At 53.5% G+C, this 117249-nt stretch overlaps 2 protein-coding genes across 9 annotated transcripts; one reads left to right on the top strand and one right to left on the bottom strand.

Moving 5' to 3' along the window:
* Nucleotides 1–16750: 16750 nt before the first annotated feature.
* On the top strand, nucleotides 16751–46118 carry KLHDC4 (kelch domain containing 4). 6 transcript variants are annotated; one of them, XM_075433932.1, is made up of 13 exons: nucleotides 16751–16942; nucleotides 18346–18437; nucleotides 19454–19509; nucleotides 20248–20348; nucleotides 20497–20595; nucleotides 23451–23587; nucleotides 31386–31478; nucleotides 32389–32548; nucleotides 39886–39967; nucleotides 42008–42216; nucleotides 43573–43975; nucleotides 45109–45225; nucleotides 45520–46118. In XM_075433932.1, exons 1-13 carry the CDS (start codon nucleotides 16844–16846, stop codon nucleotides 45693–45695), a joined length of 1824 nt encoding a protein of 607 aa, XP_075290047.1. In that variant the 5' UTR covers nucleotides 16751–16843; the 3' UTR covers nucleotides 45696–46118. The 6 variants fall into 6 exon arrangements, with proteins under 6 accessions (XP_075290047.1, XP_075290052.1, XP_075290048.1 ...); XM_075433937.1 differs by having other exon boundaries at nucleotides 19454–19532; nucleotides 20248–20352; nucleotides 45520–46082; XM_075433933.1 differs by lacking the exon at nucleotides 20248–20348 and having other exon boundaries at nucleotides 19454–19532.
* Nucleotides 46119–53571: 7453 nt separating this feature from the next.
* On the bottom strand, nucleotides 53572–116336 carry JPH3 (junctophilin 3). Of its 3 annotated transcripts, none has more exons than XM_075433724.1 (6): nucleotides 116054–116336; nucleotides 114997–115603; nucleotides 96822–97599; nucleotides 75482–75606; nucleotides 67586–68505; nucleotides 53572–54974 (listed from the first exon to the last, which is right to left on the bottom strand). In XM_075433724.1, exons 2-6 carry the CDS (start codon nucleotides 115376–115378, stop codon nucleotides 54894–54896), a joined length of 2286 nt encoding a protein of 761 aa, XP_075289839.1. In that variant the 5' UTR covers nucleotides 115379–115603; nucleotides 116054–116336; the 3' UTR covers nucleotides 53572–54893. The 3 variants fall into 3 exon arrangements, with proteins under 3 accessions (XP_075289839.1, XP_075289840.1, XP_075289841.1); XM_075433725.1 differs by having other exon boundaries at nucleotides 114997–115600; XM_075433726.1 differs by having other exon boundaries at nucleotides 116260–116336.
* Between the last annotated feature and the right edge of the window lie 913 nt (nucleotides 116337–117249).

Here is a 117249-nt window from a genome sequence, read left to right as displayed (position 1 = left end):
CGTAATCTAAGAAAAACATCTGTAAAAGCCAGCGTGGCTACGGCAGAATAGCCTGTGCCGTGGGCGATCTAAAAGAGATCATTCAAAAAGTGACAGTTGGGGCCAACGAAGGAAAACAGGGGAGAGCAGAAACTCCGGTGAATTAAATACAAAACCTCAATGAGAGAAGCCAACGGTGCGTTCCCAAGTGGGACGCTGCCGGCACGGGAGGGAGCGGGGCCGTGGTGCCCGCGGGCAGCGGGGCAGAGGCAGAGCGGGCCCCGCGCTGCGCTTCAGCCCACAGGGAAGGCAGCAGCGCAGAAACAAAACGAGTTCTTTGCATCCGTGTTCGCTGCGGGCGTGCTTGGAGAAGCTCCCATGCTGGAGCCTTCCTTCACAGGGAGCGAGCCCAAGGAATTGCTGCCAGATAAAGCATCGCGTTGCGGAGCAAAGCTCCGGCTGGGGGATTCCAGAGCTGCAAAGGGTCCCAGATCAGGTGAAGTGCTGCCAGCAGGCGTGTGCAACCAGCTGCACAAGACCTCAGCGACGCCCGTGGTGTGGGAGGTGGCAAACAGGGTGCTGGCACAGGTAGAGGGTCCAGGAGTAGCCCAAACCAGTTGCAAGAAGCTGTTGTAGAGGATACAGTGAGCAGAGAGACGGAGAAGAACACCTTGGGGAGAAACATGCAGCTTTGGTACAGGGAGGTCAGTGCTCAGGAGACCACCAAGCTCCCAGCGCCTTGTATCCTTGGGTCTTCAGCAGGCTCAGGTCTCACTGAGCTTCCCCCGGGGTTTGAAAGAAGGGATTAATTTCAGTGATCAGTGTCTGCGAGAGCGAAAACACTGGCAAAAGTAGTGAACAGTGGAGGGAGGTGGTCTGCAGAGCTTGCCTGTGGATCTTCTCTGGGTTCAGGCCAGTTCAGCACACGCGATCTGGAAAAGCAGATGGACAGGGGTGGCAAGTTCTCCTGGAGAACGAGCATTTTTCAGGCTCATTAAATAAAAAGTTGATTGCAACAGGGGATCTCCTGGCAGGGCAATAAAACTGCAGATGAGGAGCATTAGGTCATGAGAAAGAAAAAGAAAAATGGTGGCAACGGAATGTCCCTCCACGTGCCTGTCCTGAGCGCTGCGCCGGTCCGGGCACCCCGCCGGGGCTGGGGGCTGCCGGGGGGGAGCGGGAGAGGACTCGGACTCGGTGCCGCAGCAGCACCGGGCGAGCCCGAAACAAAAGCAGGAAGCGGTTTTTCGGACGCAGCAGCGTTCGTCATGCGCTCGGTGTCAGGGGATGTTGTGGAGACAACATTTATGTGTGCGTTAAAGTTCAAAAAGAGCTCAGATAAAAGGGTTTGTTATCAACTGCAAGAGCCCCGGGGCAGCGTCGGCCCCGGCTGTCGTTGGGAGTCCGAGGCTGGAAGGGCAAACCCGGGAAGGGATCCCACCTCCTCTTTCATTTCAGTTTGCCCTAAAAATCACTGCTGATGGCTGCTGGAGACGGGGTCCTTTGGCCACGTGTTGACTCTTGGCTCCCCTCCCAGTCGTCCTTCGCTTTGGTGCCACCATGGCAGCCGTGCCTTCATCTCCGGAGGGTGAGTGCTGGTTATCGACGGTGGCGAGGGAAGCCCCTCGGTGGCGAGGGAAGCCCCTCGGTGGCAGGGGAAGCTTCGTGCTGGGCTTCGCCCGGGAAGGACTCGCTGCACGGGAGCCACATGTGGACCCAGCGCGGTCCCCAGGCAGCACCGAGCCGTCCAGACGCATCTCCCCAGCTTCGGCCTTGCGGCTGCCGGTCTCTCGTGCTGCCGGCGGGAGGTTGCAGTGGTGGTGGGAGGGGGCAGGCGTGGGAATGCAGCCCTGCTGCAGGACACACAGGCAGCGAAACCCAAGTTTTTCCATCCTCAAACCAAAACCACGACTTATTTCTCCCATTTCTCCCCAAACTGAGGAGTGCCCGTGTGTTAGAGCGGCGTGGGGAGAGGCGCGGGGGTCTGCCACCAAGGAAGGGTGAGCCCTGAAGAGCGCGTAGAAATGGCTCTGCAAACTGGAGGCACGTCCAGCAGAAAGCAATAAAACCGTTGTCTGTTTGAAGATCTGTGAGAAAGATGAAAGGCACTGAGCATGTTTGGGTTGGGAAGAAGCCACTGAGGGTGGGATGTGACACGGGCTGGGAACGGCTTCAAGGCTACAAACATAAATGAAAGCAGGCAGCTGACGAGGAATTGTGGATAGAACTAATAAAGGGATCCTCTGAGGCAGATAAATCAATACATCGGGAACGAGATGCAGCTATGAGGAAATTTAATAAAAGGAGAATTGATGTTGACAAACTTCCGTGCAGCAAAATGCACCCAACAAGAAAATTGTCCCCTTAACATTGAAGCCGTGGAAGTCCTGCTTGGAAGAGTTTTTTTCTTCCAAGGAGTTGCTAATATTCCACCTGCTGTACAAAAGCCGTGGAATGAAGGTGTCTCTTCAGAACACGCCGGTCTGTCCCAATTTTGCTGGAGACCTATTTAAGGTGCCAGCAGCACTGGATTTATAGAAGAGTGGGTATTGTAGATCTTTAACAAAAGTGTGCCTCTAACCCCCTGATTGCCAGACCTTGAAATATAACAGAGGGTTTTTCACAGATGACTGTAAGTTCACCCCCCCCAGCCGCATATTTACTGAATATGGAAGTTCTCTGCAGGCATCTTTTCTCACATATCCAAATCTTGGCTCACCGGTCCCCACTGGGGACGGATGGCACAGGAGATGGTGGTGCGGTCAGGGGGGACTTGGAAATCTGGGCTCTGTACCAGCAAACCAGCATTGTGCCTGGACGTGCCTCAGTTTCCCCAGCTGCCAACAGTCCTGCCCACCTGCTGCCAACAGCCAAAAAGCTCTGCCTGAGTCAGGTGGGCCAAGAAGTGCTGGAAATAGCCCTGGTCTTCCTCCAAGCTGCACAACGAGAAAGATAAATCCACATTCGAATCCCCACATCGAATTAGAGACCAGGGAAGTAAGAAATGACAATTCCTCTTGCCTGAACCTCTCTTTTCCAATTTAATTAACTTGTCCTTCAGTGGCTGTCCTTCTGGGACCAATGTGCAAGGCACCTTGCGTTCACGTGAAGAGCTCTGCCAGCACCCTGTCCCCGAAAGTCAGCTTGCAGTCGAGGTTTGCTGGAGCAGCAAACGGCCCTGTTGCCTTGGTCTTGTCCAAGAGGTGCCTTGGGGAGCTCGTCCCCGGAGCCGGGTTAGCTGAAAGCCCTTTCAGCACAATCCGACCGCCCACCGTCTGCTCCAGGAGCCGTGGCAGCGGTGCTGGCCAGCAAAAAGCTGAGCGGCAGCCCGGCCTGGACGGAGCCGGCGAGGCGCTGAGCAGGAGAAGGATGCCAGGGTGAGCGACAGCGCCTGAGACAACGGAAACAGCCAGGACGACAGATTATGTAAGAAAAAATAATTATTTTTTTGGTATTAAGAGCGCTTTTCAACACCTCCCTTTGGAACCGATTCCCTGCCTCCCCTCTGCAGCCAGTAAGCACCGAAATGACCCCACTCGAGGATCCTGCCCTGCTCTCCCAGCTTCTCTGCGTGGCTTGTCATCACCGGTCGCTGCGTCCTTCGGAGCTCGACCACGTCGCCGGCAGCGGCAGGGACGTGCACAGGTTGCGAGGCTGCCGCGGTGGGTAGGGATGCGTTTGGCCCTGGCTGACTGAGCAGATCAGTCTTCACGTGCTCTGCCACCACGTTTTCCCTCTACACGTCGTGTCAGGCTCTTTGCGCAATTCAAAGCAAGCTTTGAGCAGGGTGTCACCAAAGACCTCTCACAAATGAGGCACTGTCTGTAACGGCAGCAAGTTATGAATCTCGCAGCCTCCAGAGCAGTCAACAGTGCTATCACAAAAATGAACAACGAAATAAAAGGCACGGAGCTTTGCGCACACCAAGTGCCACAAGCAAATTCTAAGGATGTGGCAACATGACTGTACAAACCCTAAAAGCATAACTACACGGTGGGAACACGAGAGCATTCTCCACTTTGGACCAGTTTTCTGGCTGATTTGGTCAACATCTCCAGGAGCCTGGCTCCGGATTTCGGTGAGGTCATTTCTCCTCTTAACTTGCCCGGGAAAATCAGGGGCTCCCCCCTCTCCCCGTGCAGCTCCTCGCCTTGTGTAACCGCTGCGCTGCAAGGGCAGGAGAGCTCGTCCCTCTTCGCCTTTGGCTTTGTAGAGCTCATAAATCAGGTCTGGGCTTCTCAGGTATTCGGGAGGTTTTGCCGTGTAACGAGCTGCATGGAGGTGCCGGTGCATGTTGTATCCGAGAGCAGCGTTGCTGCAAAGACACCGGATCAGTTAAATGAAAAAAAAAAACCCAGCCGATGCCTGGAGGGGATGGGTTACCTCTGCCAGGAGAAGGGCGGGAGGTGAAGCTCCGGCTCAGTCGACAGGGACTAAAGCCCTGCAACTTTATTCGTGATAAAGAATATGCAAAACTCATTTGGGCCTGCGAGGACTTGAAATGAGGTTGCTGCTGGCCCTGGCTTTCATTACACAAGAGTCAGCAGACCAGTTGCATGTGGATAATAAAAACACCAGTACTTGTAGTCTTTCTACGTGGAGTCTTGAGAAACTCAAGCCGAACATTTTGGGGTTGCACCAACAGCGGCTGGGGACGCGGTTGTGCGGCCGTGGGGAGATCTGGCCAGCCAAAGGCGTGTAAGGAGCAGCTCCGTTTGCAGACGTGACTGCAAGGATGGAAAACGATGCCCAGGCTTGGCAGCCCACCCTGCCCTGCCCCTCTGCCAGGCACTGGCAGCCCTGAAAGCCGCCTGCAAGGCACTGGGACAGGGGCACTGCTGGGGGAGGGCTGGCTGGATTAAGGAAGAAGCCACCGCCTGCCACGGGACCCGGAGGGGACAGGCTTTGGTGACCACAAGCTGCCCGACATGCTGGGCATTGCCACCTTTTCACTGTTTCACCAGTTCTAACGTGTTTGAATTCAGCTGGTTTGGATCTTTCAAAGACTTTGCAGATGTCCCGATGAGCTGCAGGAACCGCAGGGCTGGGAACGCTCGCGCCAGGCTGAGCTCCCTGCCGTCTCCTGACGCTGCTATTGCTGCCTGTCCGTCCGTCTGCAGCGTGGCTCCTGTTGGATGGTGTTCAGCCGTTTGCCAACATTGTGTTTGCATTGGGGGGGGGGGAAAATGCAGCTTGACAACGTTGCTTGAAATAGTCTTTTCAAAGAGGGGCTGGCTTTCCACAATGTACAGAGTTTAAGCTCTCACATGACACGCTGGGTTGTGCAATTACTGCAGAAATCAGCATTGGGTCCAGACAGCGTGGTCACAGGGGAGAGCAGGAACCCGAGCAAGCAGCCAAACGGAAGGGTCTGGGCTGACGAGCTGCTAATTGGACAGCCTGTCCTCGGGTAGAGAAAATAATTGCTTCGAAATAAAAATGCCAGTTCCTAGAAGAAAGCCATTTAAAGCCACAATAATCTCAGTGTAGATCAGACCCTCTGAGTAACCAAAAATTACTATCGCTGGTCACATTTTTTCTTTAGAAGGAACATTTGGGGATGGAAAAATCCCTTTGTCGCTTGTTCATGTTTGTCTTCTTCATATACCTCTAATACTTTCTCGAAAAAGGCAGAAGCCAGGCATTACCTAGTTAGAAAGCCAGCAAGCCTCAAACCTCTCTCTAGCTTTTCTTCAGCTTCCATGGTTAATTAAAACTAGTACTTTAAATTAAAACATAGAAAACATAAGCAAAAATAGTCTGTCTTTTTTCTAGTACCTCGTGGAGTTTCTGAGTAGGTGCTGTCGCTGCTGAGCAAAGGTTAAACAGGTTTTGTCTGTCTTCTTCATTACACCAAATCTGCACAAACCTCCTGCACCCAAGTCAAACGAGATAAACCCCAAAATTTCTGCAAAATATTCTCTGTGGGACTTTTTTCTCTCTGTGTGGGCCAGATACCACCTGGATTTCTTCCCTGCGCTCAGCACAGAAAAGCAAGCCTGCAAACCCACTTCTGCACCCGCCTAGCTCCGGCCATGGCCTTGCAGCCTCTTCGGTGGCTGATGCAAGGTCCTACCACGGGCTGTTGCTTCAGGAGAAAGCAGCTCACAGGGTGGGCAAGCACCCACAGAGGCACAGCTCTGCCCCGGCCTCCCCCGAAACGGGGGGCTCGGCTTCCTTCCTCGCAGGACGCTCTGTGTTGCTGGACACTCAGCCCAGCAGCCAGGAGGTTGCTCGGCGCAGAGCTGTCACGGCGTCCCAGAAATGGGCTGCTCTGCTGCAGAACAAGAACCCCGGCAGAAACACAATTTGCTGCAACTGTTGGTGATTTAACCAGCTTCTTGTTGTGGCCTGTTCTCGCCTGTGCGCGGGGAAAAAGGCTTCAGCCTGAGAGCTTTTGGGTGCTGAAGCCAGCTCTGTTGATTCACGCAGGGGGTTAGGCAGGGAAGGATGCTTTCATTTGATTTTCCTTGCCCTTATTCAATGAATTCCAGCTTTTCTGCGGAGCTGAACGCCCTGCTTTGTGTGCCGTGGTCTTCCAGGCGCCAGTCCCGGTCCTGGTGCGAATCATGGTGGGGCGAGTGCTGCGTTGGTGTTTCGGGGCTGTTCTGACCTGCTGCACCCTCATCCCCAAAACCCTGCCGGGATGGGGAGCTGCAACCGGCAACCCGCAGCGGCTGCGTGTTCAAACCCTCTCGGGGCCTGTGCTGGAAGGAAACCACAGACATGGGGGAAACTCCTGTCCCACCCATCTCTGAGAAAATAGCGTGGAGATGAAAGGACAAAATTAATCTCGAGGCTGGTTAACTCCAGCCAGGTGTGACGGAACCAGGGCTTGGGAAGAGATGGGGAATTGGAAACAAAGAGGAAAATTGACCTGGAATGAAAAAGGGGATCTTGATCCTGCATTAGATCAAAGAGCAAAAGGCACGTTGGGAAGGGCTTCCCCGCTGGGCACACGGTTTGGTGGTGGGGCAGGCAGTGGAGCGCTGGCAGGGAGCGGGAGGGTGCTGGCAACCCCCCCCATACAAACAAGCCCAAAGGGGCAGCAGGAGGAAGGGGGCCAAAGCCTTTCAGTGTGGGATGCAGCGCCCTGGAAAGCAGAGGGCTCTGGATACGGCAGCTGGAAGGCCAGCCCAAACTCCCATGAAGTGCCCTGTGTTTTTAGACCGATGGAGTTACCACCCAGAGCTAGAGGCTTTTCCCCAGCTGGGTTTGGAGAGGTTTCCCTCGCAGCCTTGGGCGCAGGCAGTGCTCGGCTCGCTGCCTCTCCCCGACAAATAACCACCAGCTTCTTCAAACCCCGCTGGCCTCCAGGTGCAGTGGAGCAAGGTGAGGGATTTGGTAGGAATGAGGAACCCCAGCACCAGCCCATGCCTGCCTCCAACTGAGCCCTCCGCCAGGCAAGTCTGTGCCTGGGGAGAGCTGCCAGCCTCTCCTGGTAGCTGCTTTGCAGATCAGAGCATAGCCAGGTCGCTTTGCTACCTGTTTGGCTGATAGGTACCAACTCCCACTGGTAAAAGCTGTCATACAGCTCACGTGAGCTAACGGTTCTGTGCAGAAGGAACGACCTTCCTGGCAGACCTCTCCACTGGATGTCCCACGCAGGCAGTGTCGTACAGAAGGACTCATTGCCCTGTGTGGGTTGCACAGCGTCTTTATTTCGTGGTGTCTTGAAATATCTGTGCTCTTTTTTTGCGGGCCGGCATCCCCCAGTGCCACAAGTGAGCGGGAAAGCAGAAAGGGGAACCGGTGGCTTCTGCAGCTGGCGTTGCACAAACACATCCCCTGTGTCCTCCTCTTCCTGGCGCCTGTCCTGGTCTCTCACTTTGTACCCTCAGGGCAGGTTTAGATTGGATATGAGGAAAAATTTCTTCACTGAAAGAGTGCTCAGGCATTGGACCAGGCTGCCCAGGGAGGTGGAGGAGTCCCCATCCCTGGAGGGGTTCCAAAAATGTGTGGACGTGGCACGTCAGGACATGGTTTAGCAGGCGTGGTGGTGTTGGGGTGATGGCTGGACTTGATGATCTTAGAGGTCTTTTCCAACCTTAATGATTCTGTGATTCTCTGACACCTGGAGAGCACAGAATAGCAATTGCACTAAATCAGAGCTGGCCCTTGGTGTAGGAGCATAACCCAGCACTCCTGCGGCCGGCGGCCGGACAGTCTGGGCAAGAGGAACAGCAGCAGAATGGGCGCCCTGCAGCCCACCAGACCCCGGTGCCCGGCCACCGTCCCACTCCCTCCCTTGTGGGCTGAGCTGCTTCTCACCTCGGTCCCGTAATGTGACAGTTTATCTTGTGGGAAAGCGTGAAGCTGGCCGAGTGTCAACAGCCACCATAGAAACCCAGTTTACACTCCTGATCCTTGCCAGACAGCGCTGCAGAGCAAGCAGCAGATATCAAAGTAAATATTGGTTTTCAAATGGGACCTAATTCCCATCTGCTTCATCAGCAAAATGGATCACGTGTGGCTTCTTAGATTGTTTTTCACGTGGTTATCTTTATCAGAAGGCTGTGCTTTCCATACAAAGAACACAGAAAAAAGCCCGCTGTGACATATCACCAAGATCTGGTTTTTGCCTTCCTGTGTGACTTTTTTTCCTAGTAACAAAAGTGACATCACAGGTCAGGAAACCAAGATGGTTATTTCTGAGAGAAAAGAGTACATGTTACAGTGACAGCAAAGCTGTTAACGGATATTATTTGCATTGGCATTGCAGCTTGAGGTTAAAATTAAACCTTTTCTTTAAAAAAAAGAGTCAGTGATAGATAGACAGATATGGGACAATCACCTATTACATCATGTCTGCACAAACACCCCAAAACATGTTCAGGAGTGGATGTGATGTCATCTTCTAAAAACTAAATCACACTAATTGCTGGAGCGTGAATCTATCCAAACAGTCAGTGCAGGAGAACAGTATTGTGACAAGGTGGTGGGCTTTGTAGATGACACACAGTGTCCTGCTGGAAGGAAAAAGGAAAGCTTTATCTACACGTCATGGTCCCTAAATTGCTAACCATCCCTAGAGGGTCTGCTCAGTTTTTGGGGGTTCACAGAGAAAAGTGAAAAAGAGGCAACTCGATATAATTGCAGCCACGGAGCACGCATCTCCCAGGTCTCCCGCTTAATACACGGTTTCCCATACGCACCACAACCAGCATGGTCAAGCCAAAGCACAGACCCCACTACAGCAGCTCCCTCTCCTAAAGGCTAATGCTTTAGGAGAATATTTCTGCTCACGAGAGTGGTTAATATACCCAAGTGTACCTTTTTAAGCCATTGAGAATGAACAAATATTTTCTTTTCCTTTGCAAAACCACAAGGAATCTTGCCAGGGTCATCGGTTCCTGAGGGTAAATGTTTAGCATGATAAGGGACGTATGGAGCTATCTTTACTGAGGGGCTAACAAAACCAGATTGAACTGGAGCCAGAGAACATGCCAAATCCCTCCACAGTGCGTTGCTCAGGCTGGTAAAGCCTTGGCAAATCAAGGTGACAGCAGCAGGTACAGCAGTAAGCAGATAATCCGGTCCCCGTAGCTGTCACCGCACTACCAGGAACGTGAATGCCAGTCAGTGGTGGAAAAACCTGCTCACCCATCTGGCTGGGGTCAATGGCTTCTTGTGAAGATAAACCAGAATTAATTTCATCAATGTCACTGTTATCAGGGCTGAGGCAGTTGAAAATCAAACTCTAAGGGTCACTCCTTGTCCTTTACTTCTTCAGCTGTAAAAAACTGTAGAAGTTGGGCAAAGGAGAACAGTGAGAAATGACCCACGCCCACCCGTGCGACAAGGCAGGTCGAACCGCTCCAGCCATCTTTGGCCGATATTGGCGTCGCAGGGTCTGAGACACGTCCCTGGAAATTTCACAGCCACCCCAGACAGTCTCTTCTCGTGTCTCACTAGCCTGGCAGTCAGTAAGTTTTCTCTAATGCCTAAATTAAACCTTTCTCTGCTAATATGTAAGCCAGCCTCCTCACCCTACCTGCCACGAGGTTACTATGAGGTCTCCCCTCCTGAGAGCAAGCCGAGCGAGCCCCCCAGACCAGGCAGACGTGCTCTCTCACGAACTGATGGAGGCAAAGTGGTGTTTGAGAGCACTGGAAGGAGAGCATTGTGTCTAGCTTGGTGATTGCAACAAAAGCCAGGCGATGCTAAGCCCTGCTCTGCTGCAGGCTGCCTTCACATCGGTGGGGATATCATTTGCCTCGTGACGCTGGCGTTTCCTTCTCCATTAAAGTGAAACGCTCCTCTCAAATATTCCGAGAGCCTGTGACGAAGGGCTTCGTACTGGGAACTGAGTGTTGGCTAGGTGTTAATAAAGCACTGATTATTTTTAAGTGAACTTATCTCTGCCTACGGAGGGCAAACAGGACCCGTGACCGTATGCAGCGGCCGGTTCTTTGCATCCAAGCGAAAGCAGCACCTGCAGAGCCCCTGCGCGCTCCGGCTCTGGAGATGGTGTGTCTCAATAACCAAGCGTGGGCTGCCCAGACACCTCGCAGCAGAAGAGGTCTTCTCGGGTGAAACAAATGTGCTTGGACTTGTCCTTAGGCAAGCAAAAACATCGCAATAATACTGAGTCCCAGCTGGAACCGCTTTCTTTGTTACCTAATTCCTGAGGATTTAAGAAGAGGGAGGCACTACCTGAATCAGTGAAAGCTGGAGAAACTGAAATACAGAGGATTTCTTCACCGAAACAACCTCCCTTCGCTGGAGCACCTTGTGCTGCGTTTCTCCTCACGCCCTGCAGCCTGGCCCTGGGCTTGGTCGTCGCTTTCCCACTAGCAAGGGCTCTGCACCTCCGCAGCTGATGCAACGCCTCAGCAGTTCTTGCACCATGGGGGGGGGAGCCGGCTCAGGGCCTTCTCTGCAGAGGAGCTGACATCTGGTGGGACACGAAAGCCATTACAAGTCTTACTACATTCCACCCTGGGTTGCATCAGACTTAGAGTTTGAATAATGGGGGGGAAGAAATAGTTGCATACATCAGGACAGGGGATTTTAAGGTATTTTTGGCAGCTTTGCTCTGATGAGCAATATGACCTTTCTTGTCCAGAACTCACTTAGCCCAGGCTTTCTGGAGTTTGCTTTTCCTCGCTGCTTTTCTACCCGGTTCACGCAATTATCTACACTTCTCTTGACAAACGACAAAGCAGATTCAAAGACACCCGGGGTGCTGTGAATGTGCCCCTGGACCCGACCTCTCTACAAAACCCTGACCGCAAGATGAGGTGAGCCAGGAACCTGCGCGATGACACCGACACTGGCGTTTGAGAGGAGTGCCTCCGTGTCATCTGGGTACATAAATCCGAGGAAAAATATCTAAACAGGCTTATAAATAAAATGGGAATAGAGCAAAACAAGCCTGATGATGGGTAAGGAAAAAGTTTCAGCTGATATCAGCCAGACTCCATCCCTGATACTGTGAACCCTACTGCCTTACGCAGAGGAGATTTAAGCATCTCTAAAGAAGCTTAGGTACTCTAATTAACGGTTCACTAGCCTAATTAATGAAGATCCAGGACAGATATAAAGGCAGTCTAAGATTTCTGCTTTCTCATTGTCGTTCTGGGAACTGGCACACTGACTCGAGCAGATGGATGGGGTCCAATGTCAGAGAAAGATGTGACAATAGCTGGACGGAGATTTTCTGTGCAGCTGCTGGAGCATTTTAATCAGGAGCAGCTTTAAGGCTGGGCTGGTAAATTCTGCCATGGCTCAGTGACACCGTGGACAACCTGCACACTTGAAATACCACCATCAAAGCTGCTCTGCTCTGATGAAACAGCGGCGGCAAAGACCAGTCCCTGCAGCAACCCGTGGTGTCTGGAAAAGGACAAGCAAAAGAAGGCAGTGACACGTGCAGCAGGATTTGGCTGCTCTGTGAGGAAGTTTGCAGAGGCTGACTTGAAGAGCATGAAAACATTCGTTCCTCCAAGAGTCCTGTCCTCCTCTGCTTACTCATATATGCGTGCATGCACGTGTCGTTGTATTAAGTTAGCAAAACCTTTTCTTTGAAAAGAATTTCTGGCTCCTGGTGCTTATCGGCGTGGTGGTAAATTGGAAAGCCATGCTCAGTAAGCAGCGGGAGCAGACCTTCCTCACGGGGCAGCTGTTCATGGCGAACAGCTGAAATAATTCAGCAGCCTTGTGCTGGCGCTCGCTGGGAGAGGAGGTGCGTGCCCGTGAACAGGATCCCCTGGCAGTGCAAGGCAACCGGCGTTCACTCCTCACCCTTGTAGGCAGATTCAGCTGTTTTACACAAATCAGAAAGTATATAATTCTCCCAGTACACAGCCACCCTTGAAATGCTGATCAGCCTTATCACCGAGCTGGATATTTTACTCCCCTGAGAAGGCTCCTCTATTTCATCTTCCAGGCTAGAACCGGTGCTTGTGCAAAACGACCTTGTTTTCAGACCTAGAGCTATCTCCCACTAACGAGCCCGGCGTGATGCTGAAGAATGAAACCTTACAGCAGGAAATACGTATCAACGCTTCCTGCTCTGCATCGACCACACTTCTCATCCTGGCACTTAGACTGTGAGTAAATTCATTAGAAATGAAGCAAGCACAGCCAGGCTGGGCAAGCTTCACATGGGCAGAAATACGGTGTGGAGGGTCTCAGTCTGGTGTTAAAACCAAACTTACTATTTTAGGCATTAGCTGTTTATTTCAGTGCTTAGATGGAAGCATCTGCAACTAAAGCCTGAGCTTGGAGAGGGGAGAGGCATGCTCGTCTGCTCTGGATCAGTGGTGGAGACATTCTGACTTACTTGCTGTAGCTCAGTGGTGGATTCAGGTGAGAATTTACATTACTATGTCAGTGGGGGTCTTTTTACCTGCAGGTGTTTTCTATATGTTAACTGGAGCTGCCATCTTCATTATTACTGGTACAGATGTTAACAATTCGTGCTGTAACACTAGAGTGCTGTAACAGCCTTATCTAGAATATGTGAGATCGCTGCACCATTATTAATGATCAGAAATGTGACTTTCTAAACCACTTTCCTGCTCTGTCTTGCTTTTTGTTTCTTTCTCTGCAGTTTTCTTTTCAAAAACACAGAAAACCCAGTGAAGTCCCACTGGAATGGCAAAAGTAAGGGCTTTTGCAGATTCATTTGCAGCTTCAAGTGTGACAATTTGCTGATGGATTTAGACTGATATCCCTTGGGATCTGTATCTGAATAAAGCCACGCTTTGTACTTCCCTCCAGGGAAGCCTCTGCCTTCCTCTGCTTCCTCTGTTTTGAAGATATTAAAGCACCAATTTCAAAACAGAAAATTCAGGAAGCCTATTGAATGGCCACGAGATATTATCAGCTTCTGGTTATAAATGAGCCCAAATGGAGTGAAGTACCATTGCTGCCTTGCAGCAGCAGCCTGCTTGGTCCGAATCCAGCTTCAGGTGCTACAGGCATAGGCAGCGGCCGAGGGGCCTCTGCTGGACTGTGGGCACGGCCAGGATAAAGCCCCCGGCTTTCTGCTACGAGGGACTTTTTCCAAAATGAGTGTTGGCTATGCATGTGCCCTTCCTTGACCCTCAGCTGTATCTGCCTTTGGAGATGAACGACTTGGAAATGCTGTCACCAGAGCCTGGAGGTAATTTTTTTTGTGGTTTTTCTCCTCCCTATTTTACATGTGCGAAGGAGGAGAATTGCGGTCTGAGCCTGGAGGAGGTCGAGGGACCTGGTTTTTGACTCGTCACCTGAAGCTTCCCTGTATGAGTTATACACCACACAGCAGTTAAAGAACAGAATATTTCCTGGGCATCCTGACGTGTCCCAGGGCACTCGCAGCACTTGGAGCCGTGAGTCTGCTGATCTTCTCCAACACGCTGGTGTTCCCGGTGGTACGCAGGCAGGCTTTTGTGTTCCCCTGCAGCGTTCTCCCCTTGCTCTGCAGGGCCGACAGCAAAATCCCATTGTGGTGGATCCCAGCATGGTGGAAGAGGTCCCCACTCCGCAGCCCCACGATTCTCTCTGTTTACAGGGCTTATCTTCATTCTCATCTTTCTATCAAGACAGTGTCGGTATACTCTAACACACCAGCTCTTCCTACAACTGCAATGCATTTCTGGTTGATTTAGTTACTGTGCTGTCAGCATGTCCTCCCGCTTAATCTGTGTCATTAATTCCTTCCTTGCTACTGGCTTCAGAAAGCATTAACAGGGGAAAAATAAATCAAGTCTTAGAGCACAAAGACGACTTGTGGGAAAAGCTTTTGAGTCTTTTCTGAAGCTTTCATGCCTGTTATTCTTTACTTTGCTGATACAGCTGGATTTACCATCCTGTTGAATGAGCATATTCCAGACTATAAAAAAATAACAAAGTCAACCCACACGCTCTTTGTATAGGTCAGAACTGGAGACGGGCTGCCAGATACAACAGCATAGGACAACTTCATAGCAGTAGAACGAAATGTGCAAACACAGGCAAAGTCGAGCTTATGCCATGTTCCTCAAAACAAAGCAGAAACAAAACCTGAGACATAACAGAAAAGAGAGTACGAGGCCATCTGTGCGTGGGAGCCTGTGTGTGCGCGCCTGAGCCCGGCCGTCTTTGGGAGCGCACATCTGTCTGCCAGCTGGGTGAAGAAGTTTGTGTGAACGTGTAGGAGCACATCCGTGCACGCCGTGTGGGAATGTAGAGCGGCTTTTCCTGTCTGGGTGACGGGAAGCCTGTGTAAAGAGCTCATCTTGGTCAGTTCTGGAGTCTTCATTTCATGTTTTGGGGCACTGGTGCTCTCATGGCACAATCTCTGGTCTCATCCATACAGGCAAGGTGTCCATCGGATCCCTTCAAGGAAGGCACTTAAGTTACCATCATTACTACAGCAGGCTTTCTGCACCATGGTGGAGCAGGGCTATATTTATCCCTAAGAAGTTCACGTCCTGTTTCATGCTTATATTGTACTTTGTATTTTCAAAGTGCAGTGCAAAGTTTTCTTTGCTCTTTCATCCTCTTTTTTTCACATAAAACATGAGAAACTAGACTATATAGTTCAAGAGATCAGAGAACTCACACCAAGAATGTTCTACTCCACACAGATCCCCACATGGTGGCTAGCTCCAAATGGCCCTGACCATCTGAAACTACACTCAGAAATATGGAAAATGAAGTTTTGAGAATGCAGTCTGAGCTGACAAAGCTGAGGCTCTCTACACAGTCAGTTATGGAAATAACCACGAATGACGCAGCGCCGAAAAGGCTGATGCAAATCGGGACATGTGGAGCGGGGTGTGCAGGAGGTGGAAGACTCCTTGCTCCCCCAGCAAACTGATGCCTGGTGAAGATTTCAAGAGCAGGTTTCACAAAGATGCAGCCTTTTTCATTTCAAAGTCCCCCTAAAAAGGGTTAGAAGAAGATCTGGCCCCAGAGGAATCAGTGACATCTGTAGATCAGATCTGTAGACATCAGGAGGGGATGCGTTTTCACACACTGGTGTCTTTTTGAGATTCAAGACCAAGACGCAGCAGGGAGACTTCCTGGCCTTGTGTGCAGTGCCAGGGAACTCAGCAGAGCTCCTGCCTCTCATGTCGCCTGAGAAATTGCCCGATTCACTTGACCTGGTCTCTCCTCAGCTTTCTGTCCGCTTCCTGCGCATAAACATTGACACGCCGCAGATTTAGTTGTAACCACGGTGTTTTCAGAACAACCAGACAAAGAAAACGCTGGTCGGGATGTACGTTGTCTGCAACCTCGAAATATTTTCCCAGCTCTTCCCTTCATGATTCGGGGCTGCGTTTCCAAGACCTGAGGTTCAAGTGTAGGTGGACGTTCAAAGCATAGGCTCTGTCCGGCAATTTCCAGGGCACGACCTGGACGTTTGGGTGAACTTGGTACCTTCAGGGGATATCCTCGCTGGTTTGGGGCTTGCTGGGGGGTTGGGCAGTGATGAAAACCACCCCGACTCTACGCAGCGAGGGTTTCTGTGGGAAAGGAGTGAAAAATATAACGATTGTACTGCTTCCCCGGGGAGTGAGAAATAATTACAAAAGCAATTTTGTAACGCAGGGGGGTGGAAGGAAACTCATGGCTCAAAGATGTCCTTGAGCTCATATTTACAGCGTAAACGCTAGTTATGTTTCAAAGTTGTTTGCCCAGAAATTTCGCCTGGGCTCAGCATTCACGTGAAATACCACGTAAAACGCCATGTTGTCGTTCTTGCTTCCCCACCATCAAAGGGAAGGCAGCAGCTGCCCAGCACCGCCTCGCAGCGCCCGCTGCTTCCTTCAGCTCTCAGCGCCTCAGCGCTCAGACACCAGCCTGGGCAAACCCCATTTCCAAAACTTTGCACCTGGAAATGAAAACACTTGTACAGCCCCCCCCCCAGTCCCCAAGGTTTTCAACCCGCCGTTCATTTTTATTTCCCTGCAGGGCCTCCCTAACGCCTTCGGGCAAGCCCTAGGCCCTTGGCTTCCCTGGGAGGGGCCATTTTGTGTGAGGGGAGGGGGCCATTTTGTGGGTTCAGCGGTCTCCCCAGGGCAGGACTATGCGGGAACATGAGCCCAAAGGGGGTCTGGACCCTGAGGACGCTGACAGGGGGTGCGTGGAGCCGCGTCAAGGCCCCTCCCCGGCCCGGCGGGGTTGACGGGGCCGGCCCAGGGCAGCCCCCGCTCGCAGCCGCCCCTCAGCGCCGAGCCCGGAGCCGCGGGAGGGCGGGCGGCGGGCATTGGTCCTCCGAGCCTGCAGGGGGACCCCGCGGCCGCGCCGCTCGGGCAGGAGGCGGGCCGCGGCCTGGAGGTGCCGGGCTGAAGAGTGCGGCGCTGCCCGGCCCGCGGTGAGCCCGGGGCGGCCGGAGCGGGGCGGCGAGCGCGGTGCTCCCCGCGCGGCCTAGCCCGGCCTTTCAGCCATGGGGAAGAAGGGGAAGCGGGAGAAGAAGGGGAAGGGGGCGGAGAAGACGGCCGCGAAGATGGAGAGGAAGGTGTCCCGCAGAGCCAAGAAGGAGGAGGTGAGGGGCGGGAGCGGGCGCCTTCGGTAGCCCCGGCCCGCGAGGCCTGGGCCCCCCGTGGGGCTTTCAGCGTTCCCTTGGGCCTTCGGTGGGTCTCGGGGCGTTCTGTGAGACGGGGCCTGAAGGGAAAACCGTCGGTGGCGGTGGAGGCACGGGGAGGCCGGAGGAGTGGGCTGGAGGCACGGCTCTCGCAGGCTGAAGGTAAAGGAGTGTGTCCGAGCGCAGGCGGCTGTGAGGCGGTTTAAGGCCCTTGGGTGCCCCAGGTCACCAGCCGGGTGCAAGAGGAGCAGGGGGAGAGGGTTTCGGGGTTTCTGCCCATCTGCCTGGTGAAACTGTTAGGGAAAAGCGGTGCTGGGGCTCACACCTGCGGGTCAGCGCCTGGCTGCGAGGGCGCTCAGGGAAGGGGGAAGAAAGGGTAAGGGGTGGAATGAAAACTGCTGCCAGGAAGACTGCCATATATCTGTGACAAGCTGGAGCGGTGTGTGACAGCAGGTGTAGAAGGAGGACAAGAAAATGCAGTTTAAGGCTCCTTCGTGCTTTCCATCTCTCCTATCTTAAAAACGAATGAAGGTGTTTGTTTCTCTCACTCCTAGACAGGGTGCTTGTATTTAGGCCCCAAACCAGCTGCCTTTCCCTGGTCAAAACGTGGTGTTACCAGCATCATGCAAAACTTAAGACGTGGAAGGTGCCAGTGTACACATATCCTGGCTGCAGGCAGAGCTGAAGATGTGCTGCAGAGGCAAAATCCCCAGATTTCAGAAATCTCTGCTTTGACCACACCTTCAGAAAGGTTAAATGAAGGGAGATGGTGAGCAGTGGGGGCTGCAGGACAGACCGTGGACCAGAAACTTCTCCTAGCTGCAGTCCTGCTTGTGTCCTTGCAGCTCGGTGTAGCTGCAGGTTTGGAGGCAGATTTTATTTTTAATTGACAGATGTTGAAAGGGAATAAAAATACGTGCGGGTTTCTCTCCAGCTAAGTTATGAGCTGGGAACAGAAAAGAGTTTCCAGTTCCGTTTAGGCGTTTTTCCATTGCAGGCAAAGAGGAGGACTAGCTGGATGGTAGCACATTGCTGCTGATCACGTTGTTAGGGCTGAAATGATTTGCATTGACTTGCTGATTTGTGCGGTGTTTCTGCTGCAGGAGTAGCAGGTGTGCACTAGGTGCACTTCGTGTATCATCCTTTTAGGACTGTTCTGAGCAACTTGTTACCGTTTTAGGGGATACTAATCTTCAAAGCATATGTGGAGGTACTCAGCATCCATTTCTTGTTGTGGGATGTAGGGAACCTAAGCAGACAATTTTTTTTGAAAAGGGAAATCATGAGCATGCATGCTGGTTTCCTGTGGTGTGCAGGTGGTTCTGTATATGTCAAGGAACTCATACATGGCATTTTATTTTCAGGAGGATCTCGAAGCCCTGATAGCAGAATTTCAGAGTTTAGATGCTAAAAAGACCCAAGTAATTGAGACATCCTGCCCACCCCCCTCACCCAGGTAAGAGATTGTGTGAGACTTTGGCTGTCGCTTATACAGTGGTTGATGGTGCTTTTAATTAAATTTATTTATGTAAAGTTATTTCCCAAGAGTGGAAGACATAGTATCTGGCATAGCTGATATTTGGAGTTATAAAATATCTGCTATATTGAATCTCTGCTTAAAAAAGAGACCAAAAGCTGTTTGTTTTGGCCTTAAAATCCGCTTTTTAATCATCCCATCAGCACACGTAAAGGATGCAAAGCAGGGTTAGGTTACAGGGCTTTGAGGAAAAACAGAAGTTAAGAGGAAGTTCTGGATTTGGACTAGAAAGCTGAAAGGACTTGAGAAGCAGAAGTGTGTATCATGAGGTATAAGACACTGTATCAAGTACAGGCTTGGGGTGCGCATACTTCCGGGTTCTGTATTTCTGTTTCCTGTGGCTTGTTGAAGAAATGCCTTTCTCTGCAATGTCCATTTTCGTCTCTGTGTAGTGGGACAGGTCAGCACACTATGTTAATCTCACAGGGGTGTTACAGCGGTCAGTTAGTTCCTCGCTGGGAGGGGTAGGGATCTGCCTCCGCGTGGTGCAGAACGCTTTGGTGGTATGTAGACGAGCAGTGACCCGTGGTGACTGCAGAATAATGACACAGATAAGTTGATACGAGACAGCCCAGTTCTACCCATAGTTATGTGCCCCCATAAAACTAATTTTTGTTCCTGACACGCCAGCATTAAAATTCAAGAGCTGACGTCAAAAGGCGTGTTAAATGGCAATGTAATGTGTGCTCCTAAAATAGGAGAAGGCTTCAGACAGTGTCGAATTAATCTTGCTGAAAGTTTTTAAGAAGTTAATTTATTTAAGAAGTTTTTAGCCTCGGGGTGAATATCATGGCCTAGTAATTTGGCAGATGATGGAGAGGCCTTTGTGGCTAGAGGGCAGAGATGCTAGCGCTGGCTGAGTTAAAGGCTGCGAGCTTCTGAGTTTCGCAAGACTTACACATATTCTGTTTTGGCCATCCCTCTTTCTTTTGCAGGCTGAACGGCTCCCTCTCTGCTCACCCTGAGAAAGACGAATTGATCCTTTTTGGAGGTGAATATTTCAATGGCCAAAAAGTAATGTATACTTCAATTTTTTCTTTTTTATTCTACCCTCTCCCTGCCTTTTACTGTAATTTGCATGACTCTCATTTGACGTGAAATTCAAGGCAGCAGTCATAAAATATGTATTTGTCCCTGAATGAGAGCAAAATAGACTTTTAATTCTGCCGTGATACTGTCTCATGCCTGAACAGTTGGCAGGAAGGAGACATGCTAGAACCCATTAAGGAGTCAGAGTGATTGTTTCAGCATCAATATTTCAGGGCTTCATAATTTCTCCAGACTTAATTGTAGCCATATCTGCCCCTCATTTTTGATAACTATTGAAGACTCTCTATCTTCAGCCTTTTAAAATGAGATACTTCTGCAGGTTTGCTGCTGGCAAGGCATTGCCTGCCCTGCAGATATGTACAGTAGCAAGTGGACACTCTCACCGATGAGTTTCTGCAAGTTGCAAGTGTTTATTGTGCTCCTGGAGGCAAACTGGTCTTTATAACCCTAAGCAGTTGTACATAGTGTAGCCTGAAAACTCAAGCCTGCCGATGATACTTGGCCAGTGTAGGATCACCCAAACTGATGTGTTTAACTCTGCTTGCTTTACTGCCTTCAGCTGTTCCTGTCTCTGGAGTTGAGCAGCAGTTTGGGCAACTTTAACCTGCGCACCTGTGTTAAGCTCCAACTTCTTAAGTCCTCATATCTCAAACTAACACAGAGTTAAACTATCCCACAGGGTTTGGGAAAGAACAGTGCAGTCCAGTGGTTCACTCTGAAAAAGTTGCTGACTCCCAGGCTGGTGGAGGAGGTTGTTGTCCTCCTTCCCTGCCCGATGAGGCAAGTGAGCTGTTGCTTTGCAAAGCTGGTGCTGTGCTCCTTCTCCCCCAGACTCACAGATAACCCTCAGCGGTGCCTGTGCATGGACAGACTGGCCCTGTCCAGTGGAGAGCTGTGGTGATGTATATTTTCTCTTCCTCTGTAACAGACGTACCTGTATAATGAACTGCACGTTTACAACATCCGGAAGAACAGTTGGTCTAAAGCAGAGATCCCCAACCCACCGCCAAGGCGATGTGCTCACCAGGTAACGTACTGGGTGTCAGAGCAGCAGTTGGAATTGTTCTAACGCTGCGCTAAAGATGGGTGGGAAGCCCTTTTAAAGATGAGCTCCCTTGCTGCGTTGTATAGCTCTCATATGTATGCTCAACCATGCGTAATCCCAGGATGGCACTGAATTTTCAAAATACTCGTCAGGATATAACTTAGAATTTGACCGAAGAGCTACAAATGGCAGAGTTGCTGTGCATGATTATTTCCTTAATGCCCATGGGCCTACCATCTGTGGGCATTACAGATCCTGCCACCCCAGCAGTGTGAAAGACCCATTGCTGTAGGGTATCCCTGCCAGCACGTAGCAGTTGAGCTTTGCCGGGTGTCCCAGCTGTGCGACACGATGCACTGCTAGCACCGACTCTTTGCGTCCTGCCTTTGGGTTGTGATTTTTTTTCTTTGGCAGGTGGGCTGCTTTTCTTCTGTCTGCAAAGGCAGTAGAAAAAGTTGCCTAAATTTTCTCTGGAATATCATGACACTCCCCTAGAATTCACCTCTCTGGTGTCTGTGTCATTACAGTCACTGGCTGGTTGTGATGATGAAGGATTTGCGTTTGTTTACTTTATGTGAACACCTGCACATTAGAAACTGGACCAAAGACTTGTATTTTTTGCAGGTCTTTGGCCCTCGTGAGCTGTCTGATAGATTATCTTAGCTGTCGCAGCAAGTGGCTGGGTGACTGGTACATTTCAAAAGCTGCCATACAGGATGCGAATGTTATTTTCCTACCCATGGCCTAAGCTCTTTAGAGCCTCCTGGTAAGATCCAATACCCTGGTTAGGGTCGTGTACCCTTGTACTACGCCTAAATGCCAATATTGCTCTGAGTTACATGTACTTCCTTGAACTGAAAAACCGACTTGATACTTGGGCTACCTTGTGGTGCTTAAAATAGAACTTGATTTCGGAGGCCGAATTCCACAAAGAGACCATAAATTCAAACACCAGTTTCCCTAGGTGACAAGGAGGTTGCTCTGTGGGTGTGGAATTGAGAGGTGCTTGTCTGGGTGTTGGTAACCGGCAGGTGGCTCTCTAGCAGCTGACTCTGAACTGAGCAGGCAGGCTGTGCATCCAGGAGCTGCAAGTGGAGGAGAACAGGAGTAAAATGAGAAACCTATCTGAGGAGTCCTGCTTCAACAATAAGTTTTCTGCCTGATAATTAATTTACAGTCGCATAGGAGACAGTTCAGCCTCATTAGTTGACTGATTTGTTGTCTTTCTTGGGACTTTATTTTTAATGCATACTCTGCATTAGCTCAAAGGCAAACAGAAGTGTGCCTGTGGGTTTGTATGTGCCTGTTTTCAGTCTGGTTTGTCATCTCTGGTCTCTGACACACACTGGCTTCATTACATCAGTTCAACAGAGCAGAGGTGAGAATAGCTATGGATGGGTGTTGTCAGTTGTTTAAAGAAAAGGCTTGGCTATGTAATGAATTTCAAGCTGGCTCTTCAAAAGGTCACATGCAAGTATGAGCAGGCTGTTGCATGTACCTTCCCCTGAAGCTTTTGAGCACTAGATACCTGTGAAAATCAGGCATGTATGCCCTTTGTTTAGGTAACTTCATGTTCCCACAAATCCAGCTTGCAAACATACCTCGTATTTTCTCATGTGTTAAATCGTTGCATGTATAGGCTGGTTCATGTCAGGACATGGTCATGTGTCTGATGCTAAAAATCTTCTTTGCTGTTTGCTGGAAAAGACAGGCAGGTAATGAAGCCCTTCTGAAGAAAGAGATCATTATCCTAATGTTGATCTGTAAGGGGTACCCTGGAAAAAACACATGTGGAAGAATTTGTTTGTAGTGTAAACAACCCAAGAGGTCCTGGTCGGGGAAGAAATTTGCACAGTCACATAGTTTCCTTTTTGGGATTCCTTCCTATTTCCTTAGTCCTTACACAAATAATTTTAATGGAATAGAGTCTTGCTCTTCTCTCGCTGCTTTTAACTGTCAGCTTGCATGGCAACAGTGTTTTGGTGCTGCTCTGTGCAGAAAAAATCTTAAAAACCACTTTGATACTCTCCTCTCTGTTGCTTGCCCTAGTCAAAGCAGTAGCAGTCTTCTCTTGCCCAAATACTGCACCTTTCCTTCTGTGTTTGGGTTTGAAGGTTTTTTGTTGGTTTTGGTGGTGGTGGTTTTTTTTCCTTCAGAGGGAGCAGTAATGCTTTTCTGGCCTTGGGAAGCGTCAGGTTTGAACTTGTGCTACAGCTTGGCTTCTTTACTGTTTGTTGTTTTATATCTACGAAAACCGCAAGGGGCATTTGTGCACTGTTACGGCCTTTTCCAAAAACCTTTTCCAGCATTGCTCTGCCTGCCCGGTGCTGGGATGTTAGATGTGACTTGGAGGCAGGAAGTGCCTCTGTTCTTCCCGTGGCTCGGGGTTCATCAGTCTGGGTATGTCTTCTGCAGGGTGCTGTTTATGTGGCTAGAGGATGGGTGAAAAGTTGCTGAGCCTGAGCTGTGGAGAGATTTTCTTTTGGTGAACAGAGAGGTTTGAACAACTGTTGTTTAACTAAATCCCAACGTGCTTCCCAGGGAACTTTGAATTTGTTGAACTGGAGCTCAAGATGCTAGGAGGTGGGAAGAGCCCAGGTCCTTGGCTGACTTCCCTTTGCTACAGGGAAGGTGTGCTAAACAACGAGTAGCTTGCATTAAAAATTCCCCTTCCTTCAGCCCCAGAGAGCTACTGTTGCCAAGCAAGGCAGCACCAGCCGCTGCTGCTTGGCTGCTCTCTGATATTTGGAGGCAGCTGCGTATCTGAGTGATAAAGTTCTCCTGTCTCTGTTTTCTGAACCCTTGTCTGATCCAGCTCTTCCTTCTTCTCCTGGCAGGCAGCAGTGGTGCCCACAGCCGGTGGGCAGCTGTGGGTATTTGGCGGGGAGTTTGCATCTCCCAATGGGGAACAGTTCTATCATTACAAAGATCTCTGGGTCCTGCATTTGGCTACCAAGACCTGGGAGCAGATCAAGTAAGTGATGTGTTCTGAAGTCAGTGGTGTTGACCTCATGAGGAACTGTGCCAGCATGATCTAAGTTTGATTCCTGGTATAGTGCCATGATTTCCCAGCTGTCTGCTCGTCTCTCCCTTGAGTACGGAGCTGCCCATCCTAGAAACAGTGGAGAGGACAGCTTCCAGAAAGATGTGCAAATGAGAGATGCTTTCCAGGTCTATTGAGGCCAAAGCTATTTTATTTAGCACGTGATTTATGGAGCATGCGTGTGCTTGGGTGTTACTTAACTGAAGGGAAGAGTATCACAAACAGCACTCTCCTGCCAACCATGGTGGGTGTAGATGTCCGACTTCGAAACAGTACTTGTTGCTCCATCTGCCTGGGCTTCTCCTGACTGGGTTGGACAAGACCAGTACAAGGATCTTGCCCAATTTTACCATTGCTTGAGAAGACAACGTGTATCTATCCACAGAGCCAACTTCACTCCTGATAACTGGCATTTGCTTCCTGAAGATTCCTTGGGATAAACAAGGCAGTAATTCAGACCTGTCAAAGTAACAAGGTGCCAAAAGCCCCGGTAGTTTTGACAGGAGTTCACATGCCTAAATCTCTTCTGTGGGTCTGGTCTGGTTTTTCTGCTTGTGTTTATGTTTGCATGAGAGAAGAGGAGGTCTGGTGGGTCATCCAGTGGACTGAGAGGCAGGAGATGTGGCTTTGGTTCTGGCTTTGACATAGACTTTCTCTGGGACTTTGGGATCATCTTGACTGTGGGATTAGAACGCAGCTTTGGGTGGGCTGGAACACCTGTGCAGCTGATCCTTGAGGTGGCACTGGGGAAAGCAGCAGCTTTAGAACACTTGCTTGTCTGCTGTTTGGCCTGTCGAGCCCCTGGTTATGAGCTCCATGTCCTTCCTTCAGGTGGGAAGCCCTGAATCTGCCTAGGTTGATCATTTTTTGCTGCGCTTACAGAGTGTGGGTGCCTGTTGTCTGTGTCTGTCTCTTCTTGCACAGTAGCTGGGAGGGTGGTTATACCCTGGCTCTGCCTTGGCACATGCCTGAGGCCACGCAGTGAGTCATCGCTCCTGTCTGCCTTTTTCCCCCCCTCTTTGTGAAATGGGAGCATTGATACTGTCTGACGAGGGGGAATTGTGGAGGTTTAATTTTACTAATGATAATGTAGCACTGAAGGGGCTCTGGCGTGGAAGGTGCAGGGGGACACGTAGAGCCAAAATGCAAAAATCCCAAGGAGTCCAAAACAGGCCGGGTTAAAAGGCCGCTTCACAGCACAGGATCCCAGCAGCTGACTGCTCTGCAAGAATCCAAGGGTTGTCCTTTTGAGTTGCTGTGGGAGGCTGAGGGAAAACTCTTCGTATGTCCATCAGCGTGGTTCTTGGCTCCAGAATTGGCAGTGTTAATCTACTAACAGCTGTAACTTGTCATGTTACGGGAAGCCAGGTTTACTCTGGTGAGCCTGCTTTGAGAAGTGAGGGTGAGAGAAACCTTCGGCAATGATGGAGGGCTCTTTAAGAGGTGCAAGAATTAAAAAGACCTGTCACTGTGCAGGCTGATCTGCCTATTGTTGTTAGGCAGAAGCTGACGTAAGGACTGTGACTGTACCCCTCCCAGCTCCCCCAAAATAACTTCTGAATCCCTTGCTCAGTCTCAGCCACATAGAGGGGATGAACTCAAATGCATTACGTCCCTGCTGGTTTCATGTAAGCGGACGGGGGGGAGGAAGTGATGCTCGCCATCGAGTCCCTGCTGAAAGAAAGGGCTGACATTTCAGCCAAACTCTTGGCTGAAAAAAATCCTCACTGGAGAGCAGTGTTAATACCCAGCTGCAGGGAGAGCGAGGGCGGGAGATTGTGTTTTGTGAGCCGTTGGAGGATCCAGATGAGGCTTCGTTAGCTCCACCACTGATGGCGCAAATTGTTCTCTCGTGGGTTTGCAGATGCATTGCTGTAGAGCTGATTTAGGGTTTTCCACTCCCAAAAGAAGTGCTGCGGTGCCTGACCTGCCTGGGAAGAGGAAATGTGGTGGTTATGAGGCTCTGCTCATCCCGCGTGTTATCCCCTGTGGGAGAGTGGCCTCAGGGGTGCTGCGTGTAACTTACACTGCAGAAGCACCCGTTCCCTCCCTGGAGCTGAGCACGGAGTTTGCACGTGCTGCAAGCTGCAGGATGCTCTCAGCAGACCCAGAGCCCGAGTGGACTAAAAACTTGGCAATAGATTTTGTTGTGATGGGTTGTTACAGTTAGTGAGGGGGGAGCCAGGCTGGCAGGGTGAGTCCCTAGTCCCACCTAGGGAGGAAGTTCTAGGTACCACACTCTTCAGGCCACCCAGAGCAACCTTCCGTCTCCAGGTGCTGGTTGTCACATGTCACCTTAGCTGCCATGCCACAGTGGGAGGATGCCTTTGGAGACATTGATACTTCATTCCTTCTTAGCAGGTAAAAGGATAGACATTTTCTAAGTGAGCATCGTAAATTATGTGGGTGAAAGTGCTCTGAGAGATGATCTTTTCTCTGTCCCTGCCCCGTGCAGGATCTGCTCCATTTGAGCTTCCTGATGTGTTTGGGTGGACGTCTGTCTTTCAGCCTTGCTGGAATTTTCAAAATGCCTGTGCCCTGGTCCCAGTGTTCAAATAAAACAAAGCGCATCTCCTCCCCATCCTTGGGCAGAGCTCCAAGAGCTGCATTAATGAGGCATCTGGCAGAGGAGGTTGGGAGGGGATGTCTTTGTTTTAATGCTAACCTGACTGAGTGTGAAGATCAAGTTTCTGCTGCCTCTTTGGTTTTCCGTATGGCATCTTGATTACAGTCTGCTTGGAAAGGGGAAAGAGGAAAGGGCAGAGGTGATTGTTGAGCTGTACGAGGGATTTTTTTTTTTTTCTACTTCTTTTAAAAATATGATCATAACACGTGCTGCATTTCACTTCCTTCAGCATTTTGCTTTTCTTGCCAGGGAACCCCATTGCTGCTGTCATTTTTCCACATAGGTTTCTGAAGTCTCAGGTCAAACACTTGCTTATTTTGGAGCCATTAACCAGCTGAGATGACTGGTGACAGTGGGGGTCAGCTTGGGAGCTAGTGGTATTGGGAGAGTGAACGTGTTTGGGAAGACTGTAGGTTTGTTAGGTCATGGTGGGGCACCAGCCCTGGGACGATAAGCATTCATATAGCAGGCCAAGCAGTAATTCCATGTGTCCAATATGGTAGCAGGGTTACATGAATAAATGCCTGATGGTAGACATTCTGGTACTGAGTAAGCTCAACTGGGTTTGGAAGGCGTCGTTTTAGTGCAAATAATAGAGTAACATCATTATTCTGGCCAAGAGAGACAAAGTTTGTGTTCCACATGGGGGGAGTCACATGGGCCTTGTTTCAGGTGGATTTGAATGTATTGGTTTGTGTGGATTGAATGGCTAAGATGACCCTGCTGTGACCTGGACTTGCAGTTCTAGGAAATCTAGTTACTCCAGCCCCACAGCTTAGATTTCAGACAATTATGTTGTCCTTCCTGGCCTACAGTTCATGCCACAGACCATCTTGGTGCCATAAGAGGCTTTAGTGTAAAACATTTCTGAAGAGAAAACCTCGAATAACTCACCCCTGTGCGTAACATCCCTGTGCTGTGTCTGCAGAGGCTGCTGGGGAAGTGGATCTCCATTGTCTCCTAGCACAGAGCACAGTGGTGCCAGTCTGCTTGACAGTTAAATATTGCTATGTTTAGCAGTATTTAGCTATATTTACTTGCTTTTTGCATGCACAAAGATGGTCCAAACACAACAAATCTCAGCCCATTAGAAGACTTGCCAGCAACTGACTTTGACTGGGTGCATCAAGAAGAGTGTGGCCAGCAGGACGAGGGAGGTTCTCCTCCCCCTCTACACTGCCCTGGTGAGGCCTCATCTGGAGTACTGTGTCCAGTTCTGGGCTCCCCAGTTCAAGAAAGATGAAGAGCTACTGGAGAGAGTCCAGCGGAGGGCTACAAGGATGGTGAGGGGACTGGAGCATCTCCCCTACAAGGAGAGGTTGAGGGAACTGGGCTTGTTCAGCCTGAAGAAGAGAAGGCTGCGAGGGGACCTTAGAAATGCCTCTAAATATCTGCAGGGTGGGTGTCAGGAGGATGGGGCCAAGCTCTTTCCAGTGGTGCCCAGCGACAGGACAAGGGGCAACGGGCACAAACTGAAGCACAGGAAGTTCCGTCTGAACCTGAGGAAGAACTTCTTCCCTCTGAGGGTGACGGAGCCCTGGCACAGGCTGCCCAGGGAGGCTGTGGAGTCTCCTTCTCTGGAGATATTCAAGACCCGCCTGGACAAGGTCCTGTGCAGCCTGCTGTAGGTGACCCTGCTTGGGCAGGGGGGTTGGACTAGATGACCCACAGAGGTCCCTTCCAACCCTTACTATTCTGTGATTCTGTGACTTACTGGGACCGCCTTATCATGTGGGTGATGCACGAGGTTGCCTCAGTGCACAAACTGTTTGTTACTCTGCCTTAGAGCTAAGCAATATTTTAACCTAATTGCCTCATTCCTTCCTAGAGAGAATGTTCTTACTGAGCTGTGTGGCCCAGTGCACTCCCTCAGGCAGACAGGGAGCATCATGCTTTTGGGGTTGTGCTTGGGAACTGGCAGATCCCTCCTCTGGGTAGTTCTGTGTCTTGCTTTTGAGCCTGTGTAGCTCGCTTCCCTTCACTACTGGAGTGTTAATGATACTTCCTGTAACAGTTCTGTGAGATGTGGTGCTGTAGGTATTTCAGGACACCACGTCACATGCGTCAGTGTAACACTGTTTACGGAGGGAACTGGAGCGGTCACTGCAGTGACGCCTTTCAGCATAGGTTTGTTTCTGATCGATGGCTCTTCTTGCTCGCGTGCTGTCCGTCGCTGGAAAGATCAGGTCCTGCAACACAAGGTAGAAAGGTGCATTGGTGCTTAAAGAAAAGAAGGGTATTTGGTGTACATTTGAGTAGACTTCCTCTGTCAGCCCAGCAGTGAGCCTTGTGAGCTTGTGCTTTGGTAGATCAGGATCCAAATGTACAACTGTTGATTGACTTTGCAAAGGATTTGATTTGAGGATTTTGTGCCTTGTGGCAATTGCATATTCACTTGCCTGCTTCCTAACTGAGCTTACCAGCACTTGGGTACGCTGTCCGGGCATGCCATTGAACAGAACGCCTGTTTGCATTCGCCGGTGTTAGATGTACAACGGAACGCTGAAGTCCTGGGCTTCAGCTGCCTCGAGTACGGGAGGATAAAAGCGCTTGGTCCTGAAATGGCCCTTTGATGAGATGTTCTGTGCATCGTCACTCTGATTCTTATGGAAAGGTTCCGAGATTCATCTGAGCATCCTCTGGATGAACGAATGCGTGAAAAGGCAACTCACACAGTCTGTAGCCATGGAGAGATGTAAGTCTTCAGTTCTTGAATCTGGGGGCTGAATTCAGGTCTGTTATGTTACTATAAGTTCCAGAGTAACTCCACAAGCAAAAGCAAATTCCTTATGGAGCGGTTCTGATCGGATTCATGCTGTACATGTGTGGAGCCTGTGCTTATCCAGACTTATCTTTTCATCTATTTTTAAAAAAAGTCTGGAGAGTTTACAGCTCCCTCCCACATGTCTGCTTTCTGGTGTCAACCCCATGAAGTAGAGCATTAATCATAAAGCCTGTGAAACCTTTTCCCAAAATGCTTGTTTTGGACCATGAGCATTGACATAGGTAAAAGGAGACAGTTTGCAAGTTCCTTCTGGAGTGGCAGCATGGTTATACGTTACTGCCAGTCCTGCTCGACTTGTGCCATTTGGTTTTTCCAGTGTTGTGTCTGGAGACTGGGGACAAAGGGCCTTGGCTGTGTGAATAGCTCTATGTAAAAATACTTTCTAAGAGCAGTTGTTGCAGCTTTAGGAGGGCATGTCCTTTCATCAAAGGCTATAAACTTCCCTTTGTAGCTGATTCCTGCAATGTGTAATGCTAAGGCCAAGGAAGCTGAGATGATACAGTACTGTGAAGAGTGAGGCCTCCTGGAACCGTGTTTCAGCATCTGTTCCCGTAGCTTGTGTTGCTGGTCTAAAGAAAGGAGAGAACAGCCTTGTGATTGAGAGCAAGCAGTGCTGGTGCCACTGAGACCTCTCTGAATTCAGATCAGGCCCCAAACTGGATTTTTTGTTTGTGACTTGGAGTTAATTGTACACTTGTGGGAACTTGTTTGTTGAAACACACACCAATGAATAAACTTTATATTGTTCAGAATTGATTTCTGACTTGGAGGAAACCTGTTTGAGAAGCAAGGCAGATATTCTCTGAGAACAGAATTTTATTGTTAATATTGATTTTTAATTCCTTCTTTCCTTTAAAAAAATAGATTTTAAAAGATGCCATCCTTTGGAATAATAACATGGGAGCTTTGTTACAGAAGAGAAAATAACGATTTCAGATCTTGATGAAATTAATACTAGAGGTGCTATTCTGCAGGGCGATACTGGATAAAAATCCAGTAAATGCCTAGAAAACCCTACTTTCTGCTAGAATAAAAAGTCCAAGCAATCAATACTAATTCAGCCTTACCCAAACGCTGCTGTTCTCCTTGGAGTTTTTCGTTAAGACTGGTGTGAGATTGTAATTTCTGATGGTGAATAAGGGCCCTCATTTTCTCTCTCCACAGAAATCTATCACCGCACTTTACAGCTACCTGCTGCCAGTTAAAGTGTAGCAGTAGGGTTGTGGGTTTAGGTTTTGCTGTTGTTTTCAACAGTGAACGGGTTTCTTATTTATTTAGGCCTGATATTCTACAACCAGTTAACACAGGTTAACACTGCCTATTTGAGAACTCTTGCTGAGTTCAGTGGTGCTAACTGTGTGCACTTTGGGAGACTCCTCAGCGAGAGTGAAAATGTGATAGATTAATCCATGGGGGCAGAGAACACACAAAGCAAAACCCTGTTTTCTCTGCAGTTTGGCCTGAAGTTGCCTTTGTTTTGGGAGTTCTTGAAGTTGGTTTTGTTCTCTCTCATATGATGCTCAGTCTATGGGTGAACGTGAAGGAAGGTGCATCTTCGTTGCCTCTCAGGAGTGTCATTGCCAGCTGCCTGGCTTCATGTGAAGCTTTTGGATGTGACAGATGGGGTGTTGTTGCTTGTTCCTGGAAATGGAAGTGGCACAACTAACTGAAAGGTCAGGAAGGCTCAAAAGAGCAGAACAGTGATGCCTAGCTGCTTTTTGATGTGTAAGATAATAACGATAACTTGTTTTATTGCAATGCCTTTATTCTTGAGGAAATCTTAAGTAATTTATAACGTCTTCTTGCTAGTTTGATGTTATAGCCTAACTGCAGGTGGATGAGTGAAAATGCTGCGGGTAGGTGATTTCCTAAGACGTTGAAGGAGAATGGATGTCAGAGCCAGTCTCTGGCTCTTACTTGGTACTTGGAGAAAACATCTCTGTCTGGAGTGCCTTTCTTGAAATTGTGGGAGTTAACTGCTATTCATTAAACTCTCCTGAAAAATTAGCTCCTGAGTCATAGCAGAAAAGACTTCAAGACTTTGGGTGCTGTTTGAGACTAGAAGGCTTATCACTAGGAATAAAATAGCAGCAAAATGCTTATGCTGCAAATACCAAGAGAGCAGGAAGAGCACACATACTGTTCTGGAGAAAGGCATACATTTGTATTAAGGCAGTGAAGTTCCCCTTGGTTTCCCACTCCAGGAGAACAGAAGCTGAACTCAGCCAGCCCAGCCACCAGTGACTTCAGTTAAAATGGAATGACACACTAACAGGAAAGGGATTTTTGCTGATAAGTGGAATTTCTTTGCATTTCAGGGCATCAGGAGGTCCCTCTGGACGAAGTGGACATCGAATGGTTGCTTGCAAAAGACAGCTGATCATCTTCGGAGGTTTCCATGAGAGTGCAAGGTGGGTTACAGCAGGATGGCTGATGGTATTGAATCCCCTGTAAAAAAGACAACAGAATTTCACCAGTAACGGAAAGCTGGGCTATAATGGAAGGATTATCCTTCAGTACTGTTGCTGAACAAGACTTTTATATTAGAAACACAGATGATCTTGATTTAAAGTCTTCAAGTGCTTGAGAAACCATTGTGCCACTTAGATAATGACTGAAGTAGCTACTCATCCTTGCAGCTAAAGCTCAATACATCATTTGTGGCCTCTGAATCTTGTCAAAGAGCCTTGTCTTCCTACAGACATCTTCTCCAGTAGGCTCTCACATACTGTATGAGGTCACAGCTACATTGTTATGGGGACTATGAAGAGAGCAGAGCTACCGGTTCTATCAGAGACAGTAAGCATTATAACCACAGTCCCTGAGAGCACCCTGGGTTTGGCTGTGTCCTTGGGAGTTCAGCTTGTGTGGAGCATTTTCCACTAGCAGTATGTGAGCTACCTAGTAGAAGGAGAACATGGCATGTGTACGCTTTTCCCACCTCCCTAGATGGACATAGCCCTAATCTGTTTTGATCTTTTGTGTTTAGCTTTAAGTTACCCTGGACCATGTTAGCTGGAAAGAGTTGATGAAAACTCTGTTGTAGTAAGGAATGGCATAGGTGAGAGAGAACCCAGAGAGGTCTTGCTTAAAGGAGCTTTGTCAAATGCGAATTGTTGCACTGGAGCAGTAACCTTCACTCGGACGAATCTTCTGTACATTTCTACGGCTACGGAAGGAGAAAAGCCATAAATCCAAGGAGATGAATAAGTTGTGGCACCTCTTCAGAGGTTCCTGGTGCTGTTCCTGGAGTAATATTTTATCCTGTCCTAAACGGTGACCGTAACGGAAATGTGTGGTGTGCTGATTTGCTCTCCCTAGAGATTACATCTACTACAACGATGCGTATGCCTTCAACCTGGACTCTTTCACCTGGAGCAAGCTGGCTCCATCGGGGATTGGGCCCACTCCAAGATCCGGGTGTCAGATGGCTACCACTCCTGAGGGCAGCATAATCATCTATGGAGGCTACTCCAAACAGGTAGGAGAGACTTTGTGGTATGCCAGTGCAGTATTTCCTGGATGCTAAACAGAAAAGTTGATGGAAAAACTAAGGGGCTAAAGTGAAAACTAGAATACGACGAACTCGAGTTGCCTAAATGGGACCAATGCGATGGTCTTGACCGATGTTGGCTGTGGAGCCCTGTGTTTTGACTGCCTGGAGAGGGAAATGGGCTTAGAGCTTGGAGGAGCAAAATGGAGACCTCTTGTGCTACTTCCCTCTGCTCAGTTTCACTGGCCTTGTCTCCAGTGCGAGGTTTGCTGATCTCGTCACGTAACTGCCCGCTGCTCTGATGGACGATGTTTGTGCATGTCAGGCAGCTGCCAGGTGTCCAAAACCCACTGGTAACGGGAGTGCATGTTATGCTGGCTTGGAGTGAATGTGCAGTTGTGCCCTTGGATGGTTCGTACACAGGATGGTTCAGGCTGCTGTGAATCACTACTGTTGCCACAAGAGGCATCTTGTCTTCTGATTGTGCCTTTCTGCTTGCAATTGTGTGCTGATCGAGGAGCTTATCTTGCTTCAAATGAATTTTGTATTTTCCCTGCTAATCCAGTATAAGGAGGTGATACCACAGAGGTAGGAATAAGCAACTGGGAGAAATGACTTCTTTTGGCGACAGTGGTGGGTACTGCTAACTTAAAGCATTCTCAGGCAGTACTCGTCCACATTCCAGCATTTGCAGGTTAAAAGCAGCAACTGGCAGGAGACTTGTGTTGTCTTGCATCAGTGAACGGGTTAAGGGACCAGCACTAGTTAGCAAACTCAGTAAGCCAAAGAAGACTTTTGATGAGCACCAGGCTTCCTCTGCTCTGCTTCTTGCTTTGTTAATCATGGTAATTTATACTGGATAGCCCTTTAGACCATATGTCCTCATTGACCAAGTATCCCTGTCTCCATGCTGGGAGGGAGGATGTAAATATTTCATTGAGCAAAAGGCTCCTGCAAAACCTTTTAATGTTGCGAATGCAGACAGAAGACCCGGATCCTGCTGCTGCTGTCTCGGTGGAAAGGCATCGCTTCCAGCAGTGCTTCGCTCGGGGAGGAGGACGCGTTGTTCTTCTGATGTGAATAAATGAACAAAGAAGAAAAGAGGGGAAAGGGGAGAGAAGATAGTCTGTCTATATATTTAGAAGCATTTGTGCCTCCTCACGGCCTGCGCTTAGGGCTCTTTCTCATCAGATGTGCATTTGATTAAATAGCAGCAACAATACAGAGGCATTTTCTACCCAAAAAGGGCTTTGTCCTCCTCCTTTCTCTGTCCTGTTTCCTCACTCTTGAGGGTGGGAAGGCAGCATGAGCCTGCATGCTATGCTAGATGTGAATCTCTTATGGCTACTGAAAGCAGCTGGGTTTCAAGTGCACATTGAGCCCCATGGAAATACAAAAGTTGACAAATGGTTGCAGTTGATTCTATTCCGCTTTACAAGGGTGGGCTCTGTTGCACTGCTCTGGATTGTTTTGAGCTAATAAAAATGATATAGAAGGGATGGGGGAATGCAAAGCTGCCCTCAGCCTTTATTCAGGGGATTGAGCAAGGATAAGAGCTGGGTGCAGTTCTTCTCTAGCTTGCAGAACAGCTTTTAGGTTAAAACAACGACTCCTGTTATGAATCTGCTTCCTTTGTAATACAGAGAGCTGAGTCTGATGCTCTCTGATACGCCATTCCTAACAAGAGACTTTGCTTGTGTCTTCTCCAGCACAGGTGAACTTTCAGGCAGGAATGGTGCAGCCGAGCTACAAGCTGACCAAAGCGCTGGACAGAATTTTCTCTGCAGCCTTCTTGAGATGCAAAGGCAACAAACCTTTAGCATACTCCTGAAAATTTAATTCAGCAAGATTTAGCCCCTCTAGGAGAAACACAACTTCATTAATGCGTGGCTATTTAATTCTCGTTATATCTTCGCTTACAGCTGATTGTGGAGCGGAGTCTCTCTGGGTTTACTGTGAAGTGAAGAAAATGTGTTTGGGTTGTGTATTCCCCCCAGAGTCGTTGGCTGGGGTACTCTTGGGGAAAATAAGAGGTAGAAGGTGGAGGAAACAATACTTACTTGGCGCTGGGCAGGGGGTGGGAGAAGACCAGTTCCTTGTCTCCTATTAGAGAGGTAGATGCTACATTCAGGAGTGCTATGAAGACATTTTTGGGCAAATGAAGACATTTTCGCGTATGAAGCCAGGCAGGCGTCCAAGCAAAGCGCCGTTCCCCAAGTCATGTAGAGACTTCTCGTCTAATAAGAGGCAGGACTAAGTTGCACATGTGCTGTAAAAAAGGTGCAGATTTGTGTGGATGCCTCCTGAGGCCGGAGCTGCTGCCAAGCATGTATATGGTGTGAACTGGTTTGAGGGGAAGAGGAGTGGAAATCATCATAGCCCCTCTGTTTTAGTATTGGCATGATATGGCTGTCACATTGCTGGAGGATGTGGCAAGGCTGCTTTCCTGTGATGGGCAGTTCTGATGTGTTACATCCTGTGGTCCCCTTAGCCCTCATAAATCTGCTTTGAAGTACGGTACCAAAATAGCTGTGTGGCGTGGTGTAACACACGTTGCCCAGGGCAAAAAGAGATGTAAGCCCAGGAGATTCGTGGTTATGAATGGAAAGCATCTTTGTACCCAACTGGCTGTTGGGGCTCTATAAAGCCTGAGCAGTACTGTCAGTTTGTGGCCAGGGATGTGCCCCAATCGAGGGATCGAGCTGCCCGTCCCCGGTCTGGTCAGCAGCTGTCGTGAGCCAGGAAGGCAGAAGCAGGGAGATTTGGGCCCTGCTCTGATTTGCTGAGCTTGCACGCAGAACTGAGCGTGGAGGGTCAGTTCTCAGTAAAGTCTGTCGGTCCAGGCCGTGTTGCAGAATTCCCTTGATGTGATCTGAATAAGAAAGTCTTTCATGGCTGTGGAAGCGGTGGCAGGAAGGATCAAGTGACTTGTCTAAGGCACTCCAGTGCTTGTGGACAGAGCCAGGACAAGAACCTTGGTACCCAGGCGTGCCTTTGCCTGTGCCAGCCACTAGATTTTGCTCTCCAAAAGGTGAACAACTGGGATGCAAAGGGTGAAAAAGGAGCTTTACAGCCCTGAGCGTGACTAACTTGAGATATTGGGGCACAAATTGACAAGAGCATGCCTGATGCTTTAAAATGCACGATTCTTAGCACAGCCGTGTCCCTGTGTTCATCTGTTTCATCTTCAGCCTAGAAATAATAAAAGCACCTTCTGCAATCCCTCGCAGACGGAGACGTTGTGGGTGTTGTCAGCTCTGCCTAAAATGTACCTCGAAATCCTGCAAGGAGCTCACACTTGCTCTCCTGCTGATCTTAAAGATGTCCTCGCCCGTTTCTCATGCTGGGGATGGGGCTTGCTGCAGCAAGCTGCATTTTTGGCTCTATAAAGCAGTGAGACCTCTCTATTGCTAGGCAACGTGAGCACACTGTGCCTGGCTGGCACAGCGAAGGCAGCCGGGAGGTGTTGGAGGCTGAAGCTGCTCCACCTTGCAGGTGCAAGCAGCCTGCACGCTGCAGGAGGGCTGGAGTTACATGTGGGCAAGGCTTTTGGATGCCAAATAAGCCTAGTGTGTGGGATTGGGTTTTTTTTGGTTTTGAGGTGTTTTTTTTAGTGGTGAGCTTTGCAAAGCTGCGTTGGATTCTGCTGGGAGATTGCTTGTGGCGGGGCTGAAGTGTTTGCCTGAATTGGAAGGTCTGGTGGGACTGGTTCCCTCTCTAGTTCTGCCTGCTAAGGGCTTCTGCTAATTGGATGTATTTTGCCACTGCTGATCTCTTTTATCAGACGTGTTTAGCGTGTTATACATGGGGAATCCTGATTCCCCTTCTTCTCAAGAACAGCTCTCTGTGCCTCGGTTTCCTTACCCTCTGAAGGGTGATAAACAAGCATCTTGCTGTCTGTCAGTGGAGCTAGGGCTTTTTTAGCTAAAGCCTGTGAAGCTCTTGTAACTTGCTTCTGTACCTGTATGTGCAAACGATACGCTGTGGGTATCCAGGCCAGTTTTGTGCTTGAAAGCAAACACCTGGAACTTCGAGGCAAGAAGGACAGTGGGGGGAACAGAAGCATCTTGTGAGTGGCGGAGCGATTTGCTCAGAGCCAGCGGGTGTCCTGCGAGGGGGCTGATCTCTCCAGTAGCAGTGTGCTGCTTGCTGGTGAAGTGGCTGCTGTTGAGCCAGTGTCAGCTGGGGAGAACAGGCATCTCTGACAACAACTAACTAACTCCCACTCCGCCTCATTGGGGTTTTCTCAGCCCAAGAAGCTTTGTCATGTTGCATATGCAGCGTGTTTACTACAGGGAGCTGTGTGGTTTTCAGGAGAGAAATAAGGCAGTTATTCTACGCAGCTTGTATGATAGAGGAGCTAACTGCTCTCTTGGTATTTGTTATTTCCCCTTTTTTTGTGCAGACAGTGCACATCTTACTGTGCTCCTCTACTTTTCAGCCTCTGTGTCCCCTGCACGTATGAATATGTGCTCTTAGCATTGAAGGACAAACTGCAGCCTACCTGGGACTGGGGAGGAAATAACCACCATTTCTGTTACCATTAGCAGAGAGCACGTCACAGTCACTGGGGTGCACTTCAGTGCTAGAAGGTGTGAAGCCTCCTGCCCGTCTGTCTCTCTCCCTCCCTCTCCTCTGCCCATCCATCCCTGACAGCTGTTTGCTCGGGTGAGGCTTGGAAGGGTGTTTGAGGTGAGGGACAGACTGAAAAGGCTGCTGTATCTCAGCTGTCCGCAGTCTGCAGCTCGTTCGTGACTTCTGCTGCTCTAGACCTGTGTGACAGAGACAACAAAGTGTGACATTGCCAGAGCGTGGCACTTGCTTGGCACAGTGACTCACAGCCTTTTGAACTTGAGAGCTGCTGCTGTAGATGCCACAGTACATGCACCACCAGGCTATGAATTGGTGTACTCGATACTCAACAGCCAGCACCTCTCCTAGAAGGCGTTTCTTTCCCTTCCTGCCCTGACAGCTCTCTCTCAAGGGTCTGTTCAAAGTGGGCAGCTCCCAGCCCCTCCAACCGTGTCTCCAGCCCCAGAGCTCCTCTAGCTATGCCTCAGAACCACTCACCAATGCAATAATTTGTCTTGCTTGTTTTCCATGTGCTGAAGAACTGGCAGTGGCCAGAGGAGTCATCACCGTATAACCTCTTACTCAGAAAATAGGACTGTCACCGATGCTTCTTCCTACAGGCTTCCTGTCCCTTGCGTGCCTGATGTTCAGTTGCTCGAGGGCAGTAGGTGGAATAGTGCAGCTGTTGACTTCATTGAAGTGATTGCACAGAAGAGGATCTCTCCAGCGTAGACATCCTGTCTTGAAGAGCATGTGTCTTTCAGTTCGCTAACGGGCGTGCTTAGGTGCATGTGGAGAGCAAGATGACACGTCAGCCACAGCCCCAAACAAACAAATTTCCCAAGACAGCCCTACAGGCAGTCCCTGGTCCTTGAGTTAACTGAAGCTTCCCGTTCGCTGCACTGCGAGCAGAGTTCTCCTGTTTCCTCCGGCACTTCGTTATCAGCCTTCCCCGGGGCTTTTCAGCATCATCCAAGTCACAGCGTTGTTGTGCAGTGCCTCAGTCACGCTTTGTTTCCCTTTCCTCTCTTCTGCCTTTCTAAAAATTGAATACTGTTCGTATGGATCGGATACCAGCCCATGTAGTAACAAAACCTGTCATTATTGCAGTACAGAATGGTTGGGGTTGGCAGGGCCCTCTGTGGGTCACCCAGCCCAGCCCCCTGCCCAAGCAGGGTCACCCAGAGCAGGCTGCACAGGACCTTGTCCAGGCAGGGCTGGAATATCTCCAGAGAAGGAGACTCCACAGCCTCCCTTGGCAGCCTGGGCCAGGGCTCCGTCACCCTCAGAGGGAAGAAGTTCTTCCTCGTGTTCAGCTGGAGCTTCCTCTGCTTCAGTTTGTGCCCGTTGCCCCTTGTCCTGTCGCTGCAGTAGTAAAACTTGCCAAGTGCAAGGCACAGAGGTGCAGCAGGAACAGGACAGCACCGTGACGGTGTGCCTTCAGGTGCAGCCAAGCCCTGCTTGTCTTCCCGAGGACTGGACCCAGCCCTCCTAGCTTCTGCTGGGATCCACTGCCTGCATCCTGGCAGAGTTACACAGCATAGCAATGCCATTGCCCCCAGGAGAAAGGGATTGCAAGGAAGTAGGAGCTCTGCATGAAGGGATGGGTGGATGATGACATTGTTAAAAGACCTCCTGCAGTGGTGTTGCATAGTGCTGCTTTCAAACGCTGCACGTTGCTGTGAGCATTGGAGCACAGGGGCTTACAGTGAAAGGAGCAAGGGAAAATCGCATTTACAGTGATGCATTTAACTGCTTCAGCTGAGGCTTGATGCTGCTCTCGCTGGGGTCTTGCTGTTGCCTTTGGTAGGGGTGGAAGTGGGGCTTCTGTTCTGTTCCTGTTTGGGAGAAAAAACATTGCTCGTGGCTCTGTGGGGTCCGGAATGCTAAAAATGACAGCTGCCATCAGGCTGTGGTGCAGAGAGCGAGCTGTCACCTCTGCCTCTCCTCTAGTGGGATGGGGATGGGGGGTGGCAGGGACTGGAAGTGTGTGTGCTAGGCACAGATCTGTACTTAAACTTGGGCCTAGCAAATGATACAGCACAGATGCTCTGAGCTGCTGCTCAGCATTCAAGGGCAGAATCCCAGAGGGCCTTGAAAGCCCTGTGGAAAGTTGTCATCTGCCACTTCGGTGGAGCAGGTATCTGCTCTCTCTTAGAGCTAGAGAAGCAGAGGCACAGATGTTAAATTAGTCCCTGGAGAGCACCTGATACTGTCTGTGGCAGAATCAAAGGCAGGACCTTGGGTCTCCTGTTTCCTTGGTGCTGCCTGTCCTTGCTCCCTTCTGCAAAACAATCAGTTTTAATCCCTCGTGACAACTTATTTCTCTTTTCTGAGTGCCAAAATTCCTGCTCTTAAACTGCATCCCGTAGTCTTCCTACGGCCACAAGTCCCAGGATCTGTGCTGCAGCCTGGCAAGCCCTGCCTGGCTGTCACAGGCAGAAGCTGGTTGTGGCTCGTTGCGGGAAGTGGCCCTGGTTTGAGCACTGTGGGTGTGAGCTGCCCGACGCCCCAGAGCCACAGCGTGACTACTGTGTGGCTTCTCCTTGTCCAGTCGCAGCGTTTGCTTGCAGAGCACAGGAGTGTACGGAGTCAGGCTGTGATTAGGCTTTGCTGTGGGGTGGTGAGTTCAGAATGGCACACACTGCCGTTCTGGCGTGGGTGACTTTCTAGGCCTTGAAACGTTGGACCTCCTGTGTTTTGGGCCACTGAAACTGTTTCACTGAGCTTCGCTGTCTTTGCCTTCTCTGCAGAGAATTAAGAAAGATGTTGACAAAGGCACCCTGCATACAGATATGTTCCTGCTGAAGGCTGAAGGTGCAGGCAAGGAGGAAGGTAAGCGGTTGCCGCAGCTAGGAGGGCTGTGCTGGAAGTGATGCTGCAGGGCTGTGAATGCAAATCCTCTCTCTTCCTTTGAAAAACAGACCAAAAAACCCCAAGCCTAGAACAAAATTTCCGTTTTAATGAAAAGCGCTGTGCCCCAGTGTTTGCTTTGGGGCTAAAGACAGCAGATGAGTTGATTTAAATATTTCTGCTTCCCAGGGGTAGCTAAGTGCATTTGTGTGACTCTAGCTTAAAAAGAAAGGGGCTAGAGTGAAGGAAACAGCAGTTGCAGGGGGATATTGGAGGAATTATGTTTTCCTTTTTTGTTTACATGTACTGGAGAAGTAAAGACAGGCCATCACATGCAGGCAGAATTCCTCGCTGCTGCACTCTGCAAAGGGAAATGGGAAGAATGGGAAGTAGGTGCTTGTTGCTGCCGTGGACTGCACGCTGCACAGCAGTTCTGTCCCCTTCTTGCACTCCATTTTACAGCCTGAAAAGATGAGGCTCTGTCTGCTTTGCTGAGCAAAGCTTTCTGGTTAGCCAAGGGCTGTAAGGAGTCGTGATTCTCAGCTCCAGGTGACCTGATCTCAGAGCTAAGGTAAATGGTAGCTCTGACACAGTGAAACACCGGGGGATTGGAGCTGGTTGAGAAGCTGGCAGAGCTCTGGAGGAAGGTTGGGGTATACTTTTTGTCAGACAGTCACTTCTAGCTCACAGCATCATCTATGTTGACACCTCCTAGTTGGTCCTGGAGTAGTCTGAGATGGAGTGGAGGGTCTCCAGGCTCCTTGCATAATTATGTGTGAGGCTCTGGCCTGCATAGGCAGCTTCAGGAAAAACGGCAAGAAAAGATTTTTAGGGATTTTTGTTCTGTTTTGTTAATGTGTGGGAGGGAATTAAAACAACATTTTGAAATTCCTGTTGTCTGGGACATTTTGATCACTGCTCTTCTGTTTCACAACAGAATATCTTTGGGATTCCGGATTTTTCTACACTGGAAATTCCTGTTTTGACAAACTCCATTTGGTAGTGGTGGCTCACTCATAGACTCGTAAGAGAGAAGATAGGGCTGTGATCTCATGAGATTACCTAGTGCAGGGATGTTACCAAGAGTGTTTTTTTGATTGGCTAGTTGTTTTATCTGTGAATGTCCCCAGAAACAGGAATTCCATCACTTTCCTTAGGAGAGAGTGTATTTTGTCCTTGGCTCAGGGGATGGGACAGTCGTCTTTGAGCTGAATTTCTAAAATGTTAAAATCGTGATTGATTTCTTTAAACCTGACTGACTGAAAGTGGGATTTGGGGAGGAAGGTTGGTCGCATATACTGTCTGGATGCCAGACACAGGTTGTGTTATGTCCTGTTTATGGTTTGTCTTGTTGAAATTGTGGTTCCTTCGGAACCACCGTGCCTGGCCAGTGCATATGCTTCTCACACCCTGCATTTTAGGCATTTGCTCTAAATCCAGAGTAGAAAGGATTGGAGCAAAAGTGGAGGGTTTAGAGCACAAACCTTCTCCTGCTGCTGAGCCCTTTTTTAAAGTATGGTTGGGTCTCCTTACAATGAACTGTACTTATTCTTGGGGTTAAGGCAGTGGTGCAAGTGGGCAGACAAGCTGCTGTAGTAGAAGGGTGCTGCGGAGAGAATTGATGTGGCGTGGGCTCCATGAGATGACTGAGGTACATTTCCTTGGTTCTCGAAGGCTGTATACTGTCAGTCCTTGTTTAAACTCCACCCTCCTGCAAAGGTGTATGCACCTTTCAAGAGGCTCCTTGCCCCAGAAAGCACACCTGAAGATAGCTCTCTGTGTTTGCTTTTGCTGAAGACACAACAGCTTTCTAAGGGTTGAAGGGATGCGCAGATCAGCTGCATGATTGAAGTGGACGTGCAAGTGGTTCTGATTAACCTCATTGTTGAAGCCATACTGTGCAGTTCTGAGAATGTCCAGAATGGGTCACTGAGTTACTTGCTGGAGTACTGAAGGGTCTTGGAAGATAGGAGAACGATCAGGATTCTCCTTTGCTGATCCTTTGCTTTTGTCCATTACCAGACAAGTGGGCATGGAGTCGGCTCAACCCATCTGGAGTGAAACCCACTCCCAGGTCTGGCTTCTCCGTGGCAATTGGTCCCAATAACCGCTCCCTTCTGTTCGGAGGCGTGCATGATGAAGAGGAGGAAGAGAGCATTGAAGGGGACTTCTTCAACGACATTTATTTCTATGACATCGGGAAAAACCGCTGGTTTCCTGGACAGCTAAAGGTTTGATTTTAAAAACAACACAGAAATATTCAGTTCATTCTCCTTGATCATCCTGACACATGTCCTTTGGGCCTTTTTTGGCCTCATACAGCTTTCTTGCAGTGTGGAGCAAGCGTCTACTTCTAATAACTCGGGGTGCTCCAGAAGCTGAGCCCCCAGGTGTGGGTGCTGCTTTGATCTATGACCCACTGATTGTGAAGAGGGGGAGAGACTGTATAAATGAAGCTGGGGATGTGAAACTCTAGCAGGTTTTTGCTGCCAGACCAACTGAATTCCTTAACTTTATGCTGCCCCTCTCCTTCCCTGCCACGCAGCTCCTTGTGCTCTGCATGCCAGGCTTCCACAGCATGATGCAGGCTGTCACCCTTCTGGGGAGACAGGAGGCCTGTGAGCCCTGATGGTTGGGTGCAAAGCAGGAGTGGTTCAGGAGGCAATCCCCTTCCTCCAGGAGTCAGGCTGCGTGCACCAGGTTGTTGTAGAATGCCACATGAAAGCAGCATGAAAACATGGTGTTTTACTGGAGGCCAGCTCCAGGTCAGGGGTGTAAGTCTGACATGAGGTAGTTCAGTAAAGCTACCGTGAAAAGATGTTGTGTTGCGCTGGGATCAAAAAACCTCCCTCTTTTGCCCAGTGTTGAGCTACTAGAAGAGATGAAATATTAACCTTGGCTCATAAGAACTTCAGAAATGTGGCTCTAAGCTCAGATCTTTGATTTTATTTGACCCACTCTCAAGGGGGAAGTGAGGTGCAAATGACCTGGTTGAACTTCCTTCTTTCCACCCCCCCTGTTTCTGGCTTTGTTCTCAAAAGGAGGAGTCAATCACATAATAACACACAAACATGCACTCAGGTGTTTGCTTTTGCCTGCCTAGCTGACAGTTTTCCAGCCCTTTCATACAGTACTTCAAAGACCTGGAGTGCTTCCTGGTAATGCACTGTAATTTAGCACCCAGCAATTGTTTTGATTTCGCAAAATGGTGGGTTATTTTCTCTTGCTCCTGTCACAGAGTAGTGGACTGTGTGTGTAGTTGTGTGTACCTCCAAGACAGAGAGTGAAAAAGCTGTTTGCTGCCTCTTCAGCACATGCTGCTGTTAATAGAGGAAGCAAATCCATGCCATAGGTTCTCCAGGAGTTTCATTGCTGCTTGTTTTATGGCTGGTAGAAGTTCGTGCTGAGTGGGAGGTTGCACCTATCACTTGAGACTTACAATCATAGTGAAAAACAATTGAAAAACAATTGAATTCTCCCCCCTCCCTCCCAGCAGCATCCATAGTATTTTTATTCACTGCTGTATATGCTATTAGGTGCACACAGTTCACACACGGTCTCCTTCTGTTCCTTCTTCCTGTTAACAGGGACCAAAATCAGAGAAGAGGAAGCGGAGACGTGGCAGACAAGCTGAGGCAGAGGATGCTGGAGATGAGGAGATGGAGAAGCAACCTCCACAGGGCCCGGTGGAGGTAGTCAAAGAGGTGGTGGCAGAAGATGGGACTGTCATGACAATCAAGCAGGTGATCTCTGGACCTGCAGAAGAGAAGGATAGGTCTGAATCAGAGGAGGAGGAGGAAGGTGAAGCCTTGGGCCAGCAAGTGGAGCCATGCCCACGTTCGAATGCCATGTTGGCGGTGAAGCATGGGGTTCTTTATGTGTACGGGGGAATGTTTGAGGTGGGCGATCGCCAGTTCACCCTCAGTGACCTCTACAGCATCGACCTACACAAGATGGAAGAATGGAAGGTGCTAGTGGAGATGGATCCAAGTAAGCTTTGATGGTGGGATCTCTCTCTCTGCCATTAGTGTAGCAATGCTACCCTAGGGGAACAAAGCCACAGCTATGGTGCTTTCTCAAGGGGTGGTGATGAGCCTTTGAGTACTACTTTTTCCTGGACAGGAAAATAGCTTGGGAGTATGCGCCATGAAGTGTCTTGCGGTCACCGTCGCTGCAGAAAGCTGTCTGGTCCAGAGCTTTGTGATTACTGTAGACAGTGAGCTCTCCTCTGTCTGCTTTGAAAACCAAGACATGTAAACAGAGCAGCTTTGTTCACTGGTGGCAGGTTCTGGCCTGGGAGCTCCTGCTATGCCATGCTTGTCCTCTCAGCAGAGGACAGGGATGTATGCTCTTGCCTGTCCTCACCTTCTCAGGGCAGTGAGAGTCTTGGGTACTGCAAAGCATGTGGGTTAGCTAGGGCTCTCTCTTCGTACCTGCAACATGTAGTATATTTGTTGTGTGCTCCAAATACCCTGCTGGGCTGTTCCCAGGCTAGGAAGGCTAGCTCAGGGGATGTGACAAGCACAGAAGTCAGTTCCCTGAATTCCTGGCTACATGGCTGTTACAGGAGTGTTCAGTAGTGTTGCAGAAAGCATTACCTTAGAGACCTCCGTGAAGGTGGATTTGATGGATTTTCTGCTCGTTATTGAAAGAAACTCTGGGTCTATCTTATGATCGAGTGACATATCTCTTATGGTAGTGGCTAAGTGATTCAGCCCAGGTCATGTGCTGGGCACTGTAGAGAGACACAAAAAGAGGGTGCCCCTGCCCTGGAAGCTCACAGTCTGCATATGCGTAACGGGCAGAGGGCAGAAAGGAAGGAGTCTTGTTCATGATCACGGAACTGTGAAGTGCTAGGGAGAGAGCTGACTCTTGCCAGCATCAGCACGAACAAGCTTTTCTTCCACAGCTGTTCTGTGCTGTTCACTTCTTCCTGACTCTGTCTCATCTCTTCCCACTGCTCCCCATCAGAGCCAGGCCCCGTAGAGTGGGTGGATCTGCGAGGGCAATGAATACAGCAGGGCATCCGTCTGACCTTGCCCTGGCGTCCTCCGTGACAGTTCTGGGTGTAGGAGTTGGAAACAGCTTGTTACTTATTTCTGCTATTTTCTTTCCCATCAAAGAAGCACAAGAATGGCTGGAGGAGTCGGAGTCGGATGAAGAGGAGGATGATATGGAAGGTGCAGAGGGAGGGGAAGAGGAAGAGAGCAGCTCTGAAGAGGAGAGTGAAGATGAGGGAGGTAATGATTAAGATGAGTGTTGTCTTCATACTAATCTAAAGTGGGTTTTAGCGCAGTACCTGCCAGCCTGGAAGGCCTCACTGGCATCCAGGTGAGTTTTCCAGCAAAAGCAAAGTTTTCATAGTATACTGCTCTCGGGGTGGAGGAGAGATTTCATTGGCTACTGATGGATTTTCAGGCTCTTACATTTAAACACATTAGCTGAAGAGTAATCTTGGCTGGATTGACACATGGAAGAGCAGATTGCCTTCATTAGCTGACGTCTCTCTCTGTCTTCCTCTCGTTGTGAACTAGGAGAGGAGCAGCACCCATCTGTTCAGCCTGGTGAGACGCATGCAGACTATCTGTCCAGGACGGAGCAGTATTGGATTAAGCTGGCCCGCAGCAACATGGGCCCGGATGCCAAGGAGAAGAAAGTGGTAAAAGTGGCACATGCCATGGCAAAAACTTTCTACGAAGATTCAGTCTAGATGTTGTTGAGGCTGTTCTGCGAGTGAAGAAACATGCTGGGAGCAGTGGTTAGCCCACTGAACTCAGCCCGCTGTGCCAGACAGTCGGCGTGTCTGGAAGGCGTCCGGGCACTCCAGTTTTTGCCTACTCTGTGGGTGCCTCGGGGCTGACCAGTCTCATACGCCTACTCAATTAATGCTCTGGATACGCTGTTGTTCTCTGGGAGGTTGTGGGAGGGTCTTGAGGAACAGAATTGCTGTCCAAGCACTCGTTCTGCTGAGGCTGGTGTATACAATACTGTCATATTTTTGTTCAAAAGTGGTTTTGAGTCTGTCAAGACAAACTGCACATTGTAATGGTTTGCTGGTCCCAAATTCCCTGCCCTGACTGGGGCCAGAACATGTCTCCAAGGGTTTCTACAATAAACTTGTTTGGTTACATCATCTTAGTTTTCTGAATTAATCCCATCCTAGCTTTTCTACTTCCTTTTCCCCTGCTGTGGAAGAGGGATTGCTGTTCCCGCTGTGAAATACGCAGGTAGTGGTCGTGAGATGTGCCAGCAGCCCTGCGATGTGGCTGCACTGTCTGGGGAAACCTGGGAATCCTTTCCCACCCTGTCTGTGTGAGAGCCGCTGCAACCGCCGATGCATGTAGAAGTCTCTTCCTCTTTAATGTTAGCTGTAGCAGCTTTTCCCTTTGCTTGTGGAATCTCCCAGTCCAGTTTCCCATGTTGGCCAAGAAAGCAGTTGTCCTACAAGTGAACTCTTTATGACCAGTGAAATGTCCTACCTTAAGACCTGATGGCGTGTGGAGGACAGGAGGGAGTGGGCTGATGCTCTCAAAGGATTTATTTTTTTTTTTACCCCTGCTTCTTCCTGACTCAGCCCCTCTCCTGAAGGCATCGCTTTCTTTCCAGCAGAGTTGTGCTGTGGTCCATAGGGACAACAGATGGAATACAAATGTGTCTGTTGCAGCAAACAAGTGATGACTTGAGTTAACACCAGAAGGCACTGGCTGTCCTTGTGCAGAGAAATCCAGGGTGCCGCGGGTATTGTTTTGGCAGGGGCATCACCAGGGAACCAGCTCTCAGGGGAGCAGTGCTAGGTTCTGCAAGGCTAATTAGAATGTAATAAAGATTAAATAGAGCAGGCTACCAGTGTGATTGAATTGTCAAGATAAAAACATGTTTGATAGGGAGGTACCTTCCATGCAAAATAACAGGTGAGAGGTGAAAGCAAACCGTTTACTGATAACCTAGGAAGGAATCGTAGTGCTGGTTTGGCTCACAGTGTCAGCAGCCCTGTTGGCCTGTTGCTTGGGTTGGTTTGCAATACCTTGATCTCGCTGACGTTCGATCCTTTGTGCGTGTATGATGTCCGTGGTTTTCTGTGCAAAGTTTTAGGGAATCTGCCACTGAGTTCCATTTGCAGGTTTTGTTTTTGTTATTTATTTATTTCTGAAAAATAGTAGTTTTAAAATCATGGCATCTGTGCACAGGTCTCCATTCCAAAGGCCCAGACAGACAGGGGAGAACACACTTTTTGCCAGATGTACTTAATCGTTTTTTTGCCTTTTCAAATACAGATATAGACCCGGTTTTTCCCTGAGCTGAAGCCGGGTTGCAGCAGTGCCAAGGATGAAGGGTAATTTTGTACGCTGTTACTGCAGCCGCAGGAAGATTCTCCCTCCCCCATCCCCAGTAGAGAGGCTGTTGGATGAGGAACTAGGTGCATCGGATGAGCTGGAGTGTGTGCGTCGATAATCTGAGGTTTTTTCCTTTCATCTTTTCCTCAAGGGCTCTGGAACGTAGTCCTGGTTGTGCTGTGTGCCAAGCTAGGTATGACTGGAGAAGGCCTAGACTGGAAGAGACACATTTCCAAGGAACCCGTGAGTCGGGATAGGCCAACGGTCCTGCTCCTGCGAGCGACACAGCAGCGTGTTCGGCCTCCTGCGGGGAGCACGCTGCCTGCCTCACGGAGCTGGGGGAGAGGAGGCTTTGGGGCTGGGTTGCACGGGACATGTTGCTTCCCAGTGTTGTCATTGCTCTGCTGGGAGGTTGGGTTGACCTGGGTGTTCAGCTTGGTTCAGTTCCTCCCAGAGCCAGGGTTTTGGATGAGCCAGCATAGGCTGTGGCTGGTCGTATGGCTTGGTTCAGGAGGCTCTGGTGGCCATCCGTAGGTTGTATGATGAGAGGAGGTTTCCATGGCAAAGTGTCCTGGCCTAAAAATTGAGGCTTAGTTGTCAGCTCTGACAAAACGGGGCTGTGGCACTGCAACTGGAACAGCCTGCGTGGGGACTGAAACCCACACAGCGTCCGTTCTCACTGGAGCGTTTGCAGCCGTTGGGCTTGAGACAGAAGTTAGTTCTGGTGCATCTGCAGCCTGGACAAGACAACTGCAGCGTTCCGTCAAGCCCTGCAGCCAGCAGCAGCTGGAACATCTGTCTGGCCGCCCCGGCCCATCTCTTGGTGGTGTGACTGTGGAAGCCTTGGAAGCTGTCACGTGTTGGTTGAGCAAATGAAACCTCTGAGAAAAGGTAAAACTTCTCACCTAAGCAGGGATGACTGATTATTACTACTACATTAAGTGCCTGCAGAGGAGGTCTGACTGTGATGGGCTCCGCCATGGTGTTAGGAAACGCAAGCTGTGATAATTTGATATCAAACTGTGACGGTACCTGGCTCCTCTGAGCACTGGCTGAAAGCCCACTGAAGCCTGTTCAGGGCTGCTGGATCGGATATCTGGTCATTTTTTTTTATTGGGTCCAAAAGTACCTTGAAGTGGAAGGTAAGTATTTTGCAGGCAGACACATCGGTGAAGGGGCTTGCCTAAAATGATACCCAAGAGCAGAGCCAGGGCTCCAGCTTGGTGGAAAACTAGGAACTGAGAAACTCCAGCAGTGTCCATCATAAGAGTAGTTATTGTTGTCTGACACGTACAGAGAACAGCCAGTATTTTTTTTTAATGTATGAATGCCCAGATAAAATTCAATTATTCCTTTGGCATCCATCAGACCGTTGCTTTTACCCATCTCATTCGAAAGGGATGAACTTATAAACATTTACATAGGAGAAAGAGACCTCGGTATATCTGGAAACAATCAAGCTGTTGGGTTTTTTTCCAGCTAAAAGGCAAGGCTGAAAGTAACTTTTTGACTCCTCGAGGAAAATGTATTCAGTAATCCCTTTTCTTTGGGCCACACACACTGTAATTGCACTGTAAGTAACACAGTGAAATTGGATTTTTCTGTTACGTTTACATGCACGGCTAGGGAGGGAAAAAAGAGAATGAAGGAGACTGCCAGCCAAAGTGCATTTGACTTTAGGGGTTGCACAAAAAAGGCTAGAGTAGAAGGTTAGTGGTTTCCTGTCCAACTCCAGCTTAGCTTTTAACACATGGGATCGCTTCTCCCCCATGTCAGTGTGTGTGTTGTGGTGTGATGAGCGTGGAAGCGAATGAACCTGGCTGTGGAGTTTATCAGAGAGCAGTCAGGGTAGTTGGGCTGACCCAGAGAGAAATGCCGTTTGTAGATGGAAAGACCGTTCTAGCATCTCTGCTCAGGGGATTTTGCTAGCTGTAAGACGTAGTTCAGTCACGCCACGTTGCTGGTCTTGCAGTGCTGCCTGCCTGCTGCGGTAGCTGATGGAGATAAACCAGTCCCAAGCTCTTCTGCTGGCAAATTGCTTGTTTGTCGAGCTTGTCGTGCTCGGCACGCGCTGGGCTGATCCCGTACGTCCTCATTTGTCTTGGACAGAATCTGGGTTCGTTCACTGTCTGTTTCCTATCGGCAAAACTTCTGCTTTCATGCTCCAGCACCACCATGGGTGGGTCCAACCAGAACTAAACAGCCCTGAGCACGTTGTGTCTGTCAGCAAGACAGAAAGGCTGAAGACACACAGGTTTTTACAAAAGCAGGTCTCCAAGGGATGGGGAGTGGGAACGGGAGCAGATCAAACGCTGTAGCTGCTGCTGGGAGACAGCTGTTGGCCCAACAGCTGCGGCATCCCTCGTCGCTAACCCACGGGGACCGAACATCACAGACGGATGAGGAGAGAGCTCTGAAACGTGCTCCACGCTGAAGGGGTTGGGGAGCTGCACTCTTACTGCTTTCAGGAGTGATTCTCACAGCTTGCCCCTCCAACAAGACCAAACTCCTGATACCAAAATGCAGCTGCTGCTGGGACGCAGGCAGCTGCCTCTGTGGAGGAGGTAAGGGGATGGAAGTTGGTGTTCTTACTGTGGTTAAACGGGTCTGTAAGAGAGCCTCAGTGCTGTTAATAGTGTACCCAAATTGGGGAAAGAAGGAAATGGGCAGATGATAAGGATTGTGAGCCTACTAGGCAGCAGTGTAGTGGAAGAAATGACACCTGTGCATGAATGTGAGCCTCTCTGAAGCTGATCTTCTACTGACACCTCCAGATGGGGAATGTGCAACCCACCACAGGCATTTCTGGGCCATCCATCCGACAAAAACCTTTGGGCAACGCTCAGCAGCTCTCAACATCTAGAAAGTGACATTTCCTTTAACATTATGGAGCGTGGCCTCTAAGACGCCTCAGATGAAGGGACACAGCTCAGGATGTATTCAAGTTACGTGTTCAGACCTTTGGACGCCGATTAGTAGCCATGGGGGTTCGTCGCCTGTTGAAGCTCCCTGGCTCGGCACGGTAGTTAGGTGATCACACATGCCCTGGAAAAACAGGTTGGTGGTAGTGCTGGAGCTAAGTGCCTGTGGGTTAATCTTAGCTCAAACAGACCGGTAAAGGAACTCACGAGCTCGACATGGCTCTGAGGGAAGCATAGTCTTGGTGGATCTGTTATTCAAAGGCATGTTGTCTAGTTCTTGCTGTACTCAGAGCCTTGCCATGAAGGTCAGTGATGGGCAACAACATGACTGATGCAGTTCATTTAGGGGCTGTGCAAGGAGTTGACCCCTTTCCCTACACCAGGAAAACTTCCCACCATGTCAAGAGCCTGCGAAGCCCACCTTCTGTGGGAGCGATTGACCCACATGCAGCAAAGCTGTGCAGCACGGGCGGGAGATCTCATCTGGAGTACTGTGTCCAGTTCTGGGCTCCCCAGTTCAAGAAAGATGAAGAGCTACTGGAGAGAGTCCAGCGCAGGGCTACGAGGATGAGGAGGGGACTGGAGCATCTCCCCTACGAGGAGAGGTTGAGGGAACTGGGCTTATTCAGCCTGGAGAAGAGAAGGCTGAGAGGGGACCTTATAAATGCCTACAAATATTTGCAGGGTGGGTGTCAGGAGGATGGGGCCAAGCTCTTTCCAGTGGTGCCCAGTGACAGGACAAGGGGCAATGGGCACAAACTGAGGCACAGGAAGTTCCGTCTGAACACGAGGAAGAACTTCTTCCCTCTGAGGGTGACGGAGCCCTGGCACAGGCTGCCCAGGGAGGCTGTGGAGTCTCCTTCTCTGGAGATATTCAAGACCCGCCTGGACAAGGTCCTGTGCAGCCTGCTGTAGGTGACCCTGCTTCAGCAGGGGGGTTGGACTAGATGACCCACAGAGGTCCCTTCCAACCCCTACTATTCTGTGATTCTGTGATTCTGTGAGATCCAGTCCGGTCTGTGCTCTGTGCTGCTTTAGCACAAAGCTCTGAAGACAACCTCACCCTATGACAGTTTTAAAAAATTCCTACTTTTCTATCCTCCCTTAACTTGCCAGAGCCTGTCAGGACATCTGATTAGTCCCTGGGTTTCAGTTAAGCCGTTCATCACTGATATGATTTTATTTCTCCTCTCGCCCCTCCCCTTCTGTTGCAGTCTGGATTTTTTATTTTTTTTCCCCAGCAGTACCGAGGCTTCATAACTCCACACGAGGTAAATAGATGCTGCAACAGCTCAGTATCTCTGAAAGATCAGGCCCTGGGGAGTCCCAGCGCGCTCGGAGAATCCAGGTCTCGGGTACAAGCACACCAGACGCCAGATGGGCTGGTGAGAAGCTGACGTGGCACGAGCAGGCGGAGGATTCTTGCATTCCTCCCTTCCTTGCCTTCCCCGAAGACGTGGTGTCGAACCAGCCCATCGCTCACACAGGTGGGGTCTGGCCGGAGGACGGGGGCGTCCCCGCGGAGGGGCACACGGCTTTTCCCCGATGGCTTCGCTGCGGTGGCAGGAGGTGGGCTGGCTCCCTGAGCCCCAGCCTCTCCTTGTGCTTCAGGTGCTGCTTGTTCCACTGTAGGAACATAAAAATACCATTGCAGCCTGAAAAAAAAAATGATATAAACCTTCAGCTGTTCGCAGGCATCTGTCAGTGTGGACATAAACCAGCAGGCATGGACAATTTACATAGATTTATATGCCACGACGACAGACGTTTTAATGTGCTGTAAGGTAGATACGCATGAATCCAGGGCTCATAAGACAGGGAAATAGACTGAATTACCTCTCTCTCTGGGCTACTTCTCAGGAATATTTTTGGCCTTGGGCAAATGTGAAAAGCCCAGAACAAAGATAAATTGCTCAGCTCCCCGTGATTATTAAAGGAATCATCATTTTTGAACACGTGGTTTGGGAGCCAGTTAATCTTAGTCTTGGGCTGTCTTTCATGCTGAACAAGCCTCAGCTCGATGGAGGCTTGGTCCTGTGGAACAGAGATGAAAAATCCGAGCCGCATTTGTGTCTGTACATAACTGCTGGTACGTGGGCAGGAGCAGGAATAACTAGTTGGTCAGCAGCGTGAAAAAGCTAGTCAGGAAATCTCTGGGACATTTGATTGATAATGAGAGGCATTTCTGTGCTGTGCTATGTCTATATCTAAATGTCGTGCTGTGTTTGCATGTGATTGTTTGACCGGCTCCTGGCGGGACCTTTGTGTCAAGCACTGGAACGTACAAAAAAGCTCCTTGAGAGTCTTTCCAAAGAGTTGCATCCAGAATTGCAAAGCACAGGGGATGAGTTCCTAGGGCTGCAATCACACCATGTCGATATTTGGTTCATTTCAAGTATGCAGCAGCCTTTCAAGAGTAAAAAAGTTGACGAAGGACCCAAAAGGAAAAAAAACAAAAAAAAGGAAGGGGTATGAAGATCATGCACAGTTACTGGAACTGTTACTGTGGAAAAAGAAAAAGTTCCTGGGGCCTCGCTGCCTTCAGTTTCCATTTACCCTGTCCACCCATAGCCCTCTGCCTGAAAAGGGAAAGGAAGACGAAGAGGAAGAAGAAGTGTGACAGGAGGGAATAAGACCATGTAAGGAAAAGAACTGAATTTAACTGGCACATGCTCTAATCCTTAGTTTATTTTTGGTTAAAAATATAGCAATCCAGTGCAGTGTAATAAGAAATCTGCTGAAAAGGTAGCAGAGAAACAGCTAAAACAGAAGCAAAGCAAAGCTGAGTCCACAAGTCAGGGCTGTACCCAACAACTCTTTATGTGAAATGCCGAGGAGGATCCTTTCCCTCCTCCCCCCCCATAGATCTGCAGAAGGGTTTCATCCCAACCTCGAGCTGCTGCCCCACGCGCACCCCTGCTCCCGTCCAACGGAGCTGCGGGGGGTGGAACTGAGGGGGGACTTTGGTCCCTGGATGTACCAGATCCCAAACGAGCCACGTGAAGCGTACCTGGTGGTGGTGGATCACCGGCAAAGCCGATCTCCACGGCGTGGGGAGGGGAGGAAACAGCACAGTCGTTTTTGAAAAGCGCGGGGACGTCGGCCGTTTCCAAGCAATGGAGCTAAGACCACGCTCTGGTGATGGGGACCATAACAGCTCAGAACGGGGATACGGCATCTTTAATGAGTATGCATATTATCAGTGGGGACAGGGGAGGGGAGAAAATCAAGGCAGGCATATTACAAAGATGGTATAAACAAACAAATTAAGTGACATAGGAAAAAAAAAAAGAAAAGAATACATCCTCAGAGGCTGCCATTGCCAATGATGTTTGGTTTTTTGTTTTTCATTTTTTTTCTTTTTTTTTTTCTTTTTTTTTTTTTTTACAGGGACATGTTGGAAGCTGGAATATACATCCTGCATTACAAAGTGCAAAATACTACATGCTCAGAGCCCAAGCATGATGTCTGAAACAGTCCACAGCAAGATGTAAGAGACAAACCCACCACCCTCTCCCTCCTCTCTGGGACATGCTCCAGTGCTCCTCCCCAGATGCCTTTGAAAAACAATGTTATCTTATTTTGCTTTATTTGGTTTTATTGTTACCCTAAGTGGCTCAGAACTGAGCCCTCTCTCCCCAGTCCCTCCCCAGCAGTTGGCTGCCTGGCATCTCTGCGCACGCACGTGTTTGGGCTGGGATGCTCAAGCAAGGCTGCTGCTCGCGTGTTGACGAGCACGGCACGGTGCCCGGCAGCCACTCAATTCGTGTTGCTGAAGGCACCTGCACGTTTTTTGGGGGAATCCGGGTACCCATTTTTACCCAGGAGAAACTGGCTGTGAATTAGAAGTGGCACTGGGTGGTTTTCCAGTCTTGCCGTGGCAGGGGAGCCGCCTGGGGAGGAGGAGTGAAGGCAGGAGGGCGGTGGGGCTGCTGCTCCCACTTTGTGTTCCCTATTCCCCCCCTGCCCCAAGAAATTTAGCGAGGCACCAATTGCTGCTTTGTTTTAAAAACAAAATACAAAATGGGGCCCGTTGCCCTTCTCCCGTCACATCCAGACAGGGTTCATGCCTTCCCCGTGCTCCTTCTCTCCTCCTTTTTACAGCAACCTTTCTCCATTTGCGAAGGGAGCAGGAAGAAAAGCCTGATTTTGCTTTTCTCTCCCATTCACTTTACCATTAAAGCTGTTGTGGATTTCCCTGGGAAACTCAGCCTGGAGCATCCCAGGACCCGTGCCTGCTTCAGACAAAGTCTCCCCGTGGTCCCCTCATCTAGTCTCCATTTTGGGGTTCATTACTGTTATGAATATATTTTTGGGGGGTGAGGGGAAGGGAAATGAGGTTTTATTTTGTTGGGATTCCTTCTCATCCTTTCCAGTGTTGGGGGGGCAGAGTGTTGATAGCATTTTGCCATGCCACACAGCATAGTGTTATACAAGCAAAGAATTTTGGCTAAAATCCAAAAAACATTACCCAGGAAAAAAGGCAAACTGTGAGTGAGACTCGATCGTTTGTTGTTCTTCTGTGAAAAGACTTGGAAATTGTCATAGGACAGTTCGAGTTATGAGTTTTCCCTTTTCGTTGTTCTTGTTTGGGTTTTTTTTTCCCCCATTCATACATGTAACTGTTATTTTTGCAAACAAGACAGTCTTGAATTAGATGAAAAAGTTAATAAACAAAATGGCGACTCCAATATTTAGTAAGATCACCATGACTACCAGGATAGGAGCTGAGCCCTGGAAGAGAAAGAGAAGGAGAGGAGTTAGAAGGCGCGTTGAACGTCTCTCTGAGGTTGCCTTGTAGCGGGGGTCAGGCGCGGCGCTGGGTCCGGGACTCCTCGGCGCTGGGTCCGGGACTCCGCGGCGCTGGGCCCAGGACTCCGCGGCGCAGGCGGGTCTGCAGGCGGCCGAGCGACACCCTCCAGCAAACGATCCCAAAGTGCTTGGTACCCCCTCGCTGCATTTTGGTGGGGTGCTGCCTTAGTGAGGAAGGCGTGAACAGAGATCTCCCCCTTAGGGGTGAGCAAAGAGCAGGAGCAGGGACTGAACCCGGACCTGTTGCCTCCATCCCTGTGACAATAAACAGGTCACCCCCAGGGCTTTCCTCTAAGCACAGCGTCCTCCTAAGGCAGCTGCTTGGTTCTGCAAAGCAGACAAAATCGCTCTCCTGTTTCACCAACACAGAAGAACCGGGCTCTGCCAGGAGCCCCTTTGCTCCCTCCCCACGCTGACCCATGGCCCAAGGCGTTCTTGGGCCCGCAGCATCCCTGGCAGCACGGTCCCTCTTCTGCCTGGGTGACAGCAACGCTGCTGGACTCCTGCTTTTCCGAGTCACTTCGACTCTCCCTGTCCACCCATCTGCCTCAGCAGGCACGCAGACCTGCAGCTCTTGGGGCAGACACTGTTCACTGGCACGCGTTAGCACAAATGGGGTGTAAGTCGCAGTGTGAGCCCCGGACCCTGCGTCTGCCGAGGAGCACCTGGATGCCACCCCCCGACCCAGCAGGGAAGGCAGCAGCTGCTCGTGGACTCCCCTGTGTCGTGCGTATAGGAAGTCCGACCTTGAAAGAATAGCTAAAATCAGTTGTTTACCCAAGGTGGTCAATGAAAAGGCAAAAAAAAAAAAAGAGATGGTATTGGATCATACAGTTGTGTGGGGATGGTTTGGAGGAGTCTTCAAAGGACATTTCCTAATGAACATGATTCCTTGTATGGGTACCCTGACACCGGCAGAAGCCAGGCCACCATAGGTTGGTCTATGTTAAGGCAAAATTTTGGGAAAGCTCCAATAACCTTTCCTGAGGTTCCTATGGCCCAAATTAAGCTCCTGAGGACTACGTGTAAACCACTGCAGCAACTCACATCGCAGCTGGCCTGGGCCAGTCACCCACCGTCGGCTGGGACGAAGCGCACCCCAGAAGCACCCGTTACTTTCCCCTGAGCATAAAGGCAGCCAAGACAACTTGGGGGGGAAACGGGCACAAACTGAGGCACAGGAAGTTCCGTCTGAACCCGAGGAAGAACTTCTTCCCTCTGAGGGTGACGGAGCCCTGGCCCAGGCTGCCCAGGGAGGCTGTGGAGTCTCCTTCTCTGGGGATATTCAAGACCTGCCTGGACGTGGTGCTGTGCAGCCTGCTCTGGGTGACCCTGCTTGGGCAGGGGGTTGGGCTGGGTGACCCACAGAGGTCCCTGCCAACCCCGACCATTCTGTGATTCTGTGATTCTGTGATGAGGATGCGGCTGCTGGACCCCGTTAGCGTCCCAGGAATGACGGGAAGAGACCACTCGGCGGCAGGACTGCGGACAACCCTCCGCCGCACCGGTCAGCAAAGCACCCAGCCTGCCACCTCGTCCCCGCCGTAAAACCCTCGCTGTCCTACGGCGTCAACGTGGCGCGCATCAGGGTGAGCGAGCGTGCGCGCAGGTGGGTGGTAGCTATTTCTCGGGAGTAGCTGGTAGCCTCGTCTATTCTTGCTGCAACGGAGCTGTGCCAGCTTTGGAACGGTACAAATGCTTTTCCCTGTGCTCCTGTCCTCGTCACAAAGCTCCCGTGGCTGTCGGGTTGGCGTTGGGGCAGGGGTGGGCACCCTTTCTCAGCAAGTCCTTGTACCACCCTGCAGAGCTGCTGGCAACAACAACAAAAATCTGAGAAGCTCCTCGCTGGCCGGCGATCGTTCCTCTTCTGAGCAGGCTGATTCAGCTCGCGTTTGGGAGTGGGTGGGAGTGAGGATGCTGGAGCTTGCTGGAAAGGCACGTTTGTAGCTTAGCAACAGGGTCAGAGGAAGCCAACCAACTGGAGGGGTTGCGGAGAGCCTCTCCTGGCAGCCAGGTATCCACGCCTGACTGCTTCCAGCAAACCTCTCCGCCTGCGCCAGGCAAAGCCTTTCAAAGGCAGAAACCACCCCCCGGTGCCGCTCCCCCCTCCCCACCCCTGCCGCTGCCAAGCGCTGCGATGCGCTCTGTTATTTACATTTGGGGGGGGGGGGGGTTAGCTTCAATTTCACAAGATTATTGGGTTTTACGATTTTTGAGCTCGTGTTAATATAATAACAGATTGCAAGCGATTATCGCTGCCGTTGTTGCTGTTGGCAGGGCACGGCGGAGGCGCGGAATGCATTTGGTTCCCTCCGCCTCGCAGCCAGGGGAGGACTTCACTGCTCCCGCTCGTGCTGGCGTTCGCCTCAGTCCACTCACCGTTTGCTTCCCCCTGCCAAAGCGACCATCTCTGCCCCGTGCTCTGCTCACACCACTCGATCATTTCACTGCCACAACGGAGGCAAAGCTGGACAGCAGCTGACCCCAGCCTGGGGTAATCCGGAGGCTGCTTTCTCCTCCCTGGCAAAGGGCACAGAGCAGGACCGGCCGCCTCTCAGCTCCCCGGCGTTTCAGCTTTACCCTCCCAAACACGGACGCTTTGGGACGGAGCCGTTGGACTGACTGAGACCACAACCCTGTGGTACTTGTGTTCAGAAGATGCTGATGCAATGGTGTCCAGGGAGGGAGCGCACCCTCCATTTATACACCGCTATGTCAAAGTTGCACCCTCATCTAGAAAAAGGGGGGGAGTCAACACGCACCCACCCGCTTCCATCAGCAGCAACTGGATTCCCAGGCACAAACGTTTTGCCCGGCTCCCTGATTCAGTCTGCGCCTGTTTACATCCCGCATCCCCCGTTCAGTGCAGAGGCAAGAGAAAAATGCTTGCTTTGCCACTGCGTGTGCGCGGTCTTCCACGTTTGCCAGCAAAAGCATCTCGGAAATAGGATGACCTGGGAGGGGTCTCTGCAAACTGAGCAGCTCAAATCCGACTGTCTGGCAACCTACAAACTCTGCTTCCCTTTTACAGCTCCCTCTTTTCAACACCCTCTTCCCCATGCAAACCTCCAGCAAGGGCTCTCCACGCAGCGGTTGCAGGTGGGGCTGCCCTGCCCTGCGGAGACGCCCGCGTCTCTTCGCAGGGGCTGCAGCCCTGCCCGCGGCAGCTGGCGCATAAGCAGCTTTGCGACTCTGAACCTTCTGCTTTAGCCCCAATTACGAATCCTGCTGCAGTTTTAAATGCTCATGACTGGCTTATTGTAAGGTCTTTGTGCCTCAACCTCTGCTCAGAGGGAACGCTTGCCCTTCTCCCCTTTGATGGCAAGGATGTCCTGGGATATGTGTCATCTGTTTCGAAGAAGCGATCCCTGCTCAGTGCCCGGGCAGAAGATGAATCACGTCTGGCTCTGTGCGTTGGAAGAGATGTTTTGCTGAGCCCAGCCTGGCAATAGGTCAGCGAACTCCCTTTCACTGCAGCTACAGCCAGCATTTTAGAACTAGCAGCTTTGACAACTCCTCACGCCACACGCTAGCCCTCTCCGCGAGCCACCCATGTTTAGAAAGAAGAGCAGCAGCCCTTGGTTTGCAGCTTTGAGGAAGAACTTCTTCCCTCTGAGGGTGACGGAGCCCTGGCCCAGGCTGCCCAGGGAGGTTGTGGAGTCTCCTTCTCTGGAGATATTCAAGACCCGCCTGGACAAGGTCCTGTGCAGCCTGCTGTAGGTGACCCTGCTTCGGCAGGGGGGTTGGACTAGATGACCCACAGAGGTCCCTTCCAACCCCTACTATTCTGTGATTCTGTGATTCTGTGGTGCTTTAGCTCATCCTTGGCCTTCCCAAGACCAAAGAAATCCCCGTGGCCAGCGGTATCGCAGGCTCTGGGGTGCTAGAAAGCCAGAAGTTGAGCTGGTTTTCCGAGCCTGGGGTCTGTGTGTCACAGACAGCAAGCAGCCCGCAAAGCACTTCTTTTTCATCTTTTTTTTTTTTTTTAAAAAAAAAAAAAGCTACGACACACTCTTTAGCCCTGAAATAGTAGTGCTGGAGCAGGCCGTCGGGAACTGCAGAGATTTGTTTAAACTACCCTGCCTGTCATTCAGGATGAAACGCCGCGCTGCCTCCCAGCACGGTGCCCGCCAGTCCAGAACCCGCTTTACTGGGAAGCAGACGCCAGTTGGCAGCGTCCCCTCGCCCAATTTTAGCTGTCTAAATGTTAGACATCTAGTTTGCGCTAACCGGCTAGGCTGTCTGTAGACCAAGTGACGTGAGATGAATTCCACCCAGAACGGTTACCAGCCGGGCTCCAGGAAAGGAAAAATTAAATCAAGCTCTGGTGCGCCGAAGCATCAGCCAGCATACTGGGCGATGGCAAATTACATCAGCAAAACAAGGCAGCAGCTCTGGAGCTGGGATTTTTTATTTTTATTTTTTTGTAATACGATCCCTGGGCTTCTTCACAGGAGGAGGAAAACACCCGCCCAGGATGGGCAACGCACACCGGTATCAGCTAGGAGAAAGGCTGCTCCTGTATCAGCAGGGATGGTCTCCAAGGACTCCTCAGATTTCCTCCAAAGTTTAGAGAGCTGGAACATAGACCCAAACCCGTGGAAACACTAAGATGTGAATGACCCTTGTCATGGCACAGGAGTAATAACGGTGATCGTAGCTGCAGGAGTAACAAGTGAGGGTTTCTCCCAGCCTGTGGGTTTGGCAGGCTGCAGCTCCGATGGTGGCTGCAGCCCAGCACCACCTTTTCTGCCCCTCCGTCTTGTTTGGTTTTATCCTTCAACTGTTGTGTAGCAACTCAAGAGTCTTACTGGGAATACGAGGGACAGCTGGTTTACAAATACAATAGTAGCATAATTAATTTAAGCATTAACAATCCATTATTATCTGTTATCGCAGGGTACAAGCTCTGTCTCTCTGCCATGGAAACCATAGTGCAGGTTACCTAGGAATCCCTCTGGGATCTATTAAGCGTAATTACTAAGGACTTGGATCAGCAAAAAATATATACGCATTGTTTTCCAGCCTCAGCACTGCGGAAAGTGCTGAAAACTTAGCAGCTCCGTGGCATTTGTGCTGAATTGTCACATAACTGCCAAGAACAGGCTGCTGTGAAACGGTTAAGGAGCATTTAGCTAAAGAAACACAAGGGATTCACTTTGCCTTCTCCAGCGTATTGCAGCATCTCCCGTGACTCGAGGAAGGGAGCCCAGGAGATGCTGAACGTGCCCATGGAAGGGGAATGGGCGCTTGATACCAGTGTGCATCTGAGAGGGGGTAGTACGGGAAAACCTTCTTCTACAGAAAAATCCACCTGGCTAAAGCAAACGCAGGCATTTGTCCCAAGATGTTGTCTCTTAATGAGCTGTTCTGTCACCTCTGGTTGAGTCCTTCCGCTACAGGCGCCTGCGTAGCCAGGAGCGAGCTCTATGTTTGCAGCTGTATGTGTGGATTTGTAAGAATTTTGTCTCTCAAGAGGTCAAAAGCTGGCATTTGACCCCAACTTAGCCAAAGCTAGAAGAAGCCATGGAGTTGGGCTCCAAACCCTAAAATGAATCCGGGATGTCAAGAGCAAAGCCAGTGAGGTGCTCTCTTCAGGTACATCAAAGGGCCCCTGAGATTAAAAGGGTTCTAAAAGGACGCCGTCGAGCATCACGTTTCTCTCTGAACATTATTTACCTCGTGTTGTTACAAGGAAAGCCTGTGCTGTCTGTACATGAAAGGGATTAGAGGAAGAACAGCCTCCGATTATTAATTGTTTGACAAAGAAACAACCCCCGAACAGTTTGCTTTGCTTCCCGTGCACGCTGCGATGCTCAGGCCTGGCTCATCCCCAGAGGTGCAATGGCAGCCCCGTGTCTGCAGGACTCCTCCTCCTCCTCACTCCCCTGTAGTTATAGCTTGTACTTGCATGGACGTGCGTACGTGCCACGGCCATTTGGGATTGGGGTTCGAACCTGCTTGGTTGGGATGAGAGAGAGAAGGAAAACCCAGACACGCCTGCGTTAGGAGACCTTTTGAAGGCTCCTGATGGGGAAAACAATGGAAAAAACCTGAAGAGAGAAGACTTAGAGGACCACAGGGATAAGCCACAGGGTCCAGTCCCAAGGAGGATAACCACAAAAAGTCCCCAGGCCCCTTCCCCAGCAGACTGGTCCAACGGCAGATAGATGGGAGCAAGAAATTTTTTACAGTGCGGCTGGTGAGGCCCTGGCACAGGTTGCCCAGGGAGGTGGTCGATGCCCCATCACTGGGAGCATTCCAGGCCAGGTTGGACGGGGCTCTGAGCGACCTGATCCAGGTGAAGACGTCCCTGCTCGCTGCAGGGGGTTGGGCTGGATGGCCTCTGCAGGGCCCTTCCAACCCAAACCATTTGATGATTCTCCACGCGCGGCACTGAGCCCGGTCTGAGATGCAGGTGTAGCGTCACCATTCCAGCAGCCAGTGCCCGTTCGGGACAGAGGGAACAGCCAGCTGTTTGCTTTTATCTCATTTTACACCCTTTCGGGCTCAAGGTGCCTAACTTTTCTAAAGAAAACTCTCCACCCCGAGGTCAACCCCTTCCAGAATAACCCCACAGCCGCTGGACAAGGGCGCACGCGTCGCCCGCATCGGCAAGAAGGTGCCATTTCTGGGGCAAGATGCTGGAGCTCCATCCCCTCCACCTCGTTCCATGGGAGCCCGGGCTGAGCCCCCCGCCCGGGTACCCTCCCTCGGCCCCGGCTGCGCGACGCGCGCCGGCAGAGCCCCGCGCTGGCTGCAGATTGGCTCCCTCCTCCTCGCTTTCCCCAGCGACAGCGAAACCTGCTCGGAATATCTTGACGGGAAAATACGCCCCTCGCGCGGAATGCCAGCGAGGAAGACGCTGCGGCCGCTGGAAACCCTCCCCGCCTCCCCAGCGGGTACCTGGAGGGGACAAGGGGGTCTCTCCGACATCCCTGACCCAGCAGATGCCTTGCGAGCTCCGTTCGCCGCGACCGTCTCCCCGGCTTTGTTTGCGATACGCGGCAGCACCGTCAGCAAACAGCTGAGACCACTGAGATTTTACCCGGCAGCATGTGACAAGGGAAGAAAATGTCAGGGGTGGCCGGGGTGGGTTATTTTTTGGCTGCTGTCCTACCATCGGGCTGTCTGGGTGAGAGGAGACAGGGGGATTTTAAAGGGCCGAGTCTTGAGCCTACTCACATCGCCAGGGTGCCTTTAGCGAGACCACAGCGCGTCCCTAGAAGCCTTCAGCTAAATGTCCGTGATTGCTCCTGCTAAATGAGGGCAGGCAGATGAATCAGGCTCCGTTCATGCCTGAACACCGGCCCTTCTCGCAGGCATGCTGAGGACCTCTGCGCCTAAACCACTCCTTTTCCCTTTTAGAAGCTGCAGATGTTCAGCACCTGCAGAAAAGATGTGTTCCTTTCCACCACCCCCCCCCAAAATGCGATGTGTTTTGTGCCAAGGGACAAAAGGGTCCCTGGCATTCTAGAAAACTTCTTTCCCTTTCCCGTGTCTCAACATTTCCTTTATTCCTTTCCCGTTTCAGATCTTCTCAAAGGCTTTAGGAACCTGGGAAGCATCCAGGCAGAGGCTTGAGCTTTGCACCTCGGGGGCTTTTAAGGCCAGAAAGGATGGTGACGTTCATATAAATCCCTTAATCTGACAAAACGGACGCCGGGCCTGGCACGTTGGCTTCCATTTTCATCCGCCCAGACAACGACAACTGATGTGAGTTTGTTCTGTGCGTGCAGGGGTCAGCGCACACAGAGACACAGAAAGATCAGGTGGCTTTAAATGTCATTTTGAAGAGTTTGTATGACTGTAGTGCCGGCCTGAGGACCCTGAAACCCCAAGGTCCCCTGATAGCGAACGCTAAGCAGCGCTGAATTTCATCAATGTTATTGAGCGGTGGCCTCAAGAAATGACCTTTCTAAGAGCAATTTTCAATTACTGATGTGCAGCCCCAACGAAGGGAGGTTTCACCGGCCTCTTTTTAAGGGACGGGTGAAAAATGACCGAGAAGAACAGAGTTCCTATAGCTCACACAGCAGCATTGCCGTCTGACCCCTCCGCAGAGGTCTGCACCCCCGGCCGGGCACACGCTGCAAAAGGCTGGGCACCAAGGGACCCCCCCAGCTGTTCCAGCCTCATTTATAAGACAGAGATCAAGAGGTGCGGGGAGAGAATTGATAATTTTAAGGCCGCATTTTTGCAAGACCTGCATCCCCATCCCATTCCCGCGAGCGCTGCCAGAGGTGTGGTTGCTCTCGAAGCTGGAGCCGGCACTCCAACGCAGAGCAAACCCACCGGGCTCACTGACGGCACGGGTAGAGCTGGTTTATGGCAGATTATTTTTAAGACAAGCTAATTAGTGAGGGTGCCCTCAGTTCTGCGCAGGGATACTCCAGGTAGGGAAAAAATAGCCCTCTTCAGCTCCAAGCATCCTTCCCGTTCCCTGGCAGGCACCTTTCTGAAGCAGCCCAGCTGCCCGGGAGGTGAGAAATGCCCTTTTCAGCGAGCAGCCTCGCGGATGGCAGCGCTGTGGATCCCAGGGAAGCGGGCTGTCACGCAAGCTGAAACGGCGTGGGCACACACGCGTGCACGCACACGCGTGTGCAACAGCCGGCCTTTCCCGGGAGCTGCGGTTCGCCCGCACGCTGGAGGCGAGCTGCTGGGAGTCGGAAGGGGAGGGGTATTCCGGGCTAGCATGAGAAATGGGGCTCTGGGGAAGTCGGGGAGCCTTAATTCTGCGTGAAAAGATCCGGAGCGTGAGCAGGACGCGGTGGTTTTTTTTGCAGGACTAAGGACGCCAGTGCCCCGTGTCACTGAGCGTGCACAGAGGGAGGTGGACGTGGGGACTGTGGGATCAATCCTTCCGCCTCAGCTTTCCCCTCCTCTTCCTCAGGGACTCACTACGCTTGCCGAAGTTTGAAATGCCTTGAGATCCTCGATGGCAGGTACGGGCAAGGTCACGGCGTTAGGCAGGAGGCTGGAAAACAAATCACTGCACGTCCCATTCCTCTCCTACACCCCCTCCCCTGCTGCCGTCCGACGACCCCCTCCCTGCCAGGCCACACGAACAAAACCCTGCTAGCACGGTGCAATTCTTGCTAGAACAAATTGTTGCTGGCGTTGTAGGTTATTTAAATCCACATATTATCTCTTCCTCTGTATTACATTAGCTTCCTCCCAAACCTTCGCCATCTGTTCCACCCTCGGTTATGAATGTGAGAAAACTGAACATGCTGCTTCACAGCTACAGCGCTTAAAAAGTATGATGAGCATCCTGATGGCTCTTCCCTTTGCCCTTCCACGCGGGCTGTGCCCCTGCGTTATTGCCCAGGATTCACTCAAAATGGCCATTAATGTTATGCTGCATTGGTGGTTATTCACCTCCAGCGCTGCAGCTTGAGCCCTCCTCCCCGGGCAGGAGGTTTACATCCGACGGCTCCGGCGTGCGGGCTGGGGTCCACCGGTGAGGTGGGAGCCTGGGCAGCGCGTCTGACCTGGGCTGGGAGGGGAGAGACACCAGGACCGCTTGTGCCAGTGATCTCCCGGAGGAAAGCCTGGCTCTCAGCGAGGAGAAGTGATGGTTTCACTCCTCCTTCGGGACCCGCGTCTCTCCCAGCTCCCTGCCGCCGCGTGCGGTCACGTTATCAAAGGTGCTGGACCATCTGCGCGTCCCACAGACTTCAACAAGGTTGACGTCCGGGCAATTACTGCTGCTGCTTTTCCCCTCGGAAAGCCTGTCCGGCTCCTAACGCTGCCTGTCATTTCCCTGGTGCTTCCCGGGCGTCTGCGCTGGCAGGTGGGGACAGCCCGCTCCGGACTCGGCACCCGCCTGCGTGCTTGGTGCTGTGTGCTCAGGGCTGGCTTCACTTGGAGCTCTGGGTTTTTTTCTCGACTGGCAAGCTGTGTCCTATGGTGCAGTCCACCAGCAAACACACCGTGTTCAGCTCTTCTGAAACGCTGTGTGGGGGCTTTCGAGCCTGCGCCGAAGCTTGCAAGATGAATAGGAAGCCAGAAAGCTACAGGGCTGTGCGTGGGGGTGATTTATCCACAGCCACAGCGGGGAAACTGTGGCAGATCTGTAGTCTGGTCCTTCCCGCATCCCGGCTGCTGACGGGCTGCAGATGTCACCGCTCGCTCCTCTCCGCCACCAGCTCGCTCCCATCCCTCGCTGCAGGTGCCGACACCTTGGCTCTGCGGGCAGAGCTGTCGGCAGGCGGCTGGAGGAGCAGGGATGCTGTAGGTATGGACCTGTGTCCTGGAGTACTGTGTCCAGTTCTGGGCTCCCCAGTTCAAGAAAGATGAAGAGCTACTGGAGAGAGTCCAGTGGAGGGCTACGAGGATGGTGAGGGGACTGGAGCATCTCTCCTACGAGGAGAGGCTGAGGGAGCTGGGCTTGTTCAACCTGGAGAAGAGAAGGCTGCGAGGGGACCTTAGAAATGCCTCTAAATATCTGCAGGGTGGGGGTCAGGAGGACGGGGCCAGACTCTTTCCAGTGGTGCCCAGCGACAGGACAAGGGGCAACGGGCACAAACTGGAGCAGAGGAAGCTCCAGCTGAACCCGAGGAAGAACTTCTTCCCTCTGAGGGTGACGGAGCCCTGGCCCAGGCTGCCCAGGGAGGCTGTGGAGTCTCCTTCTCTGGAGATATTCAAGACCCGCCTGGACAAGATCCTGTGCAGCCTACTGTAGGTGACCCTGCTTGGGCAGGGGGTTTGGACTAGATGACCCACAGAGGTCCCTTCCAACCCCTACTATTCTGTGATTCTGTATGGCAACGGTAACCATACCTTACAGACCATGATGCCTCCAGCCCAAACTTTCGGTGTGACCGACAAATGTCACTTCAGTCTCCCAAACAACCCAGCATCATCTTCTGCTACCCTGACAGGGAGGTTTAGCTCCTGTCTTCTGCCGCAGCCTGAGATGTCACCCCCTGAGAGTTAGAGGTTTTCCGTTTCTGTGCAGGTCTGGCCTGGGCTGTGGGACGTGCAGCAGCTCAGGACCCCTCCAGCCCTGCCCCGTGTTTGGCACTGACATTACAGGGGGGAATTTGGAGCAGTAGTGGCTTCCCCGCTGCTCCTGCCAAACCCCATCGCCTCTCCTAGCAATGCCAAACCAACGGGGAGAGCAAGCGACGAAGCTGCTCTCGGTGCTAAGGCCAGGAATCATCAAAAACGAGGGCTGGAAAAGACCTGGAAAATGACACAGCTTAGCCTTCTCCCGAGGCAGCTTCAGCTCTATCCAAGCTAATCTGAGCGGCAGATGTCCAAGCAGGTCTTTGACCACCTCCTCCCTCCCAGCCACCATGGCCTCCCCAGGCAATGTCCTCCAGCCCTCAACTCGCTAGGCATGGCTAATGGCTAACCACTGCCTCTAATGCTTGAACTTAAGCCCATTAATTCTGTTCATTGAGAATAAATTATTCCCTTCCACTTTGCAGCAGCTGTTTTCTGCGTTTGAAGATCGCTCTGCCCCCTCTTCTCTAGCCTGAACACCTCCAGCTCTTCCAGCAGCCAGTTGCTAACGCCCAACGTGTCCTTGTCCCTCCCAAAACCAGGAGCCCAGGACTGGATGTCTCACAAGGGGTTATCCTCCCAGTCCCACAGGCTACGCTCCTGCTCAGAGCGTGTACTTGTGCTCTTCACAGCAGAGTGATGGTGCAGGCTGACCTTTGGCTGTACTCTGCTGTATCCCCCTGACCTGCAGAGCTCTCACAGCCCACTGTCCTTGCTGCGCTTGCCTGCTGCTTTCCCTGCCTAGGTATGAATCGCACCCTCTCGTCTGCAGTTTGCTGAGACCCTTTTGCACTGCATCCCCCCCCCTGAGGGGCTCGCACCCGCTCCCGGCTCAGCAGCACCCACACACCAAAACACCCGGGCGGTATCGCACCGTGCAGACCAGCGCAGGGAAACCTGACCGGCGGCCAGCTCAGCAGCACAACCCCTTTGCGACGTCCCCTGCTCCGTGACCACGGTTCCCTCCTCCACCTGGGTCAGGTCCCCAGCACAAGGCGGTGAGAAGGCCACTGCTTCACCAGGCAGTGCCATCCCGTAGCGGCAGGGTGACGGAGAGTGGCTACGGGCAGACGCAATGCCCAGCTACGAGGATTTAAGCACCGACGTCGCAACAGGGTCCCGCCACGCTCTGGGCCAGCGTGAAGTTCTGTTGCTGTAACCTAACCACAAGGAAGCACCGCCAGCACCTCGCCTGCTCTGCAGCTTTTCCACCAGGTGAACGCTCAGAAGCCCAGCAATAATGTATTTTTACTGCTGGCCCCGGGTTGCAAAACAAACTCAAACTTGCTGCTCGCATCCTCCAGTGAAAAACCTGCCGCTCCCACCCAGTCGGTGGAGAAAACCCCACGCCAACTCCCGGCATGGGCTACGATGCAGGATGGGAGCAGGGAGGAGGGGAGGTTCAAGGCACAAACCCACGGTAATTCGGGGGCAACCTCCCTTTCCGCTCCGCTGCGGTGCCGCAACGGCTCCGCACCGCGTTTCCCAGCCGGGTTTCAACACACAGTTTGCTCACTTACCGTACTGGATTTGAGCGCATCCCCATTGTCCTCTTCAGATTCTAGTGCAACAGGTAAGGATTTCTGTGGCGGGGAGAAGGTTAAGTCCCACCTTAGTAGCCGAGGTTCAGCTTTGTCCCCGAATCTCAGGTTTTCCAGTTTCTGCACCGTGGGCTCAGCAGAGGAAGCTGGCCTGAAATTCTCTTTGTTCTGGGACTTAGACCTCAGTCTCTGAACCCCGAAGCCCCGGTCTTCCCCGCGGTGGTCGTCAGCCATGCTCCTGCAGGGTCCCCCTTTGCTATAGTGTCTTTTTTGAGTGTGAATCTCTTGCATATAAGAATCCATCCTCATGAGGGGCTTCATCTCCATCTCGTAATTGCTCATCTTCTCCTCATCCAGCTCAAGCAGTTTGGAGCTCCCTGAGCTGTGGTTGTGGGACCTGTGGTGGGAAGTCCATGAAACCGTGGCTGGGGAATCTGTCCACCTCTCTCTTTGCTTGTGGTTGGAGGCCGAGTGTTTGTGTCCTCCACTCCGACCTCTGTAGTCTTCAGGGACGGAGGCTGACCCCAGCTGACCGCTGCGCAGCGTCCCGCTTCTCACGCCGCGAGTCCCGCCGACCTTCTCTTCGCTCCAGCTGTTGGGGCGCAAGTAATCCCCGCCACGTCCCTCCAGCAACATCTGGATCTCCCCACCCCTCTCTTCATCCACCGAGACCTGCCTGGAGAAGTGGGCGCTCTTGTTCCTGCAGGAAGGACCCAGGGGCGGCGTGGAGGAGGGACTGGCAGGGAAGCTCTGCAGCGGGCTGTCGTCGGGAGTCAGGTCGGACGGGGTGGTCCCTTTGCGGTACAGCTCGGGGCTCTCTTGTTGGAGAGGCGTCCCGGTGGAGAGGACCTCAATGTCATCGCTCGAGTTCTGGCGCTTCGGTCTCTGGCATTCGAGCCCTTTTTGTGTAGCCGTTAAGAGAAAAGAGAGAGGGAGAGAGAAAGGCAACAGGATTATTTCTATTCTGTGGGCGCCCACCAGGTTTTTCATGTCAAAGAATAGGGCTGAGAGTGTTGGACTGTGGGGAATCCGCAGGGCAAGGTCAGGACAGCAGCAGCGGAGCACGATAAACAGCTTCTGCTACGAGACCCGGAGAAAAGGCATCGCTGGTTTGACACCAGACCTGCTGTCACCCCCAGCACCCGCAGAGCAGCGCGGTGGGAGCGGCTGCAGGCTCGGCATCAGCTGCCGGTGCTGTCAAGACAGAGGCATTCTGCGCCCAGGTTGCGTTTCTCCACTGCTGTAAGCCCAAGGGCTACCAACCCTTTTAGAAACCACCTGCCACCACCGTGGCTCTCGTTTCCAGCCGGTGGATGTGTTTAATAAAATAAATATGGGGCCAAACTCTTTCCAGTGGTGCCCAGCGACAGGACAAGGGGCAACGGGCACAAACTGAAGCAGAGGAAGCTCCAGCTGAACCCGAGGAAGAACTTCTTCCCTCTGAGGGTGACGGAGCCCTGGCCCAGGCTGCCCAGGGAGGCTGTGGAGTCTCCTTCTCTGGAGATATTCCAGACCTGCCTGGACGCGGTGCTGTGCAGCCTGCTCTGGGTGACCCTGCTTGGGCAGGGGGTTGGGCTGGGGGACCCACAGAGGTCCCTGCCAACCCCGCCATGCTGGGTTCTGTGATTCTGTGATTCTGTGACTTGTGGTAGTTCTGCAGCACCAGCGACGCGGGGAAGCCACGCACCATGCAGAGCTGCCGGGAGCCCTGTGCAGGCAGAGGAGCGGGCGCTGGGGCCCTGCCTGGCTCACAGCCCCGCTCGAGAGCAGCCTGCGTCGCTCCGCGGCACCGTTCCTGCGCTGTGCACGCACTCGCTGACCCCACTACGGGGGTTGTGTCCACGTCCGTTGATGTTTTCTGGGGGGATCCATCTGAGCACCTTTTCCCACACGTTCCCAGTCCGCTGTGCTCAGTGTGCTGGGCGCTGCTGGGATCACCCCGTGCCCGGCTCACTGCCGGCAGCCTTCACACCTCAAATACTGTGTTCAGCTTTGGGCCCCTCACTCCAAGAAGGACATTGAGGGGCTGGAGCGTGTCCAGAGAAGGGCAGCGAGGCTGGGGAGGGGTCTGGAGAACACGTCTGATGAGGAGCGGCTGAGGGAGCTGGGGCTGCTCAGCCTGGAGAAGAGGAGGCTGAGGGGGGACCTTCTCGCTCTACAACTCCCAGAAAGGAGGTTGTAGTGAGGCAGGGGTTGGTCTCTTCTCCCGAGTAACCAGTGATAGAATGAGAGGAAATGGCCTCAAGTTGCATCAGGGGAGTTTAGATTGGATATTAGGGAAAATTTCTTCACTGAAAGAGTGCTCAGGCATTGGACCAGGCTGCCCAGGGCAGTGGGGGCAGTCCCCATCCCTGGAGGGGTTCAAAAAACGTGTGGATGTGGCACTTCAGGACATGGTTTAGCAGGCGTGGTGGCGATGGGTTGATGGTTGGACTTGATGATCTTAGAGGTCTTTTCCAACCTTAATGATTCTATGATTCTGTGATCCTCCCTGGGTGGGAAACACATCGGCTTTGTGGCTGCGAGGTACAGAAGCGGACTCCCTCCTCAAAGTTTCTGCAGGGAGATGGCCTCATCTGGGCAGAGGTGCAAGCATCCCATTAAGAAAAAATCCCACAAACCGCATATCGAACGGCTTTCCTGCCCCGTACAGACAAGGGGGACATGGACATTTCCCCACTCAGCCCCCTCGCTGGACGTGGTGGAGAGCACACATGCCGTTGTGCCTCACGCAGGAGCAAGGTGGCACGTCCAGGGCTACGTGACTGCAAGATACAGCACCCTCCTTATGTCATCGTGCTGAATGCACTTCATTTCCCCTGAGCCCAGAGCGCACCCCAGACAGCATCTCCCTGGGGACAGGGACTTCAAGAACGGCTGAGTGTCTTCTGCTGGAGGTGGCCAGTTGGCAAGAAACACGTCGCTTCTTCGGACAATTAGGAAAAAATGCAACTTATTAATCATTGATGAAACACCAAATTATTTCAAGGGGGTGCAAGCTAATAGTGGTTAATTCTCATTTTACCCTCTCAAGGCATAGTTGTTCCCAGCTAAAGGCATGCTAAATTACGTGAATAATTTGATAAATATATTAACTGCCTAATGCCCCTGAAATGCATCTAATTGCAATTGCTATGGCTAGACGAGAAATGTGTCTCAAAAAGGAAGAACTCAATTTCTTACCGTGGTTTAACAAGAAACACTCTGAAGCGCCTGCTCTAATCTCTTCACTTCTGCTGAGTAATTTTCTCTATCGCTTCTTCGCGGGGAGCTGTCACGCCGGGACGTGCCTTCGCCCGCAGCCGTCCCCGCGTCCCACCGCGCCGTGGGCCGGGTACACGCGGGGACGCTGGGAGCGGGTGCCCCATCGGAGCACTTGCAGGGGAGGTAAACAGTAACGGGGCTGCTCGGAAATTTCCTACAGAAGCAATTTCTTGGTAGGAAATCGGTCTTCTAGTGACTGTCAGGTTTTTTTGTAGTGTATTTGCCACAGAAAATTCTGTTCGTGTTTTGGGATGATGCTTGGATAGTTCAGTTTTAGTTTGTTCCCTGTCTCGCTGTTGTCTGCGGGAGACTGAACCTTCTGGGATTGATCTGGGGCTCCCGAGTGACCCTCGGAACAGTGGGAAATTGTGGCGAAGGAGAAAGGTGGAGTTCACCCCCTCCGTTTTCACACAGAATAACCGTCTCTGGGGAAAAATACAGACTGATTTTGTGGCTGTGCTGAGACGTTCCCATTCCAGCCACCCTCCAACATCAGAGATGGGAAACTGAGGCCGGGAGGGAACAAACGCCTTCGTACGCGAACGCTGTGAAGCCGGCTGTCCCAACGGGCTCACCCAAGACTTGGGGAGTCCCTGTTCATCTCAGGTGGGACGCGCAGGGACACGGAAGCTTCCCACCATCTCCAGCGACCCCAAAGCCCGTCTCCAACGGCACGACCAGCCACAGCCTCGCGACACCCGCTGCTCCTGCACCTTAGCCCCAACCCCAACCTTCCCTGCCCCCCCAAAGCCCCGCCATGGAGGCGAGAAAGCCCAAAGATGCTCCAGCAGCCTCACCCCAGCGACCCACACCAGGGACCCTCTCATCCTAAATCTTTCCCACCTGGACCTGCAAACGACCTGAGCTAATTCCCCCTCTCCATGGGTTGCTCCCCTGAGTTTCACAGCTCCTGGCTGGGTCTCACAGACGAAGCAGAGCTGGCGATGCTGGGGCACGGCCGCCCCTCCAGCCCCGGAGCCCTGCGGGGATGCAGGCGTTTCCTCGCGGAGGAACTCGGCAGATGCCGTCTTGCCGGCTTTCGACACCCGAGGATGTGCAACAATTATTCCGAGCTAAAATTAGTCGCAGAGCACGTGATGTTCCTGGAAGAACGGCTGTGAGAGCGCGAAGGAGGATGCAGAGCACCAGATCTGGATTTCCAGCAGCACTGAGGCAGCCGTGCCCAGCAGTGGCATCTTCAAAGCCAAGGATGTGCCCCAGGGCTCTGGGTGCCCCTGAGGACCCACGTACCGGGACTGGGAGCGGTGCTGAGCTCCTGCCGTCACCTCGGGGCAGTCAATTCACCAGCACCATCCAGCCCGTGGGGTGACCGGGCTAGTGGCCGGCTAGGGGCTGCACTGCGGGGCTGGCCTTGAGGTGGGCAGGAAACTCTCCACGATGCTGGGAAGGTGGGTGGGACACAGCACCCACGACACCTTGCAAGGTGGGCACACAGAGCACCCACAGCGCCGTGCAAGGTGGGTGGGACACAGCACCCACAAAACCTCGCCAGGAGCAAATCCAGCACCAACAACACTGTGCAAGGTGGGCACATCCAGCACCAACAACACTGTGCAAGGCGGGTGCATCCAGCACCCGCGATGCGGAGCAAGGGGGTCACATCCAGCACCCGTGATGCGGAGCGAGGTGGGCGCATCCAGCACCAACAACACTGTGCAAGGTGGGCTCACAGAGCACCCACAGCGCTGTGCAAGGTGGGTGGGACACAGCACCCACAAAACCTTGAAAGGAGCACATCCAGCACCAACAACACCGTGCAAGGTGGGCGCATCCAGCACCCACGATGCGGAGCGAGGTGGGCGCATCCAGCACCAACAATGCTGTGCAAGGTGGGCGCATCCAGCAACCGCGATGTGGAGCAAGGGGGTCACATCCAGCATCCACCATGCTGTGCAAAGTGGGTGGCACACAGCACCGTGCAAGGTAGGTGAATCCAGCACCCACAACACTGTGCAAGGTGGGCACACAGAGCACCCACAGCGCCGTGCAAGGTGGGTGGGACACAGCACCCACAAAACCTTGCCAGGAGCACATCCAGCACCAACAACGCCGTGCAAGGTGGGCGCATCCAGCACCCGCGATGCTATGCAAGGTGGGCGCATCCAGCACCCACGATGCGGAGCGAGGTGGGCGCATCCAGCACCAACAACGCCGTGCAAGGTGGGTGCATCCAGCACCTGCGATGCGGAGCGAGGTGGGCACATCCAGCACCTGCGATTCTGTACAAGGGGGACACATTCAGCACCCACGATGCTATGCAAGGTGGGCGCATCCAGCACCAACAACGCTGTGCAAGGGGGACACATTCAGCACCCATGATGCTATGCAAGGTGGGCTCATCCAGCACCCGCGATGCGGAGCGAGGCTGGTGGCAGGCAGCGCCTGCAGCACCGCGCACGGTGGGCACGGGCAGCCCCTGCGAGGCCGTGCAGCGTGGCAGCAGCTCGCCCCGTCCCTCCCGCCGCTCCCCCCGAGCCGTTCGCAGCCTGGGGTTGCCGGGTCTGCGGGGTGGCACGGCCGCTCGCAGCCATTATCTGCCTGACTTGGTCCGCGGGCGCTCCCAGGTTTCCCGACCCAGCTTGGATGGTGTGTTTGTTTTTTAATGTGCTCTAAGTGGAAACTCCTTCCCCCCGCTCTTCGCTCGCACACAGCTCACCCAGACGTGAGCACGAGAAACACAAGCCCCAACTCAAGTCAAGCACCATGTCCCTATCTAGAAGCTAGTAAAAAATGCATTAGCTAAAAATATCTTTTCAAGAGGTGATTTAAAATGGCAAAGTCTCTTGGCAAGAGGAAATGGAGATGAGGAACATCTCAAGGCTGAAGAAGCCCCTGGGACCACGCAGCCCTGCGAAAAAGCTCAGATCTCCCACATACAAATTGCACCTCTGCAGGAGGAGAAACGCCGAGGGGTGTTTGAATGGGGCTGTGCCTTCCTCCAGCGCGCAGAGAGCTGCGCGGGGCTCGGCTGCGAGGGGCTCGGCGTGCTCTGCCCCCCGAGATGCCCACCCACGCGTGGCCGCGTGTCCCACAGGGCTTTGCTCAGGCAGGCTCCCGGCTGGGGCCAGACCTCAAACGCCGTCTGGCTCATCGCTCCGAGCCGTGGGATGCCCCCAGCCGCCCCCGTGCCGCGGTGAAGTGAGGACTCGTGCATGGGCTGCCTGGTCCAAAAGATGCAGCGATCCCTTTTCCCCGGCCTCAGGGAACGGCACCACCACATGAGTCACCGGCACCAGCCCCTGGAGCAATTAAGCCGAATGAGTAATCTTCAGTTAGAGAGCTGGAAGGGGGAGAAAATGATGATAGACGCCTCCTAATGAGGGTTCAGTGCAGGAAAATTTTGAATAAAACCATTCACATAGATTAATTACTATGTTAATTATTGCTGTGGGGACTTGGAGCTTTCCACTCCCACTGGCAGCAGCCCCTCTCGCTCCCGGACAGGCGCAGCCTTCGCAGGGCGAATCCTCCCCGTGCGCCCACCGGCTGCAGACCCCTGCCCGACCGCGGCTTCGCTTCGGCTTCCTCGGCCCTGAGCCTGCGCTGAGCCCGAGCCTCTCGTCAATGAGCAAAAATCTTCTCTGGAGATATTCCAGCCCCCCCGGACGCGGTGCTGTGCCCCCTGCTCTGGGTGACCCTGCTTGGGCAGGGGGTTGGGCTGGGTGACCCACAGAGGGCCCTGCCAACCCCCGCCATGCTGGGATTCTGTGAAAACTCGGACAAAGAGGCACGAAACGTCGCAGACGATGGAGGGGAGGAAGAGCCGCCAGGCAAACTGCGGACGCGCGTTTCTCCGACGCCTTTGCACGCGCACACGACCGGTTTGCACACCCAGGTGAAGGACTGGGTACCAACACACGCTGCCCCAGCTCTGCAAGCCCAAACAGTCAAAAGAAATACTGAACCGTAAAAGCTACGGGGTTAAAATCAGTGACCGCCTCTGGGATCGTTTCTGACTGCATTTTGCTTTTGGAGCTCCTGTTGGGTTTTTTTCTGTGCGAGAATCAAGGACTATGAATCAAAAAAATGGGGATGTTTTGGTGTGAAAAGAGGAGATGCCCATAATGACAGGACTGCACAGGGTGGAAGTGCTGAATATTGAAAGCCTTGTGCTAAAACAAGGCTTTTTTTTTGTGCCAATGGGCACAAACTGAAGCAGAGGAAGCTCCAGCTGAACCCGAGGAAGAACTTCTTCCCTCTGAGGGTGACGGAGCCCTGGCCCAGGCTGCCCAGGGAGGCTGTGGAGTCTCCTTCTCTGGAGATATTCCAGCCCCGCCTGGCCGCGGTGCTGTGCAGCCTGCTCTGGGTGACCCTGCTTGGGCAGGGGGTTGGGCTGGGTGACCCACAGAGGGCCCTGCCAACCCCCAACATTCTGTGATTCTGTGAAAACACCCCAAAAACTGGTGTTATGGGGCTGTTTCCCAGCCCAAGAGTCCCAGCGAGGACCGGGAGCTGCGGGCACAGACTGAGCCTCCACACAGGGCTCATTTTTTGGGGGGGTTGGGTCTCTGCAGCGCTGAGCGGGGCAGAGAGCGGCACGGGGTGAAAGCCAGGTCCGCGGGGCCGGCCGGCACGGCGGCAGGCACTGACCGTTTTCCCTGTGCTGGAAGGAAGGCGAAAACTCTTTGGCAGTGATCCTGGCGATCCGCGCTTCCTCCTGAGCTTTCTGCGCCGCCGTCACAGCCGCCTCCGCCTTGGCCCTGGAGTGAGAGGTCCTGCAAGGGAACCAGAGAGACAAGGACCACGTTAGGCAGCTTCCCTCTGCAGACCAAGGCACGGAGAAACCCACGTTGCCCCCCACCAAGCCCCTCTGCTCCGACCCCCTGTGGCTGCGATGGCCGGGAGCTGGGGCTCGCTGGGGAGCGGGTGATGTCACATCGATAACGCGTTCATGAGCTGCTTCTCAGCCTCCAAATTGCCCGGGGCAATTTGGAAAAAGGGACAGGATGCTTTGATCCCCAGGGATGCATCACCCCGAAGCAGACTGGTCCCCTCCGTCACGCGTCCCTCTGCGGGGGACCCCAGCCCCTGCAGACATCTGCAGCAACCTCTGCGTGCACCTCCCGCGAGCTTCTGGGGCTGAAGGCCTCAATTTAAAAAACACCCAGTGGGGTGGTTTTTTTTTCACCAAAAACATTTGCTTTTGGATGAAGAAGCAAAGATTTCCACCCCCGCCACCACACATTCTGCGTAAAACGCTGGATGTAAACACAAGGGCGGTTTGTCACCGAGAGCAGAGGTAGGAGTGGGGGCTTGCCATCAGCTCTGCCTCCACCACCCCTTCACACATCTTCATCGGGGCATTTTTTTTTTCACTCCGGGTGAGCGACTGCCCCCTGCACTCACCCGTCACCGGCGATTCCCCGGACACTCGTGTTTGATGGCATTTCAGCCCGTCGCTCAGGATTTACGCCCTCTCCTACAGCCCCTCAGCGTTCCCGCGAGCATCCTCCGGAGGCTGGTTTGCCCCCTCCCCTCAGCTGAGCTATCGAGGCACTTAAAAAAAAATCCCTGTTCCTACCCACCCGGGTGCAGGCAGCGTTATAAATAGCTCGGCTGATTTCTTTTCCCTCCAAAATCAGGCCCTCCATCTCCTTTAATCATTTTTATTTTTTTTTTCCCTGCCGCTCTCTGAATTCCCTCTAATTTTGCGACATCTGCTCGGAGAGGAGTGCCATTTCTGACAGGCTCCTATAAATGGAAAACGGGGCCAGCGATGTGCCTGGCGTCGCAGCGTGCAGCGCAAGCCGGGGATGCGAAACCGGGTGTGCGTGCGGCTGTGCGCTGCCACCTCTCCCAGCCGGGGCAAGGCGCCCGCTCTCTGCTCCCGGAGCCGACCTGTCACTTGTTTTCCAGTGCTGACAAGTTGTCTTTGCTCTAATAAGTGCTTTATTTATATAAATTAGCTGCGCTGGAGTAGCCGAGGGAGGGGATATGACCCCGTGCTCCCGGAGCTATTGAAGGTGGCGGAGGGGCTGTGGCGATGCTGCTGCAGGTCCCGCAGGTCCCCCGCGACCGATGCAACCAAAAACTGTTTTTAAATGTGTTTTTTTTATTTACCTGCCCCCCAGCTCCAGCGCTCCCTCTGCTCCACACTCACACAGGGCCAGAGAGGGGACGTGCGTGTTACAGCCCCATCCCCTGGCAGGTAACCCAGGTCCGCTCTCTTGGGAGGAGCAGGGATGCTCGGAGCAGGAGCTGCAGCAAACTGCCGGGAGAGGAGGCACAAACTGCTCCCGCTTTCGGCACAGATGTGGTCGGTGGGAAAGGCTGGGGCATCAGACCCGCCGACTGAACCACCCCAGTGCCAAAAACGGTGCCAACCATGGCTTAACATTAAGATGCTGACTCTCAGGTTGTTAAAACAGCTGGCATCTTCCACGGGAGCTTCTCAGAGGTCTGGATGTCGGCTCCCGAAGATCCTCCATCCGTCCATCCCTCCATCGTCTCCTCGGACTGGAAGCTGTTCAGGGAAGGGACTGTCCCTCCCACACTGCAGCACATTTCTACAGCAGCTGCTGGCCTGCTACAGAGCATTAATAACGTCTGAGAGTGTCTGGACCAAACTCAGCAGGCAGGGTTACACCCCGCCGCCTCCCTAACCTCCTCCCCGGAGGTGCAGCCGGAGGCAGTGATCTGTCACTTCTTGCCAGGGAAGGAGGCTGGGAGCACTGAAAAGCAGCTTGTGCCACTTCCCCGGGTCCTGGGGGCACACGAAGGTGTCTGCAGAGCGGGAGGTCACCCTGGAAGGGCAGGCGTGGAGCCACCGCCCAAGCCATGCTCCCCTCTCCAGCACTCATCACCTCCCCTTCATTCACCAAAATGGGTCAAAATCACCATCCCTGGGGGACGGATGGGTTTCCATCCTGGGAAAACTCACTCCAGCGACTTCTGGACTAGTTCATCCCCCTGGACTCCAAGAACAGCCCAGGAAGAGCCGCAACGAGGGGCTTGGGGCCAGAAAGAGTTAAAAATCAATCACATTAATTAAGCCGTCTCCGATCTAAAATATATTCCATACCCACAAAGCGGATCTAACGTCGAAGGCTGCGCAGAGGTGCAGGCAGGCTTAATTGTGTGTCACGCTCGTTAAGATGCTCAGAGGAGAGGCGCCGTCAGGGTGAAAAGCAGAATTATGGCGATCTATACGTTGCATAATAAAATACATAAGCATTCCCAAATAAATGCAAGTAATCCAGTTAGCGTTCGCCTGACTTTGTCACATGCTAATTTTAACAGCTGTCTCCTCTACACATGCCTGCTGCTCGTAGCGTGCGCTAAATCTTAATTCCCCAGTTAATTGCTTGGGTTTGTTTCCTTGTAAAGCGTGGTCTTTCTCCATGACATGGAGATGGGGCTCGATCTAATCACTCTCCTCCTCCTGCCCTAAGCGCTGCCACGTATCGTTCCCAGACAGAGACACCACCCTGGAAACCACAGTCAAAATAAGGCTGGATCCTTCCCTCTGGATTCATCGCAGCTGGGGGAGGAGGCTGGCGATGCTCAGAGGCTGGAGGAACCAAACAGATCCTCTTGCATGGCTCCTTCGTTACCTGCCGTGGTGTCCCCCACCCCGTAATGAGCCCACCAGACAAAAGCTGTTGTTTGCAAGAGCGTGGTGCCCCTCTCATCTTGTCTGAGCTGATTAAAAGCTGCACATCAGCTCGAAGGTGCTCATCTGGGTTTCTTCTGCCATCGATGGATGAGCAGGGGAGAAGGAGCGACGCGTCCCGGGGTGATGAGGATGGCTGGAGCTCTCTGAACATCAGCACACGCAAGCGCAGAGGGGTTTTGGAGGATGGTTACAACCTCTAAACCCCGTTTTAGAGCACTTCAGCATCTGAGCTGAGCTGGAGGAGGGCGTTTTGGCCAGGATGGGGCTGGGAAGAGCCAGAGGGGTGATGGGGGGGTGGGGGCTGGTTTACAGCTCTCAAGACTCAAGGGTCCAGTCTGGGTCAGGGCAGGGAGTCCATGCTGGGACTGGCTTGGGATATTTTATTTATTAATTTTTTGCCCAGCTGACTCACTCTTCTCAGAAGATGACCAGGCAAGTGGTCAAACTGGCAAGAAGAGTTGGCAGGAGGCAACCAAACTGGTTTCTGTAAGTCTTTGCAGATCTCCTGTGATTTGGCCAGGACTGGCAAGGGAAGGGAACCACCTGAGAGCGGTTCGTAACGCCAAGTTTATCAGCTCTGGCTGATCTGTAAGAGGGTGGAATAAACTGATTTGAAGGGAAGAACCTGGCTTTTTAGGAATGCCAACAGAGAGTCCGGCCTGGCTTTGCACGTGCAAGGAGCTTCTGCTGCATATCTGAAGCTTGGGGACGGTTTGGCCAAAAAGGGGTGAACTCTCAGCAAAATCTGTGGCACCCGATGGTCTCAGGAAGAAACGAAGCAAAATCAAAACCAGGCGAGGCTCGAGTGGCCGTTAGGTGAACGGACTGCTTTGGCAGGAGAACAAGAGGGACAAACTGCTTAAAAATTGGGCTGGAAATTAGAGCAAGTTTGCAGACCACCAGGAACATTTCTGAGCGGAGATGGGTCTGCCCGGGAGTCGCAGGCACGATGCCTGTAACGGCAGGGATGGCACCCGGCGCCGCAAGAAACCTGTTTCATCTCCGAGTCCTTCACCTTCACCCAACCTTCTTCGAGCGCAGCGGTCGTGCAAAAGGTGAGCTGGAACCAGATGAGGGATTCACCACCCTTGGTCCCTTTTTTCTTGCGTTCCTTTAGAAAAAACAGGCTCTTCTTTGATAAAAGTAGGTAACAGGCTCTGAGCAAAAGTACACCCAGGACCCAAGGAAGCTGTGTGCTTGAAGAAGGGGGAAATTCCCACTATTTGCATTTTAAATGTCAAAAAGCATCATATGGGGAAGATTTCTGGAAACGAAGGTCTGTTTTTCAAAATTCACATGGCAGCTCTTGCTGGGGGATTTCCGTTCTTTTGCAAGCAAACTCCTTGCTTCTCCAACTTCCCCGTGAACTCCAAGCTCGGCCGAGGGACCCCTTGCTCAGTGGGATTTAGGCTTGACAGGGAAGTGCAAAAAATGCTGCTTTATTGCTGGTGTTTGTTGGGATCCCACCGCAGGGACGGAAATCCCCAGCTCTCCTCCGTCCCGTGCCGAGAGCTGCTGGAAACCTCTCCTGAGCTCTCCAGATAGCCCCAGCTCCTCGACAAGAGCACACAGGAGATTGAAACAAGCCCTGAACCCTTTGCTCAGTTCCAAGATGATTTCAACAGACCTGTTAGGGCTTCATCTTTTCTATCATCTCACCTGTACGCCTGCAAATCAACCCTCCTGCAAGGGAGTTACAAATCCACCAAGCTCCTGGAAACCACAAAACGGTTCGCTTTCTGCTCCCACTTGTTCTCCATTTCTTAGCTCAGATGGAGGGGCAGCAGTGATGGACAGACTGATCGAACTGTCCAGAGCTTAGAAACGAAGTAAGAAAGCTGAGATGAAAATTAAATTATTAAAGCTGTTATTAAAGCCTTCTTCTGTGCATTTCTTTTAACTCCTCCTACCGCACAAAAGGAGAGAACCCTGCGGTCCGTATTCTCATGGCAAACACGCAGACCCACCACGTGCCATCTTCACTGGAGGCTTCGCTTGGGCAGAGGAGCGCTGCCGGCTCGCGGGCACTGAGACGCGGCGAGGACGGAGTTAACCAGCCGGTGAGCTCATCCTGGGGCATAATGAACAGCCTCAAGTTCTCCTCAGGGGCCAGGCTGGCTCCATTGGATTCTCTTTGTGTCTCTGGTCAATATGTCATCAGGCAGCTTTGGGGGTTTTTTTTAAAAACGCATCTTTATCTTCCTACAGGAGGAATGTTTTCTCCCTCCATTACAGAGGTTCGTGTATTTTTCAAATGGCAAAATTCAACTAAAACATACACTAGCTGCAAGAAAAGACTTGAGGAAAAATTCAGAGGGAGCATCTGCAGAGCGTTTGACTCGGTGCTCTGCTCTCCCCTCCGACCCCGGCTCTGTTTTGTGCTTGAAGAGCAGCGGGGCTGGCTCAGGGTGCGCAGGGAAGCGCTGGGATGCTGTCCTGGGAGGGGATGGCTGGAAGAGGAGAGGGAAAGGAGCTTCTCAGTCCAACCACCTCATGTGCAAGAGTGTGAGCCCCTCAGCTGTATTGACTCGCCAGCGGATATTTTACGTTCCCACCGGCACAGCGGAGAGCAGGATCCGGCCCTAAGTGCATCAAGCCGAGACACACCAAGAAACACAAAGCAAAAGTCCCCAGGTGATCGATGCCGGTAACCGAACCCCAGAGCCGCGGGGAGAGGGGGAGCGCGGATGCGACCCTCTCCCAAGGCATCCGATGGCTCCGCACCCCGCAGCGAAGGAGGGGCGATTCCGGCTCCCGACCCTGCCGCCATGGGATCGATAGCTGCGACCAGCACCGGGAGAGATGGGGACGTGGAAAGAGGCTCTGCCTGCTCGGGGCAGTATCTCAAGCCCTGCCTGCGAGGAGAGGAGGCTTGGCTGGTCTTCATGCTCTCCTAGATGGGACAAATTGGGACTGAATTATTAATAACCGCTGCAGACTGTCTGGCTTCTGCCTCTGAGGGAGCATCACTGATTTAGGGCAGAGCTGGGGAGAGCTGCAGTGCCCGTCCTGCCTCCCTTTGCCCCCGGCATCGGCTTCGGCTCGGCAGCCTTCATCACCCGGCGCAGCATCCCGCACCCAGCACCTCCCTGGCCCCAGAAGACCGGCGCAATAACCCGACTGCAAGGGCTGGGGTAATCGCGACCCGGGGCCAGGCTCTGTCTAGACATTTCCTTCAGGGAGCGGGGAGATGGCAGCAATTAACAACCTGTTTGTTATTTTTCCCTATCTGGCATTTATTGCCCTGATAAAACCCACTCTTAATTCCAGCTTGACTCTTTTCACAGCTCTCCTGGCTTGGTTGTTATTGCACTAGGCTTGCCTTGAGTGATTTGTGAAGGCAGTAATACAGTGCCGGTGCTCAGGGGGTGGAATATTAGACACACCAATTAGCTATCTCTGCATAAATTCCCATTTACCTGCTTATCGCAAGCATATTTGCCTTTCCTGCTTCCTCCGTCTGCTTTTTCCTCCACTCCCCCATCGCTGGAATTCTTAATCAAGAGAAAAAAGCAGCTAATGTGACCTCTGACATGACGTAATGCAGCCAAAAACGTCTGCTCTGGCTCTTTGCAGCCAGACAGAAAGCAGGTGCTGTGCATAGCAAAGAGCAAGGCTGGCTTCCCCGCTGCCAGGCTTCCCGGCTCCGGGTGGAGATGTCGGGGTGGGAGGATGGACCACCCCTGCCCGAGCTCCAGCGGGGAGCAACGAGCACCGGGAGGAGGAGGGGGAAACCTCCCACCAAGGGAGACAGCAAGAGGGAAGGCTTGGGGATGGCTGGGATGGCACGGGGCAGAGGCAATGGTTATCGCAGGCTCTGAAAAAATCGCTCTGAAAGTCACATTTCAAGAGAAAAGTTCTGAATTTTTTAAAAAATAAACCAGTCAAACCCTGTAACCCTGAAAAATAAAATCTTGATGCATGCGTTTGTTATTGCCCAAGAAAGCAAACTACAGAGAAGCGTGGAAAATGTTGTGCTCAGCAGCCCAAATCTGAGTTCCCCTGTGGTTTTACACTGGGAACTGTAACGTCACAGGGGAAGCCGTTCCCGAGCCAGCGGGGAGACATCACTGAGAGCAGGCGCCCGTGTCCCGGCTGGGGCACGGCACATGCGGGGTCTCCGAAATTCATGGAAACGGGGTTGGAGCCAGTTCCCATTTAGCTCGTTGCTCCGGGCACCCGTGCCAGATTCATCTCTACCTTTATATTTTTGGAGCTTACAAACAGAGAGCAAATTCACCAAGGCATCATTTGCCATTTTGCACTGAAATACCGTTTCTTTAATCTGAGTACGGGAAAAAAATATCCCGGGCTGTGTCCTTCTGTCCTGTGCCTTCCCTTTAAGTAGACAAAATGAGCTTTGCTGGAGAACTGAATTCACAACATGTAATGGCGCAAAGTCACGGTGACTTGGGGGACGGGGATTGGCCACAATCAAATGTCATGTCCCCAAAATCCTGGGAGAAAAGTGGCCCAAAACATAGCCCACAGCAGGCAGAGACCGTCCTGGCTGCTCCCATCCCTGCACATCCCCCAGGACCCTGAGCTGATGGAGAAGGATGAGAGCGGCCGAAGGGCTGTAACGCCGTGATGCTCTCCAGCTCGCCTTCTTGCCATCATCCCGAATCAGTCACGGGGCTGCTCAGATTTGTTTATTTTATCCCTGTTGTTGCTAAATAAAAAAGGCCAGCCCTGGCACAAGAAAATCCAACTCCATCAACTTCAAAGGGCTGGGCCAGGTGGAGCTGGTACCCAGAGGCACATCTGCCACCGTTAGCCAGGATGCTGCCAGCATCTCTCTTCGGCCAAGAGACGCAGGAGAAGCAAAGCCAGGTAGACCCACGCATTTCCCTCCCAGGGGGCTTCCTTCCTTTTAATATTTTGCTCCCCGCCCCAGCAAGGGCAAAGCTGATGGGTCTTTCACACAGGAGGTGATGTGCAAGCTGCCCTGAGATGCTGTTTACAGTAACATCTGGAGAGGAAGTCTCACCTCCTGCCGTCTGTCACTTGTAATGAAGCTACGGAGGATGCAGGTGAGTGGCACGGCCAGACGGTACCTGCCAGCCCAGACCTGAGCTTGCCTTGGAAGAAAGACAGCTTCGATGCCACCGTCCCCAGCGCTGTCGCAGCCTGGCTGACCGAAGGAGGCAGCTTTGGCCTTGCTCCAGACCCAGCGCTTCGCTGGCTCCACGGAAAGGGCTCACACACGGCAGCGACGGGCAGCGGTGGGGCAGGGGGCTGCCCCTGGGACGCATCGGCCTCGGGGCAGTCCCCTCTCCCAAACCACACACGGAGGCAGCAAGAGCAGACCCCGGCTCCAGGGATGGAGTTCCCTTAGGAACTGGGGAAGGCACGGGATAATTGCCGCGATGCTGGGAGCGTTGTTATGTCCTGGAAAGTGATGGGCAGTGATGCAAAACCTGCAGGGACCCGCTCGGAGCAGGGTTTGGGAAGCGTTAGCTTCAAGGAAAGGAAAGAACTGAGCAAGGGGGATGCTGCCCACTTTCCAGCTCTCGAGCTCTGGAAGGGGCAGGTTTCCATGATTTTACTGGCTAATTCTCATGTACATAGTGGAAAATGTACGTAATGGAAATGAGAAACGCTGACGTCCCCCTCTTCATCCCCTGCTCTTGCAGGGTGCCGGCAGACAGCCCTCCACGCACACGTCCCAGAAGCACAGCCACGTTCCTCCAGCCCTGCACGAAAACAGCATAGTACAAATGAGCCTGCCACTCTCAGGCAGGAGGCAAAACAGGTTGGAAGGAATCACTAACAACCCTTGGAAAAGGAAAAAAAAAAAAAAAGAAGAAGAAAAAGCCTAAGAAAAAGCAAATGAAGGCACAAAACCTCCAAGGAACCTGGGCAGCACTGGATCATCCGCGCGCTGCAGATCTGTACTGTCTGTATCAAATGCAAGAACAGAAGAGCAGAAAAACCCGACATCAATGCCGCATTCGGGTGGAGATTTTTAAATGCACGACAGGCCAAGTTACAGCTCCCCGAGCAGCCGTAACTCAGCCTGCTTGGACACATGTAGCGTTGAGTTTGGCTGTACGTGCTGCTGACGGTAATGACTTCAGGCTGGATCCTGCATTCCGCTTGCATCGCCCTGTCTCCGGGCAAGGCTGGCTCCCAAGGCAGCGCTGCCAAACCCCTCGCCAGCCCATCCCTGCTCGTCACACCGAGGAGATGCCAGGTTTTTGGTGGGAGGCTTGACCGTGGTGGGTCTGGAGAGGTGGCTTGGTGTGACATTAGCCATCCTCCTGGATTTATCAAGGAGAGGGTAGAGATGTGGTCAGGACATGATCACACCCAGTCCAACCACAAATTTGGAGCAACCTTTGCGGGATGGATGAAGGCTGTTAGAAAAGCCTGGCTCGGTGTGGACACCAGGTACCTTCTCCTGCCATGACCTGCCCCAGGCTGCAGGTCAAAAGGTGGAGGATTTAGCGGACCATCAACATTCCACCCTGGCCTCCATCGCCAGAAGGCTCCCAAAACAGCCCATTCCTCCCCATTTTTCACACTGACCTCCTCAGCTGGCTGGTGCCACGCACGGGATGAAGAGTGAGAGGGAAACCTCAACGCCAAAGGTGCAAAATGCAGCACAGAGAGAAAAACTCCACCAGGCCATGGGCGAAGGGAGCCGAGGGAGCCTCTGCTCTGCCTCCAGGGAAGCTCTCCAATCCCCCTGAGGAGCCATCAGCACAGCCTGACCCTCTGGGAAGCGTTAGGGGCTTTTCACTACAGCCGAGGGAAAAGTGCTCAGAATAAGGCAATTTGGGGAGTTCAAGCAACAAACTCCAGGTGAGGGAGGCGACAACAAGCAGGCAAAGCAGGTCCGTCTGTTTAATTTCAGTTTCATTTGGATCCCTAAAAAAGAACGAGTCAAACCAAATGCTGAAGCAAAACACAACAGAACCACAAGGAAAAGTCTCTTTTCCTTTCCTGACCCTTCACCCCGTTCGGGTTTTGGCTGAAACGCTCTGGCAGTTTCACAAGTTTTGGTCACCTCGAGCAAAACAGACATTTGGCAAATAAACTTACCAGGTTTGGTTTGTTGTGGGGTTTTTTTTTGCTGTTGGAGCCATAAAAGTGCAAAAGAGGCAGCGTAACATTGAGCTCATGGTCCTCCTTTCCCCTGGTGATGGGCTGATGGACAGGGATGATCCATGACGCATCTCTGGCCATGCACCGCTTCAACCAGCCAACACCCAGCAGCAAAACTCACCCCAGTTCAGACCAAACTGCGAGAAAACCTCATCCAGAGTCAACGACAAACTCGTTTAACTGAACTTAATATTTTAGTTCCAGCACAGTCTGGACTCAGGCCAAGACGCGGAGCTGAAATGGCCTCAGGAGCACCGACAGATGCTCTCCAGCTGTTGGAGGAGAGGTGGTTGACATCCAGCCTCACCCGCCGGGACTTCTCTAATGCCTCCAGCCCTGTTGGGTAGGAGAAAGGACTCTTTTCCGGGTGATGTGACAGGCTCCAAGGGATGGGCTAAAACAGTCCGGTCCTCTGAGTGATGGAAAAATGTATTTCCACCACAAGGGCCTTAAGAGATGCTTGGAAAGCAAATGCCTCTGCGTCTTGCTCCACGCAGCTGGGAGGAGGCTGATTCCCAGCCTGGAGTGAGACGTCGGCGACGGGCACCGCTCCGTGCACCTCTTGCCACATTCAGCCTCACCAGGACGGACCCAGTGATGACAGGGAAGCTTCTCCCTGCTGTAAGGGGCAACTGGCCCCAAAGCAGCCGGTTGGAGACAACCCCATGCGGGACACAGCAGCACCATCTCCATCCCTCACTGCCACATCCAGCACCCACATCTGCACACCAGCAACCCCAAGGAACGACAAGAAAATCCCAACCCAGAGCAAAAATGCTCCACAGGGAACCCCGTTGCTTAATGCTATCCTGGAAGGTGCCAAGCGGGGACGAGGACCTTACCTGGCTCTGCCCCAAACTCAGGGTACCACCGTCCCCCAGCGCAGCCGAGCCCTGCGTTTGGTTGGACCTGCACAGAAATCTCAGCTGGGAACGGTACCCACCAAATCCACCCTACTAAAAGCAACTTCAGATGCTAAAATTCTGCAGAAATATCTTTGAGTGCCAAGCTGCTGTCACTGGTCTCTGCAGCTCCGGTCCCCAAGGGGAGGGATGAGGGGGACAGGAGTGTTTGGTGAAATTTCTCATCGTTTCGAGCGCTGCCTGGGGCTGACCCGGCCTCAAGGCACATGTCACCCGGTCCCCCGCATCCCCCGCAGCCCCGGTGGGTGCAGGCAGGGGGGCGAGGGGCTGGGGGTGCCTCCGGGGCTGTGCTCAGCCCTGGGTGGCCAGGCAGAGGTGGGCAGACCCCTCTGCGGTGCGAGAGCCGGCCGCAGCCCTGCCAACCGGGGTGTGTGGGGGGGTGGTGTGGAAAAATATATCATCCCAGTTGCCACAGCAACGAGCAGCTCCTGCCTGCCTCAAACTTCAGAGCCCACCCAGAAAGAGCCGCTTTCCTCATCCCCGCTGCCTGCATGGGTTTCTCCTCCCTGTCGCCCGGGGGTTCCTGAGCACCCAGGAGCACCCAGGAGCCCAAATGCCAGCCTGCACCCCCAAATATCCCACTCCCCATGAGCCTTCTCAGGGTGGAGGGGCTGTGCGTGAGCTGCTGGGTCTGCAGAGGGGTTCACCCGCTCAGCCCCGCTGCCTGCCTGCAGCCGGCTTTGACCCTCAGCTGGTGGGTGCTGCTTGTCCCAGCGCACCCCAAGCACCCCACGGGATCCCCGGGTCGGGATGCTGCCACCGGGGTGGCAGGTGTCCTTTCTGGTCCCCAAACGCCGACGTGCCCCGACGGGCTTGCAGGGCTGCGCCACCTCCAAGGCGAAGCCCATGGAAATGTCCACCTAAGCAGCCAGGAGCACAACAGGGAAAGGGACTCAGAGCCCAGTTCCACCAGGAGAGAATCTGGGCTTTTCATTATTTGTGCTTCACCTCCGCACCACGGTGCTGAGAGACAGATCAGCCAGAGAGACACAGCCAGATAGCAGAGAGAAGGCTGCAGCCCGTTTCCCCAGAGAGGCCGTTTAGATGATTCAGGAGGGCTACTGGCCCCTGCCCAAGTCCTGCCCCACACCTCTCCCCTTGGAAAAGTGCCTCATCCCTGGCTCTCGTCTCTGCCGTCGCTTTGCCGGAGGGTTTTTCTCCCAGGACCGAAGGGTTGGGAATAGCTGCCTCCTGCCACAGCTGTTTGGATCTCCCCAGGGATCTTGTCATGTTGGATGGGGACTGATGACCAGGGCTGCCTGCCAGAGGGGTGGCTGTGGGATGGTGTCCAGCTTTGAGCCCAGAAACCTATCTCTTCTCCATAAGAGAGCCCGACCCCGAGGAACTGCTGCTCAGGGCTCAGGGCAGCAGCATTGAGCCATCGAGGCACACGAGGGGGCTTTGTGGCAGGGTGACCATTGACCCAGCCTTGCTTGGGTTACACACAGAATCACAGGATCACAGAATGGTGGGGGTTGGCAGGGCCCTCTGGGGTCACCCAGCCCAACCCCCTGCCCAAGCAGGGTCACCCAGAGCAGGCTGCACAGCACCGCGTCCAGGCGGGGCTGGAATATCTCCAGAGAAGGAGACTCCACAGCCTCCCTGGGCAGCCTGGGCCAGGGCTCCGTCACCCTCAGAGGGAAGAAGTTCTTCCTCGGGTTCAGCTGGAGCTTCCTCTGCTTCAGTTTGTGCCTGTTGGGTTCACCATCTCCAGCAGGTTTTGCTGTGAGGATGGATACCAGACGTCCTTTAATTGAGCAGAATGAATTCAGCAAAGCTACGTGGCCTGGTCCTGTGCTCCCTTCTTCCATCACAATCCGTGAACAGGAGCCGGCACTGCCATCACGGAGCCCACCCGGCTCCCACCGGGGTGCCCCCAGCCCGTCTCCAGTGGAGCTGCTCCTAACGCTGAACTGGGAAAACCAACAGTCCCCAAATAATACTCCACGTCCCCGGAGGGTGACACACGGGGACAGGACGGGGCGGATTCGGGCCGCGGTTGCAGCGAGGCTCTGCTGTCCCGGCCGGCAGCGAGCAGGCAGCGAAGGGCTGCAGCCCGCCGTTGAAAAGGGGCAGAGGAGGTGGGATAAAAGTGACCAGAAGGTCTCTGCAGGTGGTGGGCTGAGCACCGAGCACAGCCACATCACTGCTGCGGTGGGATGTTAGGGCGCTCAGCACCCTGAAGAATTGGGACCTTTCTTAGTCACAACTTGCAAGGGATAAGCGGTTGGATCCATGGGTTAAATCCCCCTGGGATTTTCAGGGGGGAAATTCGCTTAGCGGGGTCTGTGGTCAAATCCTTTAATTTCCTGGATTAGGAAGCCAGGGCAGCTTGTCATTTGTCCCGCGTGGAGGAGGTGACAGAAACCTCATTGCTCGAGGCTTTCCAAACTGACTGCCAGGGCACCGTGGGACCGGGACCCCCCAGCCCGGCCGCTGCGCTCCCCCCACGACGGTGCCGGTCCCCCCAGCATCCCAACCTCTGGCTGCGGGGGGGAGCGAAGCTCACGAACACCAGCAAGGAAAACACTCAATATTTTTGCCCACCTCTGCATTTTCATCTCGGCTTTGCTCCTGATGCTGCTTCCGCCTCTCTCCAGGGAGGAAGGGGCTGGGGGGGGGGGGGGGGGACAGGAGCATGGGGGTGTTGGGGCTGTTGCTGCAGGGAAGCGGGTGGGTGGGCGGCTGGGGTGGGAGCAGCGCAGCCGGAGGAATGCACGCCAGGAAACCAAAAACGGGAGCTGGGAGAGGAAAAAAGCACGCCGGCCTCTCTCGCGAGATGGGAAGGCAGCGTCGCTGTAGCGTAGGGACCCCAAAGCTTCCCCTTGGCTCTCCCCCACTATTAAAGCTTCCCTCGGCATCGCCAGGGTGCAGGGACAGCGCGCAGCAGCTCCCACCCCGGCCCGGGCTTTGGGGCGGCGGGACATGGCGGCAAGGGGTTGGGATGCTGCAGTCAGCACCCCCCGCACGCAGCCCGTGGGCCTGGATGCGGGTTTGCGCGGGGCCCCCCAGCAGCCTCCCGGCACCCCACGGAGGGTGAGGGTGAGGATGGAGGAGAGCGATGGGGCTGGGAGCCAGCCCGCCCGCCAGGCAGCTGTGCTGGCCGGGGGAGGATCTCTCCCTTCCCTTCCGACGATGGCTGAGAAAAGCAACGCTGCAGTTTCTGCTCGTTGATTAGGAAAAGCAGCAGAAAGGAAAAGCAGGGGCTGGCTTTTTTTCTGTTGTTGTTGGCTTTTTGGTTTTTTTTCCCCCATCTGATGAAGGGCTGCTCCACCCAAAAGCCAGCGTGCGTCAGCGTGAAGAAGAGGCTTCACCATCCTCTTCTTCAGCTCCTTCCCTCTCCCCCGTGCTGTGCAGGCAGGGCAGGCAGGAGGTTATTGTGTTAGCGGGGGCAGAGACGCGGACTGGGGGGCTGAAATCCTCCAGCACCACCTCCGAGAAGATTCTGCAGCGGGGCCAGCCCCAGCGGGACCGCAGTGCCGGCTGCTCAGCCCATGTGCCAAGCCGGTCAAAGGCTTGGATTAGGGACCAGGCAGATGATCCAGGCTGCGAGGGGCTGCTGCGCGATGCCGGAGAGGAGGAGGAGGAGGAGAAGGCAGCCTCCCCTTCAGCTGCCCTCCAGCGCCCTGCCTCCTGCCCAGCTCTCCGGGGCAGTCCCTTCCCGTGGAAGCCCAGCAGTGAATCAGTGAATCGCCCTCCCATCCTTCCTGCCTCGCTGCCAGCCGGTGCCATCCCTGCCCGTTTCCATCTGGTCCTGCTGCAAAAGCAACCATGGAGCCAGTACCACCTCATCATGCTCCTGCCCCGGCACGGCTCTCCCATCCCAGCTCTGCCACCGGGCATTTCGCTTCCTCCTGCATCCCAAAACCCCTCTCCTCCTCCACTCTACGGCAAAACCAGCTCCTCCAGCTGCACTTTGCTGAGTCTGCCAGGACCGCTTGGATTTCGGGTATCTTCCCCGAAGAGCAGGGGGAGGAAGGCAGAGCTGGCCGGGATCACGGCGAATCCAACGGGCTGTGAAGCTCCACTCTGCCCATGTTATTTTGTCATGACCTGGCAATGTTGGAAATGGTTATACGAACGCACGTCGCACACCTGGGCCACGGAGCCGGGGTGGTTTAGCTCCTGTTTGGCTCAGGGGACAGGGAAGGCGGTGGGAGCTGCTGAGTCGGGAGCGGCAGTTGCGGTTGAAGGATGGGAGAGCAATGAAAGTAGAGAAACCCACACCGAGCTGCTCTCCGAGAAGCTAAAAAAGACCCTGCTGAGGCTTTTCCAGTTGGATCACTTTGTAAAGCATCACTCCTATGACAGGCACTTCATTTTCCAGCCTGTTCATGCCTGTGTACGGACGTGTCCCTCTGCACCGCGGCGCAGGCAGCGAGGTGGCAGTCGGGGACACGCAGAGCTGGCCCTGCGCGAGCATGCCAGCTAGTCCTGACTTTTGACACGGCCACAAAAGGGCTTAATGCTGTAAGTCCTGTCTGAGCAGGAAGTTATTAAATTGGCATTGCAGGAGGACTTCAGCAGTCACGGCACAGCCAGCAGGTCCCACAAGAGCTGGCAATGGGTGAGGATGCAACGGTCCGGGATGCCATCCGGGGAGCCACCGTCCCTCGAGTGTCCTGGACTAGGGGGGGAAATTGTGCTCGCCGTGAGTCAGAGGTACCCGTGTCATCCCGGCTGACAGCGATGCGTGAACGGGAGGAATAACAGCGGATCCTAATCTCAGCCGCCGTGGTATCGCCTGACCCTTGTCAACACGCCCGGGGAGGAGGAGGGGAGGGAGGTGGCAGAGGGAAGGAGCTGGCAGGACGGAAAGCTGGCGTGCTCTGCCGCAGCCCTGCTCAGCTCAGTGGTAAAGCCCGCTGGAGGCTGCCAGCCCCGGGCTTTGCTCCTCTCTGCATTGCACAGGGGCTGACTGGGGGAAGAGAGAGCAGGAAGGAGGGAGAAAATCCTGCTGTAAAGAGAATTACCTCCTGCCCCAGCTGATCTCGGCCTTTGAGTCACCTCCATCCATCCCCTCTGTGCTTTTCTCCCTGTCACTCTGTCCTCTGCACCTCTCAAGGAAAGGATGGAGAGACCGGGAAGGGATGGAGGGTGCACGCGGTCCCTGCATGAGACCCAGAGGGTACCAGGTGATGCCACCAGTGACCCCATCGGTCCCCAGCTAATGGGCAGAAGTGACTCCTGCACAGCCCCAAGCTCCAGCTGGCAAACACCATGCTGCAGGGAGCTGCGGATGCTGAATGCCTGCACAGCCTCAGTGCTTCTTCAAGGGCCCATAAGTAGAGGAACCCTCCCTGGACCCAGAGGTGCCCAAAGAGGGGCTGGACAAGGCGGTCTGATCCGTGAAACATTCGCTCAGCCCCGTCCCTGCAGCCTCTCCGGCTGTGACCCATTTCGGCTTCAGTCTGCTGCCTGCTCGTCCCCGCCATCCCAACCCCAGGAAGGGGACACGCAAGCCTTTTGGGGCCACAGCATTCCCCTTAGCCCACCCCCCTCCTCCTCTCCTCTCTCCATCCGCAGCGAAAGCCCCTCCGGCAGCACGAGGCAGGGATTAGGGCGAGACGAAGGCGGGAGCCCCGCAGCCACCCCCCCCAGGCATCAGAAAAGCCAGCAGAAACCTTAAATCAAAGGCAGCTAAATACAATTGCAAAGCTGCAGGCACAGGCCTGAGAGAGCATTAAGCAGCGTTATTACGGCTCGGCGTACTGCCGGTAGTGACATTACCGCAACTTAAAATGTTTGGGATCAGAACTGCCGAATGTATTCTTTTCTGCGGGTTTTGCCTGGGCTGCATTTCCATTTTTCTGAAGAAAATACCTGTTTGGCTCAAAGAACCTCCTGCACTTTGCTGTTCAGCCCTCTGGGGCTTTTCGTGCCTTCCTGCTCCCCATTGTACGTCAAACGCGGACGGATGCTTCGCCCTCGCTGCAGCATCCTGAAGGAGCATCCACGCTGAGTCCAAACATTTTGCTTTCCCCGTCCTCGCTGCCAGGTTGTCTTTATTCGCTTCCTTTCCCTTTTTTTCTCCAGTTTCCCTTTCTGAAGTTGAATGACACTGTACTAATTTGTAGCCTGACTCCTCCCGAGACTATTGAGCTTAATTATATTTTTCTCATCGTCAGTGAATGGCTCAGCTATAATTACGCCTGGAAGTGCATTACTTAGGACTAACCTGAGAACAGCATCCCCTCCGGGGTGCCAGGGCATCGGCAGCTCCCAGAAACTGTTATTTAAGGTGCCGAACAACAGGGCCCCACAAACCTTGTGTTGGAGAGGAGCCGAGTGCTTGCCAAATGCCGCCCATCTCTGGGACTCGTATTGCTAGCACCGGTGACGAGCCTTCCTCTCATCGGTAGTCCAGCCACTAATTACAAAACCTTGAACTGTGGCAGCATCTGGATATCCTGGAGAGAATTGGGCTCTGTTCGCCTTGCGTTAAGACTGCCATCATCCGCCGCGGAGAGCTGGAGTCGGTCCTGAGCTCCCCCCGATGCTCCACATGCATCCATCCTCCGCGGCCAGCGGCTGGGCAGAAAGCCATGGGGTGAGGATGAGCCTTCCAGCCCACCTCTCTTGCCTGGATATTATATTTTAGTTGACCATGACACACCAGTGCCTATGGACAATTCGCCTTAGGTATCCACGTTCTGACTAATGAGATGGGAGCTGGTGGCTCCAGCGCATCCTTCATCCTTCCAGGATAGCAGCAGAAAGAGTGATGGCTCTTAGCCGACAGGAGAGGGGAATGAAGCACTCCATAGTACAAAGAGGACACCCTGCACCTTGATTTTAAACAGGCTTAAAAAGGGCTCCCTCCCTGGCTACCTCTGAAAACCGATAGTTGATATCAACAGTCGTTTTTCAGACCCAGTTCGTCGCCCTCCTCCACCACGGACTTTACAGAAGCTATTTCAGCAAATGGGAGATGTAAGAGGAAAGAAAGCACTCGCTCACTCTAACTGCGTCGAAGAACATTTAGGAGAATCATCTACTGAACCTACAAACTATTCCTTAAATGAGCTTACTTTTCTGTGTCACAGATAACGTTGTACTCTGTTCAGCCTAAAACAACTTTCAGAGTCTAATTTACTTGTCTTCAGTACACTATGTTTTTAGCCTACTTTCCTCAGGAAATGGGGCTTACTTATGTGATTGTGCTGTTTATATATCTATATGCCATCACTCCCACACTAATAACTTTTGAACGTGTTGGCCAATTCCAACCAAATCTGACAGAGCGGTAGAGTTTTCAAAAATACTGAATTCTTACAAATTTAATGAAATACGTGGGCGGGCACATATTTTCCCCCACCAAGGGAAAGGCTGCAGAGTGAACTCAGCCGTATTATTAGACAGACGAGAATACACACACGCAGACGCGCACACAGACGGACTCACACCAGTGCGGTTATAAAACCCCCAGGTGCCGGCAAGCCAGAGCTCACGCTGGTATCAGCTGGGGGATATTGCACCCCTGAGCCCCCCAGAGCCACCGAAACGAGCATCAGGATTCCTCCACCAACGCACCCACTGCCTATTTGGGCATTTCTTTCCGTCTGGACAATGCAATTTGGTGTGGGCACTGCAGGGGAGCGTTTATCCATTCAGAAGCTTCAAAATCAGTCGGACCAGTTCCCTGCAAGCCTTTCTAGCTGGTTCTCGGTTTGTGAGACCTTGCTCTCTTCTGGTTCCGCGTGCTGAGAGACCGTCTCGGCAACCAACGCTCGCGAAGGGGCAGAGCTCGAGCTGAAGGACTGCGGGTTGCAGGCAAGGCAGCTCCCCTCGCTTGCATTTCGAGGTCCTCAGGCCTCTCCTGCACGCAGCTGAACTGCAGTCCCCAGGCACCCTCCAAGACCTTGGGGCTGAGCCTGTACGCCCGCCTAATCCCGCCTGCCCCCCGCCTCCAGCAAAGCCCAAATCCCGCGATCCTGCCCGGCCGTAGCCGAACGGTTCGGCTCTTCTTTGATAGGGTTTGGGCTCTCAACGTTAACACAGGCAGCAAAAATTCCTGGGACGGATGTCATTCGTGGTTGGTAACCCAGCACTAATGCACAGCGCGCGTCACGTCGGAGTCTGCCCGTCCCCAGACAGCGCAGCGAGAGCTGGGCTGCGCGGCAGATCGATAAAGGGCTTTTCACCACGCCAGCAGCCCTCCTGCACCACAGGGCGCTGTAAAAACAGCAGAGCCCCGGGTTCCTGGCGCCTGCTTTCCTCCCCATGGGTCTGGTCAGGAACAGAATAGCTCAGACCGAGCGCAAACGGCGGAGGGAGCCGGGCTGCGGGATGGAGATGTCGGGCTGCTCAAGGAGCATTTTCAGGTGGGACCAGGTTCAGCTTACGGAGTATCCTCGAAGCAGTGCACTCCCATTCATTTATTTCTTTGCATCTTCACTGATGATTAAAGGGGTCCTCTGGGTGACCCCCCAAACCCCTCAGCTTTTCTCCTCCTCCATGCACACGCATGGCCACGGGCTGCATCCTCCCTCCCAGCGCTGCTGCTGCTCTCCTGCAGAGCTCAGGACCGCGTTACCCCGGCCAGTACAGGGGAGGAAAGTACTCGTGCCCTGGCATTGCTATCTGATTTGATTTTTGCCTTCTCCTCTCTCCTAATTAGAAGGTGGAACATTATATGTCAAGAGATCATTAAGCATTTCCAACACGGGGGGGGGTCATATCTCTTCCCACTCCCACTCTCGTGGCTTTCCAGGACCATTACCGCCTGGGGACAGAGGGTGCTCAGGTTCTCAAACCCAGCATCCCACGGCAGACTAGAGCTCCACATTTCCAGGATTCAGGCCTTTGTATCGAGGTATTCACATCCCCAGATCCCAAGGAAAGCTCTGGTCTTTCTGCTGCTCTGCAGTCTGTTTCCTACCTGGCAAGCTAGTGGGATTCTTTTTTTTTTCCCCAAAGCTTTGACAACAATTTGGTACAACATCAGCTCGAAAACATCATCAAGCCCAGATATGCTCCCGAAGCAGGCCTGGGAGTCTCATTCACATTGCAGATAAGTCATCAGCAGGCATGCTGATAAAGATCTCAAGTGTGACTCTGCATACAAATGATCCAGACCCAGCAATTAATCCAGCACAGGAGACTGAGGAGGTACCCGGGTTTCTCCCCTAACCCCAGCCCCTTGTCCCCAGCCTGGCTACTATCTGTAGCACTTGCTCATAAAACAGAAAGGAACGACCATGTTCTATTAAACCATCCCCCAGAAGCGACACAAGGAGCCCTGAATTTGGCAGAGGAGCCTTTCCTCCTCGGCTCACCTCTCGTCTGGGAGCTCGCTGCGAGTCGCAGAGCTCCAGGCGCATTTTGGGAGCCAACTCCAAGGTGCTTGAGTTGGCCTTGCTGTGAGCTGGACGTTGGACCCTATTTCAACCAAAAATGGACATGAACCCTTTCTTTCTCCCCTCTTGCTGGTTTTCAGCTGGATCAGGGCCCTGCTCTGAATCACAGAGCAGTTCCATGACGGCTACAGCCAGCCCGGGGACTGGGGGCTTCCTGGGGCTTGTAGGGATTATTTGGGCATCCAGATCTGCTGAGCTCTAGCGGAGCCTCAGGCAGGGCAAACCCTCCCCAGGCATCAGCTGCAGCCAGTGGTTTGACTGCTTTTCCACTCAAAACCTCTTTTGGGAACACAAATAGCTGGGAATCCTCCCAGCAAGGCCAACCCAGGGATGGTTCCTCTTGGCTAGAAGTCAGACAGAGGATACGGGCAAACAGCATCTCGGAAGACCTTCTGCTAAGGGTATCATCCTGCTTATTAAAGAGGCTAGGGAGAAATGGGATAAACAACCCAGTACCACCTCAATGATGGCTATCAGCCCGTCAGCCCCACACCGTGACCCACAAGCGCAGTCCCACCACCGTGCCATCACCCCCCGCACACGCTGCAGCGAAGGCACCACTCTGGGCCACCCTGCACGACCTCGCCAGCTGGTTCGGGAAGGTTGTGCATCCACAGCTCGCTCGGAGTTGGCAGAAGGACAATTCAGCTTGGATCCACCGCATTTTGAGCACCACCCATGAGGCTTGGGCAAGCCCAGCAGATGGACTTTCCAGGATGCTGCCCGCTCCCCCTTCGGGGTCCAGCTTGCACCAACTGCTGCCTGCACCAGCAGACACCCATTGCAACCCCTGCCTGGCTCCCTAAAACACCCCCCTGAGCACCTACTACCGCAGAAAGTCTCATCCCACTTCTCCCATCAAACCGCAGCCATTGGGGTGGGACCCCTGCCGAGTTGCCACGTCGTGACGGGGACCACCTTACCTGGACGCCGCGATCTCCGCTTTCTGCTTGGCGATGGTGGCCGCCCGCTCCGCCGCCTCAACGGCCCGATCCACCTTCTCACGGATCTTGCTGGCCCGCAGCGGGATGAGGTTCTTCCTCTTGCCACTGACCAGGACGTTCTGCTTGTACTTGCCCTCCTCCTTCGTGCCGTCAGGGAAAGTCATGCAGCCATAGCCGTGGCGCTTGTTGTTGGCCCATTCTCCCTCGTACTTCAGCCCGTCCGAGCGCTGGCTCACCCCAAAGCCCGACCGCTTGTCGTTCTTCCACTCGCCGACGTAGATCTCGGTGGTGGTGGCATCGATGTCGTCTTCGATGACAGAGAGCTCGGCTTCACCCTCGCCCAGGCTGATGGTGGAGTTGATGTCGCTGGCAGTGGAGCTGACCGTGCTCATCCCAGCTTCGCTCCGGAAAGAGCTCTGCTTGCTCCGCTGGCTGGCCAAGGAGCTCTTGGACTCGGACTTACGGAGCTTGAGCCCGCTCAGCAGCGACCGTCGGAAGATGCCCTTCTTCTTGCTCTTGAGGATCTCGGCGTCGCTGTGGGCCATGAGGACGAAGCCACCCCGGGAAACGGCGGGGCTGCCAGCCACCGCCGGCGAGGAGTCGGGGTGCAGCGCCGTGCCGTTGGTGTGCTCGCTGCGCAGGGAGTTGATGGACGTCCTCAGGGGTGACCTGATAACCGCAGCCATGCCGTAGGGAACGCTCTGCCGGACGCCGTAACCCTGGCGCATCCCTCCAACCCACTGGCCCTGGTATGTCCCTGGGAAGAGGAGACAAAAGCAAAGAGGGGTTTCATGGCGTGGCATCCTGCGGACTGCTAACGGCATCAGACTCCTCTGCGAGCCCTTCGTTAGCCGGAGCAGCAAGGTGCAGCTCTGGATCCCAGTCCCATCTCCGTGACAAGGATTGTAATGTCATGTTGAGGGAGGAAAAACACAACATCTCGGTTGGACTGCAGGCATGCACTCCAGCTGCAGCGTGGAAACATCAGAAACCAGCCGAGGCAGCACGGAGCAACGCTTCAAGGAACTGCCCCTTGAATCAATCCCTAATTTGAAAGGGAAGGGAGCAGGGAGGTGGGGTAGGGGAATTATTAGCCGGCAGCAGACTCCGATCCCATCCACGCCGCCAGCAGTGATTGAGGTAGATGGTATCTTACAGTGCATTTATTTATAGACATAGTGCCTTTCACCTGGCGCGTCGCGGAAGGGAGTGGCTCTACAGAAATAAAGGCCTCACGGGGAGACATCCGCGTGGTTATTCTCCTCGGAAACGTGCCCCCGTTTCAACTCCTACATTTGCGTGGGCACTCACTGGAGCTGCTTAACTGGTCGTCAGCGGGATGAAACGCACACGGGACCTCACCGCAGCACTGGGAATGGAGGCACAAGAAACCCATCCAGCCCGGGAAGCACAACGGGCGCAGAACGCTTGCCCTTGTGCACCAAAATGCGTGCTGGCAATCTGCCTGGGGTCTGTAATCCCTTCCCCTCCCGGAGCTCGGCGACTGGCACGCTTTCTTATTTTATCCCAGCCAGTTGAACTGTGGGGCTTGTTTTTATTCTTAGGTCGGCTTAATCTTTTCTGGACTAGCTCAAGACGCAGCGATTCCCTGCCCGCCTAAGCCCTCGCAGGGCGGATTGCAGAGCCCGAGGCCGGCTCCTCGCCTGGCACTGGTGCTGCTGGGATGCTGCGGCCGGTCCCAGCCTGGGGCTGCCCGGCTGCCTCCCACCCCCGGCCGGCGATGCCAAGAGCGGCTGCACCGCGCAGCATCGGGGCCTCCCTTCGCAGCAGACCCGCTCCCGCGCACCAAGGGGCTCTCCGAATGGACGTGCTCAAACAGTGAACCCTGCGGGGATCCAACCGAAACAGCCCCGATGAAACCGTCCCCGCTGATCACCGCCGGCTCAGTCTGGCAGAGGCTTTCCATCCCCTCTCGGCACAAGATGCTCTTTGCCCTTAGCAAACGGGCCGCGGTTCGTAGGCGTGAGCAACCTGTCAGGTCCAGCCGAGCCGGCTCCTTTGGCTGCAAAAACACTGTTCCCTGAGACCTATCCGCCTTGCTGCGGCACTTTCCCTCTCAACATCTTCCAACGGCCCAGCAGAAAGGGTTACTAAAACAGGCTGTGCTGGCCGTTCCCATCCCCACCCCAGAGAAACCCTACAAGGAGCGATCCCAACCCTACAGCTACGCACCCTTTGCTCCGTTTCATCCCGATCCTACACCCAGGACTCCAGAGTCCAGCGCAGGGCTACGAGGATGAGGAGGGGACTGGAGCATCTCCCCTACGAGGAGAGGCTGAGGGAGCTGGGCTTGTTCAGCCTGGAGAAGAGAAGAAGGCTGAGAGGGGACCTTAGAAATGCCTCTAAATATCTGCAGGGTGGGGGTCAGGAGGACGGGGCCAGATTCTTTCCAGTGGTGCCCAGCGACAGGACAAGGGGCAACGGGCACAAACTGAAGCAGAGGAAGCTCCAGCTGAACCCGAGGAAGAACTTCTTCCCTCTGAGGGTGACGGTGCCCTGGAACAGGCTGCCCAGGGAGGCTGTGGAGTCTCCTTCTCTGGAGATATTCCAGCCCCGCCTGGACGCGGTGCTGTGCCCCCTGCTCTGGGTGACCCTGCTTGGGCAGGGGGTTGGGCTGGGTGACCCACAGAGAGCCCTGCTAACCCCGACCATTCTGTGATCCTGTGATTCTGTGGCTCCCTCAGGGCTTTCCACCACCCGGTCCTCGGGGCTCAGCGGTACCTCTGGAGATGGGTACATGCTGGAGCAGCTCACGCTGAGCATGGGAAACGCTTCCCGAGAGCGTGACACCAGCACCCGGGCACATTGTGGGGTGCATCAGCTGTCCTATCTAATAGCCACCAGCACTTTGCACAAATCCCCCAGGGCTCAGGTCTTCCCAGCACTCTGATGCAAGCAAACCCCCCGCAGTGCTATGTTATCTGGGTGACAGCCTTGCGCACCCCAAAAAAATGCCAGCCCCAAGCCAGGGGTCCCTATAAAGGCTGCCTCAGAGAAGGGACATGGAGAGGCAGGGCCAGGCGGGCAGGATTTACCGAGGGTTTATAGGATTAGAACCGGGGAGAGAGGCAGGGTGCCGGGATTACAGCAGGCACCGGCAGGGCAGGGTGAGGAGGTGGTGGCAGTGATGGCGGGGAGAAGGACGGGGGACAGCCAGCAAGATGGCTGGCTAACAGCTCGGAGGAGGTATCAGACGTGTCCTGTGGTTGTGTGCAAGCAGCGAGCCTGGCTTCCTCGCTGCAGCCCGCTTTGGTGTCCCGAAGAACAGGCAACAACCGATGCCGTGCACCCACGGCTCTCGCTGTGCCCAGTGGCACCCTGGAATGGTGCCGGTGGCAGGGGAGAGCCCACCGAGCCATCCGCCCATCCCTTGCAGACCTGGCACCATCTCGCTCCCCTTTCTGGCTCCTTCCCAGAGCATCTCGGCAAGACAACGTACTGGGGGTGACGGGCAGCAGCTGGGTGACAGAGATTTCGCCCAGTGTCCTGAGCACCCCTGCAAAGGCAGCCCCCAAGATGGCTTGGGACATCCTCGCCCCGTGCCCAGCCCCCTGTTTCCCCTAGAGATGGATTCAATGGGTTTCAGGGAAAGACGTCAGTGTGGGCAAGGGGACAGGGAGAAAAGGTCCCGCACGAGATCGCTCAGAGCCTGCCCTGCCCAAGCCCTGGACTCCTTTTCCCTTGGCTGAATCCCTTGACTCAGTCCCTGGCCCCGGGCAGGTCCCTTGACCTCCCTGTCTCCTAGCAAATCTGCAGCTGAAAAAAAAAAAAAAATAGGATTAAACCGAAGCACCGTAAAGCAAACACGGCCCTTTGCTGAAACCCAGAGGCAGCGGCCAGGAGCAGAACAAAGCGCTGTCGGAGCAGGCGTGACAGCGCGTCTCAGCTGGAGCAGAGGTGGCAAATTGGTCCCAGCAGGTTACAGCTGCGGCGGGCGCCAGCGCGTGTCTCCGGCAAGGCAGAGGTGCCCAGGAAGCCGGCATCTTTGCATGGCCTTAAAACCTGCTCCTAGAAGTGCACGGCTGCCAGGAGCAATGGCTGCATCTCCTTGGTGAGGCTGATTTTTCTAAGCAGAGGATGCAAGGACTTGAGGAGCCACCCCACCCGGCCAGTCCGTCCTGCTTCTTCTCCCCTTCCAGCATCACGGAGCAAACCCCAGCAGAGAGCAAAACCCAAACCCCAAGCCTGCTTTCACGGGTGTTGTTGCTCCCCCGATTGCTTCCCTGCTGGAGGCAGCAGCATGGATTCACAGAATCACAGAATGGTAGAGGTTGGAAGGGACCTCTGTGGGTCATCTAGTCCAACCCTCCTGCCGAAGCAGGGTCACCTACAGTAGGCTGTAGAGGACCTTGTCCAGGCAGGTCTTGAATATCTCCAGAGAAGGAGACTCCACAGCCTCCCTGGGCAGCCTGGGCCAGGGCTCCGTCACCCTCAGAGGGAAGAAGTTCTTCCTCATGTTCAGCTGGAGCTTCCTCTGCTTCAGTTTGTGCCCGTTGCCCCTTGTCCTGTCGCTGGGCACCACTGGAAAGAGCTTGGCCCTGTCCTCCTGACCCCCACCCTGCAGATATTTGTAAGTATATATTAGGTCCCCTTGCAGCCTTCTCTTCTTCAGGCTGAACAAGCCCAGCTCCCTCAGCCTCCTCTCGTAGGGGAGATGTTCCAGTCCTCCCACCATCCTTGTAGCCCTAAATTGGGATTGCCTAGGAGGGCAAAGGCACCTCCCCTACGGCCACCAACACATCTGGCCACCTCCATGGCCACCAGCAGATCAAAGAGCTTCCTTGCAGTAAGCTGAGTTCAGCCGTCCTTCCTTACCCAAACAGCACTCCTTCCTCCATCTGACTTCATTACTTTTCAAACCCCTAAATATCCCAGGATTTGGCCATGAGTACTGGAAGGTCCCTGAGCCATCTGATCTGCATTGCTAAGCACTGTCACCTCCTCCCCTTGCACTGCTCAGCTTAACCTCTGCCCCCTAACATTTGCAGATATATGCACAAAGCTTAATCTCACAAGGAGCCGGGAGACTCTTCATCCCTGAAGAGGAAACAGGATTTCATGATTTTCCACTTGACGTGCCAGGATGGACAGGCTACAGCAGTTTGAGTGCCAGGGAGCCGAAAACCAAGCGTGCAACGGGAAGCCCATGCAATGGGGACCCTAGGATGGGGCTGGCTGTAACAGGATGGGTGCATCTGATGCCAAAGGTCCCCAGACAGATCTGCTGAGGTGCTGAATGGAGGTCCTCAAGGACTTCAGTACAAACGTAGAGAGCTGAGCACCTCCCAGGGTGAGGGCAGAAGAGCAGACGCCCTATTTAACTGTGTGCAAGAGGGGAAGGTGCCTCTGTTGGGATGGGAAGCAGGGATCAAGCCAACACCACCGCAGTCCTGGCCACAAGCTGATTGCATTGCCCAAGGCAGGGCACCATGGAAAAGAGGGAAAGCCATCACGATGGAGGAGAATTCTTGGGGAGGAAAATGTGCCAACCTCTTACCCCAGCCATGCAGGTCTCTCTTATGGACACCTCCAAAATGCCACAAGTCATAGAATCAGAGAGTGCTTTGGGTTGGAAGGGACCTTCAGAGGCCATCCAGCCCAACTCCCCTGCAGTGAGCAGGGACATCTTCACCTGGATTGGGTCGCTCAGAGCCCCGTCCAACCTGGCCTGGAATGCTTCCAGGGATGGGGCATCGACCACCTCCCTGGGCAACCTGTGCCAGGGTTTCACCCCCTTCTGTGGCCCTTTTGCACTGGGCAAAAAGGACAAAGAGCAGTCAAGAAAGTGTCAGACATGGAAACAAAATACTCCTGAGCTAGGTAATTTGCGACTTACTACAGTAATACAACCAAAACAGCAGCCATTTCTGTGTTGTAGCTCTTTCCTTACTATCAATATTTGCAAAACGCTTCCCGAAGCATTAATTGGATGAGATTAATGGAGTGATTGCACCGGGGAGAACGCAGCGTCCATCACGCGGTCCGGGCAGCGCCGGGCAGGCAGCGGCGGGCAGCCGAGCGGCGCGGCCGGGCGAGGGCTGGGTGGGAATTGGGGACAGCAGCAGATGCACGACAGGAGAGCACTGCACAGCCACGCCAAGAAATGTCAGCCCCCACCACAACCCTGCGGAAAAGATCCTGCCCCCAGAATGGGAATTCTGCAGCAAAATCAGAGCCTGAGGGAATAAGCAGGTTGTACTCTCGCTTGCGGCGGTGTTACCCCAGGGGAGATTTCTTGACTCCTGGTGTAATCGCTCCAGCAGGATTTGGCCAAGATAAAGGTGACGCTAAGAAGGGTGGGGACGTGGCCATGCACGTGCAGGCGTGCAGATCAGAGATGAGGAGAGGGCATAACCTGAGGCTGGGAGAGAATGACCGAAGTTCTCCTGAAAGATGGATCGGTGCGAATATTCCTCTTTCGGAAACTGCAGATGGAGCGTGAGAAAGGGAACGGGCTTGCAAGAAAGACCAGGAAAGTCGGAACGGGATGGAAACGTGGAGGGAAGAAAAGAGGCAATGTCGTTGTTGTCCACTTGCGTTTTTAAGCCTGAGGTTTGGGGTTTTCTTGGCTGGCTCCCCTTGGAGCAAGGCTGAGTTGTTTCCAAACAGCTTTTAAAACTCCTGCGGGAATTTTCGCTGCCTTGAGGACTGTATGGAGCCCCGTCCTTGGCTGGAGCCAGCCGGGCTGAAAGCAGAAAGCGGGAAGTCGCTGGCCTCCAAAGCATCGTTCCTGATGCTCCAGCGGAAGAACATAGGTTTTGAGAAATGACAGGTACCAAAAAGTAATCTAATTTGTTGCAGTTATTCAGCGCTTTCTCAGCATTTGGCTCAGGAGCCTAACATTCATTCTGGGAAGACAGCAGTCTGCAGGGCTGCTCCTGTTGTCCCCATAATGCCAAAATCCCCGAAATCAGGGTTTGCACCTAGCAGAAACGGGGAGGGAGCGGGACCCCGTGCAAAGCCTGTGGCGAGCCGGCTGGGCGCAGCCTCATCGCCTCCACATTCCCTGCTGGAAACAGGGATAACGCAGCGGCGCTCCAGCAATTCCGGTGGGTGTTGGGAAGCCTAACCGGCTCCAATTTGCAAAGTGCTCTGGGAGGACTGGAGGAATTACAGACACCAGGAAGAATGACTTGTTTCCATTCATTTCTTTGGCTTTGCCAGTTTTTGGGGTTTTTTTCCTGGGGAGCCGGGAAGGAGGAGACTCATCTCCATCTCCAGCTCATCTCTCCAGGTGTCCTGGGTTCAGTGGGATAGAGTTAAACTTCAACAGCCGCTGCGGCAGGGCTCACATGGGTGCCTGTGAGCCCAGGACTGCGGAGGAACCTGCTCGCTCTTGCAGGCAAGGTCTTCACCATGGCTGGGAAGAGGCAACCACCTCATGGCTTGTTCTTCCCACATGCAGCACATGGGGCTGAAACCTTGGGCAAGAAGCAGAGTCACTTCATTGATACCATTTGTCTCTGTACCAGGTGCCTTTCCCACATAAGATGGAAACGGTGAGGGAAAGGAGACCCGAAACATCTAGAAAATGGCCCTTCTGGCCCAGATGGAGGTGGCCTACAGCACTGCACTCAGCAGGTGAAGGTGAGAAGTGCCACAGGGTGCAAAGCTTCGCCGCTTGCTGCCCCGAGCCGAGGGGCTGCCTGCCACCCGCAGTCCTCTCCTGCTCACCAAGAGATGGAGAAGACCAACAACGATGCCTGGGGCACTCTGGCTTTCCGACAAGTACGCAGCCCCTTAGGGCACGGCAGCGGAACAGGCGGATTTTGACTGATACGAGGGGAAGCTCCAAGGGAGGACGATGGGCTGCTCACAGCCCAGCAACGCACGTGGGGCTTCCCTTGGCTGAAGGTGGGATCGTTCACTTGGACATAAACCTGATCCATCTTCACCACGGCATTGGAAGGAGACAGAAGTCAGGGTTTGGGGGGCTGGAATGGCTGCATTTTCTTTCCTCCCTCCCCTGGTACCCAAAGACCTGGCACTTCGCAGGCTGCTGAGCCCTCTGGCTCCAGCCCAGGAACACCATTAGGTACAAGCTCGACGGACTGCAGCCTGCTCACAGGCTTTTCCCACACCGAGACGGCCGGTTCGGTGTCCTGCAGGACAAAGCCCTTGGCAAGCGCGGGGTAAAGCACACGGGGAGGTGTGCACAGACCTGCCCTGCCTTGCTCCGCTTCAGCTTCTCGCACAGAGAAATTCAAGCAGTTATTTGGGATGTTGTCAAGCATTCTGAGACCCGTGGACACATTATTACCACAACATGACTTCGGAAAAAAGTCAAATGCTTAGAAAAATGGATTTAAAAAAAACAAATAACCTACTGTCATGGGTCATTGCAAGGTATCTCCAGGTTAGCTAAAATAATGAGCAACACAGGTGCAGCGACCCAGGCTTTCACAGCACATGGGAGCAGCAGGCTTCGAAGGGCAGGTTTCACGTAGCCCCTGTCCCATCCTGGAAGCACAGCCAGATCCGCCCGTTACGGTGACCGTGTTCGGCAACAGCAGCCACCCAAACCTCCCGGCTCGCTCAGCAAAATTTGGGAACGAGTCCTGAGATGTCCAAAGTGCCCATCCAATTTTCCAAACCAAGCCGAAGTAATTAGGCCTTGCAAATTGCTAGTTTATCTTGCGAAGGATCCTTCCTGGTATGTTCACCTCCCCTCTTATCTCTGAACTCTGCAGCATATTAATTAAAGACATCTGATGGCAATAATTAGGCCGGTCTCTGGAATTGCGACACAAGGAGCAAGTTTTACGGCTATCACTTTCCAGCTATTTGATATCAGCAAGGCCCAGGGAGGATTCATGCAAATATCATGTTTAGCATCTCAGAAACATCTACTCCAAAGAGAAGATGCGTGAGAGAAAAGAGAGGGCTGGAGGATGCTAATTCAGCCCCAGTCCTGATGGCGCGATGATGGGGACATCCTTGTCGGCCACCCTGGCTGATGTCCAGCAGTCAGGGGGCCTCACTGGTAAAAACATGACCCCCCCAGCCGTGCTACCTGCATGGATGGGTCCTCCCGAGCACGCACACGGCTGCACGTTTGCTGCCAAGACATCCCAAGAGCCGTCGTCCCTGCGCTGTCGCTCCTGGCAGCAGGGCAAGGCGTGCGCCGAGTGACTCGCGTTCCCTGCCCCGTCCCCAGCTGCAGCTCCGAGAGCAGCCGTTGTCCCTCAGATGCTCACCTACATCCCACGCTGCCAGGAGGTGGAGGGCCAGGACTTGCCACCTGCATTGCCCACCGTGAAAGTTTGGAATCGGTGACGGTGCGTGTCTGCAATGCCGCACGGATACAGCATCAACGGCAAATGGTCTCTCCCTCCCAGCCCTGCCGAGGCTCCCCATGCCTCTGACCACCACCAAGCCATGATAAAAACACAGTCAGATGCTTCTGCTGTGGCTGCTTATTTGCCAAAAATATGCTCTGGTAACTGCTTACAGAGGGGAAGGAATAAAGTATGGATTTTTGAGTATGCAAATATCAGCTGCAGGCACGAACACGTGATGGATGTTAGTCATAGTGCTTCACGCGAGGCTGGATCCATACACACACGACGGGCACGGTGAGGGCGAGGCATCCGGGGAGGAGAGAAGGGGAAGAGGGAAAGGAGAAGGGGGACGAGCAGAGCAGAGAGAGGAGAAGAGCAGCACCAGAGCAGAGCTGTCATGGGCTGCTTTGCTACCGCCCGGGTGCTGGGTAGCACTAAGTCTGCTGCTGGGGCTCAACAAATACTAAATCATCAAAGATCTGCAGCTCATATCAGCACGGGTAGCTTGCACTTTTAAAACCTAAATGGCAAGGGCCCTCTGTCTAAGGAAGCAAACCAGCGGGGTGGCTGGGTTTGGAGGCTGGACCGTAGGAGATGACATTGCAAGCAGGTAGAGACGGGTGCAGCGCTGGCCCCGGCAGAGCCAGCGCCTCGCTGGGCACCGCTGCAGGAGCGAGAGCGGGGGGCTGGAGAGAGGAGACGGATTTATACAGCCTCACGCCACAGCCAGGGAATCATCCTCCTCCTCTGCGGGCGCAAATAACAACGTGAAGTAACTCTGGCCAAAATACCACAGAACAGGGATTGCTCAGCTGTTCTCCATAAGGAAAATCATCTGAAAGGCAGGCCCACACGTGGTGAGAATGCTCACCTGGGGGACATGAGCCCCTTCCTAAATGTGAGGAGTCCTTTATATTCTCATTGCCCTGATGCCTGCCTCAAAGACACTTTGCAATCAGGAGATCAGCAGAGTAAAGCTACTTCCCTCACCAGCAAACACTCATGTGCATCATGGTATTGCAAAGACTGCTGATATTTTCACTTACAGGTGGGAAACTGAGGCACGGAGCGAGATGGAGGATGAGCTCCTCCAACAAAACAAGGTGCGTGCTTCCTCCTCCTGCTGCGGGCACGAGGCGGCTTTGCACAGCCAACAGCAAACCTACGGCAGGGCCGGGAGTGGGCAAAGCCCCGACGCCGATATCCGACCTCTGAAGATAACCCCAGCTGCAGGAATGAAACCATTTTCCACAGCGACTGGCCAGTGATGGACATGTGCCCTTGTAATATTCAGGAAAAGCCACATCTGGCAATGCAGCTCGGACAACCCCTGCGAGAGGAGCAGCCCCCAGGCCCATGACTACGTTCGGGCTCACCCGACAGTGGCTGCTGAGGCATTTTGGCTATTTGCTTCCAGGGGGAAAAACTCAATTTGCTCTCCACCGTGTGCAGGAAAACACAAGTCCATCGTGAGCATCCCCTCCCTCTCCCCTCTCATTGCTGCTGTATCTCCAGATTCCCTGAGCCTGTTTGCGTTCGTTAGTAATTGCCTTTTCCAGCCAGCATTTGGAGAAATGCTTGAAACCCTTATAACGACAATCAAATCTCGGCACCGCTAATTCTGATGAGGCTCGTAATGCCTCTCAGGCCGGTCGCGATTTTTCTTAAAGCGCCAGGTCCTGGAGTCAGGGGAAATACAGATTCTCAAAAGGAAAGAACCAAAGACAGAAATTTCTAGTCTTCCTGGGAATGGGACGCGTCGGGTCCACCGAAAGTCAAGGGAGCATCATCCCCTGGTGAAATGGGGACCACAGTTTTGCCCAGGGCAACTGAATCCCTGTGGATTCGGCCACCGACTGGGTCCAAAACCAGGATAAGGCTTTAGCATGAGGGATGCAAAACACATTAACATATCACTCATATCATATTACAGCTAATATGCTCCTCTCACAAAGCAGAGTGAAATTGGGCTAATGCTTAGTCCGTTAATCCTCCAGCGCTCTAATCCTCGTCGCAAACTCTGTGATCTCACCCCATTTCTCAGCAGAGCTCACGGGAGTAAGGGCTAATTCTCCGGTGCTCCCAAACGGCACGGTGCGCCGGCACCGGGCTTTGGAGGGCTGCATCCCTTGCGAGGTGTGGGAGATGCTCAGCTGCACAGGATGAGGCTGAGCTCCCCACGGATCGGGGATACGAGGCTGCGGCAGGAGCGGGGATGGTGCAGGATGGGACCAGGTGACAGCAGGCTTTATTTATATCCCGTGAAATAAATGATCAATCCTTTATTCAGTCCAGGGAAACAGCTTGCAAACTCAAAGTGATGCCCTGAGCAGGAAATCGTATCGTTCTAGTGATCATTTTGGTGCAAATATCTGCAAACTTCGGGATCGTGCTCTGGCTGTTCGCTCGTTCAGGAAAATTCATGATGCTCTGCTGTACGCTAAGAGTGAGCGGAACCTCTTCACGGAATAATTTTGGGAAAGGAGTGGCTCTTCTAAGGCAATGCTCATGCATCAGTTGCCATTTTTAAGAATTTTGATTCAAAGGCCAGAATCTGTCTTTGAAAAGCCAATATCAAACCCCAAAATATAAACACTTGCCATTCAGGTGGGTTTTTTCTCCAAGCTCCCTTTTTTATGAACAGCCAAATAAGCTAATTCTGCATTAAACATCTTATTGCAGGGCAAACTACTACCAAGAATCTCCTGTAACTACTGCAGACTCTGGCAGAAAAAGTCCTTTCTTGGCCAGGATTTCAGTCAATGCCAAAGGCAGACCCCAAGCAGGCAGAAACTGCAAAACCTCACCAGGCAGATGCGAAACCACAGCGTTGCCCCCCAAAGACCATCACCAACCCCACCCCGCCCAGCTTCTGTATCTTCAAGCCATGCCTACGTTCATACAGATCACTCATCTACATCAGCGCTACCTGGCTCAAAGCATCCAAAATTAATCAGGTTCATTTTAAAATTGAGGCATTGTTGAACAGCAGGCATTTTTAGCTCTCGTCTGCTGGTTTCCAAGCCTGTAAGAATGAATTTTCTCTAACAGTCTGGGTGGAAACGTTGCTTCAAAGACGAAGCTGCAAATCTTGCAAAATCACATGATTCCACAAGCTGGAGCTTCAAGGAAAAAACCCGTTCAGCTACAGGAGCAGATGCCACCCAACCACGAGGAGCCCCACGGGACACCAAATCACATGCAAATATCCTGAGATTCGCATGAAAAGCCATGAGAAACCCACCCCAGCATCCCCAGTGGAAGGACAGTAAAATTCTGCTGCGGGACTTCAGTGCCCCTCTCTTATGGGTCAGGGAGAGGTGTGCAAGGGGGGTCAGACCGCCCCGAGGCTGGGGTCCTGCACCATCCCCCGGAGCACCACGCGCTGGGCAGAATACTCAGAAGGGTCTAAGCCTGTCTGGCAATTTCTATCACCTCACCCACTTCTCCCTGAGGTCAAAATCCTTCTTCCTCTGTCCTAAGCTGTACCTGAAACTAAGCAGCATGTTCCAGTGAGAGAAGTAATTACCATGAGTTCATATCATTTATTTTTAATGAGGCTGGTCAGAACCTTCATTTAGTATTTTGATTCATTTTTCTGTGTTCGGCCTGCCCTGACGTTTCAGTTCTTGCTCTCCTATAACGCTGTTGCACCGCAAGCATCTTCTGTACCAAATCCAGACAGCAAGATGCCTCATAAACGAAGTTCATAGCTTTTTTTTTTTAATTAGCAGGTTCTTAGGGGGATTATTAGGACCAGCTGGGGCTGCGCCTGGATTCTGCAGGAACCGGGGGATCGAGGATCAGGGCACATTTGTGTTTCCTTGTTTCCACCCACTATTTGAAGCACATCAACAATTCCTTCCCGGCAGCAAAACAAGACGAGATACTTTTAAGGTAATTCTGACATCCGTGCTATGAACAGACCGCACAGAAATCTGCCCTCGCTGGCTGGCTCCCTGCAGTGAAAAACCCCGGCAGGGAGAGAAGCACGAGGCAGCCCTTGGTGATGCTGCTGCCCGTCGCGGCGCTGGCCGGTGGTGGTTCACCCAAAACCACTTCTTGGGTCGTTCACCCAAAACCCCACGGCTCAGGGGAGGGGACTGGGTCCCTTTCCCGGACAGGCGGGTCCCCCCGCGGCATCCCTGGTCCATCCCCCCAGAGCGACCCTTTACACCGGCAAGGGGCCTGCTTTTGCAGAAGATTTCGTTTTTAAATCTCCTCAACCATTTCCAAGCCATGTGGTTGGTAGGTCCTGGTGCACCTGCGAGGAGAGCGGCTGGAGGTGCCACCAGTGCCACCGCAGAGGTGGGGAAAGTGGGGCATGGAGCTGCCATGGCTCCTGCCTGGGCAGGATGGGCTCCGAGAGAGCCCACGCCGGCGGCTCCCGTCGCACCGCTTCCCTCTCCCCACCGCTCGCAGAGCAGCAAAATTTGCCAGCCCGGGCCAAGAAAACCCACTTGCCTACTCACACGGTGCTAACAATGAAAACACTAATTATATTTCACTCACCTATCAAGGGATGATTCACTGAGGTGAGTGGGCACGCAGAATTACACAAGATGAACACGGCGATGCGACCGCCCGTCCGTTTTGGGGTAGCCCTCCCGAGAAAGAAGGCTGCGTGGAGCCGGTGGGGACGTGGGACGGGGCGAGGGGGTGGCAGCTGGAGGGACCCGGCACGGCCCCGATGCACTGCGGGCACCTCCAGTCCGGGGAACCGCCGCGAGCTGCTGCCCCGGGGCTGGCCGGGCACTGGGGACCCGGGAGAGGGGCTGGTCCCATCCCCAAGCCCCCGTCCGGTCTTGGATCCCAAATGCTCAGCTGGGGAGAGGTGGAGGGAGGAGAAAAACAGCTTTGGCAGGGACAGAAAGGGCAAAAGCAGATTTGGGGCTTCCTTAATCCACCCCGTCTTCTCCATCGCCACAACCACGGTTTCAGCAGCAAAACCCAAACCCAGTGCACAGCCCCAGGATCCCCGCGGCGAGCCAGCAGCCACAACCCCAGCTGCCCCCACGGGGAAAGCACCGGGCGCTCCCAAAGCATCCGTGGAGTTACGGAAAGGCAGGAACCAGCTGAGATGCCTCCTGATCTCCACACCTGCTCAGGAGAAGGTCTCCAATGGGAGACCTCCAACCCCCTGCTCCGGAGAGGTCCCACCAGCTCCAGCAAGGCCAACGGCAGCGGCTCCCGCTCCGATCGGCGCTGATCCAGGTGGACACGGCCCCTTTCACCCGAAGCAAGGGAGCAATCCTGCTCCCGCTCCGGACCTGGGACGAACCAGGCGCAGCAAACGAGCGGCGCGGCTCCAGCGCCCAACCCAAGCCATCCCCGGCAGCCTGGTTTATGTAACCTCAGGGTGCTCCGGGATGGGCGCAGGAGGCGGCAGGGATTTTTGGCGGATTTGGGGATTTTTGGTTCAGCCTGAAGAAGAGAAGGCTGCGAGCGGACCTAATATAGACTTACAAATATCTGCAGGGTGGGTGTCAGGAGGACGGGGCCAGACTCTTTCCAGTGGTGCCCAGCGACAGGACAAGGGGCAACGGGCACAAACTGAAGCAGAGGAAGCTCCAGCTGAACCCGAGGAAGAACTTCTTCCCTCTGAGGGTGACGGAGCCCTGGCCCAGGCTGCCCAGGGAGGCTGTGGAGTCTCCTTCTCTGGAGATATTCCAGCCCCCCTGGCCGCGGTGCTGTGCCCCCTGCTCTGGGTGACCCTGCTTGGGCAGGGGGTTGGGCTGTGTGACCCCAGAGGTCGCTGCCAACCCCGACCATTCTGGGATTCTGTGATTCTGTAATATTAAGGACACGTCAGCAATGTTATTGCTTGGGGGGGTCCAAATGAGTGTGTGCGTGCAGGGGAAGGAGAGGACGGTGCACGCGCGTGCCGCAGGCGCAGGACCATGGGTCAGGCGTGCAGCGGTGCCGGGGAGACCTGGCAAAGGGTGGGCTGCCGGGGGGACAGCGAGGCTGTGTCTGCTTATCTGGGCTCTGCGTAATAGGTTTGTGTTGACGGACACGCACCCGCACGGCTCGGGGAACGCGGTTTGCCGTCACCCCGCGCGCGTGCGGGTCAGCGAGCGCTGGCGCCGGGCTGGGGGCAGCCCACGACGGTGCGGGCACGCGAGCGGAGGGGCGAAGCGGCGTCTCGGCGTGGGGGGGAGAGGCGTGTGTGCATGGCGATGAGCGTGTCGGCGTGGGAGGTGTGAGAGCTGCAAGCTGCATGTGGGGGAAGCGTGCATGCGTGTGCGTGTGGCAGGCGTGAGCACCCGGCGTGGGGGGGGACGATGAGCAGAGCCAGGGCGGCCAGGAGGGGGGTGACAACACGGCTCAGGCCCCCCCGTGCCATACCCTACGTCCGAGCCCAACGCATCAACACGTGTGCACCGGTCACGCAAAAACTTCGCTCCCCAAAATAGTGCTGGCAACGGTCGGTGGGGCGTCGAGATTTGCCCTTACCCACTGTCGCGCAAGGAAATGGTAAAAGCGGAGTGAAAAGCACGAATTCCGGGGCATCTCGCTTCCTGAGCCTCGCTGGGCGTTTAGGGACCCATCCCCTAGCCCTGGCTGACGTGCTAAAAAAAAAAAATAATGCAAGGGAAGAATATTTATCTGTGGGTGGCAAGTGACAGATGCTGGGGCGAGGATTCTAGGATACTTCAGTTTGATGAAGGTAATAACTTGAAGAGATTAATGAGAAACATCCTTCCCAACAGTTGCCTCCCCTGTGCCACAGCTACGCGGCCGCAGAGCTGCTCCACACACCAGCTTCTCCTGCCCAAACGCACGAAGTTCCCTGAGGTTCAGTGTCCAGAAGGCTGGAGATGCCCAGCTTTGGTGTTTTCCACCCAGAATGGAGACAGGCAACTGGGAACAGCCCGTGGCCTCTGGGTACTTGCACCCGAGCCGGTGAAAGTGCAATTTCAGCGGGGTTCAGTCACTCCGCGGTGGTGGAAATGGGGGGACACGGTGTGGAGGAGCCCGGTCAGGGCGTGCGTGCCCGTCCCGGCTCCCAGCAGCAGGATGGGCTCGGCCACAGGTACCATCGCTCCGCGTCTCCCCAGCACGGCCGTCCCCTCCTCCTGGGACGGTTTGCAGAGTCCCTGGGGGGAACGGGGGGAGAATTCTGCTGCAGACCCTGCCCGCTGATCCTCTTACCTCCTAAAAGGACAAACACCCAGCGTAGCTTCTCGGTCCCCACACACCGAGAAGCTGGGCTGGCCTGACAAGATGGAAGGAAAAGCTCTTTGCTTCTGGTAGATTCTCAGCAGCGGTGGAACCGCTGGTGATCCAGCCCCAGGTTGGAGACGTTGCCCCGGTTTCCCAAAGAGCCACCGCGCTGCAGTCGACGGGGAAGCGTGCGGGGCGGGGGATGGGGCCAGCCCTCCAGCACCCAGCCCTCGGAGACCCACAGCTTGGCTGCTGCCTTCCTGCAGACCTCCCCGGCAGGGGCTGGGTGCCAGGAGGGGAGCAGGGCGACGGCACCCGCGCCAGGAGCACGCAGAAACCCCTGCCCCCCCCCCCCCAGCCCCTCCTGACCGCTTTCAGCGTGGGAGACCGTGGTTATTCTCTGACCAAGCTTTATTCTCAGCTGAAGGACTGCTGGGATTTATCACTAGCTTGCAAATCCACACTCGGCAGATTCCAGCTCAGACCCCTGCATTATTCCAGGCAGCTGAAAACAAAAGGTTGCAGCTATATTTGCCTTTAGGAGAAAGCCACCAGCACAAAATTATCATTAAAAATGAAGAGATGGTTCCACCTCTCCCTCCAAGAGCAGCTGCAGGTAACGTTTCGTCTCGCCTCCCTGCACAACCAGAAAGCAGCAAACTGGGTTTTCTAGAGAAAGGTCTTGCAGCACCTTTCAGGAAGGCTGCGATGGAGCTCATCAGCGCTGCAATTTCCTTAACGTAGCAGTGCTGGAAAATGATCATGTCTTCAAAAAGGAAAAAAAAAAAAGAGCCTGTTTTAAACAGACACATTTGCCAGCAAAACAACGGGGCAGCGCTGCCGAACGCCCCGGCTGCCGGCAGGTAGGCCTGCCTCGTCTTCTGGTGGCAACCTCGACGGCAGGAGCCACAAAACATGGGAGAGGATGATACAGCCACTTCCAGCACAGCACCAGCTGTTTCTCCTAGTTTGGCCTTAAAGCTTGTTAGTCCAGCAGTTTTTTTTGATGGTTCCAATCGGGTTTTCTTGTTTTTTATTTAATCCTAGTTTCCCCCTCAACATCTCGTTAAGCCACGTTGACGGCAGAGAATAGCTTTGGTGATCCCTCTGAGCCCCTACGCTAAGCATTAAGCCGTAAACTAGGAATGTAAGACTCTTGTCTGAATTAAAGTCTTTTGCCTGGTATTATTCAGCGTGGGGCTGCGCTCGGAGGGGCTGCAGGGCACGCGCAGACCCCAGCCCCTCGCTGAGAGCATTTGCAGCACCAGAGCTGCACCCATCTGCCCCAGCTCCTACAGGTTCCAGTGGTGCAGAACTGCGAATCCCATCAGCAACTCGGGTCGTCTCCCAACAGCTTGGCCCACCCCGTCCTCACACCCCTCCCTGGGTGAGAAGTGGGCATCCCCCCACCAGCGCAGCCGGCTCCCCTCCCCAAAAGCCTGGTCGAGGAGAGGACCCGGCACCCCGAGACCCGCTGAACATCCGGGGCTACCTGTGGCAAAGAGCTGGGGTGATGCCACGCTGGGCTGGTGGCTCCTGTCCCGTGGGGTACGCGCATCCCTCGCTCCGAGCTAGCAGGTTGCAAACTGACAGAGCCCAGCCCAAAGCCAAGGGTCCCTGTTCGGAGGCTTGCATCCACCCACCGCCGCCCGCCCCGGCCGGGAAGGTATCCATGCAGCACCTACCTCCATCCGAGTAGGTCTCTGTCCCGTAGCCATCCTGTAATCCATTGCTCCAGGTGCCTTCGTACTTGGCCCCGTTTCCAGTGCATTCTCGGACCCCGTAGCGTCCCTTAAATCCGTGGGTCCACTCTCCTTTGTACACCCACTTCCCCTTGCTCTCCATGCCAATGCCATGGCGCTTGCCCTGCGCCCAGGTGCCCTGGTAAGTGTTGCCGCTGGGCCAAGTGTAGACCCCCAGCACCTCAAAGCCGTGACTCCAGGAGCCCGAATATTCACCTTGACCCTTCGGGCCGGTACAGATTCCGTGGCCATGAGCCTTTCCGTCCTCCCAGCCTCCACAGTACGACCCTCCATCGTCAAAATTAAACCTTCCCCCACTGGACATGCATGTAACTCGGTTTGCAAATCCCCCAAAAGGTGAAAAAAAAAAAAAAAAAAAAAAAAAAATTGCAGCAAATAAAATGCGAACGATGGCTGGGGGGGTGGGGGGGATCAGATCAAATCGAACTCAGTCGAAATCATGCACCAGATCCAGGGAGCTGCTCAAGCCGGGTTCTCGTGATTATTCATTCTCTGGGAGTGTGCTCGGCATCAGTTCGCTCTTCCCCTGCTGTGGAAACAGTATCATTAAAAAAAAAAAAAAAATAGCAGCAAGAACAGCAGCAGCTATTGGGTTTTGGTGCAAGCGGCTCCACCTAAAAACCATCCAAGGCAGGGAACGGGGGTGGGGGGCTGGGGGGGGGGGGGAGAAAAGAGGCCAAATGCCAAGGGAAGGAGAAGGCGAAATGAAGGCAGCCCCGCGGCCCCCGCAAGGGCAGCGCAGCCCCCTCGGAGCCCCCTCAGGTGCGGGGCCGGGGGGGCTGGCTCGGGCGCGGGGCCGGGGGGGGCGGCGGCATGGCGGGCCGGGCAGCGGCAGCAGCAATGCGGTGCCTCCCGCCCCGCTCCCGCGGCCGCGCCCGCACCGCTCCCCGCACGCACCCCGCGCCCTAAAAACCCGCCGCCGCCTCCCTTACCCCCCCCCCCTCCGCACCCCCCCTCCCCCGACCCTCCCTCCGCAAACCTCACTCCCGGGGGGACTCCCCGCTCGCCTCGCCCCGCGGATCCCGCATCTCCGCCGGAGGATGCTCGGAGCGAGGTGGGATGCCGGGGGTTGAGGGGCTGGGGGGGGGGCTCGGAGGGGAGGGGGGGGGTCGGAGGGGAGGGGGGGGTGTGCAAGGGACCTCCGCTCTCCCCGCGGCCTCCCCCCCCGCCTCGCCGGCTCCCTACGGGGATAAATCCTGCTTAGGAACGAGCGGGGATCCGGAGCGGCCGCTCTGCCGCGGCCCCCGGCGCCTGGCTCGGGCTGGATTTAAAGGGACAGGCACTGCGTCGCCTTCCCCTCCCTCCCCAGCAGGGCCGCAGCCCCCCGCAGCCCCCCGCCCGCTTCGCCGAGGCTGCGGGATGCTCCCCGGGTTGGATTCAGCCCTTCATGGCTCCCCCGCCCCGCTCCCGCCGCTCTCCCGCTGCCGCTTCCACGCGACGAGGGGCGGTGGGCAGCTGCCAGGCCTGGGGGTCCCCGTTTGCGGGTGGGGGTGAGGGGAAAGGGCCAAACGCCCCGTTGCCAGCTGCCAACGCCGAGTCTCCGGGCAGGCTTCGCTGCGTGCCGGGTCCAGCACGCTGCAACCGCAACGCAAATTATTTATTCATATTCATATTCATATTCTCGGGGTTGATGGCAGCGGGCTGTATCCCCTCGTGGGTGGGCTGCTGCGCACCTCGGTCCCCTCCCTCCAACACCGAGCATCCCATCGGGGTCCCATCTTTCCATCGGGAAGGGGTGAAACAGCCGGAGGCCCTTGCCAGTCCTGTCCGCAGATCACAGAATCACAGAATCACAGGATGTTGGGGGCTGGCAGGGACCTCTGTGGTCACCCAGCCCAGCCCCCTGCCCAAGCAGGGTCACCCAGAGCAGGGGGCACAGCACCGCGTCCAGCCGGGGCTGGAATATCTCCAGAGAAGGAGACTCCACAGCCTCCGTGTTGGGGTTTTATTTTTGCCCCGGGATTGCTGAAGATCTGAAATCCTCCCCGGTCCCGCGACGCACCTCCTCGTCCCTAAGCGTGCCAGATATTTTCGGCGTGGGGGTGTCTGTGCGGGTCTGGGTGCATCCATATCTCTATATATCTGTGCTAATACACGAGCGTATTAATGCACGAGTATTGAAGGGGGAGCTCTGTCTGGGACAAACGAAAAAGATGCTCCCAAGTGCCCATAGAG

Source organism: Opisthocomus hoazin, chromosome 12 (genome assembly GCF_030867145.1).
Source record: "Opisthocomus hoazin isolate bOpiHoa1 chromosome 12, bOpiHoa1.hap1, whole genome shotgun sequence".
In the NCBI taxonomy this organism is placed as follows: domain Eukaryota; kingdom Metazoa; phylum Chordata; class Aves; order Opisthocomiformes; family Opisthocomidae; genus Opisthocomus; species Opisthocomus hoazin.
The sequence above is the reverse complement of the archived record's forward strand: the minus strand, read 5'-3'. Positions and strand labels throughout refer to the sequence as shown.

Excerpts from the sequence above, each read along its gene's own strand:
- KLHDC4 (XM_075433937.1), top strand. The coding sequence starts at position 16,844 with ATGGGGAAGAAGGGGAAGCGGGAGAAGAAGGGGAAGGGGGCGGAGAAG. Across the intron at positions 18,438-19,453 it reads TGCCCACCCCCCTCACCCAG|GCTGAACGGCTCCCTCTCTG; the intron begins GTAAGAGATTGT and ends TTTCTTTTGCAG. Across the intron at positions 42,217-43,572 it reads GGTTTCCTGGACAGCTAAAG|GGACCAAAATCAGAGAAGAG; the intron begins GTTTGATTTTAA and ends TCCTGTTAACAG.
- JPH3 (XM_075433724.1), bottom strand. The coding sequence starts at position 115,378 with ATGTCCAGTGGGGGAAGGTTTAATTTTGACGATGGAGGGTCGTACTGT. Across the intron at positions 97,600-114,996 it reads AGAGACCTACTCGGATGGAG|GGACATACCAGGGCCAGTGG; the intron begins GTAGGTGCTGCA and ends TCCTCTTCCCAG. Across the intron at positions 75,607-96,821 it reads GCGGAGATCGCGGCGTCCAG|GACCTCTCACTCCAGGGCCA; the intron begins GTAAGGTGGTCC and ends GTTCCCTTGCAG.